Consider the following 144,179-nt stretch of genomic DNA (forward strand, 5'->3'; position numbering starts at 1 on the left):
AAATAGACACATGCTTGGGACCTGCAATGTGTTTTTCTTAGAAAAAGGAGCTGTGGAGCGTGAGCTGAGTTGGGACTTTGGTGCAAGGAGAAGGGGATTTAACCCTTTTCCCCACCCCCCCAATTGTCTCCCCCTCTGAAGCTGCTATTTTCATTTTGAACTTGTTCTAGTATTCCCCCCCCCCCAAATCTGCAGGTGCAAAGGCACTGCATTAGAAGCAGCTCTGCTTTTGCTGGATCTGCTGTACTAAGCCTGACCCAATAAAATCAATGTTATAGTTTCCTTGCAAGCTGACTTATTAGCAGACCTATGTCATTGTTGATTCCCTTTAGTGAAACACAATAAGCATCCACAATAAGACTACATGCTAACTATGCAAAACTTTCCCTGCATAATTAGGCTGTGGGGACTGAAATACTCTCGCTGCCAACCTCCTGTCTCTCTTACACCTGATTTGTGATCAAGGCACCAAGGCATGTCTGCTTTATATGACTCCTTGGCGCAAGGCTAATGGATGAGATCAGATGCCTGTCCATCTGCAGCTCAAACAGCTGAGCAGTGGGATTAGCACATTAGTGTGTTCCGAAATGGGAGGCCTACCAAATGAGATTAAAGCTTTGGCTAGCGGTAGCCAGTAGCATCCTGTAACATGATGTCCTGTTGCATTGTTTGAGAGAGGGAGGCCTGTATGCAACTTTTGGATAGCAAGAAGGATCAAAAAGAGTTGCTGTGGGAAGCCTATAATGGAGGGGGGAGTCAGATTCATTGGTAATTTCACTTTATAAGGATATCTCTCTATATATATATGTTGTTGTTTAGTTGTTTAGTCGTGTTTTAGTTGAGCACGCCAGGCACTCCTGTCTTCCACTGCCTCCCGCAGCTTGGTCAAACTCATGTTCATAGCTTTGAGAACACTGTCCAACCATCTCGTCCTCTGTCATCCCCTTCTCCTTGTGCCCTCAATCTTTCCCAACATCAGGGTCTTTTCCAGGGAGGCTTCTCTTCTCATGAGGTGGCCAAAGTATTGGAGCCTCAGCTTCAGGATCTGTCCTTCCAGTGAGCACTCAGGGCTGATTTCCTTAAGAATGGAGAGGTTTGATCTTCTTGCAGTCCATGGGACTCCCAAGAGTCTCCTCCAGCACTATAATTCAAAAGCATCAATTCTGCGGCGATCAGCCTTCTTTATGGTCCGGCTCTCTCTCAATATATGGGAGCGAATACATAAAGTTTGGGTTTTGAACTGAAATACAGGGGTTTAATAAAATTTCCATCAGATTGCAGAAGCACCCATAGACTGATGTCTATGTCCTGCCTTTACTCTTAGAGGCAGAAGCTGCAGGAGGATGCTGGACTTGATAGGAGTCAGCAGGATCTTGTTATGTTCTTGGGCTTCAGCCACAAAGATGCTTGGCCCCGAGAGATCTGAAGCCTGAACAAACATGGTGCTTCTGCTTGCCATCTCTGTGGTGTTGGGTAGCAGGTGGATAGGGTGCTTCCTATTGCCTCAGGGCTGCCCAGGCTTGTGAGATTCTGGAACTGGCTGGTGTTGTGTATGCAGTTCACATTTCCCTCTACAGGTGAGCACAAGTACCCAGGAACTTCTCAAACCAAACTGTTGGATGTTTGAGTGCAACTCAGCTTATAGAAGAAGGGTGTTGCATGGTTTGAAATAGACAGAGTTAGGTTAGTCTGGGAATCTGAAGGTCCCAGTCAGCTTACCTCTCTATCTCCTTGTTGTTAAACTGATACTCTCAGGTTGCATCCTGTTTTACAATTTCTCTCTCCTTGTCACACTTCTTTCTTGGACCTCAAGATGAGAGGTCACCTTTAACAATCCTCTGAGAGAACAAAAGGAGTAGGCATAAGTGCCTTGTTCTTCTCTAGTTAGACTAGAACTGGAAACCCCTATTCAAGTTATGTATTTCCTACAATAAGCAACTTTATTATTTTGTTACCTACAGGTATCTGTGTATGTAACATGTAAAGTAAACTCTTTGAGCACGATTCACAAGCTTAAATGCTATTCATTCTGCATACAAAATTGGTTTCAATAGGTTATCACATTATGCTTCCTATTCAGAAAGGCTAGCAGAATGATACTAACCTTATCTCTTAGGAAACTCCTGGTGTTTTGAGATTAATTCCCTTGTTATATGAGAGGTTTGGGTAGGTTGAGGAGTCTGTCTGTCCTTTTGACAAGGATGAGGAATCTACTGAATGTAGAGAGCCTTTGCTTCTCCATCCAAATACATCAAATTGCTTCCTGGGCTGTATACATGCCTAGCCAAGGTACCTAATGAAATATATATGCTCAAATGCAACATAGTTCAGTAGACTGAAATTGAACTTGGAAATCAAAATCTCCTGATTTTGTTCCATTTTGAAAATGTTGGCAGTGATATTAGTCTAAGTTTCTTCTGTCTTTTGGTAATTATTATTTTTTAAATAAAGGGATTTTTTTTTATTAGAAGGTGAAGAAAGCATACAGAATTGCAGGGCGAGGTATATGTTTTGCTGATGTTGGGTTGTCAAAGAGATCTTGGTTTGCTTGAAAGCAAGTGAACTGTATGAATTGATCAGCACAAAATTCACTGTCAATAAAGCCAATTTTTCGGGGCCACTAGGGGGCGCATTGGAAGATGGCCGACAATAACATCTCTCCGACCCTTACGAGGTAATTAAGAGGCTGCTATGGGAAGTATGCAGGCTTCCCGCCCCCCCCCCCCGGGGATGGGGGGGACTGCCTTGCCAGCAGTGTCCATAATTCACCCCCGGATTTTAAAGAAGGGGGTGTGGACACTTGGCACAAGCCCTCATGTGAAATCGGCTCTTCCTGACGCTGTCTCCAATTAGCGCACGGGTTCGCTTTGGCTTGAAATATATAATTGGAAATACATAATTGGAAAGAAGCTAAAGCACATACATCAAGTGAAGATCGGGAGTTAAGACTGCTGATTAATGGATCTCTGTGAGTGGAGCGACGGGCGGGACAAATAAATCAAGTGATGAACCACCATTAAAAGACTGGTATGTCTGGAGTGAAACGGAAAGGGGGTGGAGGAAAAAACTTTTCTTTCTTTTTTGCCTTATGTGAGTATTAATAACCCTCCACCCCAGAGAGAAGAATCGTTGCAATTTATTTATCACAAGCAGGAATTTAAGAACTGTGTGGAGTGAATTATTGTTCAAAGAGAGGATTGGTAAACATCGGAGAACGGAGGAAAGCTTTATGACGCAGTTTCAAATGGCGTCTCGCTAAGACAGGCTTGCCTAAGAAGGACGGGGGGAGGAGGACCAGGGCCATCGGAATGCGAAGGATTTTTGGAATGTGATCTAGGCCTGGCAGAGCCCTCTGAGATATGTTTGGCAAGCCTGGGGAAATCAACGGACAGACTGAGGGAAAGTTCTTTGCGGAGGTGTGGAATGGCGTCTGTCCTTATGTGATATGATTTTTGGAGAGTGTAAAACCCACACAGAGGATGTTTGTTTTCAACCCGCTTGTGAAGATTATCAGAGATCGCAAAGAAAGGAATATATGATAACAACAAGAAGATGAGGAAAGTAACAACGAGACTATCTGGACAGAACTGGATAGAACTGTCTAATTAAAGCAGCAATATAAGTGATGTTTGGACCCCTTTTCGGAGCTTGAAGTATGGGTACCCCCAATAAAAATTTAAAAATCTGGCTGTATAATTTGGAACTAATGTGATTGGAAATAATGTGATTTGATTGGCCTGTTAATAAAAATTATAAAGCCAATTTTTCTGTAGATTACTGATTCCATCATATGTAGCTATGATGATTTACGTTGGGTATTAACAATTCTCAATTCAATTATTCCAAAGCAGCTTTGAAGTAATTCAGTTGGATAGAGGAGAATGGGTGGTTACTTCTGTCATAGTTTTAAGATGTTTTAAAGATGCTTTTAATTGTATTGTTTTACTGTTGATGTGTTTGTCACCCTACAGTCCTTTGGGAGAAAAGATGGAATATTATTATTAATTATCATCATCATCATCATCATCATCACCACATCTGCATGCCCCATGCAGAAGTGTTTGTGGGCTAATTTCATTAAATGTTTGTCTCATAACTTTTATGTGTTCCCAGCCCAGAAACACCCACCCAATCCATTGGTTTCTTTACAAAGGCCATAGGTACTACCTTTCTACCATCTACCATTCAAGGTGCTGAAGGGTACTGCACAAAATAAAATAAATATTCATTACTCCACCCACTTTTTCTTCTGGCCCGCCCACCATGTGGCCCCTGGAAGGTTGCCTGGAAGGTAATGTGGCCCTTGGATTGAAAAAGTCTCCCCACCCCTGGTGAAAAGAATGGGGCCCTCACAACTTCACCAGTTCAGCCTCAGCTTTTGCCATGAGATAGAACTTAAAGCCAGAGATGAATGTTCTTCCACCATCTAAAGATGGGACTTGATATTTGGTGATTTCATACCCTCTGACCACTAAGTAACACTATCCACTTTTACCTAGCACACCTCCACTTTTGTTAATACAACTACCACCTCCTTCTCTCCTTTAGTCTGCAGCACAAGGGACTTGTACTTGGAGCTGGACAAAAGAAATGTTTGTGTGCACTACACAATAATGCCTTCATTTCACCACTTTCTGTTCTCATGACAACTGTCCTCTGATTCCAGCCCCAGTTCATCAGGAAGACCAGTCCCCAGATATGTGGACCGCAAGTTGTCAATGCTATGCTTCATCCTGATGAGGCCTCACCGTCAACCCTCTCTGTTTCGTGACAGTGTTTTCTGTAGCAGGGAAGAGTTTCTGTGGAGTAATAATTGGTTTTCTTTTCGTTTTGTGGCGCTTCTTAATTTTTTTGCTGCTGACAAAGCCCTGAGGGCATCTTAAGCCGGTCTGCAAAAGAGCAACATGACAATAACAGTAGTAACCAGAGGTGCTTTTATGAGAGATTTATAAAGCAATTCAATGTGTGTACTTTTTACTTTATTTTTTGGAGCTCATTGCAAAACACCTTAACAAGGGAATAATGAAATCTATTTTGTAGTCTTGTGTAAGAGCTCTGCCATTCTAGCACATACATTTCCACCTCCACTTACATTGTGTTGTGGCTCTGAAAAACAGCATCTCCCTTGGATAGCTGAGTGACAAAACTAATCCAGTTTTTCATAAACGTTCAGAATGGTGCACAATTCTCAGTGTGATAAAGTTGTTCTTGTTGTTTTCAAAAACCAGAAAGTTATGATTGTGATTACAGAAGACAAAATACAAAGCATATTTATCAGATGTGTCTGTGTGTTTAACATACATTAATACTGTTGTTTTATGTTTGTTGTACTTATAATGAATGGCAGGGCTGTAACAACAACAACAACAGCAACAATTTTATTATTAGCAGACCCAACAAGGGTCCCTATTTCCCAAGGACGTCCCTGATTTAAAGAAGCCGTCCCGGTTTCTGATTTGATCCCAGAATGTCCCACTTTTCCTTAGGACGTCCCTATTTTCATCAGATAAATGTTGAAGGGTATGGAGTTATCCGACCCCTGAGCCATCTGAAGGCAGCCCTGTATAGGGAAGTGCTTTAATGTTTAATGTTTTATTATGTTTTATATATGTTTGAAGCCACCCAGAGTGGCAACCCAGTCAGATGGGTGGGGTATAAATAGTAAAGTTGTTGTTGTTAAATAGGATGTCCCTATTTTCACCAGAGAATTGTTGGAGGGTATGCTTTGGGTGGCTTCCAACATATATAAAACATAATAAATCATTAATTTTTTTTAAACCTCCCCTCTTCAGAACTGCCTTCAGATGTCTTCTAAAGGTTGTGTAGTTACTTATCTGCTTATGATTGGAAGGTGTTCTACAGGGTGGGTGCCACTGCCCAGAAGGTCCTCTGTCTAGTTCCCTGTAACCTCACAATGAGGAAACTGCCAGAAGGCCCTCAGAGCTGGATTTCAGTGTCTGGGCTGAATGATGGGGGTGGAGATACTTCTTCAGGTATACAGGGCTGAGGCCCCATATGATTTCCATTTCTCTCTTTGTACTGTTTTCCATTCCATAACCTTTCACTCAGATTTGTGATAAAATGTATTAAAATACTGAACATAACTGCTCCGTCCAGCCAGGACATATGTGCTTGCTACTAGCCAGAATGGCTGTGTTCTGCCTCCACTGTTGGAGGCAGTATGCCTCTGAATGCCAGCTGCTGGTAATCGCAGGTTGGAAGAGTACTGCTGCAATCTTGTGGACTTCCCATGGGCATCTGTTTGGCCAATATGACCACAAGATGCTGGACTAGATAGGCCTTCAGCCGCCATGGCTTTTCATGCATCTTATGTATGAGGCAGACAGGCTTTAGCATGGCTCTTCCTACTCATTTCCTAGCCCTTAAAATACTCTCTAGAAAAGGACTCCATGTCCAAGTCAGATCATTGGTGGTAGTGCTATTAACTGATTTGTGAGGAGGCAGAATGTGAAAGACTAGATTCAGCACCACCTCTCTACTCTCAGCATCTGAACAGATAACCAGTGCCACTTCTGATGATCTGATTGAGACCGTAGTTGCGTCCACACAGCAGCCCCTGAGTGCTTTGGAGGCAATGCTTTTTTGTAATTATGTGGAGGTGGAATTAGAATGGAGGTTCCACATAGCATGTCTTATAGTATATTACAACTATATTAACTAGCAGTATTATTCTTCCCTATGGCCAAAGCCCATCACTCAGGTCTACTCAAAAGTAGCCTGCAAAGCAAATTTAAATAAATGTTTGTTGTTTGCTTGGTCAGCCAGTTTTATTGCTTCCTATTAATTGCAGGAGGATTCATGAATAGCGTTGAATAGCCTCTCTATAAATTGCCCCGTGTAATTTTATTTCCAGGGAGGGGATGATGATGATCAAAATCAGTAACTAAACACCCCATGAAAAAATAAACTGAGGCAATTCACATATAATCTACTCAACTAATCCCCCAACCAGAATGAACAGGAACAAATGAAGGCATCTGACCCTGCAAAAAAGGAAATGTTGCATTTGAAGGCACAGGAGCCCCCACCTACAAATAAAAATACCCTTAATGAGATTTTGTCTATTCACATTGGATGAGGTGGAACATCAATTGCATTTTATTATAGAAGAATGGTCACAAATTAGTCAGTAGGGGTGGAGATAGGAGGTGACTAGAGTAAACACTGAAAGGCAATGTTTTGCAAATGATGTCTTCTGGGTATTCTGGGAAAAGTGAGTAAGCATTCAGAGAATGTGGCTGATGTGGAAGAACCTGGTATGTGCCTCTCCAGACAGCAATTATTTGGTAACATTGGGGACTCACTGCAGATCAACTAAGAAAGCAGAATGTTGTGTGGGCACTCAGAATACCATCCTATAATATAATTCTTAGAGGAAGTTTATATATTAGTGATAGTGGGCAGTATTCTCCCAATGAGTCCCATCAACGCAAAGATTTAGGCTTTCACAATTAGACTTCCACCCATCCTCCCCCGGCAGGAACCCCACACCATTCCTCAAATCTGTTCCAAAGGGTTGGAGGAATCCCTACAACAGATTTCATGGAGAAGAGGGGAGATGTTCTGTTGTGGAAGCTGTGTTGAATTTTGTCCAGGAACAGCTAGTGGCACCTGCCTTTCCAAGTTTTTCAACTATTGAAAATTCAGTGTAGTCATGGGAAACTTGGCAAGTAGCTTCACTGAAATAAGATTTCTCAGTCTTTGTTTAAGTCTCAGAACTTCATGGAAGATAATGCATAATTCAAAATAGTCCTCAGTGAATTAAGATAGTAGGCAGCATACCTGTACTGTGTGGAGGTGAGTTCAATAAATGCAGAGGAGCTAGCAAGAATGTCTCATTGTCCCTCAAACATTAAATTTGGTGAATGGATAATATTGGTAAAAGAGTGGGGACCTATGAGCAATTTCATGGGGTAGAGGGGAGAAGGAAGAATCTACTTTGCCTCTCACACGTTTCATGAAATTTATATTTTGGCAATCACCCAGTGGTATAATGAAATGGCATTTAAACTAACGGGTCAAGATAGTTTGTTAATTGTAAATCTCATTTGGTAAGTCAAAGTTGTTAATTGAGCTGAGAATACTGCTTGATACAGCAGGGTTCTCTATATTAATAGAGGACCTGAATAATGTAGAAGTCAAAGAAAGAACAATTTTGTGTGTCACTTTGAGCTTTTGCTTTGAAATTGCTACATTCCTTAGATTCTGTAAGATCTGAAATGTTGATACAAGATCCATTTTTTAAAAAACCACACCACTATATAAGCAAGGGATTAATTTATTACTGGTCAAAGGAATTTTTTCTCTTTTTTTGAAGTGAGAAAGATGTGAGAATATTGCTGAACTCTCTATTTATAGCTGTACTGAAGCTAAAAAGCCTTGGGTTCTTAAGTAAGAGACATACTTCTAAATATAACAACCCTCTCCGTTGTGAATTTATGTCATTTTCCAATGGCAGGAGAGCAACAGAAGTTGTCTATTCCAAGCAGGTCGATAACTTTTTGATTTAGGATGGGTCAAAAAGACTGTTGTTCTGATCTTTGTACTAGCAGGACATCATGTTGATTGTCTTAATGTATATTTGGTGCTTGCAACATGTTGGGAACTCCTTAGAATACAGACCTGATCTAGTCCCTGCCAAGAAGACTTTACAGGGACCACAGAGGGAAGTAGTTTTGCATGTATCGGTAGAAGCAGAAGCAAGGCATGGCTAGGTTAAAGAAGAGGGTCTGGAGGATGAAATCGAAGGACAGGGAGACACCCAGTTGAGTACCAGGAAGAGCTTGATGCAGATATGACAGAAAGCGTGTAGGTAGGAGAGAGAGGCAAAGGGAAGTGATAGGAAATGAACATGTGCAGAAATGGTCTCCTATAAACACTAACAGGATTTGCATCACCATCTTCCTGCTATGCCATGTAACTGTATTTGTATGAGTTAGCCAGCTCTTGAATGATATCCTGAATTTTGGTGTGGAGGATACAATTAGTTTTTCCTTCTTCCCTCAGCTATGGGGAAGATGCTGGCTGAAGACCACATATGTTTGCAGTTCACAGAGTTCTCTTACGATGTGCCATTTGTGTATCTCTGAAAAACATTAATGTCATTGGAACATAGGAAACTGCCTTATACCAATTCAATCCATTGGCCTGCCTTTTTATTAACACTGACTGGCAATGGATCTCCAGGGTTTCACATTCTCAGTCCGAACTGGAGATGCTGGCGATCAGCAGTGTAGCGTGGGTTGCTGGCACCCAGGGCAGGCCAAGTGTTACGCCTCCCTGGTGGACTGGGCAGTTGGTATGGGGGCGCAAACAAGGGGGCCATGCACAGAGCCTGCATGTAGGGTGATTGGAGCCCGCCTCCCCCTTGCAACCCCAGACCCCTAAACCTGCTCCAGAAGTATGTCTTTAAAAGTTAGATATTACATTATTCCAGTTATTGAACTACACACTGGAACAGTTTCATGCACCACTATTGTTACCCTCTTTTTAAACCAGGAAATGTAAGAAGGACGTGTACTGATTTTTGGATACTCCTGAATAAATTATTGGCATCTGGGGGTGGGGTGGGAATGTGGTTTCGATTTTTTTAACTGAGCTTCAAATTTTTTATCATTAAGATTTATTTTATTATTACAGGACTGTAGTGTCATTAAGTGTACAAAGGCTTGGCAGTTATAGCAGAAACATATCTTTTTAGTGATGCTACGAGTATGTTCAGTAATGTACAATTCAAGCTGGGGGTGTATAACCATCATTTTCACTGGACAGCTGTAATGACTTGTAACCTTGTCAGAAATTCCTGCTATCCTAGATTTCTTAGTGACAGGTGTGATTGGCAGATGATCATGTGAACACGGCATGAATGCATCACCTGCATCCCTCCCATCCTCCACAGAAAAAGTATGTAAGGCCAAACCACACTTAATTGATTGCTTAATAGGACTGTACTACTTCAGATTGCTTGTGGGGAGGTTGCACTGCTATGTATAAAAGAACAAAAAACAACAGCAACAACCTCTCTGCACAGAGTGAAGTCCTATATATTGAAAAAGCACAGGTTGGAAACACTGATTCTGAAATTCTAACTTTCCACAAGCAGGGACTTTTTGATGGGGTACCACCTTTAGCCATGTGATCTCCTTCCTGCATTCTTAAATGGCAGGTTTTCTGTAAGTACAATTACCTTAAAAATGCAGAAAAGGATATAAAAGCTGATCAGTGTCCCAGTTTTCAAAAAATTCAGTGCATGATCTGTCTAACAATGATGGCTCATTTTGCCAAAGTTCTAGAGCGGGGTTGGAAAGCCTATATCCCTGTCGCTGGTCAGGCTGATGGGAGTCTGGAGGGGCAAAGATTCCCCACCTGTGTTCTAGGGAGTGCTGATGCAGAGCAAGGAAGAACTCTTTTATGTGAGCAGATTGGTCTTTATTGCTGAACCAAATTGAGCAGCTCAGAACTGCACAGAGCAGAATTGGTACACTGGAGCCTTTAAATATTTTCTGGAGCTATCAGATCCGGGCATCATGTATTCACATACATGATTCAGTTTTTTTATATGGATATATACAAAGTTAGACTTGTTCATTGTTTTATAGTTGAATGAAAATCATGATGTTTGATCCATGGATGCTAGTTTTGCTAGGAATTATTCTGGGAGGAGCGGGGGAATCCTTTCTTTGTGTGTGTGTGGAAAAGGACCTCTTGCAACTCCCCCTCCCCTGCCAACTGTCCAAATATGAAACAGCTGCCTAGCTGCCTTACCAAGAAGATTTTATTGTTAAAATAAAAGTAGATTTTGCTTTTGGGGGAAAAAAAGAACACACATCTTCATTGTAAAACTCATGTTTGGTTTACAATTAGAGAAAAGTCACATGGTCCCAAAAAACCCGAGTTTATATATACTGTATATATATATATTGAAAATATATTTAAAAAACATAAAAATCTATATTTAAACATATATTATATGTTAATCAGTACACTTAAATATAGCTTAATTTTATTTACAATGTGACGCAGATGCTTGTAAGATTAATGCCAGATTCATTTTTTTCCAAAAATCCCATAAAATTATATAAATATACAATAAATATTTGTTACACATGGTGAATAAGAGAGAACAAGGCCACAGACATTAACTTACATTTGCAAGAGGTTTGTTTTTTTTAACAAAACAATAGGGCCAAAGACATGCATGAAATACTTTTGCCACAGACAGATCACAGCAAAAAAATAAAAAATAAAATAAAAATCAATTGAGTGACATTTTTGAAACCCCAGTTCAACTAAAACTGCCAAGCCTGTGATCATGTATTTATTTTGTTGTAGTAGGTCTGGCATAGAATGGGTGTTAAGAATAGTGCTTGTTTCAGTTTACAAAAGCTAGGGCTATATTGATTCGTTGCATAGCAGATTCTGCATCCAAATAATGATTTGTAGTTGTTTGTGTGTTTACAGTGTACTGTACAACTGTTAATAAAAATTTAGTATTCCTAGATATACGAATTACATTCTCATGTAGCTTTCAATCTGTGATACTCAAACTTGTGATTCCACAGTAAGCCCATGGAATTGAGTAGATCTGCTATAGTGGTTAGAGACAGTGAGCCTTAAATTGTCCTGTTTGAAGGCTGCAATCTTTTGGGTTTCTATCAATCATTGTCCACTAACGGAATAGGATTCTCCAGTTTATTAGGAATAGGACTGGCTAAATCTGATTTTATTTAATTTTTAATCCTATGTTATACGATGCCCAACAGGGATAAAGTTATTATAAAGCTGATTCACTCTGGATATGTACAAAAACATTTCTATGTTCTGTTCTGCTGGTGGATTATATTACAGCAAAAATCATTTTCTTTCCTTGTGAGTTAAAAAATAGCCAGAGACCAATATTATGCATCCAGATATAAGATCACATCTATTCCAAGAGTCTTTTATATAGGCTAAATTAGTATAGTATATCTGATATGCAATAGTTACCTTATTTTCAGATTTTCCCTTTGTTTAAATTGTGAACTGCATGACTCTAAATAATGATCCACTGCAATGTTTTAGTGGGAATTTAGGTGACAGGCTTTAGTAAGGACTGAGTGAGGATGTTGACCTAGTTATATACACAGTGGGGCTGGAAGGGAATTCATTTATATCAGCGGAAATGGTTTGAGAACAAGTCTGCACACTGTTTCACTACATAAAGTTAGGAACAGCCATAAAGCAGGGAACTAGCCTAATGGATCTGAAGGAAATCAGGATCATGATATTTTCTCATTGCATAAGAAAACATCACCGAGGGATGACAATGATTCCCCTCCATTTCCACTTTCAAAAGTGTGAACAAAAGCAGCTTCTTGCTTATAACACAATCTTACAAAGACTTTCCATTCCAAATGCATGGATTAATGTAACCCAGATATTTTCCCTGCCTTTAAGATATATGTCTTATATTAAATGTCTACTAGGATTTTGTGGTGAAGATAGCCTGGGATGCAGGTTAAAGCTAAATAAAGGGATTGCCATTGGGCTGAAAGGCTGATTTAGCTCCAGTTGGATTGCCTATTAAAAATGGACAATGACAGCATCTGCTTTCCTTTAAGGTAACAACCATTTATTTGCCCAGCCTTGAGCAGTCAAGAGTTGATTACTGGCAAAGCATCTACCTGCATACTGTCGTTAATCAATTGGGTTAGTGTTTTGTTTTTCGACAGTGAACACATGTCCAAGGAGAGTGAATAGATTTGTAATAACCCAGAACCAACCTTCTTCTTCCCGTATTAGAAGTTGGTGAAAAGCTTTGATATTTTCTATAAATAAAATAAATAAATACGCTAAGTTTGTTTGCATCCAATTTTTACTTCTGATAACTGCATAAACTGACCATTAATGAGCTTATTTTTGGATTGTGGTGTTTTAAGACACATTATCTTAAGGCCTGAGTCTTCTAGTGAAATATCACCCAAGAAAGGTTGGGTTTTTATTTATAGCCTAGTTCAAACAAATAGCACATGAAATAGTAAACCAGTGTCTGGACTGTACTACTTTAGACTGCAGGTGGAGATTCATATAATTGAATGCCTCCTTTCCCCCTTCACATAGAAAACTAGATGTCAAAGGAGAAGGGTTGTAGCCTAGCCTTCTCCCTGACACGACTGCCTCCCCACTCTGGGGAGGTGGGGGTATTTCATTTTCAGTTTGAAATGGTTCAGTCCAGAAACAGATTTACCTTATCTACCACTTTCGAAAACTAGGCCTACATCAAAGCAAAGACCTCTGTTTAGCAAAACATTGGACCCCACCCATGGAAGTAGGCATCGTCACTATGAAATATACATGCAACTATCCCTTGATAAATGACACTGTCTGCATTGCAACGTGTGGGTTATATGATGCATGCCAAAACAAAAACTGAATATATTTAGTGAGAGGTCACGCTCTTGCTGTGGCATTTCTAATGTAGTCATTGTCTATTTGTGTTGCAGGTTGTGCTGGATTTGCTGATAATTCTCCAAGGCCAGAGGCATCAGTCCTGTGCTCAGCTACTTACTTAAGAGTATCACTGGAGTTACCTTTAATTAAAGTGCATGCAACTGATTTCAGGATTGCATCCTAGGATTTCCTTTTAAACCAAGAGCTATGGTTCTACAGGATTCTCTTGCCTGTAGAAGATAAGGCTAATGTGTGCTACCTCTCAAAAAGCCATAGACCGTTGCAGACATATTTAGACGAAACAGGTAGTTGGGTTTTGAGGTAGAAGGCTCTGCCTACCTGATTCCAGAGCCACTCCTTCAGGCCTGGATTCTGTCATATTATCTCAAGTAGAAAAAGTAGCAGGTATTTGAGAACCGGGGCATACTAGACATTCTTTTTTACAATAAGAGCATCTGGCTGCCCTGCATATATTTACTCGCACAGGGAAGCCTTTACTGCTTCACTGTCTCTCTGTGCAGTTCTTTTCAGTAGCGATTGCTAATCCTTCCATTGCCAACACAACTGTAGACCGTCTGGATCCATAAGTTACAGCATTGTGGCATTCCAAATGTATTTGCTAAAGTACCATCTGATATTCATGTGATTCTTTCCCTTTTTTTTCTTTCTTGCCAAGATTTGGTAATTGTACTTCAACGGGATAGTTAATCCAGACACAAATACTACTTCTCCCTGAACCGACTCCGCTCATACAACGAGAGGATGGTGATGAGATTCTCCATCCTCACCAAGCTCAGTGCAGCCTGGCGAAAGATCCTGAGGAATCCACACCAGCTGTATATGCAGATCTCCCTTCCTAGGTTGGGGCAATCATCTTTGTTCTCAACACCCAAGGAAAATGGGGGGAATATGTTTGAAAGAGAATGCAATTTGTTTTCTTCCTAAGAGAGGAAAAGTGTTGGGGGACGGACGGACCCCAGAAAAACCAAAATACAAAACAAGCAAAAGGCAGGTCTTTAAAGCAACAATCATAGAATAGAAACCACACCTAGACAAACATAAAATTGCTGCCTGTAGATTAGAAAAGAGCACTGGGAGGAACATCAACACTGTCTTTTTCAGTTGCCTTTTTTTATTATTTTTTTCAGTAGTCTGATTTGATATTGCAAACACCTTCACAACATACAAAAAAACCCCAAATTTGTTTTATCCAGAACATATACGGTGACGACAGGGAGTAATCTCCTCTTTTTAAAACCATGTGGGAATTTTAAAATTAAAAAAAAAAATCAACAGTAAAACTATGACAACAGCACCTTGACATTGTTTTAATTCCAACGCTACCAGAAGAATTTAAAAGCAGTAAACAGATATAATACTAATAGGAATCAAGATACTTACTGTCTAAAATGTAAACGGAATGTTTTGGTTCATTTTCTTTTTTTTTGAAAGGACAGTTTATCATCAATTCACAATTGAAGCAGCATGCAATTTTATTTTTTTAATTTTTTTAAGTTTTCAATTCTTGGCAACAGCAACAAACCACAATGTTAGAGGAATGTAATGCATTTTTTTTCTCAAAGTTGTGCGCAAATGAATTTATCTCTCTCTCTCTCTCTCTCTCTGTCTTGTTCCTCTTTAGCTCATGGATATGTTCAATAAATAGATTGTGGAACCACTGTACTGTATAAACTTCATTTATACATGCAGTCCATAAAATTATTATTTTTTCTTTCTTACTGAATAATTTACCCTGTTATGTATATATACAAATAGATAAATTTTGTCTCAATATAATCTATACAACACAAATCCACTATCTTCCCCTTTTTATGGTCAGTGTACAAACACAGGAAGTGTCTATTCTTATAAACCGCCATCCAACTCTCTTCTTGTTATCCATAGTGAGAGCTCGCACATAAGACTGGGTAGTTCGGCACTGGGAATTCCAGTACCTCTTGTCTATGCCCCGGCAGCCCTCTTTCGTATAACCCTTGGAGTTGCATTTGGTCTCATAAAAATATTGCTTCAGTTGGCCTTTGGGTACCGGGACTTTTTCCAGGACTGTGACGGTTGCCCCCGACATGTCCACCGCCGTTTTTTTCTCGGCCGCCGTCACCCACTCACTCGTACTGTCACACACACTCAGCTCCCCACGGCGAGCCGGGTCGGAGTGACGCCGGACCCTCATGGACATGTTTGCAGCATCCAAGTAGTTTTTATACTCCTCAAGCAGAAAGAGCAGTGGTGGCTCCAAAGGCACTTGACTGCTTAGCATCACCCGAGATGAGTACAAGTCGGCATCCTTATTTTCCTTGCTGGGCTGGATGACCTGCTGTTCATCCAGGAGCTCCTCTATGACATGTTCAAAAGTGTCCGCCAAGGACGTCAATCCTCTGGAGGCGTCATTGGGCCCGCCGAGGTTCTCCAGGTTTCCCTGTGTCCGGAGACCGGGATAAGCCAAGCTGCCTGGTCCTCTGATGCTCACTTCTTTCATTGGGGCAGCTTTCATGCAACTGAAGTATGAAATAACCATAGTAAGGAAAAGGATGGTCATCACTCTTTTCACTTGGTGGAACTGTGGGCGACAAGAAGAGGGGAAGAAAGATAGAAAAGAAGGAATTCAGAACAAATACATTAAAGAAGAAACAACCATTTGAGGTGCAAAACAAGCATACATCCCCCTCCACTGCCAAGTTGGAAAGAGTTACGTGTTGACCCTATGTAACTTTTTAACCTCACACAGAGACAATGGGCATGCGTTTATATTCAGTCATCCCAGTCAAGCGACAGAAATCACACCTGGAAAAAGGTTTCCCGCATTTATCTTTTATGTCACAAAGGCATTCACTGAGAGCGTTCACTATGGCAGAAGCCAATGATTGGACTACCCTGCTTGGAACTAGTTAAAGATGTTGGCCTGAAGTCTCAAGAACCCTTGCACAGTAAATGTCACACTCTAGGCATGATAATTAATTATCCTCTATTTGCATGACAAGTGTAACAGCATGCTTGGAAAGGTTACTAAGCATCTGCGGTATGCATGCAGTAACGGGGAAAGATTTCAGAAAGTTATTGTCTTTTGCAGAAAGATCTCAGCACGGAGGTTGGAACTATATGAACAGTAATTGCCTTTAAAAAGACAAAGGGGGGAAAGGATTGTCTCACAGTATCTAAGGCTCCCAAAACTACATTTCAGAAATTGAGGAGCAAATAACCATCTGTCAGCATGGGAGAGCACACACACAAGCTTTGGCTTGCTTGTTTTTGTGTAGCAAACAAATTGATCTGTGGAACTCACAGATACCAGGTGCAATTACAACACATATTTTCATGTAGCTGAGGTGGCATTCATAAGTGAAAGTAAAGGTGTATTCAGGGAATACTGAGCAACAAGGAAAGTATTCAGCTATCCCAATTAAAGGTAAGCCAAAATGGGGGTGTGGGGTTGTTCATGAACATTTTTAAAATCCAGCCCAATTACATCCTTGCCTTTTGCTATTTCGTGGCACATGGAGGTGCTTGCTTCCTTGCTTGCATGCTGCTCATCTCTCTGTACTAAACTAGCAGGCAATGAAATTCAGTGAAGCAGAGGTCAAGACCCCTCCTTTGTGCTCTAACTGAGGGCCAGTGAAGCCCCTGCACTGCCCTTGGTCTGTATAACTTGGGGGAGAAGGAAAGGGAATGCGACAGCCCATTACCAAGGCAACAAGGCGGGTGCTCCCTGTCAAGCTGTCCCTCTTCATCACTTTTCCAGTCTGCTCTTGTTTTCTAGCATGTGCTCCCTTGCAGAATATACTATGGTAATTTTTAGAAGGCACTTGTTCAATTTATGCCTGGACATTTTTTTTAGTATATGGCAGTTTAGGTAAAACAATGTTCTGTGGGGAAATTTATCTGGAGCAAGTGTCTGGGAAAGATATACCCCTGGAATTCCTGACTGGACACATCTCCCCAGACCAGTTTTGAAGGGTGAAAAACCAAGGTAAAGTGTGAGTACATGGTGCCTAGCTTGCAAACAAGCAAAAGAAACAATCATGTACAAAGCTTTGCTGCTTACATAGTGTGCAAGTTTAGGAGTATGTCTTTAATTACCGTTTTAGCAGAAATGGTTAAATCTCACCATAAACCAAAGAGTTCAATTATGGAATTTCTTTTCTTTTTTCTTTTTTAAAAAGGGGAGGAATCAATGTACCCTCCATGTTTCTTTTCATAGGGTGGGGGGGACGAGGAAAGCAAAATTGATCCTCATATGGGCCCTTTTCTAAATTATGCCTAGTAATACTGTTGGGGAAAGCAGATCTCCCATCCTCCCTCTCTGCTTTTTTGCTTTATTTTCATGCTGGACCTTGCTATGGATGCTGTTGGCTGCCATATTTGAGGCTGGGCAGGAATTTTTTCATCAGGCAAATTGCCCCACGATTCACGGTGTTTGTCTACCTCATAGCAATCATCACAACTTTGGCAGTTTAGGCATTGGGTAAGCCTTAGTCTTGGCTGGAGGGGAAGCTGTAGCCTCTGCCTGCCCCTCTGAGTAATGGGTACCCCATTAAAGGGATCCAGGAGGAGTTTTGTCTGTCCAAATGCTAAGGCAGGGGCCACAGCACTCCTCAGGACAGCAGGTGGCACTCCTATTTGATGTAAGTCATAGGTCCCCCTCCCCTCCATCTGCTGTTGGGTTGACCCAGGTTTTAGTTCCAGCAGGTGGACCTGGAAGTCCTTGGTAGAACCCAATGCTTAGGCCAGACCTCTGACACCTGTAAGCAATAAATTTGTGGCCTTATTTGATCCCAATACATTGTGTCATGTCTATTGTGTGGATTGAGACGGCGGGTGCTGCGGGACCTTAACACACAAAAAACAAAAGAAAATGAAAAGATCCTACAAGCCTGACGTTTCCCCACTCTTGAGGAAACATATTTGAATGCTAGATGCAATAGGCAAAAGAATTCATAGAGTGACATCATCACTTTATGAGTAAATGCCATGTCACTATGGGAAAAAAGTTTCCCTTAGTTGGGTAAAACTCCTAAACAAGTTAATGCACTGAATTATGAGGATTGTGGTATGTAGGGATTGCAAGAACCATTCTAGATCAAGGACACCTGAGGGCAGAATGAGGCATAAACCCTGCTTCTGCTGATTCCCTCAGCTAATTGCATCTATGATATGAGATGGATATTGTAGATATGGTTTTAATTTAAAAATGGTCCCCCATCACATGCACTCAGACGGATTACTGGATGACATGTGTTGTCTTTCAAGTTCCTGAACCCCACTATCAACCCAGAATATAAATGCATGAACTACTGTACTTATTAATGACTGATGAAAATGTTTTCCTCACTTTTCTTTCTTTCCTTTAAAGCAGCCTTTCATGAATTTGTAAGGTCATAAATTTAGTTTTAAGAAGTTCTATTTTTGCTTTCATTTTTAAACCAGGTTATTTTTAAAAAGAAAAACTTATAGCTGAAATCTGAACAAAAGTTACAATCTAATTATTTTTTAAAGACGTGCTTTAAAAAAATCCACTTATTTTTATTTACCCTGATTATCCCACACAGAAGTATGGTAGTCCCCACACAGCTGTAGCTGTGTTGTTAATGTGAGCCTAAGTCACAAAGGAATAAAGAAACTTATCAAGGAGAAACCCACCACAATGGCATTAAAGCTGGTTGCCTTATACAGCTTTGAACAATCTGCTTTCCCACCTTTGCTTTGGTCTTGGAAGACTTATATCCCAACCTAGAGTAGGAAATATATTTTCCTGGATAATCTTTACTTTTGTGACAGGTTGAGGAACTTTGCAAGTCTCCCTACGAAAAGACACAAAATCCCAGTTTTCTGATTTTACCAAAGTTAGGATCATGACTTTGAGAGAGGGTTTCAAGCACATACTGGAAAATTAGGTCTACACAATTAAATGTCAGCCTAGCACAACAAATCCACTTAAAACAACAACACAGACTCTCTGCAGTTGGGAAAGCAATGGGCAAAATGTATTGAAACGCATAGTGCATAACCACTGCACACATCCAGTTGGATGCTCATTGTTGTATAAACAAATCAGAGTGAATGTTCAATAAAGCTCCGGACATACTCTAACTTCAGGATGAATGATCAGCACCTAAGCCATGTGGAGCAGCCTAGTGGGTTACCTTCCTTTCTGAACTTGTTCCACTCTTCTGCCTCCTTTCACAACTTTGTGGCTGACCAATTGCTTCTTTCTAGCAAGCAATCTTTCTAGCATCTTAAAAAGTAGAGACATCACCTTGCCAACAAAGGTCCGTATAGTAAAAGCTATGGTTTTCCAAGTAGTGATGTATGGAAGTGAGAGCTGGACCATAAAGAAGGCTGATCTCCGCAGAATTGATGCTTTTGAATTATGGTGCTGGAGGAGACTCTTGAGAGTCTCATGGACTGCAAGAAGATCAAACCTATCCATTCTTAAGGAAATCAGCCCTGAGTGATCACTGGAAGGACAGATCCTGAAGCTAAGGCTCCAATACTTTGGCCACCTCATGATAAGAGAAGACTCCCTGGAAAAGACCCTGATGTTGGGAAAGATGGAGGGCACAAGAAGAAGGGGACGACAAAGCACGAGACGGTTGGACAGTGTTCTCGAAGCTACCAGCATGAGTTTGACCAAACTGCGGGAGGCAGTGGAAGACAGGAGTGCCTGGTATGCTCAGGTCCATGGGGTCACGAAGAGTCAGACACGACTAAACAACAACAAGCAAGCAATAGCATTATTCACGTTTCTTAAGAATCAGCTAATACTCATTTCAGTGCTTTTGATGTTCATGCCGAAGTACCTCATACTTGGCAGTAAGGACTGGAGTAAACACTCTTTTTGTTTGCCAACACAGCGCTATGTATAAAGACTTACTTCACATCCTTATTTTGTGGGAAACAAAGAATCCTAACACTTGTCAGAGGAAAAGCACAACAAAGACGCTTTACGCACTAAGACAGGAATTGCCCAAGTTTTAGGTCCCGATGTTCGTATGAGGAAATGTTATGCTGTTAGGAATTCTGTTGACAATAATCTAAGCTCAACACGTCCTTTGGATACTAGTCATTCTTCCTATTCATATATATCACTGTGGCATCTTTGTATAAATATTAATAGTTTACTCAGTCCCTGCAGGTCATCCCTCACTGAATTGTTTGCTGCATTTATTCTGAAAAATCCTATATATCTGTCATCTGACTTCAAAAAGGTCTTTATAGATTTGTACAAACTGATCTGGTTATTGAGGCGACCAAAGTCAGCTTTTGGCATGTAAATTCCATAAACATGTGGCAAGATGGCAACTGAGCAAAAGTAGGGTGCTTAAAGTTCATTTTCTCTCAGAGCTATCTTCACCACCCACCTACCACCTGGATTTCCATTTTCCCCTTTGTTGACTGAATGCACGTACCAGGGAATTCACATTGGGAGACTGCTGAACTGGTTCTGGAGCCAGGTTCTTGGTGTGGCCTGATGCCATACACTTCTAAATAATGACAGCAGGCAAACATTTATAGCAAAAGGTAACTTCAAAGGGCAGTTCAGAGGCAATGATACAGAGCAGGGATTAAAAGATCTGAGTGTCTCTCATAATAATTTTGATTTATTTATTTCAATTATTAGCCTTGAGTATTATCATACTCAATTATAAGTTACCTTGGTGCTCATATATGACGCTCTTATTTGGGTAACTTATAATACATGAAATTTTCTCTCTCTCTTTCTTTAAAAAAAATTATTAAAACATATAAAGTCCACCTCCCTGATAAGTCCTGGGCACAGCTAGCTAACCTGAAGATGTTTTGAAGCATTTCTGAATTGCTTCATGCGTGGCTTTTGGGAGGCATCTGGAGAAAAAAAGCTCCACAACTGTGGGGCAGAAGGGGTGCATGTACACACATGCCATTCAACACTCTCAGGCATGGAGTGGTTCTTTCTCCTCAGAAGTGGACACTGCTGCATTTAAGGCTATGTAGACATGATGTCTCTCACTCTCATCTTGCCTACACTTTGTCTTCCATTGTCTCAGTCCACACCTTGCCTAAGACACTTCAGATACATTTTACCGTCAACTTCAACATCCCTCCATGTGTATGAGTTTACATTGGACATTGAATGCAGTAGGTCAGGCTATTGCCTATGAAAGTTTATGCCACACGTTCCCCACACCATAACTACTCATAGAAGTTCTTTTCTATATATTTTTTGTGAGAAAGAACACAGAGAGAGCACATCTTTTTCTACACACAAGACTCAGCAGTGAGCTCATTGTGGAAACTCAGAGGCAAATCACATCAAGTGAGGCAGTCTTGTGGTGTGAGGTCATAATAGAAAAAGGGGTTCTGAAAAATCAGCTCATGTATAAAGAGACATCTCTTAGGCAGCTTAAAGAACTGGGTCACATTTTGAGTCACAAACTTTCTTTGCTCAGTAAATGAGCTTTTGTTTCTTACTTGACATGCACAATTCACATCTTTCTTTAAGGATGTGCTCCTGTTGCAAATATCCCCCTCCCACCTCGCAAAACTGGACAATTTTCTTCCTCTGAAAACATTACTCTCCTTCCAGAAAGTATATTCATTGCTTCTTAAGATGGATCTGTGAGCATATTTTCACATGAGGTGGGAATACAAACCTATACAATTATCGTTTCCAGATGACCACAATAATCTACTCTTTAATAACCTTTTTAATGTTTGTTAAGGGTGTTGAAATCTGTTAGGGGACCCTCCCCAGAGCTTACAAGTCCAAGTACACCCTCTGATGGATATACAGCTACAGAATTGCGGGGGGGGGGGGAGCCTTATGTGTGGGGCCACATAAATACCCTTTACCCCTGGCCTAGAAGGCAGGCAAATGAAAACCTCCTCCCCTTTCCCATAAGAAGCAGAGGATGTCAAACTTAATAAATAATAATAAATTTATACCCCACCCATCTGGTTGGGTTTCCCCAGCCACTCTGGGCAGCTTCCAACAAAAGATTAAAAATACATTAAGACATCAGTCATTAAAAACTTCCCTAGACAGGGCTGCCTTCAGATGTCTTCTAAACATAGATAGTTGTTTATTTCTTTGACATCTGATGGGAGGGCTTTCCACAGGGCGGGTGCCACTACCGAGAAGGCCCTTTGCCTGGTTCCCTGTAACTTGGCTTCCCGCAGTGAGGGAACCACCAGAAGGCCCTCAGCGCTGAACCTCAGTGTCCGGGCAGAACGATTGGAGTGGAGATGTTCCTTCAGGTATACTGGGCCGAGGCCGTTTAGGGTTTTAAAGGTCAGCACCAACACTTTGAATTGTGCTCGGAAATGTACTGGGAGCCAATGTAGGTCTTTCAAGACTGGTGTTATGTGGTCTCGGCGGCCGCTCCCAGTCACCAGTCTATCTGCTGCATTCTGGATTAGTTGTAGTTTCCGGGTCACCTTCAAAGGTAGCCCCAAAGGTTATCTCCTGCATTGCAGTAGTCCAAGCAGGAGATAACTAGAGCATGCACCATTCTGGCAAGACAGTCCACGAGCAGATAGGGTCTCAGCCTGCGTACCAGATGGAGCTGGTAGACAGCTGCCCTGGACACAGAACTGACCTGCTCCTCCATGGACAGCTGTGAGTCCAAAATGACTCCCAGGCTGCATACCTGCTCCTTCAGGGACACAGTTGCCCCATTCAGGACCAGGGAGTCCCCCCTCCCCGTAACATTCCGTTTCAACCTACATAGTTCCTGACGCAGACAAACACAGTCATTTGTGGCAGCCTGCTTGGGGTATATGTGTGAAAATAAACCAGTTTCTGCCGACTGCCTTGCAAGACCAGCTCACCCATGAGGAAAGGTGAGGTGATTGCCTCAGGTGGCAGGATCCACAGGGGCAGCAGATCCCAATGTAGCTATTCATTGCCCCCTTGTTCCTGGTGTAAAACTTCACTCAACCTTTCTTCCCCTGAGGCACAATTTTGTGGTTCACCTCAGGTGCCAAAATGTATTGGGCTGGCCCTGCTGTAGCAATGTAAGAAGACCTGGATGGAAGGGGTTGGAAAGGAACCTTTAAGGCTACAAAATATGGTCAGAAGCCCAGAATTGGCCTGGTGCAGGCCTGCAAAAGTCCACCTCTCCCCTTGACTTGACATGTAGTTGCTACTTGCAAAAGCAGCACTTCCCAAGAACTCATCCAGACCTTTTGCCGCCCAGTCAGCATTCTCAGATATGGTAAAATTGCAACATTTGAGACAGAGCTTGGCCATAGATTCTACTGACTATTCACCCTGGAACATACAGTGTTAATAAGAATGAGCATGGCCAGAGTGCCTCTGCCCTATCAATAACTACTCAACAAAGCCCACAAGCCAGGAGCTTAGGTAGGCAGGCCTTTCAAATCAGAAACTGTGGCCTCCAATACAGCCTTGACATATCCAGCTCTCTTGGAAAAGTTTCCACTGTATATTATACACATAAAAATATATGTGCATACACAGTTCATTATATTTCTTACCCATCATTCGCTAGCAAATGCACCAAGGTGGGTTGCTAATCCATGCACACCACATGCACATAACACGATAACAACTGAAATAATAGAGGATATATACCAAACGCCTACACTCTGAATTGGACAGATTGAGATCACTTTGCAATTGTACTAAAAACTGAGTTGCTGTGATGTATGTTTGAGGAAACAAGAAAAATGCCATCCAAAGTTAACCTTTCCACATCTGAATTACCTTTACATCTGAATTACTCTGAAGTTAGTAGCAAAGGATTGCAACTTTCAGAAGAAGTCCGGCACTGAAACTTGCTTACAAATCAATAAACGGTGACATTTACAGTGCAATCCTATGCCTGTCTTCTCAGAACTAATCCCCATTGGATTCAGTATGGTTTATCCCCAAGAAAGTGTGTATACTCACTTTCCTGGGAGTAGTAGTGGATGGGGTGAGGAGGCAGCACCGCTCACCTGACCTCCTGTTGGTCACATTGCTGTTGCTTACTGGGAGATAGAGGGGAAGGGGCAAGGTGGCAGTGAAGCTGGAATGGTGGAGCCAATCAGGTTCTCCTGCTGGTGTATTTCCACCACAACAACCTCCCCACCCCTCGCCCCTGCCCTCCTGGTAAGCAACAGCGATGTGATTGACCAGAGTTCAGGTGAGCATGAGTGTTCCACCACACTATCAGCTACTGAGTAAAACTCATTGGACTCAATACAACTTACTTTTGAGAAGGCATCTCTAGGATCACACATGACAATTCTACAATTTATAACATAGAAAAAGATCATAGGAAAGTGGCAATACTATGAACCCCTGCCTGGGTGAATAAGTCCCATTCAACCCAGTGGGGATTATTTCTGAATAAAAATGCACTGAATCAGGTTGGAAAACTGGCAGGTTAATCATAAGTAAACACCACTGAATTTAGTGGGATGCTCAACTTCCCGAGTAAAAGGATTCCATAAAACCAGGGAATTAATTTCCTCCTATTATCATGCATGCAGTACTTCAGTGTGCTTGGTGTTATTTAAAGGCGCCTACAAAAGATTCCTGCTTTATGTATCTTTTTATAGGTGTGGGAACAGATACCAAAATGCGCTGCATGTCAGGACATGATTTGCAAAGACTAAACGTACTGAGAGCAAGCAGAGTTAGCAGTCAAATGCATAGGCTGCTGGCAGTTCAGCACACACGTTATCCTTCGGGATATTTATTCATCCAGCTGTATAATTATTTTTTTAATTAATGAAAACAAGAAAACAAAGAACCACACACAAAAACACATGCTAATGAACTGAGCGCTCCTAAACTGCTAGTGGAAGAAGCAATTGTCTTGGTTGCCCACTTTGGCAGTTTACAGTTTTGCTCAGATAATAAACCATCAAATAAGAAACATCAAACTATTTGACCATGAGTGTGCTTGTCAATAGAGTTCACAGGATAGTACATGCCTTTCCTTCCCACTTTCTAATGCACGGGATAGAAAGACAATCCATCCCATCACCTCCAAAATCCCCAGAAGATTCCCACCACCTACTTCCACATTCTTGGAATATAGAGAATCATAGAAACATAGAAAGGTAGTGTTGGAAGGGATCCTGAGGGTCACCTAGTGCAATTGCCTGCCATGAAGGCATCTCAACTAAAGCATAGGGCTAAACCACTACTCTGCAAGTACTTACAAAAGATTTTGCTGACTGGCTATTCATGGGATGTTTGCCCTTTGGCCATCTGCCGGAAAGTGAAATGTTTTCTACCATTCTTGATTCTATTACCCCACCCCTGCCTTCCCTCATCCCAATCCCTATAATTTATGGACTCATATTCTGCTATCCAAAATATAGGTTAAGGAAGACACACACACATATGCTCAAGAAACCACAATGGCCAGTTTTTAGATCTGTTGCTCTCAAACTTGGCTGACCACTAAAAATAACTTTAATAAACTTCCCTCCCCCCCCCCATTCAGCACTGGCATCATTATGAAAAACAACGCCCAATTATGAAAATCATGCGCCCTAGGCTAGCTGGCACAGAAATGCCTCTTTAACCAGTAGAGTACAAGGGGAAAATTAGACCATGCCAGTGTTGCTTTTTGACAATTATGTGTCTTGGGCCATGGCCTTCTTTGGCTGTTTGCTAACTGCACTTGACCAAAATGTCCTTGATCTCTCTGTGTGTAGATATGTCCAGGGTGACCCAAACTGCAACTGGATTCAAAGCACACCATGGCAGATGTTCTCAGAGATATGGTTCCTCCAACCATTGCTATCTGTAACACTTCATGCAACAGCTCCGAGAAAGGTACAGTTCATTACTGTGATGGACTTTCCCCATTCCAATATGGATCTGATGCGCCGGTTGAAGTATCTTAATCAGGGGTGGGAAACCTGTGCAAACATTTCAGATATTGTCGGCCAACTTCCATTAGACCCACCTAGCATGGCCTATGGTCAGGGATGATGGGAATCGTTGCCACAGATTTTACCTCCTTGCCTTAAATGACGATGGGAGACCTCTATGCACATCCCCAGCTTGGTATATTGTTGTTAGTTAAAAAATGGATTAACTCATCTTGTTTGAAAGCATAACAGAGTCCTAGCAGACCTTGAAGGGTTTTGTATCTTCAGGGTGATGGAAACACTAATTAGTAAATATTAACTAGCTTGTACAAACAATGGAAAATAATTGTGCATTTCAAAAAATGCATGTGTCACTCACTTTATCATAATCTTATTGTAATTCATACCTTTGATGCAAATGAGGCCTTTTAATTCTACAGAAAAGTTTCCTTTGCAGCTGAGCCCAAGAGAAATCATTTGGGAAAAGCTAGACACGTAAAAATGGAATTGTAATTCATATGGGTTTGCTGTCAAAGCTGCTTCCGAGTATTTTCAATCCAATGTTATCCAGTGATAATTATGTTGCAATAATTATAGGAAAAGCCTTACTAAACAATAAAGATGTCAACAAATTGTAAATCATAGTTGTGTAGTGGGAATATTCCAGCATCAACAGAACATTTTATGAAGAAGGCATTATATTTGGGAATAATGTCCAGTTTTGAGCAGGTACCCTAAATCTCAGCGCTGTTTGGAAAGCCTACATCTAGTAATTTTACTAGGTACCTCTTTTGATAGCCCATTCTAGAGCAAGCTACTAGACCTGCACACTGAAGCAGACCAATTTTATAGGCATATTAAGGAACAAAATGCAAATCACAAGCCACATTCTCTGAATTTTGATTGAGTAGATAGTAACACTTGTTACCCAACTGGACAGCAGCCATGATTTATTATTGATGCCAGTTTTGCATTATGGTTTTGTTTGGAGATTAATAACATGCCTACCACAAACAGGAGCACAATGTACAGACAAAAGTATTGGCAGGAGCCAGTAACACACATGAAGTACTGTGACAGATGAAATCTAAGAAAAAACGAAGTACAAACTGCAGGACAGGGGCTGGGGGCTTCTGGAACTGCTACTTCTCATGAAAGCCCTAAATTAGGGAGCAGGGGTGCCATCTCACCCGAAGGATTGTGGGTGCCCACTGCTGCAACACGGGCATGCAACGTCACATGCACATATCTGCACATAGTACACATGTGCGTCTGACATCGCATGCCCACGTTGCAGCAGCCGGTGGTGGTGGCGTCTCTTGTTCCTCCTACTATCTGCATCCAGTGAGGCTCCCTTTCCCAAGGGAGGGGCTTGGATGCAGAGGCAGAAAGACTTTGCCTCCACATCCAAGGGTGGAGCTGAACTGCTTCTCTCTTGGAGACAGCGCCGCTGCTGCCTGCCAGCTTTTTTCATTGGCTTTGTGGGTGCCTGGCCCCCACCATTATATTATTGTGGGTGCCCATGCCCCCCTGGAGTTGGCTCTTATGTATGGGAGCATGTTTTGCCCTGCCCCCAAACTACTGCTCAAGTGCCCATTGTGGTCCTCCTAACTGGAACTCTGGCTATTAACCAGAAGGTTGGTGGTTCAAGTCCACCCAGGGACGGCTGCAGGCAGGATTTCTGCATTGCAGGGGGTTGGACTAGATGACTCTAGGATTCTTCACTTAATTCAAATATTGATAATAGGGAATACCAACTGAAAAACTCTGAGCTAAATCTGAGCCTCTGCGGTGGAACATCTGCTATCCAGTTGCCAAGTCAGACTGAAGAGGGTGTATGTGGAAAGCACATAGCACAGTGATTTGGGGCTTTGCTTGCAGTGCACATCTGAAGGGGAAAGAAAAACAAGCCCCTGCCCCACCTTTCTACACCCCTTTACCCAAAGTGATGCTCTAGCAGAACTAGGCTTGCTGGATCAGAGGATTAAATACCCCCACAAACTACTCCAGTCACAGAGACAGACCATGGCCTTGTTCTCAGGCAATGCTAAACCAAACCCAGAAATCTCCAGTAACTCCTTACCTCAAGGCTCACAGACTGTATTGCTACTGCCACATCCTTTTCATCTCCACCTCCCATAGTAGCAGTATGTTGCTGGGCTTGGCTGCAGAAAGGAGAAGAGTCCAGTCTATTACACCACTAGAATAGGGATGGAAAAGCTGTCAAGGCTGCCGCTCCCAATATCCTGGACCGTTCCAGCCAGGACTGATGGGAGTTTGGAGTTTAGAAGGCCATAGACCTTGGAGGCCACAGGTGCCTCACTTCTCCACTAGAGCACATTCAACTCATTTTCAAGCTCTTTCATATTAACAGGGAGTTCTGCCTGATGAGCAAATCAGAGTCAAGACATCTCTGCTACACACCAGATTTGCAGCACAAGGCAATTTCTTTCTAGCCAACCAAAACAGCATATCTGTAGAGCACTACTAGAAAATGCACCCCAGTGCCTTCATAGCAAAGAAAAATCAATGTGGAATGGCACAGAGTCCAGGATACCAGGGGACAGGCACAGTTGTGAACATCTGGTCCACTTTTGAGAGAGGAAGAAATCAAGGGGGACAGGGGCCACTCAGCCTATTCCAAGTACCATACCTAGGAGCAGTCCTGTAGCTCAGGGGTTGAGAATCTGCTTTGCAGGCAAAAGGTCCCAGGTTCAATCCCTGGTGTCTTCAGTGTAGGCTTGGAGAGAACCCTGCCTGAAACCCTGGAGAGCATCTGCCTGCCAGTGTAGACAGTATTGAGCTAGATGGACCAGTGGTCTGATAAGGCAGCTTCCTATGTATGTCCCTATACTTACCTCTGCTGATATTCTGACAGTGGGTGGCATTGGTGAAGGTGACAAAGAGTTGGAACCAACACCTTGCTATTAGCCATAGCTGGCCTCGGAATGGAAGAGATTGCAGCAGGCCGTGCTGAACTGGAAATGCCAGTTAACAGCGCTTCAACAGGTATTTGACAACAACAGGTTCTTTTTTTCCTCTCTCTCCATGTTTGAAGGCTTGTATTTGTCAGTCGTGCTGCCAATCATTTCCTGGCTATCCCCGATCTATGCCAAGATCCCTCTCGGCACATGCCCAGTCCAGTCCCTTGCTCAGCATAGCCATTAAAGGATGCTCTCCTTATTTGGGCAAGGGATCCAGCTTGCATTCTGGTTCCATAGTGGGTGGTCTCTGGAAGAAAGTCAGAAGGAAGAGCCGGACATTCCACTACAACCCAAAAGGACAATGTGTATTGACTTGCCATGCTGATCCAGTTAGCCAACAGCCGAGTTCAAGGAAAAGCCTCGCCGCAGTCATTTACGCTGGAGCCCCTGGCAGCAGGGAGATGTTTGCAGCGAGGGCTGCGTGCCGCGCTAATGGATCTGTGTTAATACACTCTCAAACGCTGGGCAGGCAGACCCTAGTGGTTTCCTGCCCCAACTAGTACTTTTTGATCATTCGTTACCATTACAGTCAAATCACGTGCTTTTCTGACAGATCAGCACTAGAAACCTCCGGCCCAGGAACTTCCTTGAAATGAATAGATTTATTCCACAATTATGAATATTTATGTGCACACACACACACGCAGGCACCACTCTTATTTTAGTAACAAATAGTAGCCTGTGATCAAAACGCTGTGGTTAATAAAAGAACTTCATGCACCAGTCGTATATAATGAGCCCTGCTAAGGAATTCATGCCCCCCAAATGTATATAAATACACCACTACCAAAAAATAATATAAAGTGATTTATACGTTTATCAGATATATAAGTGTATACATACATATGCATTTCTATAAATTATTTATACAAAGCTAAATGGGGCTTTAGGCAAGAGTTTCTCTCTCTCCACAGATAGGAAAGGAGTCAGCCCCCCCCCCCCCCCGCCGGAGAAATTGTTTGAACCTTTCACTCCTAATTTATGTATTTCCAACTTTCCATTTTAAACCATTCGGCAAAAGGAAAAACCTGGTTTGTTTCAGGCTTGTCTTGAGATTTAGGACCTGGTTTTGGTGTCTTCTGACATTCTTTCCATCAAAAGTAATGCCTTGCTGGGGCAAATCCCAGAAAGACAGCACGTGGCAGAAACTTGTCTGATAAAAGTTGGGAAAACCTGAGCTTTGTGACAGATCTCACAGCCAATGCCAGGCAAGTACCTTGCCAACATTAAGAAGAAAATACATAAAACTCGTTGTATCATAAATACACCTATAGCTAAAAAATTAAAAAAATAAAATGTTTTTTTTAAATTGTCCAGTTTGGACAAGGATTCCCCCTGCATGTGAAATTCTGTCTTTGTATATGGAATTTACTGTTATGTTATCATTTTGTTCAGCATAAGGGATGTACGTAACAACCAAAGTCAAAACACACAAAACTAATAGCCTCACAGTGTATATGCAGTGATGGCCAAACTCGGCCCTCCAGCTATTTTGGGACTACAATTCCCATCATCCCTGACCACTGGTCCTGTTAGCTAGGGATGATGGGAGTTGTAGTCCCAAAACAGCTGGAGGGCCAAGTTTGGCCATCACTGATTTAAGGGGACAGCATGTTGCTTGGGTTTATCTTCTTGCTGCAAGCCACACAAAGGGAGGAATCCAACATTGCACTATTATGGTCATTCTGTCCACGCAAGTAGGAGGAGGGTGGGCAGAGCGTGGCTTCAGTGGCCAGTGTCTCCTCCTCTTCCTGCCTCCTCCTCCACCAAGTATGAGCTGGCCATTGAAGTGGCACTGCGCTCAGCTCGCGTTTGGCCTCCTCCACCCCAATTTTTGGGGGACATGGGGGGGCCTGCCTCCCCAAATGGGGGGAAGGTCTCAACTCCCAGGAGTTGCCCCACTTGATAGGGCTGATGGCATCTGAAAGGACCACAAGGAGGAGCTGAACCCTCTTCCCACCTGTGCTCCCCAGCAACCAGTTTTCAAGGGGAAAGGAATCCCTGATTTTAAAATTGGAGCAACCACCTCTCAGAAACAAGGTGGGGAAGTATGGAGCTTCACCTACCGATCTATAAACTTAGGCGCTTCAATCATGTAGTACAAAATAAGAAGTTAATTAAGCTTAAGCTTCCATTTCCCTGTGTCCCTGCGTTCATACAGCAGGGACATCTTTTATAACTTCCTTTGCTTTTACAAAAACATTCCCATTGCCCCAATACTCAGACTACAAAACCCAGAGTGCTGATCTCCGTTCCCCGTTGATCAGACTGAAGCAGGTAAGCAGCTTTTTGTGACTTACCTATAGTCATGCAGCACCCCAGTGCTGCTGCCGGAAGAGGGCCCCACTCTCTAACCACTACCAGGCACTGCCTCCCCATCTATATATTTTGCAGTTTCCTATGGCAATGCTTAGGCTTCTAACCCAGAAAGAGGCAAGGCTTCTGATTAAAACCTTTGGGGTATTAATTTTTCCCCTCTTAATACATATGCTAGCTCACTCCCATCTGTGTTGTTAATTAGTTCCTGACTGTAGGTTAAATGTAGGGCATGTTGTCACGAGCCTAAGGTAGGGTGGCCAGACCTCCTGCTATTGCCATATGGCTTTTTCTTTTTTAACTCTTCTCTTCCCATCCAAGCTTCTGGTTTTATAGGCACGCAAACAAAATAACAAACCAAAGAACTGAGTGTGAGGAGGGGATGTTTGTTCATGTTCATTTGCAATTCTAAGAGGAAACATGCTCTTTGTGGAAGCAGATTTCTCCAGCAGTATTGATTTAAGACCCAGCTTCCCCCTCCCTTGCCTTTCGCCCACTTCCACCGCAGAGCAAAATCATTATTAAAAGCAGGAAATAACTCTCTGCATAGGGAGAAACTACTGCATAAATAGGGTGTTTCCAGGGGTCCTGAAACATGCTTTATGACAGCTGCACTGGCAGCATGACAAGAACATGAGGGTCACTCTCAATTATCTTAAAACAGAGAACCAAACTCTCCTCATCACTGAAGCAAACACGAGTGAGAGAAGCAAATTGGGCTGATTAGAGGAAATCCACAAAGTATGTTGCTTTTGGCCACCCTGTAAGTCCTCAAGCCTGTGTGTTAAGAACAATGCACAGGTCACATTCCCTGCAAAATTCCAAGGGATTTTGCCAGGTACCTGCAACTCTCCGAAAAGTAGAGCCTGTTTGGTGAAAACAGCTGTTCAGGGCTTGGCTCCTCTCAGAATTTGGCTCAAAGCCTGGTTGCTTGCAAATAATATTTCATGAAAACAGTCAACAGGTCTTTATCTTCTTAAGAGAAAGTTTAATATTGTGATGGGACAACCTTCCCTGGGAGCAAACGCTTGGGATATCTTTGGAGATCTGTCACATTAGCCATCAGAACGTTGAGAGGGTAACTACTCCCACGGAAGGGAAGTCATATGCGTGCAAAATGAATTGGCTGTCTGGTCTCTGACACTCACTTTACTGATACTATTACTCATTTCGTTCCACCTGCACTGGCTTTCAGCTCATGTCAAGGCTCAATCCTTGGAGTTAACTTAAAGCCCCAGACTGTTTGGGAGCAGGCTATCTGAATGATGGGAGACACAATACGATAGCCATCTCCAATTTTTTGAAGTGCTATTCCACTGCTGTTGGAGCAAATTTGTTTTCTGTTGCTCCAATGGACAAGGCCTGAACCAAAGGGTTCTAATTACAAGCAAATAACCTATCAAGGATGCTGTAGTGGTGGATTTCCTGCATTGGACAGGAGGTTGGCCTACAGGACCTCCAAGACCCTTTCCAACACCATCTTTCTATGATACCCCCCCACCCCATATTCAACATTAGAGGCTCTGCTATGCTTCCCACCACTTTCAGAAACCTGGTTGGTTGAACCTAAGATGCAAGACAGGACCTTTTTCATATTGCCACCCAGAATACAGAGCTCTCTCGCTAGAGAGGTGTATTTGGCTCCTTTTCTTTAAAGCTTCAGACATGCTTCCACCCATCCTTTTTATTCCTGCAAACTTTCTATATGGTTTAATGTTTTTATCTCCCTGGTTGTAAACTTATTTTAGCCTGATCTTTTAATTGTTTCAATACCCTTCAGAAATTTTGTAAGCATGACATTTCTTAATAAATATTTTCCCTGTTCCCATTCCTTTAAATGCTTCTTTGCAGGACCATTTTTACAATCTTTACCTTTTGGCCAGGCTCCTGTTTTTAGCATGTGGCAGATGCCAGAAGTTTCACCTGGATGGGGTGATGGAAGAGAGGTTTTCTTTTATATAACAAAATGCTACTTGGGGTATATGTGGGCATCTAGAGAAGGATCAGGAGAGCATGGATGGCTCCAGGCAACCATTGCTATGGGGTTGGAAAGGAAGGAGGGAGGCACCAAAGGAGGAAGAGAAAAGCAGCGTGAAAATGGAAAAAGAAAAGGGAAAATGGAGAGTCCCAGGTTGCATCAGAGTCTGCTTCTTGGAATGGACACCAGAGCAGATATCAAAAAGGCACTGGTCATCCTGGTTTAGAAAGTCCTAAGCACTTTGTCTCCTCTTGATACAAAAGGACTCCATTTTGGGTCACCTGCCTGCTGTTGTTTGTGCCTCTGTTTTGAACTTCTACTTTGCTAGAGGTCTGTGTTGAAATCGTACAGGAAGTCTGTTATCACCTTCTCATATTATTGACTCCGATAAACAAAGAAGGCATATGGGGAGACAGACTTCTTCTGTGCTCCAGAAAACCACAGGTTCAATATTTGAAGTTCCCCAGAATCCATATTTGCACTTCCAACAACCCACTCCTTCCTTGAACTACTTTTGCCTATATAGTTGTACCTTGGAAGCCTTGGCTCCTGAACAAATCGGCTCCCGGACAATCGAAACCCAGAAGTGAGTGTTCCGGTTTTCGAATAATTTTCAGAAGCCAAACATCCAGCGCGGCTTCCATGGCTTCCTATTGGCTACAGGACACCCCTGCAGCCAATCAGAAGCTGCGCTTTGGTTTTTGAATGGTTCCGGGTGTCAAACGGACTCCCGGAATGCATTCTGTTCGAAAACCAAGGTATCACTGTACTCTTTCCCAGCTCTTGATCATAACATCAAAAGTGGTGAGGCAGGCCCAGCTAGAGTGAGCATGGCAGTGGGGCAGTTTAGCAGTCACTGCATATTAATATATGGATAGGCACATAGTCCTAAACATACATAGAACTATGTGAATATTATTGGATGCTGCTGCCGTGTCACAGAGAGTTATATACATCAGTGGCAGGAGTCCAAGATGCAGCTTGGATTTGGCAGTGAGCTCCATCTCTTCGTGTGGTCCTGTTTCCCATGCTGATAATAATTATGTCAATCCAGGGGGTGTGGCCATTTATCCTGTTGGTTCTGCTCGTGGGATTACATGTGTGCAAGTAGTGATGTTCCCACTCAGTTTTTCTCGAAGCCCTAAATATGTGAAGAGCTTGACATAGGCAGGGAGGAGGAGGTGAGGTTGGGAAAGAGAATTCTCGAAAAGCCATTCATATTTTAGATTGCAAGCATTGCTGGTTTTGTATGTGTTTAAAAGTATCTGTTCTCAAGACTATGGGTGAAGTCCATTATCCTTCAGAACCCCAATGCTGCCCAATAGGAAAGACAGCTGACAGTGGAGAAACACTTGTGGCTTCACATAGAGCGCTTGTCTTTTTCTGTCTTCTATTTTACCTCAGAACAATTAGAGAACTCACACAATGCTCTCAGTGACCCAGAGCAAGTTTCACAATTTTTCAGATCGTGATACTGTCCTGTTACACTTTAGAAAAACCTGTGTATTTAAATGTTTAGTTTTAGCTAGTAGTATTGCTCTTTAAAACATCACACATTTGTTATGTGTGTTTAAACTAGTTGTACAGATTAGTTAGATGTATTCTGTAATACAGTGCAGTATATGGATTGATACTACTTCATATTTGGAGGAGAATGTAAGAAGAAGAAAGACACCAAAATGTGACTCTGTAACCAGCATGAGGGACGTTCTTTCTATTAACTGCACTGGCAAAACACTAAGGTCATGATGCACTGATGTTGATGATGTCACATCATGATGCAAAACCTAACAGCAAAAGTGCAGTATCTTTTTTCTACCACTACTATGTCCCTCAGGGGTTGTGCCGCTTTGCAAAATACAAGGGGACACGTCTCTGCCCCCAAGTCCAGGGTGCTCTCTCTTCCTTTCATTAACCCTGATATGACATTCCTCCCTGCCAGGCATGCTAACGGCGTGTGCGGTCGCTTCCCCCTGGTAGGGCTCAAACTCTTGTCTCCTGCTTCTGCTAGTCCTATGCCCTGTTCAGTGATTCATTAATGGCAGTGGCTGTCAGTGTGTGTTTGTGGCTGCCGTGTGTGTGTGTGTGTGTGTGTGTGTGTGTGTGCGCACATGTGCCCCATTCCCTTGGCTGCTTAGCAAAAAAATGAATCTTTCCCTTCCTTAGGTGGGTTTTGAACCTTTTTCCAAGGGGGAGGGGAGGAGCCGTGTATGCTAGTTGTGCAGGTGTCACATTGTATGACCTCTCCCTCCTTCCGTTTGTGTTCCAAAACAGTGGTTGTCATAAAGCACAAAGGGATTAAAAATCTGGACCGGTCACTGCTGGCTGTGCCATTGGGGCTGATATGAGTGGTGTTGCCTTGTGTGTAGTGAGACATATGCCTTGAGCATATTCCGATTGTTAGTTCACTGGCTCCTTCCCTGTGTTGATGTCTTTACTAGCACTGGCCATGATTGGTGGGCTGTGGTGGCATTCCCAGGGATGGTTGGGGATGTGTTTACCATCTCCTCCTCCCTTTAAATTTCTTACTTGTGAGAATTTCCCTTCCAGGGTTAAGCATTGGATTGGCTGGCCTTTCTGCCAACACAGTGGCACCATAATTCTGGTCCAGAATAATGAAAGTAAAGGATTACTTTCTGACAGTGAAATCTGAAAGGATTTATTTCTGTGATGGCAATCCTCTCACTTTACCCCCATCCCTCTTGTGGCCACAACCTCCCCAGGGAGCTGTTGGTTTGCAAAATGTTGTGCACATTTATACACTACGTCGCAGTCATAAGGACCAGACAAACAAGAAATCTGGATTTAGAGAGTACAGAACAAAAGTCAGGATGACAAGGCAAGTCATTAGTAACATTTGGGCCAAATTAGAATGCAAAGTGAACTTTCCACTGGGCAGAAGCTCCAGAGAATGCAAAATATTACTGAGAATAAGGTGTGGTGCCTTGAAGTGAGGCATGTATGAACCAACCATAAACACAGTGGGAGCAGCCATTCTTTCACATCCTCGCACGCCTTCCTGCTAAATTGTTTCCTTCCAAATGGATTTTTTTTATTTAAACTGAAAACAAATCCTTTATGAGGTTTTGCATCTTCAGCATCTGATGCACACGTTCAGCATGGAACCAAGCCTTGGTGGCCACCTGTGGCAAGACCCAAGAAATTTAATTTGCAAATAGTACCCTGCTGGCAAAAGCAGAAAGGTAAACATGCACCTAGTTGTTGATACTAATCCTTGACATCTGACTATTTTTTTCCACTGAAAAAGGTGGGAAGGAACCAAAACTTGTTTTACTGGGTTGTTTGGATGGGGGGGGGGGGTTGGAGATAGTCTTGTGGTGGTTTGTGATATTGCATTGACACATTGTTCAATATGCTCTTATCTTAAGCATTTGTTTCTTTATGACACAGGTCTAAAGATGTGAACAGGTGCTGGCTCTAAATTACTGGCTGCAAACAAGGAGGTTAGAACTGGAGGGAAATGAACTGTTAATATTAGCTGGGGAGAATAAGTTGATCTGTGAGGTAGCAGTGCTTCCTGCTGAATAGACAATCTGAGAAAAACTGCAGTAAAAACAAACCAACCCACAAGTGTGTATTTCATACCTTCATTTCCCTTCTTTGGTTCCCAGTTTTAGGATGCAAAATTTTGAAATAAAATAAGATAATTGTAGGGTGGCTAAAAAAAAAAAGTCCTAGAAACCGCAAGAAACTTTAGAAAAGTTTCAGGAGTTTTGTGACAAGGTTAAAAGTATGCATGATGCTAACATTGATTGTCTTTTCACAGATGACAAACAGTGGTAGCAGAGGATGGTTGCGATTCATCGGACATCTGCATGAGAGGCTGGTGGATTGTCCTCCTCTGCTCCAAGGAGGAAGAGAAGCGTCTGAAAGAAGCCAGAGGCTCCACAGACAGCTGGTGGAAAGAAGAGGTGTTTTCCAGAGCAACAAAGTTCTCTAGGAACTTTGCTTGCTGCAGCATTGGTGCTTTATGGTAACAGAAACAAACAAAACTTTGAAGTGAAATTCATGAATATATTTTGTTTGCTGCCCTGTTTGTCACTAGAGGCTCAGGTGGCCTCAGTGGCCAGAGTGCCTTCTACCACCTTCAGCTGAAAAGACATTTAGAGTTGTTGCTTGAACTGGGAAAGCCTGACCACTGTTGCCCATATATGCTGGTAACCTCCAGGCTGGATTACTGCAATATGCTGTGGCGGCGGGGGGGGGGGGGGCTGCCCTTGAGGCTGGTCCAGATGCTGCAGCTAGTGCAAAACGCAGTGGCTTGACTGGGTCAGGATATCACCAGCACATTAGCCCGGCTGTTTAAAGGACTGCACTGGCTGCCAGTTAGCTACTGGGTTATGTTCAAAGCACTGGTTTGGGGGTATTAAGCCCTACTGCACTAGGGACCTGGTTACCTGAACAATTGTGACACTTTATATACCCTTTGGAACCACCCCTGTTGCCATTTCAGCATTTACTGAAGACCTTCCTCTTCCAACAAGTCTTTTAACTGGAGATTTTTCACAGTCTGCATCTGTCTTGGAATTGTTTTTAGTATGTTTTAATTTTATCTCTTGTTTGCCACTCCATGCTCCTTTGGGAAGAAGGGTGGGATATAAATAAATAAATGGTAATAAATTGAAATGGTCATTATGACAAATGAATGTATAGGTTCAATGGTACGAATGTAGTTTTAAAAAGTTTTCTGGTCATGGAAAAGGGTAATAGCCAAAAACAAGAGAGCCAGTGCTATCTGCTGTTAGATATGTGCAGTCTGGAAGCAGACCAGCATATCCCTGTCCTTCTTATGACTGTAGGCCTATTTATGAAACCTTTCCAACTACCAATTCCAGATGCAAGAACTCCTTTGGGGTCATGCCCATGTCTTGAACCTACTTTCCATATTAGAAATGTAAGTCAGCAGTATGATCCTGGAAGTAGCTCTCACATCTGAAATAGCTACATGGAATGCTTTCAAATGTATCTATTCATGAGAAAGACACAGATATGCTGTTCTAATTGTGTGCTGATTGTGGAATCAGTCAATTGCTTCCATACCATCCCCGTTTCCCTACCTTTTCCTCATTCTCCTTGTCTTCTTGAACATAGTTCATTCACTTGTTATCTTGAACATAGCTGGATGAGTGGGAAGTGACTGCCTAACTTTAGGCACCCCTGTGTGAAACGGGTTATCTTGACCCATTTTAGTCTGGCTTCCATTCTGCTTTGGGTCTGAAACTGCTTTGGTTGCTTTAGAACAGTTGCACTGGGAGATAATCAGGGGGAAATGCAACACAGTTGTTTCTCCTGGACCTCTCCATGGCTTAGAGTACTATTGACATTGTATCCTTCCAGATCACCTGTCTGGGATGATCCAGCTTTTTTGTTGCCTATTGCCTCCAGTGCTATTAAACATCTTCACAAAACTGCTGCTGGTAGTCATGTGGAGATCTGGAGATCTGCACCTAGATTCTCCTTTTCATCTAGTCCAGGTGAGGCAGTGGACACTCTCAGCAAGTGCCAGGACTTATAACAAGCTAGATGAGTGCCGATAAACTGAGTCTCAATCCAGCCAACAAAGCTTTAGATGGTTAAGTTTACAGCTGCCCTGAGTGTCTCTTTGAGACAAAGTGTGGAATACAAATGATCTACATAAATAAATACATTTTGGGAAGCTGGCATTCAAACTCTTTGGGATGGAGCTACACTAATCCTAAAGGATCAGGTTGACAGCTTGGGGTTGCTATTGGATCTGACCTTTCAAGTGTCCATTGCACAAAGCACCTTTCACCAAACATCCTTTGGTGTTTCAGCTATTACCCTGCCTGAATAAAAAGGATCTTGTCATAGTTACCTGTGCTCTTGAAACATTCTGCTAAAATTACGTAGTGTCTAATACTTGAAACATGGCTTTGCCTATGTTTGGAAACTTCTGAATGTAGCTGCCCAGTTATTAACTGGGTCCCCAATTCCAAAGTAATTAAAAGTGCTGGTTTCTTTTTACTTTAAAACAATCTGGAACAAGGATATCTGAAGGTCCTCCTTCTTGCCTGCATAGAAAGATCATCTGCTGAGGCATTCCTCCAAATGCAGCAGTGGATCTGCCACGATTGCTCCTCAACTTCTTCTGAATCCAAGCTTGTTGGAGGGACACCTCTGCCACATCCTAAACCCCTCTAGGAGATTGAATCAGGGGGTTAAGATTGCCCTGGCCTTCCCACTAAAATCAATGAGACAAGTTAGTCCCATGCTATGTTTTTGTTTTATTTGTGTACTGCCTTGTGAGGGTTACACAATGAAAGCTAGAAGTCCACGTAATTAATAAACAGAATGCCGTTTCTGCAAGACCCAAGCATGACAAGCTACCTCTGGATTCAACCCTGTAATTCTCCAGGAATGGAAGATTCTTAGCTCCTCCAAATTTCTGAAAGCTTCTTTAGAACATAAGATCCTGCTGAGCCAAACCTGTGGCCCATCTAGTCCGGCATCTTCTTCTTACAATGACCAACCAGAGGCCTGTGGGAAGCCCACAAGCAGGAAGAGAGAACCTAGCAATTCTAAATAATGTATCCACCAGTTATCTGTAGCTTGGCTCTAGCCAATTTAGGAGAGACACAGAACAACACTATGTAGGTTCTACTCAGAAGAAAGGCCCATTAAAGGGGGACTCACTCCCAAGTATATAGATAGGATAGCAACCTTAATAATAGTGATCTACAAGCTACCGTAGTATCTGCACTTCAGCCAATTAAACAGGTTGTGGCTCACTATTTATATTTTTCTCTGCTGGGTAAAGTCTGGCACCGTGATTCATTTAAGGACTTTCAGAGGCTTAAGTTTGTTAGTTTTGATGTTTTGAATTATTCCATAAAGTTTTTCACATTGTTATGGTTTCTGGCCATCGTGTTGCTTTTGATATTGCTGACTCATATTTTGCAACACCGGGGTTGGTTTGTTTACTCACTATATTTTTTCCAAAGACTGAGAGATTTGTTTGGGTTTCATCTGATAACACACACACACACACACACACACACAGATCACAGACTGCCCTGTCCCAGATGTTTAGCTATGGACTTTTCTGCCTTAGTGCAACATGTTGGACTAGAGGAACTGACCAGCCTTATAGCGATGAGAAACACACCTGATGAAAGTCAATACTGGTATATCTTAAAAAGTTGTCATTATAACTAATATCACAGATATGGCCAGAGAGAGACCAGGCATTCTTCTGTGGGAAGAGCTGCGGATGTTGTCCCAGATTGGTTGCATTCTCTGAAGCTTCTGGTTTTGAAGAACTCAGTGGGCAAGTAGTTGCCCAGCCTTGGACAAGTTGTTATTTCTCTGCACCAGCTGTTCTGCCATGGTATGACAGCAGGACATGGGATCATGTGCTAAGCGGCCAGCACTGATGCAAGGGGAGACTTAATCCCTTTGTTGGGCATAATGCACTGGAGTGCAAGTGTAGAAAAGAGAAATTTCCATAACAGACGGGTTGTATCCAATTAGTTCTGCTCTGAGTAAATGTTAGCTGGATACAACTTACAGTGTATGAAATTATGCACAAAATTGGGAAAGTGGATAGAGAAAATGACACTATTCTCTCTCCCCGCCCCCCCCCCCCGTGTGTGCATGGCATGAGATTGATGCTATCCTCATTTATTTCTGTCCCATGCTCAGCAGTAGAGCAACAATAGATGTTGACTATGCTCCATAGGTCTGGGTAAAGAGATGTTATGTTGCTCCACACCACTGTGGAAAGGGGATTTGGAAGGGCATGTTATCCCAAAGACCAAGGGAGTGACCTCAGCCCCTACATGATCTTCGCTGTCATAGGCCCATAACAAAACTAAGGGGCTTTTCGTAGAAGATGGGGCATATCTTCACAGTCTTATCCTATGTTCCTCAAAGGGATGTCACTGCCTCAACTACAGCACACCACAAAAGCTGAGTTTATAAAAGACCCATGGCCTTCAGCTGGTCTGAACTAACTGTAATACAAATACTTAAATTTAACTAGTTTACAGCGTACAGACTGTAAACACGTTCAATGGACTTTGGTTTAATGTTGATCTGCTGCTTATTAAATAAGGGGCAATCCATACATTGTATGCTGGTTTTCCCTGCAAAATTGCAGCCTGTCAAAGCTATTCTTTGTTTACAATTAAAATAAAAAAAATACAAAATGACTATATCATACACAAGTAATGTGTAGCTTGGCCCCAAGGGTGAAAAGTAAAGGGCACGTTATTTTGGTACCCCTTGTGCTAGTGACATACAAAGAGAGTTTGTTCTTGTTTTCCCTAAGCCAGAGCTCTGTTCCTTAAGTTCATATTCAGAACAAAACACTCAGGAGAAAACAGTTCAGTTTTTGGTAAGATGGAGCGTGCCAGTATATAAACCTCTCCTAGAGATGATTAAGAGGTGTTCCATTAAGCTGCAATTTTGCAGGGGAGGGGGCTGAGTGCTCATAACAATTATGTGAAAACAAGTCAATGCAGGTTAGTAATTAACCTATTAAAAGGGATATATCCGCTCACACAGGAGCCTCTGTCACGATGCTCAGCATACTGAGCAAAATTTCCAATGCGGCCATAAATCAAAGGCTGGAAGCAACATCTGTAGATATTAAAGAAGCAGCCACTTAAAACAAGAGTAAGCATTACAGCTCGGGCTAAAGATATCCTCTGCTCAGAGCTCTCGTAGCATCCTGTTGACCTCTTTTCCCAAAGAAAATAGCTTGACCTTATTCTAGATAGCTACAACTCTTGTGAAGTTCAGTTTTCTTCCGTGCTGTACCTTTTGAGTTTACTGAGACTGAAACAGTTGAGTTTACTGAGACTGAAACAAGAAAACCAGTTTTTTGGACTCTGGGTTCAATCAATGAGCAGTTAAGGGAAACAAATGTAGAACGCGAGTGTTAAAAACAAATCTTTACTGAAAGTTGTCTTTCTTTCTACCCCTCTCTCTCTTAGGAGTGACAAGCAAGTGTGTATTGTGCAAATGCCTGGTTGAGCCTGGACAAATAAGCAGAACAGGGCAAGCAGCTCATTTATTTCAATTTCAAACTTTGGGGAGACGACTTGTGTCCCCAAATGCAGCCAGTGCCCATTTCCCATGACTTTTAAAAAGTAGTACCACCACAAAGTTATTACCAAACACACATTTAAATAAGGAGGAGGATCTTTTCTCATCTCCTGCCATGGCACACAACCTTATGCCTTCCGTCAAGTGATTTGTAAAAAAATAAAATGCTCGAGACTTTTGGCTTGTTATGCCAACCACAATTTACAGTCTTCGAATGATGACATCCTCCCTGTAGCAAGAAAAATAGGACTCTAACAGAGAGTGCAATTTTTTAAAATGGGTTTTCCAGCTGTGATTCAGTGAAGTTGAACACTAAGTGGCAGTACTACAGAGGGAAAATTGTTCCGTGTTGTTGAATCTCAAAGAAAAGGCCTTTCTTTTTATCTCTTTTCATTAAATAAACAATAGTGAACAGCTCTTTTTCAATTGCCTCATATTGAGAGTTAAGTAGCGATTTTATCTTCAGCCCTGAGTGAGATATACTGGCCTGAACCCAAAGAGTTGTATTTCCTCTGTTCTTTCAGAGCAGGCCCCAATCCTTTTTATCAGAGACAGGCCTAACACTATAGGCAACAAGGCCTAGGGCAGGCACGGTGGGCACCAGGGTGGGCCATTTGCACAGAGGAGGGAATTCAAGCAGGAACAGCTTTTGCCACACATACATGACATGGTGCACCTCCTATGAGGCTGTGTATTGGCTTGAGGGTCAGACAAGGGTTCAAATCCTCTCTTAGTTCTCAAGGGCTACATACACACCATGCACCACCCCCCTCTAAAAAGAAGAACCCTGTGAACTATAGCTTGAGAAGCTCACAGGAGTAGAAGGCAGCCATTTCTGAGGGAATTCAAACTGTGCTGCTAGATAGGCTTCAGGTAGTTCCCTGGAGATGAATGAGGAAGGGCCATAGCTCAGTGTAGGGCATCTGCTTTGCCTGGAGATGGTTCCAGGTTCAGTACCAAAGATCTCCAAGCAGGGCTGGTAGATAACCCCTGTCTGAAATCCTGGAGAGCTGCTGCTGCCTGCCAGTGTAAACAGCGCTGCTCTGGATGGCCAAATGGCGTGACTCAGCATAAGGCAGTTTCCAGGGTTTCTTCCCTACTTGCTGACACCAGTTTCCATCCCCGATTCCAGATATGGGGAGAGACGATGCAAGTGGCAAAGCCTGCCTTTATTCAGAAACTTTCTCTGGACAGCATATAAGAGTTCACAAAGATGGAAACATGAGTGAGCAAGGGATGGTTACTTCCACACTAGCAGTGTACTCCAGAATTAATACCATTTCATTACTCATTTATTGCAGATGATCCAGATGAAATCACTGTGAAACAGTTTCAATCCAGTGTGCATGCATGTTGCACCCTTTGCAGACATCTACATCTGAAATCAATGTGTGAGACCCTTCTGTGTGTCTCTCTCCTTTCTCCCTTGTCTCTCAAGCTATAGCATTTGCAAATTATCAGATGTTCTTCAGCCTTGCCTGGGTTAGTTTTCAGTTGGCTTACTCAGAACCAGATGCCAATCCTGACCAGACGTGCTGGGAAACTAGTAGGAAAGATGAAGAATAGAACCAACCGGTATCAATGTACAAGGTGATGGCGATTGTGCCAAGACTGCACAGAATCATTCAGCAGGGATTCTATGGGCATCTGCCAGAAATGCTGATAACTAATGGATAGTTCTCATGTCCAAGAAAGTGGTTGACTGCCTGCAGTGGTTGTGGTTGTGGTGCCTCCAGAAGACAGCCCAAAAGGTGCTCCTGGATCCAGCATTGTCAGTAGAGTGACCCAAGTGACCTTGTTGGGTAGGAAAGCTTTTCACAGGCTTCAGCTGGTTAGGCAACTGCAATTGTTCCTGGACTAGGCCAGCTTGACCTCAGTGGTTCAGGAATTGGAAACCTCAAGACTGGGCTACTGCAGTGCATTCTATATGGGGCTTCCCTTTTGTCTGGTCCAGAAACTGCAGTTAGTGCAGAATGCTCCAGGATGATTGCTGACAGTTTGTCAGGTAGAGTCCATCAGCATAAAGGTAAAAAGGTAAAGGTCCCCTGGACGTTTAAGTCCAGTCAAAGGCAACTATGGGTTTGCGATGCTCATCTCACTTCAGGCCAAGGGAGCAGGGTTTGTCCACAGACAGCTTTCCGAGTCATGTGGTCAGCATGACTAAACCGCTTATAGCACAATGGGACACCATGACAGAAGCCAGAGTGCATGGAAACACCGTTTACCTTCCCTCCACAGCAGTACCTATTTATCTACTTGCACTGGTGTGCTTTCAAACTGCTAGGTTGGCAGGAGCTGCAACAGAGCAATGGGAGCTCACCCTGTTGCAGGGATTTGAACCGCTGACCTTTTGATCGTCAAGCCCAAGAAGCTCAGTGGTTTAGAGCACAGCAACACCCATGTCCATCAGCATATTACACTTGTGCTCAAAGATCTTCACTTGCTGCCAGTTTGCCATCGGGCCAAGTTCAAGTTGCTGCTACTGGTATATAAAGCCCTTACATGCTTGGGACCAGTTTACTTAAGGGATTGCCGTATGGCAACATCTGTACTTCAGAATTTCCAGTCTCCAAACATGAGGCAGCTGCCATAATTGTATTCCTTTAGATGTCCGCTGAAAACATTTCTGCTTTAGTTACATGTGTTAGTTTTTGTTAGAAGTTTTTAAATTACTTTTACAGTGGTACCTCGGGTTAAGAACTTAATTCATTCCGGAGGTCAGTTCTTAACCTGAAACTGTTCTTAACCTGAAGCACCACTTTAGCTAATGGGGCCTTCTGCTGCTGCTGTGCTGCCGGAGCATGATTTCTGTTCTCATCCTGAAGCAAAGTTCTTAACCCGAGGTACTATTTCTAGCTTAGCGGAGTCTGTAACCTGAAGCGTATGTAACCCAAGGTACCACTGTAATTGTATTTTATTGAAGATATTTGCCACCCTGGGATCCTTTTGGAGGAAGGGCAGAATATAAATTTTTACAGAGAAATGAATAAAATACCATATTGGCCCAAATATAAGTCGCACCTTTAAAATTGATGGGGGGGGGGATACCCAAATATAAGCTGCTCCATTCCTTGCTGCTCCTGGCTGCATACTGGGGGGGGGGGGCATGCTACATTGCCGACAGTCTTTCCCCATCATCGCTCTCTCCCTTCCCAGTCTTGGGGGAGAGGACAGGGACTATGTGCAGGGCGGGCACCGCTTTGCCACGCTCCTGGTGCTGTCTGCCCCGCACTCCTGGCTGCACACCATAAGGTTGTGAATATAAGCCCCACTTTAACTTTTCACAGTTGGAATTTGGAGGGAAAGTGAGGCTCATATTTAGGCCAATACGGTGTCATCCTAAGCATATAAAAAGAGGAACAAAGTTAAGAGTCAGGAAGATATTTCAGATTTTTAGGAGCCAACCTCAGTTATTCAGGACATATAAAGGAATTACGTATATATAATTTTAAATTAATAGGAGCTATCCGTAATTTTTTTGCACTCAGGAAAACTAGTGTGTGAGATTCAGTCATGGTAATAGTCCTAAGTTAAAAGTATTGCTGCTTTGAAGTTACATGAATAGATGGCACATGCCTACTGAAATAGTAAGCCTTGTCATTCATGCTGCCAGTCAGTGGCTCAATGAAATTCACTCAATGGGGCAGTATAAACAAGTAATCATCATTATCTTTTTATTTTACTCATGCTACACAGCCTGGACCATTGCCTCCGTGTGTACGTGCATTTATAAATATCACAATGGTTTCAATTCTGAGTATTTTTATCAATCCATGAATTAAAGATAACACAGGTACTTGCTGTATACTACCAGGATAGATTCTCTGCATACATTAAAACTCAGTTACTAGAAGCATAAATAAGTGATGGTTATTGATCTCAAAACGGTAATAACCTCAAAAAAAAAAAATGTATAGCAAACAAAGTAATTAAAAAAAAGTACTTTTGGAAAAAGGAAAAACCCTTAACGTTCAAGGCAAGAGGCTAATGGCAATTCTGGGAAAAAAGAATGCACGTGGTTGTAACACATTGCTCTTTTAATCTTATAAAAAATTGAAGAATTAGAGCAATCAATAGCACACAACAAAGCTGCCAAATAGTTCATTCATTGTTTGGACATCTGGAAATAATTACTAGGTAGCATTTTCAAAAGCACCTCATTTAGGTGACTTGTAGCATAACAAGAATTGTATTTACCTGAAAGTAAGACGCACTGACTTTAACATAAATTAAAGAAAGTTGATGAGGACAGTGACTGCAGCTGCGATCTGCAGCAGTGATGGTTGGCGGGAAGAGAGAAATAAACCCCTTTAAGCATTATGAGACTTACTTCTGGGTAAACATGCACTTAATTGGTGCCCCCCCCCACATTCAAATCTCACCTTAGCCACATATTTGTTCAATGGTCTTATGCAGCCTTCTTCAACCTGGTGCCCTCCAGATGTTTTGGACGATGACTCCCACCAGGCTCCAGGCAGCACAGCACAGAGGTGTCACCCCAAACATCTGGAAAGCACCTGGTGGGGGAAGGCTGGCCTTACGCAAGCCACTATTATCAGCTTCAGCAGTACAGTATGGGGATAATAATGATCTACTGAGCAGGGCTGTTGTAAGGATTCTCAAGGCAATGTATATGAAGTTTTTCAAGCACAGTGAAGTGCTATAATGCATTATGAAGTCTTGTTGACACAGCAGCCTAATTCTGCTGCTGCGCCTGTTTGAGATGCAAATACGAATGCTAAGAGAGTTGTGATAATAACTAGGATGGGGTACCTAATCCTCTATGCTACTCAGTGCTATCAAACAGCTTCATGTGTATGTCAGCAAGATCCTAATCAAACTTTCTTGGATCCAAGATGCATTTAAAATAACAGGATTTCATTCCACATTCAGGACTGGGGTGGCAGGAGCTTAATCTGTGGTCCTCAGTTATGCTTTGTCATGCATGCAATGTTTAACTAACCTATGAATCCCCAGGTTGCAAGTTGAATTTTCAAAATAGTCTAGATCTTGAACAACCAGATTCTCAAATGGCCAAAGCAACACAATCCCTGTTGAAATGGAAAGTGCTTATTCTGTAGGAAAGAGAATGGCAGACCCAAGTTCTGTTACAGTACTAACTAAACTTTCGTGTAGATAAGGTGCATGGAAATGAATGGGATGAACACTTTCAAATAATGGATAGGATTCGAAGTGCCATCTGTACACTGAGCATTTCCAGTCTCTCCCTTTCCACAGCAAGCCCTGGTGTGGATGTGCACACACTATAAGATGCTGCAGAAGGTCAAGGGACCATGGGGCGGGGGGAATCACTGTGTGCACACAAGACTACTTTAGACAGCCATGCGGGTCTCTTTGAATCCTGGTCACTGTGATAAGATTGGGATCACAAATTATTGCAGATCTGATAAAGCAAAGAATGGGAAATGAATATTCTCTGTTCTTGGAATGAGTGGATGAAATGCACAGGTGAGCATTGCAGAAATATATAGAGATTGCTTGCTTTTATTAAGTTGTCTTCCCCCATCCACCGACTGAACGCACAATATAAAAGGAGTTTAATAATTTACGGAAAGCATACACACGCACACACAGACAGACTTCCGTCTAGCAAAGTAGACAAAAAGGACAAATAACTTTATAGCCCTGGAATTCCAGTTATGGTAACCGGCGTGTTTTAAATTCCAGTAAAGGTTACATTTCAACAAGTGTCTCTTTCCGTTCACTTACTGAGCCTTGCTGGCTTGTGTAGATGCATAATTCTGAGCTGCAGCCAACAGAGTAACTTCCCGTTACATTCCATTTATAACCTCTGGCAGTGTGTCATACCTAGGCGGTTATGCATCCCCACTGCTGCTGCCACACATCCTAATTCTCTCTACAGCAACAACAACAACGTCAAGTTGCCCAAGTCATAAATAGATCTCTACATACCCTGAAGAATGAGTGAAACTTTTTGTTTCCAGGAGATGACACTCAAGTTAGATTTTGAATCACAGTGATGGAAGGAACTTGAGGCAATGCTAGAGGGAATTACTCCTAATAACATGGCCAGTTTCTTGGGCTGGTGGGGAGATGGACCATGCAGCCACCACTGCACACAGCCAAACCTATGTCACTCATTTCCCAAGCAATTAGCTGCAACAGACTTGCATTCCCTGGAGCAGGTTAAAATCTATGCACCCCAGCATCCTGATCGAAACATCCTGATCCTTGAAACATGGAGGTTCCACTAAGCTATCATAGCTAATGTGTGTAAACAGATGTCTTATCCATAAATTTATCTACCCTGGAATTGACCGTCCAGATATTGTTGGACTCAAAGTCTCTGGTGGGGCTCCAGCAGCCTGTCAGAGTCCAGGGTTGGCTGGTGCCCATTGGGACAAGCAAGGTTGTACGCAGGACACCCACCACTGGCTGGTGGAGCCAGAGCCAACTAATACTTGTTTGGTTCCCATCCTCCTCCCTGCATTACATGGGGCAATGCTGAGAACAAGGTGGAGGAAGGTGACAGGCAGTGGAACCCCTGAAGGTGGACTGAGGATGGTGGGGTAGCACCATATTCGCCCTAAAGAACCACCTGCCATGTGTCCCAGGTAACATGGTCAATGCAGCAGTCCAAATCTAGAAATCCAGAGTTCCCCATCTAAAAGTGCATCCCCATATATGCTCATTCAGAAGTTAAGCCGATTGAGTTTACTACCATGTAAATGTATAATGACTGCAGCCTAGACGTAATTCTCAAACCCGTGTGAAGAGCAGCTCCCCCAGATTCACTTTTGTCCCCATGTTCTCCCCGCCCCTCCGTTTAATCCATTAGGAACTGCATTCTTTGCTTGCAAGCTCATTTCTGTACCCAAATATTTTGGCAGCTTCCTCCCGTTAATCATTAAGATAAACATTGATCTCCAGTAATTTTCAGAGAGTTCCAAGCAGGAACCCATTTCCCTGGCTTTCCTACATCTCTCACACATACGAGATTGGTCTCCGCCGCTTAGAGCGTTTCTCTGCCTCCTTGCCCAGTTGCCTGCCTTTGCTGTCACAGGAAGCGTTCCCCGCGCCCTGGCTGCTCTCATCTGGGCAGGAGTGCTCATGCAAAAAAGTTCCTCTAGCACATCATGTTACACAAGGAAATCCCCCTCTGGATGCGAGGCCCCTCCGAGCCAGCGATGTAAGACGCATCGAGCCTGACGCGGATGATCCCACCTCGCCCAGCTGCGTGGAGCAGAAGACCTCCCACTCCCATTCAGAGGTTGGCGGCGGCGGCGGCGCTTTGCTCTGGAATCCCGCCCTCTCCTCTGGGCCTTGAGCCGCTGCGCCTCTCTCTCTCTGACCAGCAGAGGGCCCCCTGTCCCATTAAAAACGCACAAAACCACCACCCGAACAAACTCGCTCCACACAACTAGACCACCACAAAAATCCAAGGAGTATCGCAATTGCAGCGCTGCTTGGGTTGTTTTGCTGGTTTGGGGGGGGACACGCCCCCCCGTCACAAAAACCCACCCTTCCTTCCTACCTTTCTTAAACCCGCAGCTGCAGTCTTAAGAAGGCTCCCCTAAAAGGAGGGGAACCCCTACCTCGCCCACCAGTAATCGCGCGGCAGGCAGGCAGCCAGCCGCCCCCAAAGCCGCTTCCTCCGCTCCGCTGCGCTGCAGCCTCGAGGGGCTCCCCGCCTCTCCACGTACCGTTGGATGGGACCAGCCGGGGGAAGCCCTGCCTGTTTGCCTGGGCTCCAGCGAGTGGGCTCCAGCGGCGCGCCTGCCTCGCTCGCTCTCTCCTGCCGCCCTCGGACACCCACCGCCTCCGTCGGGTGGGCTTTCCGCAGAGGAAGGTGCGCGGCAAGTTGCAGGCAGCGAGCGAGCGAGCGAGAACTAAGTGCGCGCGTTGGTGAGCGAGGTCGTGCCACAGCCTGGCCAGAGATGGCCACCCCCGGAGGCAGCGAGGGCGCCAAGTCCCTGCCAGCCGCGAAGCGAGCAGGTGTCTGGTGCTCTGGGGGCACCACCCGAGAGGGGCAGATCGGACAACAAACCTCGCTCGTTTGGGCCACGCTTACCTAGGGCTGCGCTCGCTCTCGGGCTTTACTTCCGAGGAAGCGGACGGGCCCGACGGGCGGGTGGCGCCGCGATCCCCTCGCTCCCAATCCTCCCGCCCGCCCGGCGCTCCATCAGCTTCTTGAAGGGAATCACCCGCCGGGAGGGTCCTGCCGGAGCCCCGGGTCCGCAGCTCCCTAGCCCTCCCCTTCCGACGCCCTCTCGCGTCTCCCGCTTGGCGCCCCTGCTGCTGCCCCTTTCTGGGGCGCCTCTCTCTCCACCCAGCTCGGCTCGAGTCAACTTTTCTCCCCCCCCCCCGCCCCGTCCCTACCTTGCCGTCCACACAAAGCCTGCTGGGGTCTCCTCCGGAGAGTCACATCGTCTCCCAGCCGTCCAGTCCCTGCAGCCGCCTCCCGCAGCTCCAGAAACACAGGAGGAGGCGAGCAGCTCGAATGTCTCATCAAAGCTTTATGAAGGGTGGGAGGGCAGCGGCGTGGTGGGGAGCCTCTGATCTCCTTCTCTCCCTTCCTCTCCCCCCCCCCCCCAGCGGGGCGGAGGGGGGGGCTGGCGTAGGAGCCTCTCTCGCACGAGCCCGCCTGCCCCCCCCCCCGCCCGTGGCTGGCTTCTGCTCACTCAGGAATTATTTAGATCTCCGTTTGGGCTTCGATTGGTCAAGCCGCTTCCAAGCAGGAACGCCGAGGACTGGGGTGCCCGCTTTAAAGGAACCGCGCTGCCTCTCCCACCCCATCCCAAGGCCGGACGGCAAACGCTGTTTGCTCCCTAGAAGGGGAGGGCTCGCCTTCGCCTGCTACAAACTTTTTTGTCCCTGCCTGGGTAGGGTTGGTCGACCAGATCTCTCTAGGGAAGGAAGAGGATCGGGTTGGAATAGGCACCCAGATCGCTTCCCCCACCCCTTATCGCGAAGCAAAGTTGCAAATAACAACTGAAAGCCAGTAACAGCCACGCATATTGCAGAGACTTATGCCTTCCCAGGTTAGTTTGAGCCAGACCCATCCGCAGACTGGTCATGCTCAAGCCTCCCCCCCCCCCCATCACAATGCAATAGGACTACTCCGGAGTAAGCGGATTGGACAGAAGGGCGGTGGGTGCGGAGATGGGTAGAATACCAATAATTTTTATTATTATTATTATTTTCCCCCTTCCAGTGCCTCGCTTTTAATAGCAATTTAAAAACCCAGGGAACTGGGGCTTCCTCTCGAAATGTTACGAAATCCCTTAAAAAGCTGGAAAAGATTGGCTTACTTGTTCGTGCATTAAACAAACCAGATCCATTTAAATATAGCTCCCTCACTGACCTCTCCATAGTCTGCCTATTAAGAATGCAATCAAGATAATAACAAACATTCTTTATTAATGAAGGCTCCGGGTAACGTTACAACTAGTCACTTTCGAAGAGAACACGCAGCGGGCAAACGTGCTCGATCCAGCCAGCCGGCGGATTCTCTCGCCGACAGAACCAGACAGGCAGAAGCAACGCAACCCCAAACTCACCTTTCGCTTAAAAAACAACAACAAAGCCCCGCAAAACTTAATTTATTCTTTTGGTTCAAAAGCGCGCCTCCTTGCAAAAGCCAGCCACCCCAAGTGGGCTCCTGAGGGGCTGCTTTGGGAAGCGAGAGGGAGAAAAGAGACCCCCCCCCGCCACTACTTGCCCAAATTTTGCAACTCGTCCCCTCCCGCGCGCGCAGCTCTTTCCCGTTCATGCCGCCAACACAGATTAAATTATTGCTAGTGGAAATTGCGTGGCGGAGGTTAATAATTGCAACACACGCCCCGCCCCTTCACACACGACTGAGCAGCTTCCTTTGATCTCGGCCCGGACGGAGAGATTGCATTGTTTATCAGCGGCTCGTCTCGGGTCAGCCTAGCGCCGGATCGAAACCTCCCGAGCGCCGCTAGGGTGGGATGTGCGGACGGGAAGCCACGCGCGCCATGCGTGGAGGTCACGTGACGCCCCGCCCGCCTCTCCGAGGGAGACGCCGCTGGCAGCACTAACGAGGAACCGCATTCCCGACGCATGCGAAGGATGCCTCCCATTAGAGGGGGGACGGGGGGGAGGAAAAATCGCTGCCAGCCTCCGGTTGCCGCCCCTGGCACGTGCTCGATGATGCTCCCTCGTCACTTGTTTCGCTTTCTCCTTAAAACTCTGGAAGAGGGTTTTCCCTACCTTGCGAAAAGGAGACCTTTATTTGGTTGCGCTGAAGCCGCCCAGAGCGGCCGGGGCAACCCAGTCAGGTGGGCGGGGGACAATTTTTAAAAAAAATATCATCATCATCATCATCATCATCAAGCTGAAACACTTAGTTTTTTGTAAAGTATTCATGCTTTTTCTTCCTTTCCTAAAAAGGTGTTGCAGTTGTGCCTTTAGCTTGTGCTGCCAAAGATTTTGGTTTCATAACGATCTTGAAATGTGGTCCTCATTGCAGTCCTCTACATGTCCTCTCAGAAATGTCAAGGGCTTCAGGATTGCAGATCAAGGCTCCTAAACCATCTCCCAGGCCCATCGCACAGACAGCGACACAAACATCTGTCTTGGGCTATCTACACACTATACCTTTAAGGTGCAATTTCTATTCCTACTCAAAGAATTCTGGGTACTGTAGTTTGTTAAGGGGTGCTGGGAATTGTAGCACAGTGATACCTCGGTTTTTGAACTTAATCTGTTCCGGAAGACCGTTCGACTTCCGAAACGTTCAAAAACTGAGGTGCAAAGGGTGGTGTGCAAATTCCATAGAGAAAATTGGGGGAAAAAACTCAGCGTAAGCTGTTTGACTTCCGAGGCACCTTTGTAAACCGAAACATTTGACTTCCGAGACGTTCAAAAACCGAAGTACCACTGTACTGTGAAGGGTTAACTACATCACACAGTATGCAGCCTCAGCTGGGACTAGTAAACTAGTGGATAGGCCAAGCAAAGTCAACAGTGCAAGGGTGGCTGGCGGTATTTTGTACAACATCAAATGGTGCCCAGCTGCCTTCAAGTCAAGTTGCGTAGGACCCAAGGCCAGCCAAGGATACTGCAGAGCTTCAAGAGGAGGGAGGAGACACAGGATACTGGAAACGTTTCAGAAAAGAGCAGCCAAAATGGTCAAGGGGTTGGAGCAACTCCTCTACAAAGAAAGGGGGTAACCTCTGGGGTATCTTAATTTAGGGGGGAAAGACAAGCAAGGTGGGGGGGGGGACATTGTAGAGATGAACCCTCTCTCATAATACTAGTGCTTTGGACCAGCCAACAAAGCTGAGTGTTGGAAGATCCAGGACATACAAAAGAAAGTGCTTCCTCACACAGGCACATAGTAAATTTGCTCCCACATGATGTAGTGATAGTTACTAACTTTGGTGGCTTTGAAAGGCAATTGGACAAATTCATGGAGGATAAGGCTACCAGTGTCCACTAGCCATACTGGCCATGTTCTGTCTCTGCTACTGGAGGCAATATACCTCTGAATATCAGCAGCTGAGAATCACAAGCAGATCCTTACTGGCTTCCCATAGGCATCTGCTTGACCACTGTGAGAGCAGGGTTTTAGTCTAGCTGTGCCCTTGATCTGATCCAGCAGGGCTCTACTATTTTGGTACATGAGGCAGGCAATCACATATGCACCTCTCCCCCTTCCAGGTAGCAAGAATCCATCAAGATGGTGATAATGAATGAATGAATGAAATATGGAGGAAGGAAATGGCCAATATAACTTAGATTTAATAAGAACAAAAGAGGTAATTCTACAAGCAGCTCTTTTTAGAGGGATCACACTTACAGTGTGATCAAGAATGCATCTCCTTAATATCCTGCCTCTAACTGCACCAGGGAAGTGTTTGATTTCGAGAAAGATCAGGTGCCACAGGTCATGTAAGCTTGCTTTTTTAAAGAAGCAGGGCTTCATTTGCCTTTAAGCAGGTATGTGACAGGCAGAAATGCTTCACCTCTTGAAGCTCTCTGTGGTATCTAGTGTTAAAGAACATGAGACCCTTGCCAAAAAGAAAAGAAAAAGAGATGTGAAAGTCCTAGGCTGTTGAAGTGTGCATGGTAGACTCCATCCACAGTCCTAGATGTGTGCAGGTTTGTAGTGCACACACATCAGTGAGAAAATGGTACCTTCAAGCATGTGCAGAGTACAATTGTTTATATTTTATAAGTTTATGTGATGCAGGGCTAGAGTCTGGCTCAAATCAAACTTCCTTGTTTTGCACTACTCCCCATCCCTCCCCAGTCATCCTCCTAGCAGTGCCAATGGAGGTATGCAGTCATCACTAACTAAAAGAGAGATGTTAATGTGAGGTCTCCAGGAGCACAGTTGCCCACTGAGCAGAAATCTTCATGAAAGCGCAATGAGAAGGGTGTCTGGAGGGGCTTAATGGCCAAGTAAGACCAAGTCAAACTTCTGAGGCCCGGGCCGCACTTTCAACCCAAACATGCATTTGGGGGACCCACTTCTTAATTTTTTACCATGTATTTTGCATGGTCGTAGCTGATGTCTAGCCTGACTGGATTCAGCTGTCCAAGATCTTAGACAAGAATCTAACCCAACTCTGTTACCTGAACTTTTATCTCTCTCCCTGCTGAACTAGGAAACTATGTATAAGAGGCAGATCTGGGCTTGATGTTCCCCCAAAATGGGGAGAAGCCATGGCTTAATTTTCCTAGAACCTTAGGGATGTAAGCTGATATCTGCAGCACCTAGCAGAGACTTGTGCAGGCCGGAATCTCCACACCTTGGAAATAAGTTTAAAATTGCCTAATATTTAAACTCCTTCCCCACCTTATGTAATATTTGCCTGATTTTGGGGAGAACTCAAAAACTTATAGCTATGTTGTGACATGTTGGAGTGTCCCAATAAATATCCAACTGCAACTTTTGGAGTTGTTTCTTTTACTTTTTAAAGGGAGATGCAAAGAGCTGAATGGACTACTGTAATGCACACTGACCTCAGTGGTACGTAATACTAACCCTGGTTAACATGGTTATAAACCATGGTTAAGGCTGAGGGATCTCACAGACAACCATGGCATCTTATGTCACATCATAATTTCTCTCACTTCCACTTCCACCCCCTTCACCTCTCCACAGCTCCAGTTTGCAACCCTAAAGGCCTTTCCAGCATCCTTATACTGACTGTGCCTCACTATGTTATCAGTGTCGGCAACCTACTTGCTATTAGCTGGATGGATGAATGTAGGGGGCATGGAAAATTCCTCAGCCAGACTTGGCATCTGCCATAGCAGCCCCCTCCCTTTCCCCACTGAGTTAGAAACGAGCCTGAAAAGAGCTTTAACTCCCTTGCATGCAGCGTACTGGACTGGAAATTTGAAGTGTAACCACAGATGCTGAAGGAGGGCAATTCTTCCCCAAGTCCTCTCCTCCTTTTCATACATTCTAAAGCTTTCCTCCACACCCCTCTTGAAACATTATTATCTCCCCTGCCCCTCACCTTTCCCCCTTATATGGGTCTAGCCTACATTTCCTACAAACTATATACAGTGGTACCTCGGGTTAAGAACTTAATTCATTCTGGAGGTCCGTTCTTAACCTGAAACTGTTCTTAACTTGAAGCACCACTTTAGCTAATGGGGCCTCCTGTTGCCGCCGTTGTGCGCTTTCTGTTCTCATCCTGAAACAAAGTTCTTAACCTGAGGTACTATTTCTGGGTTAGCGGAGTCTGTAACCTGAAGCGTCTGTAACCCGAGGTACCACTGCAACATGTACTAAGTGGAGCTGCTGCTGAGTGCAAATCAAAGTGCTGGCTATTACCTATGAAGTCTTAGATACCCGAATGACCGTCTCCTCTAATGTGGATCTGCCCAGCCTTTAAGATCAGTTGTTGCATCCTTGTTGCACATACCTGAGGCGAGATTAGTGACTATGAGCAAGAGATCATCCTTGGTGGTGGCACCTTAAACGTGCAACTTCTTGCCCTAAGAGTTTAGGTCAACCCTCCCCCCCCCCAATCCATTTTTCTACTAGCAATTGGAAACATTCCATTTGAAACACTGCTTTTTGTGTTCTTGTGATGATGATTTTGCTGCTGATGGTTTTAGTGTGAACAGCTGCATTTCACTGGTTGGATCACCGTGTTTTCGTTTTTTAATGTTAGATCTTATGTTTGTAAGCCACTTTAAGCTATTCCGCTGAGAGGGAAAGTGGGGCTATAGGTGATTCATTTCTAACATTTTAAGAGAAAGGCAAAACTTCATTAGCTAAAATTAAACACTTCCCCCACCAAAAGAGCCACATTTTAATCTACCCATAACAGGCTCCTAGGATTCTCTCTCTCTTTTTAAAAACATAAACAAACTTCTCCTTGCTATCTATTTAACCATCTGTTTGGCTAATGTGATTTCATCCCAAACCAATTTTCTGAGAAGAAAAGGTCAAGAAAATGTCCTGGATTCTTGTTTCTCCTTGTCAGGAAATCTAAATTAATCCCGATTATACAAATGAGAGTGATGTCAATGAACTCAGAGTTTTGACACCAGAGTATTTTTTTCTATTAATACTTTTTAATTGGCTGAGGTCACTTCTAATACTACTAGCAGCATTTTATATTTAATTGTGTTTATGCGTGTTTCCTAGTTACGTATGTCCAACTATTCCTGTCCTCCTCCCGTACTCCCAAATACAAGCAATAGGAAGTTGCTTGAAATCAGCTAGCTCACGCTACAGTTTAAATATAATAGCAGCAATAATCAGAAATGGAGCTATTCAACACAAAATGGAGGTTGTAGACATGGCACGTAATTTAGTTTAACTTGTATGACAACATGCTAGCTACGGGAAGGCACCATATAGATTGTACTTTTTAGCCAACACAGAAATCTCAGCAGAACACACTAGATGGCCCTCTGGGTCCCTTCCAACTCTACAATTCTATGATTCTATGAAATCCATGATTTGCTGCTGCACTCATTGGCCTACATTGCCCAGTGAATTATTACATTGTAAAAGTGTTGGTTTCCACTACAAAATGTTAATTTCCCAATCATCACAAAGGGGGAGGGAGAAGCAGAAATAGTGGTTTTTCATGAAAACAATGATTTCCACTGATCTGAATGAACACATTCCTCTTCCTTTCTGTCTTTTCCCATTTAATATGAAGTAAGTTGTGGTTTTCCCAGTAGTGATGTATGGAAGTGAGAGCTGGACCATAAAGAAGGCTGATCGCTGAAGAATTGATGCTTTTGAATTATGGTGCTGGAGGAGACTCTTGAGAGTCCCATGGACTGCAAGAAGATCAAACCTCTCCATTCTTAAGGAAATCAGCCCTGAGTGCTCACTGGAAGGACAGATCCTGAAGCTGAGGCTCCAATACTTTGGCCACCTCATGAGAAGAGAAGACTCCCTGGAAAAGACCCTAATGCTGGGAAAGATGGAGGGCACAAGGAGAAGGGGACGACAGAGGACGAGATGGCTGGATAGTGTTCTCGAAGCTACCAGCATGAGTTTGACCAATCTGCAGGAGGCAGTGGAAGACATGAGTGCCTGGCATGCTCTGGTCCATGGGGTCACAAAGAGTCGGACATGACTAAACAACTAAACAACAACAACAAGTTACCGGTATATTTCTACAGCCACTCCTATTGCAATATCTGCATGCCTTACAGACACACAACACTGTTCCTAGTATCCATCTCATGCAATAAAAGTGTTAGCAGGGCCATTATTTTATGAAGAAGAAGAAAGTAGGAAATATACATTTTTTTGCAAATAAACTGTATTTTCTTCAGTGGCTCCTCTGAAACCGTTTTTCTCCTGGCTTTCAGTAACCACGCACATCATTCTTCTTTCCAAGAAGTTAATGTTATCAATGCTCTATTCCAATTTCTCCACAAACCCAATCCTAAAAGTGCACCTCCAAAAGTGTGTATCCATCAAATAAAGCCAAACATTTTATAAGTGGTGCCATCACTGATAACAGAAGAGCTTAAGAAGAGCACTGTTGGATCAGACTGAAGTCCCGTCCATCATCCTGTTCTCACAGAGACCAACCAGATGCCATTGGGAAGCCCACAAGCAGACCCTGAGCCCATCAACACTCTCCCCACTTGTGGTTCCAAGCAACTGGTATTTACAGACATACTATCCCCAGCAGTGGAGGTTGAACCAAGTAATTGTTGCTCATTGCCCTTGATAGCCTCCCTTATTCTCCAACAATTTATATAACCCTCTTCTAAAGTTATTCTACTTGGTGGCCATCTCTACTTCTTGAGTGAGAGAATTTCATAGCTTAACTGTGCACTTTGGCATCTTGGCTCCTTCAAAGATGAGTAATTTGGTGAAGCAATGCATGGAATTTAGTATAATAGGTATTTCCACCCCTTAAAAAATTGGGGGGGGGGGGGGTTCATGTTATTGTTGCAAGCCATCCAAGAACCCAACAGCAGTATCTTTACACTGAATTTCACAGTACAGGCGGGGGCCATTTTAGGCACGTCCAACTGGCATGTGATCGCTGATGTGTAGGACCTTTTGGACCTGGAAGAAGGCAGAATGGGGGCAGTGCATAATAGGGCATGCTTATATGTGTTTCGCCAGTGCGCGGGTGGGCTGGGAGCAGAACCCCCCCCCAAGCAAAATTGCCGCTGCCCATAGCGCTTTATCCATGGTCTGAAGTGCACTAGTCACTCAATGTCTATCTCCCTTATAGGTAGCCTGTCTTTATTCCATGCCCAAACCCCAATTGCCTCAGGCAATTCAGATTCTGCATCAACAAAAGCTACATTCCCGTATAGATTTTGCACGTTTATCAGACCTATATAGCGTATCACAGTTTGTGTTGTTTATTTTGGCATGCTGATGCTGCAATCCTATACGTACATCCCTGGGAATAAGTGAATTCAGTGGGATGGACTTGTAAGTAGACATGCATATGGATTGTATTGTGATTCCACTGGTCATGGGGAGGGAAATAAAGTCATCTATAGCATTGGAGCCTTGCCCCAACAACTAGAAACCTTATTCAGCCACCCCTCAGGCTTCTGATATTTTTGCTGGCATTGCCCACACACCTTCAAGAATATCTTTGCACCCACAGGGCTATAGGCTTGTTTTTCTGAAATGAAAGCTGGGATTATTAGGAAGCTGAATTTTGCCCCCCAAATACCAGATTTGCATTTTTTCCCATGTTGCTGCAGAATCACACCATACATTCAGTTCTGGCTATCAAGGAGGGAAAACTTCCAAAGGTTCCAGCATATCAAAAATGTGGGGTAATGATGTCCTGAGCCACATAGGAGAAATGGATAATATAGAGACAAAGGCCTATCATTAAATATAGCAGCAATGCACACACTGTCAAACCCAGAAAGCACCGGGAATAAGATGGACGCAAGGTTTAGTTTGTTGGGTCCAATGTCATCTTTCCTGATGTTTGAGATCCTTCAGTGGTTACAGAGATATACCTTGTGCCTATGCACTCACAACTCATAAGAACTGGGAATTAATTTCACCGGTGTTACTGGATTACTCTCATGTGCTCTGGTAGGCATTAAAAAGTTAGTGTCTGAGCAGAGAGCAAAGTATCTGGGTATCTGGTGTCCAGAACCTGAGTGCATTTCTGCCTCTCACTTCATGATTCTCAGGGCTAACAATACCAGAGATCTTGACCACAGGTCTTGGTGATAGCTGAAAATGAGAAGAAATAACAGGAGGGGAGATCAACATGCAGACAGAGAGAAAGTGCAGCAAAAAAACACCCTTTTGTTAACAAGAGCCCCAACAAGATAGGCTTAGCCACAGAGAGATATGGTGAATCCTGCCATCGGATCTTTATTATTCCATTTCCAACGAGCCTTTCAAGTGATTTTCAACCCAGTTTATCTACATTGGACTAGACATATTTAAAATATGTGGTTTATTGCTAAATTGCTTCAGGATGTTTCATAAGAAGCGGTTCATAGATTCAGGACTGACTAAATGTGGGAAATCAGGAAACTCTTCCTGCACTGTGGGTCGAAACATGCTGGAAATGACTTCTCCTTCCCTTCCAAGAATTTATTGAGTTTATTGATGAATTATTCATGATATTTCTCCCTTGTTACCCATTAGGCCCGGAACTCCTTCCCAGAACTGTGCCACATCTTCATCTTCCTTCAAATTCCTCAATAACTCATTTTTCCCCACGATGCTTTTGACCAGAGACTTTAACTATTGGTGGGGAACCTGTGACCCTCCCAGTGTTGTTGGACTCCAGCTCCCATCAGCCCAAGCCAGCATGGCCCATAGTCAAGGATGATGGGAGTTGTAGTCCAGAACCTCATTCCACATTAAGAACAAAACATTAAGTATATATAACATGGATCTCTTCTTCCCTCTGCTCTCTTCCTTCCCATCCTCATTCAAATTTGAATTGTAAAGTCTGAGGCTGATGGAGAGATGGGCAGAGAGATAGATTTCTGTCAGGTCCTGTCTCAGGACTTAGTGGTTCCTCCTTGCTGGGGACTGGTAAATCTGAAAGTAGGTTGTATGAATAAAAGACTGTTGAGGAAGCCCGGGAGAATTATGGAACTATTTTGTCTTTCAGAGTATAAATGTCAGCAGAATGCTAAAAGTTAAATACCCTACTGGGTACCAATCCAAACCACAGTGTTCTCTTCAGCCACTGTGTATGGCTTGTGGTCAGAGATGAAACTTATATTGAATTACATATGCATAAGGTCTAAGGGGTTCCTTATTAAAATGACTCATTTGTGTGCTGTCATTCATTTCATTGAATATGTGAGATGTTGAATCTACCATTAACTGAAAATCCAGACCCTGCTGATACCCATTAGAAGATGGCCAAATGCCAGCTCCATTGGTTCCTGCCCCCTTGAATCCATACTAAAGGTGAGAATTCCTGTGTGGTCCATTGATCTGTAAACTGGCAGATGCATTTGACCCCTGTGGCCAAATCTATTGTCTCTCTCCATCATTGTGGCCAGTCATCTTGTTTGACCATTTAATACTGGTATCTAGCAATGGGTAAATTATAAAGTCCCAGGACTCTTTAATATTTCTCCACAATTGTTTTTGTTCTGGTTTGTAAAGCAAGACAAAAGCACATTTCTCATTCATACGTTGATAGTGGACTATAACAACAGTAGAACCCCTCAGAGGTATAATAAAACAAAATTATTACCATATTTTTTTCTTTGATTTTATCTTGTTTCCACGACCTACAATCTATTAACTATACAACTGGTGGATAGTAAAACCAAATGAATGCATGAAAGAGTGTGGTTAAAAACAAATCTATCTTTGATATTCTTATATGGAAGGAATCGGAATACTTTATATCTCGAGAAGATTCTGAACATTCCAAAACAGGGCAGGCCCAGATGGGCTCAGTTCCAATTAAAGGAAGCAGAAAATGGCCAGTCAAATGTTCTCTAGCTTTTCTCAACAGGAGCAACCATTAATTTTGAAGTCATCTCTATGATTTAATATGAAATGTCAGATGTGCTGTAGACATTGTCACAAGAAAACCTAGGATCCTCTTGGTTCTGGAAATCAGGTACACCTAGAAAGTCAGTTTCATTCCATTGTCTCCTATATAGCTCCAAGGTCTGCTGCATACTTTCAACCTGAGCAATCAATCACTGAGTTGATACCTCACATCAAATTTATAGACATCCTCACTTAGTGATTTCACAGAGGTGTTTCTCCAGCATGGGAGGCAAGATAGAACCCTGAGGGATCACATAGTATCAATGCCACAGAGCTGAGCAATAATTCTTTAGCATCACATTCTAGAATAGGTGATACAAGCAGATTCAGAACCCTTGTAGTGTGGTACCCTCAAACTGGACTTGTTGCCTAGGAGATGGTATGTCATGTCATCTTTCCAGTGTGAGTGAGCGAGTAACAGATATCTATCTATCATCTCAACTGAAGGCATCTGACACCCATAGAACAGTCTAATTGCTAGACAGAAGCTGTTTCATTTTCATTATTCTTTCCGAAAGATTTTTCTGAAATCTAATCTTTGGAAGAATTGCTACTTAATGTGGAAGCATTCTCCAAGCTCCCTCCCCTGCCCCCTGTGGTCCTATTCAGTAGTGATCACATATCTAACCGACATATGCAACATGCATTACTTTGCTGTGCAATAAAACATGTTTATATCCTGCTATGACATTACTGGTGCTTACTCTGTTAAAAATTGACTTGCCAAGTGTGTTTTCATTAAGGAAAAGAACTGAAATAGAACAGAAGGCTGGCTACTATTAAGATTACAGAAATTTGTGAAACAGACAAAATTGCACATAGAGTCCTGTGATTCATAAGCATGTTTCAGGCTACAATCCTGTACTTGCTTACTTGGGCAGGGGGAATAGCAGGGCTTACTTCTGAATAGGCACGCATAGGAGTGCACTGCAGAACAGTGCCACTACTGAGCTTGAGAGAAAGGAGGGATTGACAAATAAACCTGTGGAGCATTCTGAGCACCTATAGGTGAAAACAAGTCATGTGATAAAGTCAGACCCACCCACCACAAGTGATTCTGGGTGAGGTCAGCTTTTTCACTCTGAATGGCAGCAGGGCTTCACACAATGCTGAACCTGCTACAGAGCTGCTTTGCTTTTGCCACTGCCTGATCCACCTTGCCTGGCTTAGTATTCTTTGTCCTTGCTTCCTGGATCTTGACACCACATGGATACAACAAAAACAGGGTGCGACATAGGCACATCCCCTGAATCAGAATGCTAGCTGCAAGCTCCATATTCTGTGAAATCTGATTATCAGAATCAAAACTGGCGTTCACTTTTCAGGCACAGACTCAAGTTTGCCATTGTGAAGATGCTATTATTTACGGAAACCCCATCTTCAGACTCACACCCTTGTTTAGCAACAGGAAAAATCTGTTAATTGAGTTAAATTTGGCAAATGTTTCCATTGTTTTGCATATGTCAATTCAAATCGGGAACCCACGGGTTTTGCATTATTTTCCAGCTCTGTTTGCACAGCCTCTGTTTGCCCTCGAGAGCTGGAGCCAAAGCTTTTCTTTTTATAGGAGTGCCTAATTTGCATTGTAGAAGCGCTTGCCTCGGTGGTGTTTAGCGTTGCTGTTGCTGAGGGTTGACGTTAAATAGCAAGCTAAGCAAAAATGGCAACAGATTCAACTTTTACTGGCATTCAAGCATCCCTGCAGCTGCTTGAATGGTGTGGCTAAACACCACACACTGCATTAGTGGTGTCTGGTGCCCATTGAGACTGTGGTGGGGGCATTAAGGCAGGGAGCCCAATGGTCAGTGTACCCAGAGCCAATGACAGCTGCAGCCAACTAATTCTACTCTTCTCCACAACTCCTCCCTGCACAGGCAACATTGTCACGAAGGAGGAAAACTGCAGGCTGTACCACCCCTGGACTGGTTGTCTGTTTAGAAAGTAGGCAAATGGGGGTTGGCTGAGAACAGACTAAGGTTAGCAGAGCAGAGCCCCATTTGCTTCAATGGACCGGCCTCCAGTTAGCTGCATCATTGCTTGAACTCGGCCAATGGGTTGCTGGAGAGCAGCTGGTCTTTATTGAAAAGCACCATAAAGCACTGACTCATGAAAATGCAGGCGATTTGATATTTAAAAGCCTTGAAGGCTCATAAATCACCAGAGATTAGATTGCTAAAAATACTGTCTTCTTTAATTTGTGGAGTTTCTGTTCCCCACCCCCACCCCCTGCTGTTCCTGAATTAGTAGCTCCTTTCCCCTCTCCACCAGGCAACCCTTTGGCAAGACTTATTACATTCTAAAGGTCATAACTTGTTGGTAAAATGGGATCGCTTGAGTCATTATCATGCTGCTATCAACCATATCACCATCTCTTACCAGATCCACTTGAGGGCAGAGCAGGGCTCACTTCACATGCCTTATTATGAAGAACCATTAAAAGTCAACATAGTGTTGATTAATGAGTGTATTGCTATATATTTATGGGGCAGGAGGCAAGTGCAGTTCAGATTTCCTGCCTCACTCACTCTTTTATGCCACCTTTGCTTGGGTTGGTAGGATTCATGCAGTTCTCTGAAATTCAGGGCTCATGCAAAAGGCCAGCATAACTGGGCACCTGATGAGGCCTGTCTGCTTAGCAGGAGCTCCACTGTTGATCCCTGGAACCTCTGACCTGTGTTGCTCTGCCTGCTCTTCTCTTGTTTTTTGACCATGCAAGTGCTCCCAAGAGTGACGGGACAAAGCTGCATCCTCCCCTTGCTTTCCACTCTCCCTCTGGGTGGTTGAAAATGGGCAATGGTGGTGGTGAGGATGCCCTAACTGAATGAGGCCATCTTGATCATAGGAGCCCCCCATAAAATATTTGAGGGCCACCCCCAAGTTAATGATCATTGCCATTCAAATTGTGTCCGTGCACCACATCATGCGATCAGTTATGTGGGGCAGGGCTTACTTGCCCCCCCCCCATATTTTATTCAAGTTGGCACCCCTGTCATGAGCTATCCAAAATGTGGAGTTGGCACTATCTAGTTTGTTTATACCTTGGATAATCTTTCCACTCCGATGCATCTGAAAGGTGTGCAAGGCTTCTGTTGCACCAACTGACTTTTATGTTTACTTCAGAATCAGAGGTAGCTTGTACTCAGGTCCTGTTTGTGGACTTTTCACAGGTGTCTGGCTGGCCACTGTAAGAACAGGATAATGGACTAGAAAGGCCTTAGATTGTACAGGGCTCTACCTATGTTCTTAAGTGGGGCTACTTCCAACTGTTGGAGCTCCAGATTGTGTCTATTGTGATAAATAGTCCATTGCAATGATAACTGATATGGTAAAAGTTCTTCTGCAGAACTATGCTGTGATGACCATACATGAGCCTTACATTTTCTTGAATGGTGAGGAATATCACACATGTTGCATGACTGGTGTTATTTAAATGGGATGTGTGCTCTTGTAATTAGTTTAAAGTAAATGGCTTTAAGCTGAAAGGAGTTTGCTTTATACAGGTGAGGAAAAGAACCAGGTGTATTCAATTAAAGATCTTATTTTTGAAATACTGAAGCTTTTTCTGATGACGTACTCTGGGATATAGGCTGCTCACATAAAACATCTTGTAAATGTGTTTGGAATACAGGCCAGCATTAAGAAAGCTGACCTCTTTCAGCTTGTTTCAATTCTTCATTTGAGATTTTAATGTTTGAGGAACAAAGAACTTTGCCAGGCAGTTTGCAAGTTTATGGAGTTCTGCTTTGGGGAAATAATGGAAAACTGGTTTCAAAAAATAATTTCCTTTAGATTCATTCCCATAAAGATTCATGCTTGTCATATCCTGTAACAGGATTCACTAATAGATTTCAGGATCGTTTATTGCCAGGGGAAGGTGAGTTGAATTAATATGACTTATAGTTACTCTAGTTGCTTTGATGCACTTAGTGAGTGGAAATCAGTAAGCTACAATTCCCAGAGTTCCCTGGGAGAAAGGATTGGTTGTTAAACCACTCTGGGAATTGTAACTCTGTGAGGGGAATGGGGGGGGGGGTCTCCTAACGATTCTCAGCATCCTTAACAAACTAAACTTCCCAGGGTTCTTTGGGGGAAGCCATGATTCTTTTAACATGGAATGCTACTGCTTTAAATGTACAGTGGTACCTCAGGTTACAAACGCCTCAGGTTACAAACTCTTTACAAACTAAGCCGGAAGTAGTACCTCGGGTTAAGAACTTTACCTCAGGATGAGAACAGAAATCGTGTGGCGGCAGCAAGAGGCTCTATTAGCTAAAGTGGTACCTCAGGTTAAGAACGGTTTCAGGTTAAGAACGGACCTCCGGAATGAATTAAGTTCATAACCAGAGGTACCACTGTATAGTGCAGATGGGGCCTTAAGAGTGATGTAGGCTGAGGCAGAATGACATTAAGAGTTGATGGTGTGGCTGTGGCATTCCTTGCCATTTCCTGAGGGTGCTGTTTACAGAGGAAGACAAAGGCCTGAGAAGTGATTGTTAAGGGCCGCACAGCAGCAGTGTCCAGGGAAATGGACACTTGCAGAGACTTTCTTGTGGGCCACTGTGTCAGCTTGAAGCCATGACCCTACCGTGCTCATTGTCACTCATACTGGACTCTTTTATTTCTCTTTGTCAGCAGTTGCACCAGCTCAAAGGAAAAAGAACTATGATGCATTAGTTGTTTCTCCCTTAGCTTCCCTCTCAGAGTTCCATACTTTATTTTTTATAAGCAGCATTACTCCTCAGTCCCTGCCACAAGCCTTTCTTGCAACAAGGAATCCATCGAAATGAATAGTAGCTGCTACTAGGTGTTGTGAACCTCCTGCATATTTCAGCAAGGGGTAACATAAGGGAAGTTCCCAGTTTTAGGATCCTGTACTCAAGTGGTAAGGATCATTAATTGATATGCTGTTTTATGGCTCATGAGAAAAAATCACAAGTAGCTAATGCTTGTATGAATTACTTATATGATCACTGCTGGTGGTTCTTCTATGTAGCTACATCTCAGTTTTGCTTCTATTGCTATTTGATAGGGTGATATTTACTGCCTTGCTTAAATTCATTTAAAAATACAACCATCAAGTATTTTTTTTAAAGAAAGTTAAAATAAAAGTTAAATAAAACTGTATATCACTGATAAAACCGAGTGGTGTGTAAAAGGAAAAAAAGTTTTAAGATTTAGGAATCAGAGTCCAGGATGGATATGGGTAAACATATGTCTCTGTTATGCGGACACCTCTTGAACCACCCATGCAAGGGCATTCCAAGGAGTGGCTGCCACCATCAAGAAAGCTTGTCACCAAAATACCATCTACAGCGTTTCCTCAGAAGATCTTAAGCGTGGTTTAGTAGTTAGAGTATTGGGCTACGACTTGGGAGACTAGAGTTCAAATCCCTGCTTAGCCATGAAACTCACTGGGTGAAACTCACTAGGCCAGTGACAGTTTCTCAGCTTAAGTTACCTCACAGGGTTGTTGTGAGGAAGGAATGGGGAGGAAGAGAACCACATATGCTACCATGTGTTGACTGGAAGGTATAATAGATGCAACAAATGAATAAATACATAAAGACACAGCTTGGTCTGTACTGGGTGAGGCAGTCTGCTAGGCACCTTAGTTCTAAGTTGTTTAAGGCTTTAAATGTCAACCCAAACCCCCTTGAACTTGGCTTGAAAGCTAATAAGAAGCCAGTGCAGCTATTTCAACACTGGTGTAACATGTGCAAAGCTGGATACACTATTGAGAATCCTAGAAGCTGTGTTTTCAGCTAGCTGCAGCTTCTGAATCGGGCACAAGGATAGTCTCACTTGTGGCACATTACCATAATCTAGATATGAGGTTATCTACTGCATGGACCACTACATCCAGGAACTGTTGTAGATGGCCAAACAACCAAATTTGGTAACATGTGCACCCTGCTACTGAGGTCATCAAGGCCCATAGTGACAGTGATGGCTCTAGGAGCACCCTCAAACTATGCACCTTCTTCATCAGAGAGAGTGGAACCCCACCCAAAGCTGGTACAGACCATTTCCTAAACCTAGGGACTATCCATCTAGAGGGTTGCTGCCCCCCCCCTTATTTGGTCACAGTTTATTAGCCCTCATCTAACTGTATCCAGGCACCAGTTTAAGATGTGCATGTCCTCTGATTCATATGTTACAGGGAAATAGAACTGGGTGTCATCCACATATGGATGTTACCTTGCCCCATATCATCTAGTGTACACCTTCAGAGGATTTGCATAAATGCTAAGTAGCACTGGGGACAAAACTGTGCCCTGTGGCACCCTGAAGATCACTTGCCAGGTGTGGAGGCACTGTCATCTAATACTGTCATCTGGAACCATCCTTGGAAGTAGGAGTGACACCATGACAGAACAGTGGCCCAAACTTCCAACTCATGAGGAAGACACTGTGGTCAATGGTATCAAATGCCACAGAGCAGACTCAGTAGGGTTGCACTTCCTCTGTCTCTCCATCAGGGTGACCAAGGCTGATTGTGTCCCCAAGCAAGACCCAAAGTACTTGTCTTATTTAGTAGCTGTGAGGTCTCTTTGTCTGCTTAGCAGAGTATATATAACCTTTCACCTCAAATCTGACCACCATCTTTAATTACAATAGGCTGAGAATGTTCCTAGAAACCTCCCAGTGGTGAAGATGGTAGCAAAATTCAACACACAGTGCTTTATTTGGTATCAAGTAAAGTAAAAGTATGCTGGGAGCAGAGACCACAGTAAGATGCGAAATGAATCTTCTGTGGGGGATACACTCTATAGCCAGAAAAGCAATGAGGATCTTGGAAAATGTCCAGGGCAGGAGATTAGGGAAACACACAGATCAAGGAATTAAATCACAAAGCAGCTGATAAACTGCAAGGCTTGTTGTGTGGGGGTGGGGTGGGGTGAGGATATCACAGGAGCTCCAGGTGCATCAGAAAATTGAAGAAAACTATTACGCAAGGTGAGAACTTTGAAATCAATAGATGTTTTGTGAACGAAGACTGAATAGAGAGGAGTATACATGACAAGGGTTGTATCTTGGTGATTGCTATAGCTCAGCGGTGGAAGCAAAAATGTATGCATTGATAGTCCTTCTGCTAGCACTGATCTCCAGGTTATACCAGATCCACACATGCATGTACATCACCTGATTTCTATGTGTTTAGGTAGGTACATATTGCATGTTTGCCACTTGTTATAATAATATCAAATAATGACCTGCATGGGTCAGTGGACCATCACAGTATAAAACACCACAGGCGGAACTTTAATCTCTTTCATGTCATCTCAAATGCCATGCTTTTCAGTGAAGGCAATTTACACCTTCATCTGCCAGTCACCAAATGAACAGTGATCAAGTGCAGAGATGTCAAGTGGCGCAAATGCACGTGTGAGCAAAGCCTTAACAACTGACTGGTGAATGTGTGAGAAGAATTGCAGTTGAATTGACACTGTGTGATATGGCCATTATTTATGTGCAATGATTTGGCTGCAGTAGCTCATTGATGCTATAGCCATGTACAAGACAAGGATTATTATTCATCCTTGGCCTTATTGACAATGTGGACTAGAAATCCAATTCTAAAAACGACTTGAAAACCTAAGGGTCAAACCAACCTGCTTCTTACTTTGTATTCCAGAACAGTATATACAAATAGAAGGGGGGGGGGAGGAGAAATAGAATGAAAAGAAGATGGAGAACGTGTTGTCATAGAACATTTCCTAAGACGGCTGAGAGGCTTCTTACAAGACAGAACATCTTTGGATTGAACTGAATATATGAGTAATTTGCTATTTGACTCTTCGTGGACACAACAAAATATAAGAACTTCAGTAGATAGGCTGACATTTATTGCCATGACAGAATCCTAGACAGGAACTTGTCAAACAATGAGCTTAAGACAGCATTTTAACTCTGGCATCTTTATAAAGTCAATAACAGCCGCATCAAAGGGCAATCATGACCAATGTGGGCGTCTGCCAATTGTGTTTTGAACTGCTGCAATAAGCTAGCCAATCTATGGGAAGTTTGCTAGGTTTGTGTGTGTGTGTTTTGACACCCACATTTCTCCTTAATTATCTTCATGAGGCTGAGGTAGTTAACGCCAGATCTATAGCGCTTCTTAGATGTCAAAATGCCCACACACCTTATGCAATCCTTGGGTTCCTGGCCCCCTTTCGCATTCTTCTTAGCTGGTCCATCTAATTATCTCTTATCATGCCTGTATATCATGTATTATTCATGAAGTTCAAGGTGTAAATAGCTTCTGATTTAAAAAGCCAGAATACGTATAATTACCATTGCATGCATTTCTCCCCTTCCCAGTGTATATATATGAGAATATGATCAACTTTGGCATTTATGATTGAGAAATGAACAAATACTGTTTATAATGATGTTTACGTTTTTAAAAGTCTCCCATGAATTCTAGACCAGTTGACACACATACTGGTGGTTTATTATTGTCTTTTCCTGTTCTGAGCCATGGGGGGGGGGGGACATTAATCCCTACCCCACCCCCCACATGTGATATGGTCAGGGAAACATTTAAGATGGCAAGCTAGTGAAAAAGGTGAGGCTTAATGATTAGGTTACCTAATCATTCTGCCTGAATGTCAGAGTAAATTGGATGCCACATAGGATATAGGTTAAGTACCCAGCTGGAGAAATAGTGCCCTCGATGCACTGCAGAAAGAGAACCAACTTTCTAACTGATCCTGCCTGTTTCAGAAGGAAAGAAAAGGAAGCATGTTTGCTTTGGGACATGGAATTTAGAATAAGACATGCCTTCAGTGCTGGAAAGTTTATACACGTTCTGTATTAAATGGGATGCTGCCTTTTCTTTTAGATACTTTCTTTCTTATTTGTATCTTTTATGCAGTTTTGTGATACAGTAATTTGGAGGTGTATCTCCCCCTGCTTTCATTTTTCATAGGGCATGATCCAGACAAAGTTTAAGCCCCACTGATTTCAGTAATTTAAACAAATGCTTAGTTTTCACATTGAAACTAAGTTGTCCTAAGTTTAATTGGATACAAACCAAAAACCCACCAAGCTGCCAAAGTTGTTAAAAATGAAAACGGGGCATGCCTTGTTAAGAATACATAAACAAAAATGCAGGATAAATGCATCCCAAGGGTTAATAATCCATATATCATTTCCCCTGGTATTCCTAATTCCAATATTTCATGCCACCAGCGCATTTTACTGTGCTACTGCAGCTGCCTATGACATACTTCAAAACTTTGCAGTGGCCCGCACAGGGAATGGACGGTGAAGTGATCACATGACCAAGCCACATCAATGCAACTTGCATCTTGCCACTTAAACAATGGTCATGCAAAATTGGCCCAAAAAGTAATGTTGGGAGGACAATCATTTCTCCAAAAGGGGGTCAGCATAGAACATCCTGTGTGGCAGGATCAATATGTCCCGTCCTCCTGATCAGAAATTAAAGGCTAGAGTCTGATAAGTCTGTAAGATGGTATACAGACCAGTTCTCAGGGTGGGGGTTTGTGTGCTTGGATTGTTTTTATGTATTATTGCTTGTCACACTTTATATTGACGTCTGCCACCTTGTAAGACATGTTCTAATAGGCATTTATTTATTAAATAAAGAAGAGAAGCAGGAAGAATCCAGAACAGTCACTTAAAACAAGGAGGTGTGAGGTTTATTGACCTCCAAGATTCTACAGAAGGAGGACTAGCTGGCTTGGAAGAAGAACAAGGATGAATTCATCATGAGCCCATCTTAACATGCCAGCACATTCAAGTTACACTCTGCATTGAACTACCTCTGACTGCATCCTTCTTGGAACGATTGCCCCTATATAAGGGGCTGCAAAGTGGGAAATCAACGTGAGGGCATTCAAACGTACCTTGGGTTAAGTACTTAATTCATTCTGGAGGTCTGTTCTTAACCTGAAACTGTTCTTAACCTGAGGTACCACTTTAGCTAATGGGGCCTCCCGCTGCTGCTGCACTGCCGCTGTGCGATTTCTGTTCTCATCCTGAAGCAAAGTTCTTAACCCGAGGTACTATTTCTGGGTTAGCAGAGTCTGTAACCTGAAGCGTCTGTAACCCGAGGTACCACTGTACTGTGTAAAACAGTTACACCCCCCTAGCCGTCTGAAGAGTATATTAGGGGGAGAGCCAAAAGACTACTGGCACAATATTGTACCACTGTGAGAGGAACAGAAACGGTATTTTTAATCCGTTTACTCTTCTGAATCCTATGAAACGACTACAACTGGCAACTTTTCCGGCAGCATCTGAAGGCCCAAACTTTGAGATCTTTACTCAGCCCTATCGTTGGCAAACCCTCAATTTATTTCAGAGATTTGGCACAGCTTCTTTCACATGTCATATCGCTCTGCCAACATCCTGTAAAGAATTTCTTTTGGCACTTCACTATCCTTTGCTTCTTCACAGGGATGTAACTAGGCTTAAATGGTCCCTGCTGCACAGAATGGAAGTGGGCCTCATGGTTGCCAACTCTGTGTGTTTGTGAGGTCTGGAAAACCTACACCACCTGCACATATTGTATATGTGATTTAAGGCTGCCCTAAGTCATTTTGCTGCCCGAGGCAGAAGGCAAGATGGCGTCCCGTCCCACTTCATCTGCAGAAGCTAACCCAACTGGGAGCTGAATCTTCCTTTGAGAGCATAAGAACATAAGACAGACCTGCTGAATCAGGCCAAAGCATCCAATCTAGTCCAACATCCTGTTCTAACAGCAGTCAGTCAGATGCCTATAAGAAGGCCACAGGCAGGATCAGAGTGAAACAACCATCCCTCAGAAGAATATTGCTCCCCAACTGTGGAGGCAGAACATAGCCATCAGGACCCTTAAATTGCCTAATGCTCTTTTAAAGCCAACCCAGTTAATAGCCATCCCTGCCTATCATGGGAAGGAATTCTCTGGGATAGCTCAGATAGTACAGCATGAAACTCTTAATCTCAGGTTCATGAGTTCGAGCCTCGTGTTGGGCAAAATATCCCTACATTGTAGGGGATTGGACTAGATGGCCCTTATGGACCCTTCCAACTCTACAATTCTATGATCTTTGATCTACTGTGTGCTGCATGAAGAAGTATTTCCAACACTTAGCTTCATAGCCACAAGTTCTAGTGTTATGAGAGAGGGAGAAAAGGCAGTTCTCTAACCACTTTCTCCATACTGTACATGCTTTATTTATTTATTAGCCACCTTTTTCTTCCAATGAGCTCAAGGTGGTGTAAAGAGTTCTTGTCCTCTCCATTTCATCCTCTCAACAACCCCATGAGATAGGTTAGGCTAAGAGCTGGTGACTGGCCCAAGGTCACCCAGTGAGCTTCATGGCTGAGTGGGGATTCAAACCCCGCTCTCCTGGGTCATAGTCCAACATTCAAACCATTATGCCACACTGGCTCATTTTATACATGACTGTCATGTTGCCTCTTACTCTAAGCCCCAGAAGTTTTAACGCTTTCTCGTAGAAGAGTTGCTCCATCCCCTTGAACATGCTAGTTGCTCTTTTCTGAAGATGGTGAACTTGGACTCTGGTCCAAGTCTGCAGCCACCAGGCCAGGTCACATGACACTCACAGCCTGGACCTCACCTCCAGCATCTCCATGCCACCCTCTGCAACCACCAGCAACATTTGTGGCCTGAGGGAACTGTCACACTCTGCCTAATGGGAGAGGTGGTCCTGCATGTATTTGCTTACTAAACAGAGAGTCAGTCCGCATGCTCCATTCCTCTGGGGAATACTTAAGATTTTTAAGTATTCACCTGAAAAAGGAAAGTATCCATGCAGAGAAACAAGTGTTTGAAAACAGGGATGCATAAAAGAGCTGAGATTGCATCCAGCTTCTTGCTGGGTTTGTGACAAGTGGCAAGACCAAGTTGGTTGCTATCTAATAGCTAAAATGGCCCAGATATGGATGTTCTTGCATCAGAAGCTCAGAGTCTCATCCCAGCGCTGACCAAGCTCAGATCTAACTCGCTTTAGCAGCATCACATGAGCCCAGTGATTAGCCCCTCCCTCTCCATTTTCCTCCGAAGAGGTGCCAGCTATCCATATGGCATCTGCTCCAAAGCCATCCCATTGACAGGCTGCCCTGGAATAAACAGGCTCCGGAATGCCCCCACATGACGTCAACGGGACTACTCCAGAGCAAGCGGCTCGAGGATTGCAGCACAAGAATAGAAACAATATGTAAGCAGATGGAAATGTTAGCGCTGCCAGGGATGACAGCTCACGAGCATGCATCACACATTGGTGAAATAATGAAAAATGGGTGGGCAGTTGTTATGCTAACTTCATGCTGCCCGTTATGTTTTTCTGACTCCAAAATCTGCTAGAGAACTGAGGGGGAACATGCTTGTTGCTTCTCAAGAGATATTTTCAGCTAAGCAGAGCAGCCAGAGTAAGGATTCTTTCTGGCTTGTGGGTGGAGGACAGACGCTCTCATATATATATATATATATATATATATATATATATATACACACACACGCTCTCTCTCTCTCTCATGCACACACTCACTCATCAGAGCCTGTCTTAAGGGAATGTGGCAGATCCAATGAAAAGCGCTCAAAATTTGGGATGCTGTCAGTGGCAAAGGACAAAAAAAGTCACCCTTGTGGGTGAAACAGTCCAAGTCCCCTTGGACTTTAGCTGTGAGAGTAATACGAAGCTCCCTTTATATGTCAATGCTATGTCCTCCACTGGGAAATAAATCTCAGTCAATCAAAGCTGCAACCTCCAGTGGGAAATAAATCTCAGCCAACCCAGGTATTTAATCTTAACAGGGCTGGTGGAGCAGGCTCCTCGAAACACACACATTCATTTTGTTTATCATAGGGTTGAGCTGCACATGTCATTTTCGTCATGTGGCAGGTGCAGCATGAAGTGGCGACTGGCCACAGATAACTCCACTGGCAAAAGAGATCTGGAAGATCATGGGTCCCTCCAGCTGAGTCTGGTCTGCATTGACTGACAAAGGCTCTTCAGGGTTTCAGGCAGGGCACATTTCCAGCCCTTCTTGGAGAGGCAGAGGATTGAGCCAGGGGTCTCTTGCATGGAAAGCAGATGCTCTAATACTAAGCTGCAGCCCTTCTTGGCCATTGTATCGGAAATGCAGTGGCCAAGATCCAGAGCACCTGTGAAAGCAAATATAGTGACCACAAGAGGGCTTCTTAGCCTTCTTTCCTTAAGCATCAGTATATCCATAATCCCACTGAGGAACAGATGGGAGTTTTAAACATAGGCAAGTTTTTTGAAGAAGCCTGTAATATAGGATAGAAGAACAAGTTAAAAAAGAGAACAATATATACCAGGCTACTGCTATCAATTCACAAAGGGCTAGTTTTCACGTCCACCTCCATCACTTGATCACTGGGCTATACCTGCACTCTTTTTCAGTGCTTCTCCTCATGCATAGCCTGAGGCTGAGGCGAGACTGCACATAGTGACCGTACCCTCTGAGCACTGGGTGAAAGGGGCCTCCTTTACATGCATGCAGCTCTATTTGCCATGAATCTGAATGTGCCCAGTTCCCACATTCAGATGAACAGCCTATGCAGGAGTGGGAATATGCTGCAGAAGCTTCCTTCAGACCTTCAACCAAACTCACAGAAGTTGCGAAGATGGGGCCAATCCACCTGTTCCGTCTACACATGAACAGATGGTCTGAAAGGGCTTCAGATGACTAAAGCATATGTGAACTGCGGGAAACATTATTTGTGGGAGGAGGCTGCTATGGAAGTGCATAGCTCACCCCATTTTCTGGCAGACGTACGATCTTCCCCGGCTGAGAAGAGGGGAAACCCATTCTTCCTACTTTCAAACTAGGAGCAGTACATGGTGCTGATTGGTTGGCCTTAAGAAGAAATCAGCGATGTATGTAGGAGGAAAACCAACTACAGCAGGGGAAGGATGACATGTGTGCATGTTTGACATTCTGTACAAGCATGTGTGAACCAGCCTTTAAACCACAGTGCATGGGTACATACTTGGAAAGTGGTGGACTGTCCTTCATTGGAGGTTTTTAAACAGAGGCTGGATGACCACTTATCGGTCATGCTGTAGTAGGGATTTCCTGAAGCAGCAGTGAGTTGGACCAGATGAGCTTTGAGACCCATTCCTGAACTAGGATTCCCATACTGATAAAATACTGGTAAAATGTATCACAGTGTCCATGTACCAGCTTGGTAATCCAGCTGTCCCTCCTGCAAGCAGAGGAGGATTTTACTGCCCAGGTATGGAAATACAGTAAAAATTATCATTGCCTAGCAGGATGTTATAAATGATTCTCTTCCCATGTGGTGCACTGCTGTGCTATGTGCAGAGTGTGATAAAATACCCCTTGGTACATGGTCTCTATATTTCTCCTAAGAGGCAAATCTAAAGTACTGAAACAGCAAATACTTGCTCCTCCTCATTATGGTTTGTGACGTTGCATTGGCAATGCAATTGAAACATCTTGACTTAAGATTGCATGGGCTAATTGTAAAGGAGTTAGCTGTAAGGAATACTTGCATATCGATAATCAACAAGTTGTGTTCTCAAGTTACTCTGCTTAGGAATTGATTTCTAAAACTACAGCCCATTTCTTCACAAGTACTGGAGTCAGTAGGATGACTTGTGGATGTGAGGGCGATCTGGCTGCGACATCTGCCACCCCATTGAGTAGAACTTGTTTCTGGCCATAGCCCTAATCGCTCTCACTCCCAAATAAGTTTCATAGAAAGCAAAGAGGCAAAAAGTTAAACACAGTAAAGGATAACAGCTTACTTTCCTCACAGAATATGAAAAAGTTGGCAGGACCCATCATTCCATTGCTATGCTTGGTTCTACTTATTGTTGGTAAGTAGACATTGCAGATCATGCTTTGTCAACCAGCTGCATCCCATATATTTTGGGCTGCAACTTCCATCCGTCCCAGCTGGCACAGCTGTATGATGTTGGGGCTCATGTGAGTTATAGTCCAAAACATCTGGAGGGCACCAGGTTGGAGAAGCCTGCTGTAGACACTGAAGCTGTTTGGTTTATCTACACTAGCCTCATGTCCTTGGATGCCTTATTTTAAGGCAAGGATGGCCAAGAGGTGGCACCTTAGAATTACCTGGCCCCTGAAACTGCTTTACGTGGCCCCTGGCCCACACTGCCAAATTTTGATCATTATGATCAAAAGGTGGCACCCATTTTTTCTCAAAAAGGGAATTCTTAATGCAAAACCACTCTTTGGTATTCTGTATATAACACATGCAGCATAATAATGTGCATCTTTCTATGTAGCACTATGCCTGAGCACACAGCTTTGAAGCACTTACTGCAATAGCATTCCAACTTTATGACTGAGTCTGCGCATTGCATGTGCATGGGTGAAAATCCACTTACTGTCCTCGGACTATTTAAAACAGTGTTCCAGGGAACCCTGGGATTGTGTGAAAGCTCATTAGGGGTGCCCCAGAGAAGTCAGAAATGGTGGGCAAGCATCCCTAGACTACCAACCTTTCCTTGCATTGTGCAGCCATAGGGGAGCACTGGACAGGTTCTATGGTGGACTCTTAGGCATAGAACCTATGGCAACAGTGAGATTTAGCTTCAGACCCATTGCTAGATCCCTGAAAGACTCAGCACACAGGCCCATGTCCACATTTAAAGCACACAGCTTCCCCCAGTTAATCCTGAGAACTATAGCTTGTTAAAGGTGCTGGGAACTGCAGCTCTGTGAGGGGTAAACTCAGGATTCCCATAATTTTGGGGGGGGGAGCAGTTATGTATTTTAAATGTGCATTAAATACATGGTGTAGGAAGACCTGGGTTCAAATCCTGATTCAGCCATGAACTCCAAGTTGGGCTTAATTTTAACTGGGCTCATAATGGCTACATCTTACAACCTGTTTTCAAGGGCAGGGTGCTCTATTGCACAGCCTGCAAAGTAACCAGTACATTTTCTTCCCAACTACAATGCCAAACACATCTGGAATTAGTGTTAAGAACTAATGGGGGGAGGGGTTTTTCTTCCGGACACACTTGAGTCTCACTACATCTAGGTTTAGAAAGCTATGACTACTGTCTTTGGGCAAATCACTCTCTTGCACCCTCATCTGCAAAGTGGTCATGTTGATGACATATATATATATATATATATATATATATATATGATGATGAGGATTCCCACACCTGGACATAGCCAAGGGAGGGCAGGGGGGCTGCTGCCCCCCTAAATCAATAAAAAATACTTAACTAACTGAAGTTCTCTGCTCCAAAAATAAGCTTGCCCCCCTCAACAAAAATCCTGGCTACAGCCATGCAGGCAAGTGTTCCACAACACTGTAGGCATGCTAGAAATGAACACCTGACACCACCTACCCCAATGTTGGCCTGGCTTTAGCACCAATCCTATTTCTCTACCCAGAAACTCCTTTCTGGACAACTTTGTTCGTGAAACCAGTTTATGTCGCAAGGACCTGCTCAACCAGAAGCCACCGCGGCAGATCTTTAGCTTGGGAAGGAACTCCCCGTCCAACACACACACACACACACACACACACACACACACACACACACGTGTTCCCTGAGCTGCACAGCCCTCTCTACGCCATTGCCTCGGTCCATCTGCCCACCAAATGGGTAACTCCGCTCAGATCCCCCTTAGCAACCGAGGCAGGTTCTCCACCCCACCACGCACCGCAGCCTGGACGGCTCCTCTCCCGGTTGGCGAAAGTCACAATATTGACTTCCCTCGCTCCTGCGGGCGCCAATTGGAACTCGGAAGAGCAGGGGCTCAAGCGAGAGGCAGGAAGGCGCGCGGCGCCTTTAAGGGCTCCCTCCGCATCCTCCCTCTCTCGCTCTCCGCCAATCTCCGCCCGAGAGCTCTCAGCCCCGCCGATCCGTATTTAAAGGCGCGCCATCTGGGCAGGTGGGAGGTGCGATTGATGCCGCCGCTGCCTCGGAGTTCCTTTGCAGCACGTTTGGGATTGCATCAGACCGAGCAGAAATCCCCCCTCCAGCGCCTTGGCCGGCCCGCTCCGCCTCCTCCTCCTCCGGAAGGCGAGCTCCAAATCCGAACGAGGCGCTCCTCTCCCCGCAGGCTCCGCTTGGAGCGCCTCTGGGGACCACGGGGTAGCTTCCTCCTCCTCCTCTCCTCCGGCAGCGGGATCCCACCCGGGTCCCCCGCCCCTACACACCTCGACTTCCGACCCGTGCGTGGGAGGCCACTCTGTATCCTTCCTCCCCCGCCCCAAGCCACACCCTTTTGCGAAATCCTCTCTTCCCTCCCCCTGCCTGCCTGCCTGCCTGCTTGGGATTCTCCCTTCTTCCCTGAGCTACGTGATCGCAATCGCGCCGGAGGAGACACTCGCGGCCCGAGGAGCTGCGCTGGGAAGCGGGTGGGAGGAGGAGGAGGAGGAGGTGGAGGAGGGAAGGCGAAGCCAAGGAAGATCGCCAGGCAGGCAGGCAGGCAGGCAGCAGCGCGTTGCAGCCAGCTAAAGCCGGCCGAGCAGCCCCGGGAACAAAGAGCGAGGCCGGCGAGGTGGGATCTCTCTCTCTCCAGGACGCAGCAGAACCTGCGATGGGGAGCGAAAGGGACAGGGGAAAGCAAGGGCCGGATCCAGCACCAACAGTCCAGCACACCCTTGTCAGTTTCAGCTCGGGGCGATGGCCGAGCGTGGCTTTGGGGGAAGGCAGCGGAGCGGCTGTCCCTGGTTTCTCGTGCAGGCTCCCCGCTTCTCTTAAAGCCATCGCGCGCCTCCTTGGTTTGTAACACCTCCTGGCCAGGCTGGCGGTGGGTGAAGAGGCAGCTCTTCGCCGGGGGTTTCCTGCCTTTTCCCGTTAAGCCTAGCTCGCCTGCCTCCCTCTTTGCTCTCCGCGGATGAAGATTCCCATTCCCTCCCTGTCCCTACCCGGCTTCTTTCTCCACCCCCACTTCTCTGGGCACCACGCCGGACGGACGGATTTGAGGCTGGATCGGATCTCCGCTCCTAGCTAGGATCCTTGCAATGGGAGGAGGGGGGGTTTCAAGGGAGCGGGGAGACGATGACGACTTAAGAAGGGGAAAGATAGAAATCAGGGATGAGGCGCCCCATCACCGCCGCGTGCATAGCAAGCACCTCTCTCTCTACCTGTGAGCAGCAGCAGCAGCACCCGCTGCTCCAAACTGCTGACTTTCCACAGCTTATTTTTAGCCTGGAGACTAAATATTATTAGCTACATTTCTACGTAGGAAGAATCGAAAGAGGAAAGGGGAGGGGAGAGAGAATGGAAGGGAAGGAGGGGGGGGATAAAACACAGGAGCAGGAAGACTGCAAGAGAATGGAGTTTCCGCTGCGTTGATACGTTGGAGGGTTTAGAAACACCCCGCTGGAGAGAAAAAATAAAACTGGCAACTAAAGTACCACAGAGAGCCGCTTTTGGAGAAGGCACCACACGTGAATGCAAGCGAAGGTATCGTCCATGTAAACACAGGAAGGCGATCGTTTGGAGAGGAGTTTCTGGAGAGCTGACTCTCTCTCTCCCCCCAAAGCGGTGATCAGCTCCTGGTAGCTTATCACTTGCCGGTGATCTCTCTGTCTTTGCGCCCATCTCTCTCCAGGAGACACACACTATCTCTCTCTCGCACAAACACACACACGGCAACCTGGGATCCAACCCCACGAGTTAAGACAACTCTTGGGAGTGAGCAGTCGCGCCAGGCGTCTCTCCCTCGCCTACCTTGCCTCTCTTCCTCCGCGCGCCCAGATCGGAAAGCAAGAGAGCACAAACTCGGCCAAGAGGAGCGAAGAAACCTCTCTCCCCGTCGCGGGGAGACGGAGGACGGGTGGGAAGGCGCGCACGGACACACACGCACACCGGGAAGCGAGGAGGGGGAGGCGAGAGATCGGCGCCCTTTCCTTACCTTTAGTCACCGCTAACCCACAACCCGTGGCGAGCTCTTTCAGAAGCAGCGCACTCGCATCTCCCAGAGTTGACCCGACCCGTCGGGGCCAAGCGCCGGAGCTGCTCGCTCTCGCTCTCTGCCTTGCACTCCCCGCCGCTAGGAATCCGAGTCAATGTCAGCCCAGAAACCGGGACGCAGTTGAAACTGTGACGGGAGAGGGTTTGCTCCGTCTCTTTCTCTCTGCCTCTGTCTCCCTCTCCCTCCTCCTAGCCAGATCTTATCAGTGTGAGGGGAGGTCCACCCTAGCCGCCTTTTAAGAGCTCCGGGATTCGCTCCGGAGGGGAGACAGATACCTGGGGTGCCAAACCCATTGCCTCTCTCCAAGGTACTGATCGACACCCCCTCCTCCTCCCTCCTCCCCCACCCCTTTCTCCTCAACGCCCCAGGAAAGGTGGGGAGGGGGCGTCGAGGATGTTCACTTTCACGAAGTGTCACTTGATACGGGTTTCGCCTTTTCTTTCCCTTTTCTCGGGCTCTGTCACGTGAAGCGAGCTTGGCAAAAGAGCCGGGCTGTAAATAGAAGATCACATGTTGAGTTTGCTTCACCGGGGCGGCGGGGAGGGGGGGGGTTGGAATCACCCATTACATTATTTTATTTTTTTTGTTCTCCTGCCTCCTCCCTACAACTGTCCCCCCCTCTCTCCGCCCCAAACATCCCGATCCAATATTATTCTCCCTCCCCCCCGCAAGTGTCCGTGTGAAATAACAACAAACACCCTCGCCACCATCACCCTCAACAGCAGAAAGGGTGAAAGTGGATCGCGCAGCCAACAGCTTTCCCAAGGAAAAACCCCGCTCCAAGTTTCTGATATGCAGCCTTAAATCAAAAAGAGCGTTGCCATTAAAGTTGGAGCCTCTTTAAACACACACACACTTCCCCCACGCACGCAATTCATCTGGCCTCTGAGACTCATATTATGCCTGGTGAAATTAAAGTGCTACCGAGTGGGGACGTCGGGGGCGAGAGGAGGGTTGAGAGATTAACAATAATAATGCTAATAATGATGATGATGATAGAAAGGTGAGCTGTGAACTATTGTCAGGCAACAGCCCCAAGCTTTACTGAGATCTATCTATCCATCTTCTTTGAAATCACAAGTCTGGAAAATAACAATACCTGGTCTTGGTACTCACCATTGTTTCTTTGCTGTCCTGGCGACAGAAGTGCCTTTAAAATCCAGTCTCTCCAACAGATGCTGGGAGGTAATGTGTCTCGTTTGAAGTCATCATGTGAGAAGTTCTGCTCGGCTCAGTGGATCGCCCACCACTTGGTGTGACTTATGAATCTAATAACAACCCTTTGCAATATCCGCAAGCCTCAACTCTTCCACCACCTTGGTGGCTACAGGAAGGAAACGGAAAGCGACGGGCTGGCAGGGAGTTCTTTAAAAACCGATCTCGGATTTACGCAAACGCCTGAGCTCACAGACACGTTTTCTCTCCCCCTTTGGGTTCTTCTTCTTACGTGATCTTAATAAACGAGAAGGGGGTTGGCAACGAGACCCAGCTGGAACAATCCAGGGAAAGAAGTGGCGCGCGGGGTGGGGAGGGGGAGAGAAAACGTGTCTCTCTCTCTCGCCCCCTCCTTTTGAATTGCCTCCCTCCCGACACGTGGGGAGTGGGCTTCAAAGTTCCCCGCCAAAGTCTTCTCAGGACACCCCATAGAACGCACGCAGGGAAAGAGAGAAAAAGTCCAGCTCACTTTACCTCCCCCCACCCCGCGCCCGCTCTAACCCGTCTGGTGCGTGCAGGCGAGCAAGATGAGCCGGCTGGAGATTTGCATTTGGTGGGAGCAGGTAAGGAAGCAGCCGGCGTTCCCCCCCCCTCCCCTTCCCTTGCCGTGTCACTTTCACTCTAACTGAACACACGGACGGCACTCCAGGGACTTGTTGCATCCGAGCGGAGTGGAGCCAAACAGGCGGAACTATGCAGGTGGCATGGCGAAGGGAGGACGAGAGGGAGGCAGGCAGATGGTGGATGGAGACCGGCAGACAGGTGCTCGAGGATATTTACATATACCTGCATACGCATCTGAATGGCTGGCTCGCGGATGGAGTGTGCGCGCGTGCGTGTGTGCGCATCAGGGAAGGAAGACTAAGCAACGCTCTGCGTTAATACGCATGGGTGCCTATGGGGTTTAGGTCTAGGATCCAGGTACAGGATTGATGGCCATGCTCAGGTACGCATCCTCGCACACCTGTATAATGATGGAGGCATGGATGGGGGTGTGATATCTGTGCATACCCATCCGTTTTGTAGCTGGATCCTAAGCTCATTTGCTGGGGAATAAGACCATGGATTTCAACGGAGCTTACTTTCAAGGAAGCATGTTGCAGTCCTATGCGCGTTTACCTGGAAGTAAGCCCTGCTGAGTTCAGTCGGGCTGACTCCCAAGTAAGGAAGTGTGCAGCAAGATTGAAGCTGTAGTTCTTCACTCCATCCTTCAACTCCAAGGACTAACCCCTGTTCATTATAGCAAAGCATCGATCCCCTATATAGCCACGATCTGTATCTGCCTCTTTCTCTCCCTATCACGCACCTTCTGTGCTTCGGCCTTTTTCGCAACCAGTCTGCGTTCCTTGTGAGTGTGACACTTTTGGTTCTGGACAATAGAGCTCTGGATCTTGGTCTCTCGGCTCCTCCAGAGATTAACCCAAGGGTCCCGGGAATGCCACCGGCCCCTCTTAGCCTCAGTTGCCCAAATCTTGAAAACGGGAATGGCAGTGCCCTTTCTCACATGTTGAATCACATCATGAACATTGTAAACCCTGAAAAAACAACCCATACGACATAAAAAAAGAACACTAGCTAGGAAAATATCCTGATCCATTTGGTTCTCCGGCAACTCCTGCATCATCTGGCAACCATCCACTTCTGGGGTTATCAATCCTTTACACAAGGGAATCATCTAGAGAAAGACACTCACGTTGCAGTTTACTCCCCATTTGGGATATTCGGAGAAAAGTAGCCAAAGGGTTGCAAGCCCCTAACTTGCAATAAATAAATAACGGGCGGCGGGGGGGGGGGGGGAGAGGTGGCCCTCCAGTGAGTTTGGCTGCCCCATCGAGGAGACCAGTTGCTCTGCTCCTTTCCATTTGGCGTTCCCTCTCTTCCAACGAGACTCTCGGTTTGCAATTAGAAGCGGGGGCTCCATCGAAAGTTTGCCTGAAGTTGCCTGCAGGATGCCTTAATGGCTTCGCTGCCTCTTAGCTGTGAGTAACGACACTTGGTGTAGCCAACTTGGCGTCTAGGGCTGCGGCAGGGAAAGCCTCCGCTCTCTTCGCTGAATTGCCCAGAGAAACATTTTTTCCCATCTCTCTCTCTCCTCTCTTCCCGTAAATTGATTAGCAGCAACCGAGTTAATCCAATTATGGGATCCAATTAGGGAGTTGGTTTGCACTTGAGGATTACTGAGCCCCCGTGAATCTCCCAACACGTAGGTACCGGGTGACTCCTTTCTGCACCAGCAAGCAGAGGGAACCAGATTTTGGGGGTGCTGGATCCCCAAGTGCATCCCATCGCGATGAAGCATTTCCTACATCTCATTCCTATTGGTGAGACTCTAAGCTGAGGGATGGGGAAGCCTGCAGCCCTCTAGTTATTGAACTCCATCTCCCATCAGCCCTTGGGCATCAGCGCCAGTGGTCAGGAATGGTGGAAGCCTTAGTACAGCAACACTTGAAGGGATCCAAGTTCCCCAGCCTTGCAGTGCAACAAATTTGGCAATGCTCTGGACCGCAGCCTTTGAGTTCATGTGAAGTCTGATGGGGGAGGAACTGGAATAGGACTTAATAGGACGTAAGAGATACCATCTCAGATCCACATTTGGATTCAAGGATGGAGAATTGCTTGTGAGGAGCATCTCTAGACTTCCTTTGCTAAGCACATGCCTGTCAAATGGAAAGAGCTCTTGATATGGTGCTGCTACCATTTCTGGCATAGGTAGATTGTGCTCAGTGGGTAAGCCTCTACTAGGAACTTTGTAAAAACAAAAGCTTTGACAAAACTGCCATGGAGATAATCATCATATCAAGGCAAGGAGGATATTGTTGATAGGAAAGGAAGAAGGATTGCTTCCTGTCATTATGAGGTCATTCATAGAGTCATGAAAGGACATCTAGACAATCCTGGCTGACCCACATGGCAGGACCACCTGTCTCCACAGATCCCTTTGCACCGACTACATTTGGTGTTTATTCTATTATTTTGGTAGTGACAACATTTCCAGCGATGAGTTCCTATTAAAATGGCAACCCATGCTTTGATACAATTGGTCATTTTAATTCTGACAGCTGTAGCTTCTGCTGAGGAGGACCGAATGCTTCCCATGCTAAATCAGTGCCCATTGAACATGCCACCTGTTATCTCTCCCTTTTGGTGAAAATTAATCTGATTGCTCTTTGCTTGGCCATATGTTCACGTCAATGGGTTTACCGGCACAAACAGAGCAATAAACCTGTTGCATACCTCCCTTTTAGATGCAGATAATACCAATATTTATTTATATTTGCAACAGAAACCTTGCTATGTATTTGATAAGAACAAAATATCAAGCTATGAATCATTCTCTAGCAACTTGATCAAACTGCAGTTTCTTACCAAGAGGATGAGAGAGGGAGAGGGAGAGAAAAAGAGAGCAAGTTACCAAGCCCAGATATCATTTATAGGAAGGACTTCCTAGTTTTAAAGTTTGATTTTGATGAGCAGCTCATTTTTTTAATGTGTGGTGAGTTTCTCTCTCAAATCTCAAAAAGCTTGTCAAGAAAAAGCAAACCTTAAAGCAAATGGTTCCTCCAAAGGAATTTAGTAGCATTGTGGGATGGAGAAGTAAATTAAGTCAGTAAGCTTGAGTCAATGTGATCAAGTCAAACTCACCAGTCAAGAGACAACCTTTTGTCTGTCCAGCCCTAAAGTTCATTGCTTAAGGCTATTACTTTCTATAATTTAATACTGAAGATGCTAAATGTCTCTAGTGTTTCATTAAGTCCTTGCTTTCTCAAGCACATGCATTTATTTATTTAAAAATGGAGTGATCCACAAACCTATCAGTTCCACGACTTCAAGTTGATTTCAAATTGGACTTATTCTTGTGCTTCTGCATGCAATATGACAGTTTATGGGTTATGCCAATCCCGCCCACACCAAGCTCTGAAGCTGTTGAATCAACAAAGACCTTTATCTGGAAGGCAAAGCAAGCATGAGTCCTCATGTTGAGCCATGGAGTAAGCAGGAGATGCTGCCCTGAGATTGGCCCCTTGCTGACAGCCCTGCCCAGTATGGGCATAGCCAAGGGAGGGCAGGGAGGGGCAGCTGTCCCCCCCAATCAATACAAATACATAGCAAACTGAGGTTGTGCCCCCCCCAACAAAAATCCTGGCTACGTCCATGCTGTCCAGTCTTCTGCCACTGGACCTACTACTGTAGCATTCCTCTCTAGTGAAGCTGCTCATCTCCCAGTTTTTCAAACCCCTTTGCAAAACAGGACATTTTGCATTACTGAAGAACACAAGAAGGTTGTGTTCTTCAGATTACCTGGGGTGGAAACAGCCAGCATCTTAAAAGGCCTATCTTCAGCATATGTCATTTAAACCCCGTAGAAATGCTCTTTCTCTAGGGGTGGTGGGAAAGATTCAAAACTGTCAGAAATCAATAGCACTAGTAGGTTTCAAGATTCTGTCTTCAAACCTGGGCAGACCAATCCACCCTTTAGTAAATGTCTTCAACTAGTGGATTGTGGTCAGTAACTGGGTCCTGATCTGGGTCCACGATGGACTGCTCCAGTACCACGCACTGAGTTACATTTGCAGTATGGGGTGTAGGTGTGGCTGTAATGGAGGCAGCTTGGATCATGGAAGTTACCCAGAATCTTTCTCATTAGCTACTGCAATTGTTCCTGCTATAGCTACCCAATTCTGAGTGTCAGTGCCTCTCTTGGGGCTGGCTGGTTAATTTACAATACTGGTGCATGAGTTTACAAGTTGTAAACCCAAGCATTTGATACTGACATTTCTCTCCTGCTGCTCAATGTACTGTTGATAAGTTGTCTCTACACAGGCACATATACGGTAATCATTGTATGGCAACAATCTATGCATAGGACTCGGAGGAGCTATTTCCACTGAACCACCCATTCATGTTACTTATATCATAAAAGCAGCTCTCCTAGTTTGGGTACCATCCTTTCCTGGAGAAGAAAGGGAAGGGAATGGAAGAGATCTCAATGGGGGTCTTAGTGTTAGGGATTAGAAAGACCATAGCTAGAGGCCTTAAGAACAGAAGAAGAATCCTGCTGGATTGACCCAAAAGCATCACATAAACATAAACACATCACATAAAACACACCTCACAAATGCAGACTTTCAGTCCTTTATTTATTTACCTTTTTGTCTGGAACATTTCTATACTATTCTTCAGCGGAAATGGTTCCCAGGGTGCTTCACAAACAAAGCATACAAGCAGCAGGTTGGATCTTGACTACATTAGTTGAACTTGGTTCCAGCTGAAATAGAGGGGACTTAATTCACAACTGACTTCTCCCATGGATTTCAAGGTGTACCCAGCTCAGCTAATTTAGTGTGGATCTGACCCAGTAAAAGCATTACAATAAAAGAGAGTAAGAAAATGTCACTGTAAATATCAGCAATTAAAATCAGCAGTTTAAAACATGTTACAATGCAGGACATAGTAACTTTTAAAGCCTGAGAGAATAAAAAGCTCTTCAGCCTGGTGCCAAGAAGCTAACAGAGAAGCTGCCAAGTGAGACCTCCTGGGGAAGGAATTCCATAGGCAGGGGGCCAACACTAAAAATTTCTTCTACTTGGTTTTTTTACCTGCCTAAGCTCAGTTGGCTGACATATCCGCAGCAAACCCCCCATTGACGATCTCAGTGATTGTTCTCAACTTTTTATCTCCCTTTTTGTCCAAGGATTACAAAAAAGCACTTTATACACACAATGATGTTGTGTAGTGAATCAGGTTGAGAGGCAGCAACTTGCCCGAGGTTGCCCAGTGGGCTAATAGAAAAGCAGAGAATTGAACCTTGGTTCCAAATCTGTTCATTTATCTATCATACCTGAGCAACTTGGCTCTTTAATCAATAGGCTGCATCACACTAAACATTTTGTTTTGTTGTTCAGCTTTCCCCATTTCTCCCTTATTACAACTAATTGACTTTTCTGTCCTTAATAAACTGTTTTAATTTATTATAACTGGACACAATGATGTTCAAGGAGGGTGGGCACTGGAGGGTTGGAATCTGGTGGTCATCCTTGGGGTATTCTGTCTTTACAGAGGCAGTTGGTCTCAATTTCCTGGTGCACCCCAAACGTTTTTGAGGTCAGGAGTAAGTCTGAGCCTGGTAAAGGCCTGAGAATTTTCTTGCAGCCACTCAGAGCTTGCTCATGCTAGTTTATGGAGCAGGAGGGCTGACCTAGATCTGGCATATCAAAGGGCCCAGAGCTTAATGGTAGATTGCATGCTTTACTTGTATAAAGTCCCAGGTTTAATCCCTACCATCTCCAGAGGAAAAGGATCTCAGTGTGAGGGCATGGAAAGATCGGAGACCTTATGAACATAAGAAGAACCCTGATGGATCACACCAAAGATGCAACTCATCCAGCATTCTGTTCTTGCCTTGGCCAACCAGATGGACATGAGCACAACAGCACAACCTCAATACAGAGAACTAAAGCAAGTTAAAAGGGCAACTTAGGAGAGGACCCAAAGAGAAAACACTAAATGTTCCATTGCCTCTTGCTCCTCCCAGGAAATGTGAGTAGTATGGGCCTAGCTGGTGTGTGTGTGTTGTCAGTTATTACTTAACTAACTGACCAATTGTGTCACAGATAACTCAGTTCTGCCCTGCTAAAATAAATCCTGGGTACGCCCATGGTGAGTGGGGTGTGGCCATCAAGGGGTTACAGTTCTTCATGAATCTGTAGAACTTTGAAGATATTATTCTTGGTTTCCAACTAAGGTTTGCTCAACCGTAATTATTTGATTCTTAAGTTCTATAGCTCTGACAGTAGAGCATGAGACTCTTAATCTCAGGGTTGTGGATTCAACCCCCACGTTGGGCAAAATAGTCCAGCATTGCAGGGGGTTGGACTAGATGACCCCTGTGGTCCCTTCCAACTCTCTAAAATTGTGCTCTTCGACTAATGTTGGAGACAACCCACTATGTTTAGCAGTTTGGACCCCATGCTATTATATCCTTCCCATACTTGAATAAAACATTTACCTTGACCTTCAGTAGGAACTGAAAACATTTACCCTTTTGGATCCAGGCATACCCATTTCTGTCTCAAGTTTTCTAGACAATGCCTGTACAGTGGTACCTCAGTTTAGTACTTAATTCGTTCCAGAGGTCTGTTCTTAACCTGAAACTGTTCTCAACCTGAAGCACCACTTTAGCTAATGGGGCCTCCTGCTGCCGCCGGGCCGCCGGAGCACAATTTCTGTTCTCATCCTGAAGCAAAGTTCTTAACCTGAAGCACTATTTCTGGGTTAGCAGAGTCTGTAACCTGAAGCGTATGTAACCTGAAGCGTATGTAACCCGAGGTACCAATGTACGAGTTATGTGTTGGAGAGCTAAACTGACCTTTATCAGGGGGTATGGACATACCATATCATGTAACAATCTTGCTATAAAACATTTTGAGAAATTCTCTCATTTAAGTGCCTAATATATATGGTAGAACTGGCCTTACAGATGTTTTCTTACACACAATAGTCTCTTTATCTGATCTAGCAGCTCCTGGTTTTGTAATATGACTTATCTCTGTCTGTCCTTGTTACCATATTTGACTTTTTCCTTTCTTTTTGCAGATTGTTACTTTGTAGCCAACCTACACAGAGAGGGTCAGCTTGTGCTCTTGAGTCTAACATAGTGATTTTGTTGTTTCAGCTCTTGCATGACAAGCTACATCTCCGAAATTTATGTACTGTATTCTATAAAACAATCAAAGGTGCAGGAGCCATGCACTCTCTAGCATCTGGTCACCCTAGTTTGTGGCACCTCATCTGTGATGTCTGTTTCACACATGCAGGTATTCGCTAGATGATGTACTCAGCAAGCAGTGTGCAAACTCACTTTAACTGACTTAACTTGGTTTGTCAGTAGCAATTGTCTGTGCCTACTGTGCCATGTCAAGGGACGCTGGTGGCGCTGTGGGTTAAATCACAGAGCCTAGGACTTTCCGATCAGAAGGTCAGCAGTTCAAGTCCCTGCAATGGGGTGAGCTCCTGTTGCTCAGTCCCTGCTCCTGCCAACCTAGCAGTTCAAAATTACTTCAAAGGGCAAGTAGATAAATAGGTGTCCCTGCTTCCTGCCAACCTAGCAGTTCAAAAGCACGTCAAAGTGCAAGTAGATAAATAGGTACCGCTCCGGCGGGAAGGTAAACGGTGTTTCCGTGCACTGCTCTGGTTCGCCAGAAGCGGCTTAGTCATGTTGGCCACATGACCCAGAAGCTGTACGCCGGCTCCCTCAGCCAATAAAGCGAGATGAGCGCCGCAACCCCAGAGTCGGTCACAACTGGACCTAATGGTCAGGGGTCCCATGTCAGCACACCATTACAAATTATAACATGATCTCTGCACTGAAAAGATGTAACCCCAGCCTGATAGGATGATACAAATGTTTTGGGTCAGTGTGCTTATTCTGTTGAAATCATTGGGCCTGAACAGTCTTCTAACACTGCATGGGTATTGTGCATTCTGTACTTGGGTTTCTCTAAATATAAATCATCTAAAATTGTGCTTATTGTATGTTTCCATGTGCTTATTGCATGTCTATGTGCCTTGATTGCATATCTTGATTACCCTTGTTGTAAATCACTTTGAGATCTGTGGATAGTAAGTAGTTGATAAATGGACTAAATCAGGGGTACCAACTTGAATGAAATATTATGGGGGTCCTGGTAAGCTCCCCCATAATCAATCACGTGACACAGTGCACACACTCCATTTGAATGGGAATGCCTGTCAATTTTGGGGGGTTCAATGCCTCGCAAATATTGTGGGGGCCGAAGCCCCAATGGCCCCTAGGAGTTGACTGCTATGGACTAAATGAATAAATAACACAGGACACTGTGTAGACACCGAAGTCCTCACAGCCCTATATGAATGGAGAGAAGAGAGAAGTGTGCATGCTCTCTCTCACACAAGTAATATGAAGAAAATACTTAAATATGTCTTTTGTTTCGCTGGTAGAAATGCAAGTTGCAAATGTCTTAACAGTTTCACTTAATTATAAGCATGAATGTTAGACTAAATTTAAGCCACAGTCTATGGAGCCTCACAAATTGTAATTGAAAGTTGAAACTTCTAATTTTTTCCAAATTGAAGAACAGATATGGATGCTGCTGTTCTCTGACAGTCGGGACCTAAAGTAATAAATCAGTAGACTCTCTTGCGGCATAGAGCCTAATGTCCAGGACCTGCACCTGAGGCTATTGATTCAATCCTTTGTCCTATGCCACTTTATAACTCTCGAAACTTTTCACCCTGTTGTCAGCTATACGTTTTGCAGGGTTTTACGTGAATCTGTGACTCCTCTGTTTCAACTACAGCAACTTTGAAGGGGTTACAGACATGATAGGGGAATGGCTTGGTTTAACCTCCCTTGTTTCCATGAAAATTTGATATCTGTGTCCCTGTAAGTTGGGATGCTGGATGCAGCAAACCTACTGCTCTCCCTTGCAGATTTTGGGCTTAACTAGTAAATACTTTGACATGATGAATTTGCTACTTGGGCTTTCTCTCTCCTACCAACCTTTTCTTTTTGCTGTAATCTCCCTGCCCCAAGTTGTTCATCTTCCCCCCTGTCTACCTCAGAAATAGTTTGCAATCTGAGCTGGGTGTTGATGGGTTGTTGTTGTTGTTTGTTTGTTTTTTATTTGGTAGCTGATGCCATTTCCTTTTCTGGATCAGCTTTCTGAGCCTAAAAGCCATTCCTAATTATGTATATTCCTTCTATCCTCTGGCATGCAGATGAAAACCACTGAGTCACAATGCCATTCAGATAATAAACACCCCTCCCACCACTGCCTAGTGCACTGCACAGAATCACAATGATTCTCTCTACCCCCCCTCCCATTCCTCTTCTTTCAGGCTGCTTCTTAAGATATCAGGAAATGCTCTGTTTTAAGTACGCCTCAGGCATTGCACTTGTTACATTGACACCTTGGGGCACACAGGGAATGCGGAATCACATTTAAATGATAGTGGGAAGAAAAGGTGGGCTCTCTCATATCGCTTGTTATCCCTCAAAGACACAATTTGTCCGCACCACCGCTAGACAGAATTTATAAATGATGGGTTTTAGTGCAGTGCTTGCTTTTGTACTTCTTGTTCAGATGAAACTCCCAGTGAATCCCCATTCAGAAGAATGGGAGTTTCTGTAACTTAAGCAAGACAAGATGCTAGTGTCCAATTGACTTGGGCCTGGCAGGACAAGGAGTTCAGTGTCAGAAGAAGAAGAAGAAGAGTTTGGATTTGATATCCCGCCTTTCACTCCCCTTCAGGAGTCTCAAAGCGGCTAACATTCTCCTTTCCCTTCTTCCCCCACAACAAACACTCTGTGAGGTGAGTGGGGCTGAGAGACTTCAAAGAAGTATGACTGGCCCAAGGTCACCCAGCAGCTGCATGTGGAGGAGCGGAGACGCGAACCCGGTTCCCCAGATAAGGAGACTACCGCTCTTAACCACTACACCACACTGGCTCAGGTGCAGAACTGAGGTGCAGAATTTTACGTACAAACAAATTATATGTCTGTCTATCTATCTATCTATCTATCTATCTATCTATCTATCTGAATAATTACTTTTTAAAAGCAGTATGCAGCACCCCCACAATAAAACAGTCTAAGACGAACAATGTCAAATCTTAGAGGTCAGGGGAAACTTGGGGGAAAGGTATGTATGAAAGTACTTAACAGAGGATGCTTTGTGCATGACAGAAAGAAGGGCATTCCACAGGGCAATGGTAGAAAATACATTATGTAGGGTGCAGTGCCACAAGGAAAAATATTATCTCAGTGATCTTACAGGTCTATAGAGGTCTACCAATCAGGTGCAAGTTATATATATATGTATATGGTGTCACAGCTAAGGATATCATGATTTCATGATAGCAGTATTCTGAACTAGAGAAGTAGATGGCATGGAGGTAACAAGAGCCCAATGTATAAAGATCATTTTAAGCCATCTCTTTGCTTCTCTCAGTTCTCAGTTTGGATGCAGGCCAAACCAATCCATACCTCAGGCTAAAATAGCCTGAGGGCTGCTCTAGTTGTGACAGGACAGGATGGAACTGTTCTGCTGGCCCAGGGTCCTTGTGCTCTAGTCTAGAAGAAGAACCACTGTCCATATTTTCCCCATGCTAGGCCAGCAGTAGAAGGGAGAGTGATTTGTATTGGACAGTCTAGGCAGCTGCTTTTGTACCACCAGAGACTTTGCCATTCATCAGCTCTCTGATGAAGACTCCCATCATGTTTCTTTAATGTTGCTTCTGTGAAGGCCTGGGCATTCTGTAAAATATGCTTTAGACAGAGCATGTGTCAAGCCAAGCTGGGGGCCTCTATTATAGCCTAGACATCTGCGCAGAACCAGCTCGAATGTTAGTCACGGTGATGTGACCTGTTTCAGCTGATAGATCTTGAGGTACCATCAAAGAAGAACAAATGGTCCATTATTCATGATTATAATTTTACTGCTGTGGGATGGTATCATTTGGAATTTCTGCCTCGGGCACCTAAACATCATGGGATGCCGTTAGCTGTTTCTGCCAGCCTGTTTTGGCACCTATGCCGGCTGCCTCTAACTGTTCATATTAAAATGGCTGTTCTTCTGTCATATGATAGGAGAACCCAGGGCTATTTCCCCCCTCGCTACAAACACGTTTCAAATAACAGCAACCAGACTGATGGAAAGAACCAGCTACTCAAACAGATTTCATTTGCAAAATTGGCAGCATAAGGAATGAGCTTCTGCATGACAACTCCGCTTTATGTTCTGTTCCCAACACTGGTTGCATAATGTTTGTGATGCAGGGGTACCAGTGCACATGCAGAATCCCTAGTGCTTATGGGGTTTCCAATGCATGATAGGGATTCTACATGTACACACAGAGCATTACCATTTACAGAACAAACTCTGGAAAGCCTTGAGTATGCATAGCTTTGATTGTACCCTGTATATGAATTGGTAGCACATAGGATCCATTAACGTACTGACCTTTTTTAAATAATAATAATAATAATAATATTTATTACTTTTCTAACAATTTAAACACTACAAAAACAATACAATACAATACAACACAATAAAAAAACACTACATAACATTGACACATAAAAACACATTAAATACATTAAACTAACAAAACAAAACAAAAAAACAAAACAAAGACAGTTTAAAATAAATCAAATAATTTCAATATCTTATCTTTCATTCACTTATTTCCACGACCTCCTCCCACCTCCCTTTTTGTATTCCACTTCTGTTAATTGTTTCAGCAATTCCTTTCCATCTTCCTCTGTTTTCTATCCTATAATTATCTTAACGCATTCTAACCTTATTTTTTCCTTTAACTCTATTAATCTATTTATACTTAATTCCTTGTAACATTTCTACTAAAGCCATATAATTTCATTCCAACATTTTTCTAACATTCATTAATTTTACAGTGTTTCTGTAAATAGTCTTTAAACTTTTTCCAGTCTTCTTCCACCAACTCTTCTCCCTGGTCTCGGATTCTGCCAGTCATTTCCGCCAATTCCATATAGTCCATCAACTTCATCTGCCATTCTTCCCGGGTGGGTAAATCTTGTGTCTTCCAATACTTCGCGATGAGTATTCTTGCTGCTGTTGTAGCATACATAAAAAAAGTTCTATCCTTCTTTGACACCAATTGGCTGACCATGCCCAGGAGAAAGGCCTCTGGTTTCTTCAGGAAGGTATATTTGAATACCTTTTTCAATTCATTATAAATCATCTCCCAGAATGTCTTAATCCTTGGGCATGTCCACCAAAGGTGAAAGAATGTACCTTCAGTCTCATTACATTTCCAACATTTATTGTCGGGCAAATGATAAATTTTTGCAAGCTTGACTGGTGTCATGTACCACCTATACATCATTTTCATTAAATTTTCTCTTAGGACATTACATGCCGTGAATTTCATACCTGTAGTCCATAACTGTTCCCAGTCAGCCATCATTATATTATGTCCAACATCTTGTGCCCATTTAATCATAGCTGATTTCACCGTTTCATCCTGAGTGTTCCATTTCAACAGCAAGTTATACATTCTTGACAAATTCTTAATTTTTGGATCTAACAGTTCTGTTTCCAATTTTGATTTTTCCACCTGGAAACCAACTTTTTTGTCCACATTAACTTACTGACCTGTGCTAATCACATCTGGGCATTCTGAACTGCACAGCAACCATTAAGACAGATTTGTGCACTAACCATTTCTCCTGGCCTTGAACCTTGAACCAATGCAAAAGCCGCTTCAAAGGCATGTGCACAGAAAGCTTTCCAGTCCATTGAATGGGATATAGGCACTGCAGGTAGGGAAAGTTGGGGCATCAAAGCCATTTCACAGCAAACAACTGCATTCACATGATGGGATCAAATGATGATACTGGGATGTGGCTGAGAAATGAGTGCTAATGGAAAAGGACCAATATTTACAGTTGTCTAATCTACAGAGGACAGCCACCTTTTTGAAAGCATCCTCTGTTTGAACACTTGACTGGTCCAGACCCAGTTTGAAGATATGGAACCATTAGAAGGGAGAGCAAGGCTGTGAATTTGTCCACTATCAGTTAGCATCTGGACAGCAGATTGAGCAGACACTTCCAGGTCACCTGGTCACAGTCTTCCTCACTCTGGTAAATGTATTGTATTATGGTGTGGTGTGTTTTTTTAAGCATAGTAATTATTTCTAAATGTGCACCTATACATATAAATTAGCATATGCCTACCTTCTTCCTCTGGTCCCAATCTCAAGGGGACCTTCTGATGCTGGTGCCCTGGGAGTCCACCACAACCTGCACCCAGCTCTGGCTGAGCTGTAGAGCTGTTTGTGTTTTTAAATTTTACAGTTAAAATCGTGGGCCGAATATTCTTTCGCTAATACCTGCCTGCAGCTGCTGCCTGGAGGACCACCTTCTCCTCCCACCTGCTGGACCTGTGACCTCGACTGGATCTTCAGACCAGGATCTGCCTGCAGCTGTGCAAGTAGGGCAGGGACCAATACCCTGGGCAGGCAGGCATCATTGGAAACACCTGCTGCCCCAGCTAGGCATGCATCAGTTTCTGGGGCAGCTCTATTCAGCCTGTCTGCCCTGGGGGTGGGGCTGCTCCCCAAAGAGGTGACACCAGAGAGAGTTGTCCCTTTGGAAGCAGAATAAAGGTGTGGGTTAAAATTATGGTTTTAATGGGGATGGGGTTTTAATTTGGGTGGGTGTTGTTTATTTGGGGGGTGTTTTAAATTGTTCTTTTAAATTTTCATTGTATTTTTTGCTTTTCTAAGACTGATCAATATTCTAGAGCCTTTTAAATGTGTTTGGGAGAGTTGCCTTTTCATGTCACACAATTATAGATACCAGATTAAGGAAAGGGATTTGGGACTAAAAATCTGCAGCAAGTAGATCTACTGCTATTGCTACAATTTTGATTATTTAGAATTGGAATAGGATGAAGCCAGCAATATGAATTATTGTATTGTTGTTTTTCGTTTTAGCTATTTACTGGCGCTTCTTACCTTGTATTTTTATCCTGTGAACTACTTTGAGATCTTGTGATGAAGTGCAGTATATTATTAATAATGATGGTGATGATGATATCTGAGTTGGGAGAAAGTTTCTGAGGCACATAACAGTGTGTGTGTGGTCCATGATAGTGGACTGTATCGTCAGGAGTGGGGCTGGGAAACCCTTGAGAGCTGCCTTTGATCTCTGAATCTCTTCCCCACCCACAAACAGAGAGTATGAATATCCAGGCAGTGCTGTTGGTGTTGTTACCAGTTCTTTCTTTCTTTCTTTCTTTCTTTCTTTCTTTCTTTCTTTCTTCAGGGGTATGAAGCATCTCTCTTCGTTGTTGTTGTTAAAAAGTGTGGCACTTACTTTAACAACTTCATGGTAAGTACTGGCACCTATTTTTCTAGGGTGGGGGGGGGGAAGTACTGGTTGTTTCTATTTTAAAATGGATTTAATTTGCATCTGAGATAAATGCCCCAAACTTGCCAAGGACTTCTGTGCCATATGAGCGTTTGAACACAGCATTACATTCAGTCGTCAAAGAGAGGAGGAGATGAGCGAACTGTAATGGAAACTACTGGTCCAGGTACATTCTCCCAGGTGACCCCAGCAAAATGAGCCTTCAGGTATCTCTTACTAGGGCAAAACCAGAGATAGGAAGGGAAATCAGAACCTGAGGAAAACGGAAACATGACTGCAGTAATCTGTTACTATTTGCAACTTGACTACTGGAGTCTTTGAACAACAGCACAGCCTCCTCTTTGGTATTAAAACAAACACATCTAGCTTTCTGTAACCAGGGTGTGAAAACCTTTTGATGAGCAACAAATTATGTCCATGTTCTGGTAGTTTCTTTTCAGTCTTTCAGACTAAATATTAATATACACCCTACGAGGAAACTCATTTGAGAATGAAAACGGCCCCTTCGTGTTGTGTGTGCCTTTATCAAATAATGCCCATTAAATGTTGATATTAAGCACTTTAAATATAAATATTCAGTTTTGGATACTATATGTACGTGAGGTCAAATGATGTTCTCTCTATATTTAACATCAGAAATATGCTTGAAGTGATTGCTGGCCTTATTTATTTATTTAAGACAAGCCTACTCAGATGTTTAGAATGTTGATGTGAGTTTTAATCTGTTTTTTTGTCCATTGTTATTTTATTTTTGTGAAAGTCTTCAATTACTGTGGATAATTTTTCTTAGGTTTATCTTTTTATGAGATAAATAATAAATATATTTGTTTTACAAATTGATAAACTGCTTCATGGTCCAAGGCCATTAAGGCAGTTTGCAGCAGGATAAAAAATATAAAATACAAATAATACAAATTAAAACCTTTTCTACAAACTCTGAAAATAATAAAACCATTCCTACAGATGTACAACTAAAATTTCATAAATGACTAGGTCTTAAACCTTCTAAAACAAACCTTTCTCAAACAAAATGTCTTCAGTTTCATCCTAAACTTAACGAGGCTGAGTGTCTATCTAATTTCAACTGATAATTGCTTCCAGAGAGCTGGAGCTGCAACACTAAAAGACCAGTTTCTAGTATGAACTAAGTGGACCTTTGGTGCCTGAAGTACTCACAGCAGTGCCCCATCTGATTAGGCAGAGTGAGGCTCTTATTAGGCTCTGGAAAGACAAAAGTATTGGTTCCAGCATTGTTGTTGTTTAGTCGTTTAGTCATGTCCGACTCTTCGTGGCCCCATGGACCAGAGCACGCCAGGCACTTCTGTCTTCCACTGCCTCCTGCAGTTTGGTCAGACTCATGTTTGTAGCTTCGAGAACACTATGCAACCATCTGGTCCTCTGTCGTCCCCTTCTCCTTGTGCCCTCAATCTTTCCCAACATCAGGGTCTTTTCCAGGGAGTCTTCTCTTCTCATGAGGTGGCCAAAGTATTGGAGCCTCAGCTTCACGATCTGTCCTTCCAGTGAGCACTCAGGGCTAATTTCCTTAAGATCTTTCCCTTTGATCTTCTTGCAGTCCATGGGACTCTCAAGAGTCTTCAGCACCATAATTCAAAAGCATCAATTCTTCGGCGATCAGCCTTCTTTATGGTCCAGCTCTCACTTCCATATATCACTACTGGGAAAACCATGGCTTTAACTATACGGACCTTTGTTAGCAAGGTGATGTCTCTGCTTTTTAAGATGCTGTCTAGGTTTGCCATCGCCTTTCTCCCAAGGAGCAAGCGTCTTTTAATTTCGTGACTGCTGTCACCATCTGCAGTGATCATGGAGCCCAAGAAAGTAAAATCTCTCACTGCCTCCATTTCTTCCCCTTCTATTTGCCAGGAGGTGATGGGCCCAGTGGCCATGATCTTCGTTTTTTTGATGTTGAGCTTCAGACCATATTTTGCGCTCCCCTCTTTCACCCTCATTAAAAGGTTCTTTAATTCCTCCTCACTTTCTGCCATCAAGGTTGTGTCATCTGCATATCTCAGGTTGTTGATATTTCTTCCGGCGATCTTAATTCCGGCTTGGGATTCATCCAGCCCAGCCTTTCGCATGATGAATTCTGCATATAAGTTAAATAAGCAGGGAGACAATATACAGCCTTGCCGTACTCCTTTCCCAATTTTGAACCAATCAGTTGTTCCATATCCAGTTCTAACTGTAGCTTCTTGTCCCACATAGAGATTTCTTAGGAGACAGATGAGGTGATCAGGCACTCCCATTTCTTTAAGAACTTGCCATAGTTTGCTGTGGTCGACACAGTCAAAGGCTTTTGCATAGTCAATGAAGCAGAAGTAGATGTCTTTCTGGAACTCTCTAGCTTTCTCCATAATCCAGCGCATGTTTGCAATTTGGTCTCTGGTTCCTCTGCCTCTTCTAAATCCAGCTTGCACTTCTGGGAGTTCTCGGTCCGGTTCCAGCATTACTTACGCCATGTCCCTGCATGTGTTTTGGAGACATAAGTAAATAATTGAGATGTCAGAATCAGTACCTATGATGAAAGTGGAAAGTATCTCTAAGAGGGAGACTGCATTGTGGGGGGAAAGAGGTTGGCTGGTGTCTGTCTGTCTCGAGAGACAATGGAAGAGTGCACCTTTGGCGGTGAAGTCAAACCATTAGAGAATTACAGTGCTTGCTATGGCTGTAGAGACCAATATGGGAGAGACATGTTTTGTTGCAGCTGGGGCAGATGAAGGTGTTTGTTTTCACTGTTACAGGTGCACCATGGTGTTTCATCTCTCCATGCTCCTCCCAGCGGTCATTTCTCCTCTGGTCACTTGCTTTGATGAGTGCATTGAAAAATGATCCTGATAGATGAAATTCACACACATAAAGCTCCTTACATGATTCAGGATATGTATTTGTTGATTAATTATCTTCCTTTTGGCCAATTAATCCATGGAATCTAAACAAATTTGCATACTACCAAAACCACAGCATAGACATTTTTTTAAAGCTATTGAAGAAAGTGTGTTGTGCTTTACAACTCAGTTCACAAACACTATGACTTTTTATTACAAAGAATCACCTTTAACGTTTTATTATATGCTTCCTATTACAATTACAGGCCGGAACAAAAATAGCCTTCAAAACATAAACCAATTAATGTGCCTTTAAGTCTCAGCATCACCGGTTAACAATGGCCTGCATCAATTAATCAGCTACAGCTTTAGTTGATTAATCTACCTGTTATACTTGCATCCCTATAATTTAAGCCATTCATCACTATAGCGATAGTTGAGAGGGGCACAAATTGTATGCGTGCTGGAATCTTTTAAAGCATGCTCCTGAGTAGTGGCTTCGCAGAATCTCTAAACTGCTGAAAAGACTCCTCTGAATTTTAAAATAACAGGGCTTTGGGGTGGGGCAGCAAGACACTTAAAGGGAAACTGTCACAGGTTTCTGCAATTTGAACTTCCTTCTCAGCAATCTTCACAACAAACTTTTAGCTGCTTTTTTAACGTCAGTATATTTTCTAAATTGCCGTACTTTTTTGTGTATAAGACTAGGTTTTTTAAATTTTAAAATAAGGTAAAAAATCTGGGGGTGTCTTATACATGGATAGTGCATATGCCCATTTTCTAAATTTGGGGTCCCCAAAAGTGGGGCCATCTTATACAGGGGGGCATCTTATACATGGAAAAATACGGTGTGTGTGATTATTGTGGGGTGGCAACTACTGGAGCGAATATACAGAAAACATCCAGAACACAGCAAATGTGGTAGCAGAAGGATTGCACAGGTGGGAGAAGAGTATGCTTCATCTTTGTTTTCCTGTCACCTTCTCTCTGCAACTCCTGCCCCCAGCCTGATGGCTGGGGAGGATAGAGAGGGGAGGCCTGGGGCAGTGGTTGCAAAGAGAAAGCAAAGAACAGTGGAAAGGCTTAAGCACCTATGTTCTGTCCACTGCTCCACTCTCTGAGGTCACTAGGTGCATTTGTTCCCATGCAATTGCATTACACCACGGGGTGCCGATGTTAGGATATTTCCGTTCCACCTTAAAAGGGAGCAGGCTTTGTGAGTCACAGAGTCTGCGCATTTCCTGTTCACAGGAAGTTTACGTTTTCTATTGCTTTCGTTTCTCACTCTGTGTCTGGAGACACTGAAGCAGGCAGTCATGTTTTTTTGTTCTGATCAACACTGAATAAAACTTGTAAATAATGCTCTCCTGCGTGCAACTTTTGCTGTGCATTATCTGCTGATAGAGCGTGCATGAGCTTGAGAATGTGGCAGGCTATTTCTGGAGCTCATGTCGCTAATTGCTGATACTGCGTGTCTACGGGAGATCGATGGACGTCCGGACACGGCTTGGGGGCCATGATGGACTTTATCTCCCTGGCAGTATCCCAACAGCCTACACATCAGCCTGTGGGATCCAAACTGCAGACCAGGACCATTGCAAATGATATATTTCTGCTAGTCTTTGCTGCAGCTGATAATCGGTGCCAGTTTTCCTCAGTCCTGGCGGGCTGAAATCCACTGTGTGTGCCCCTGTGCTGTAAAACTGAGCTCTCTCAGCAAGGGATCAAAGGTCCCCAGCAGCAAGAGACCACTCCCCAGTTCAAGCAGTGTCTGACACTAAAACAGGGGCCAAAGGACAGCCACGGAGCAGGAAAGAGCAAGCTCTGCAGCACCCAGGACAGCTCCCTTGCAATAAACATTCTGTATATAATTCACTATGACAAAGTTCCAAAGCCAGACTGAACCCTCTTCTATGTTCTGTCAGGCCTCTTGCACATTGCAGGCTCTGCCCTCACCCTGAGTAACGGAGAGCCTTAAAGGCTCCTTGTTGGAGCCTGCACACACCATTGCCATCCTGTTAATTCTGATTGGTTGGTGACTCTGATGAATTGGGACAGGAGATTACAAGACTCTAGATGGCAAAGGAGATGCTTCCTTGGGGAGAGGTTCTGGCTTGGGAGACTTCAAGTGACTGAAGCCTGAAGAGATCTTTGAGTGATCTTTGTGCATGCTTGGCTCCTCTGCGGTTCCTAGAATTTGCAGTGGAGAGGAATACCTGCTAAGTTATAGTGCAGATATACTCTAAAATAAGAGAAGATGAAGAACGAGACAGTAGGTACACCGGCAAGGCACAGCCAGTCTGATCATATGATGTTGACCCATCAATCAGCCAACAGGCTCTTTTTATGTCCATTGACAAGGTCGTTGAAAGCCTGGGGCCACAGAGAAGAGAGTACTTCAGGAAGTTTCTGGTCTGCTTAATTTGTGTGGCAGAAAGGCGCCAGCTGTGAGATGATATCTGATATTCATGTTCTGCTTGGGTAAGCTATCCAAGCTTGATTTTTTTTCCCCTTAAGAAAGATTTGAGATCAGGGTTGCAGCTCTAAACACGCTTACTAGGGAGTAAGTCCTATTGAACACAGCAGGAATTACTTTTGGGGAAATTTGCATGGATTTTTCAGCAGGAGAAAATGAGTAAGGAGCAACCCCCCCCCCCCACATACGCAATGCCTGTATCTCTGATTCCACAAGGCTGGGTCCTCAAATACAGCAGCAATTCCCATACTGGCTATGCACAAGCTCATTCTTCTCACCCCTATAAAATTCAATTGGGCAATTCTAACACCATTTATGTGGGAGTAAGCCCCATGGAATTCAATGGGACTTACATCTGAGTAGACATGGCCAGGAAAGCAGCATCAAGCACTAAAATTTAATGTTTTAGGCTCAGCTTTCAAACACTGTGAATGTTCGGAGGTGTCGATACTGAGGATTTCACTTCAGGTGTATTTAAGACGTGATTGTGTTTGCATGAAAGATCCATTGCTAAATATAAGTCAATTGGCACCAACGTCAGCATCAACTCTTTACCTTCCATTTCCATCATTCATTGAAGATGGTTTTTGTTCTGTTTTCAGCCCACATGCTCTTCTAGCATCCCTCTCTTTGTGTTCCCAGATAGACTGTAAATATTAGGTCAGAAAAGTACATATTAGCCAAATCCACCATTGAGAGGCAATCAGTGAATCAGTGATTCCTTCACTACAGAATTTAAAGGGGGGGGGGTGTATTATAAAATGGGCCTTTTGTTTTTCCAAGGTTAAATGCTAGAATGGCAGAGAAGTGTGGCTGTTTTCCCCTAACCATTTTCACTGTATGTTTCCCTGCCTCAAACATTGCTTAATTCATCAGCCTATGACTCAGTTTCACATATACAAATGAGTCTCTTTCAATAAAAAAATTAAAAAACAATGTACCACTCGGAATAAAATTCAGAAGTGTAATCAGACAATTAGAAATCATTTTAAATCAAAGAGTGGATTTTTAGAACTCACTTCTATCTCCTGCTTCCCAGTAATTAGAGAGTAGAAACTCTGGGCTGAAATAATCCAAATTTTGGATCAGCAAATCTCAGATTCTGCAAATCAGAGATCCCTTTGTCTTCCCTGGTTCCCCCTCTCCTCACTGACATCAGGGTTCTCTGGTACGCCCATTGGCCTGGAAAGGTTGGGGACCCCTGTGTAAATAAATATGAGTTATGCAAGTTTTTATTTTTGTGGAAAGGAGGGGAAGTAAAGTTGAATGAAGGATAATCTAAGAATTAGCTAGTACATGAATTCAAGCCCTGTCTACTTAACAAGGCAAATAGTGGCCAGATCTCCATTCTGTCCTTCCAAACTGATAGATTTTTAATAACCTTTCAGAATTGGATATGGAGATTTTAATTATTTGATCCATAGTACTGTGCCAAAGCTACCATCAATATTTTTATCCACCGAACTCAACTGTCAGTATTTTCATTCATTTTCATTCTTCCTCATGTCTTCATATACAACTAGAAGTTATTATCTCATTGGATAGAGCAAATAATTTTAACATCAAGTGGCAGTGTCTCAACTTCCTTGCCACAGAGGCTGAATCTTTGTTCCCAAACCACTGCTGCAATTTGTGGGTTATATAGTTAGGTGTGGTGTATGGGGGTGGGGCTCAACATTTTGGAGACAATAAATTTGAGATACTATTTTCCCCCTCCAAATGGAAAAATAAAATGCAAAAAAAGTTCTTAAGCACCTTCTAATTTATATAACAATCTTGCATTGTTTCACATCAGTGAGTCTGATCAAAGGCAGACAAGTTATATGTAGCCAGTGCTTTTTTCCTTTAAAAAATGTTTAGGGGTACTCTCATTTTGACTCAAGGAAATCACCATTTTATAGTTCAAATCGGAAAAAATAAATACAGTAAATGGATAAAAGTACAAGGAACATGCATTACCTCATATTACACAGTTGATAGCTCACAGTAACTTCCACATTGGCATGAGGTTGTGTGCACCAACATCACACATCAACATTCCACACTGCTTCATACATTAAACGCTCACTTCTGTCTGAGACTCAGGAAACACCGGGAAAGGAAATGAGTCCGCCATCGGAGGTGGTAACAATGAAACTGACCAATCACCATGCTAGATTCCAACTCCTACTTCACACATTAAATGCTCGCTTCCGTCTGAGACTCGGGAAACACCATGACAGGAAATGAGGCCACCATCAGGGGTAGCAACGGAACTGACGAGTCACGGTGCCTAGAGAAGAAACTATTTTTTTTAAAAAATCACAAAATGTTTAGGGGTGTGCATACCTCTGCGTCCCCCCAGAAAAAAGCACTGTATGTAGCAATAGGTATCCTTTAAGCAATATTATCCTTTTTTATGGGAACATAGGAAGCTTTCTTATACAGAAGAAGAAGAAGAAGATGAAGAAGAAGAAGAAGAAGAGAAGGAGGAGGAGTTTGGATTTGATATCCTGCTTTATCACTCCCCTTCAGGAGTCTCAAAGCGGCTAACAATCTCCTTTCCCTTCCTCCCCCACAACAAACACTCTGTGAGGTGAGCAAGGCTGAGAGACTTCAGAGAAGTGTGACTGGCCCAAGGTCACTCAGCAGCTGCATGTGGAGGAGCAGGGACGCGAACCCGGTTCACCAGATTAAGAGTCCACCCCTCTTAACTACTACACCACACTGGCTCTCACTACAGAGCCATGTGTCCATATAGCTCAGTATTGACTACACTGGCTGGCAGCAGCTCTTGAGGATTTCACACCAGGGTCTCTCCTAACCTTACCTGGACTACCACAATGGCCCTTCTTTTTAATAACTGAAAGCAGCTACCACAGCTGCAAGATTCAATGAAGGAACGCTAGTAGGAGAGGCTATTAAAGATGTATTGTCTCTCTCTCCCTCCTTTACTATTTGCTCAAAATTCTTCTTCCGAACTGTTTTTGCATCCTGTATGGGTAAAAGATAATTCACAATAATCACTCACAGTTATTAAAATTTTATCATTTGCAAATTATTACTCATGGTCACATCAAATCAGCAATAAACTAATTTAATTTAAAGCCTAATAAAAATGGATTCATCACAGACATGTTGTGGAGCATGTCTCTCAATGTTTTACACAGAGCTGCTTCTTTTTTCTTTTTTTTAGGGCTTTCAGAAATAAGAAATGGGGAGCTGGAGGAAAACCTGCTATATATTCCCGGAACCTAAGAAGAATGATGCTGTTGAGGGCTCCAGTTGCCCTGGAATGAGGACAGCAGGGTGGAAGTTTCAGAACACCCTCTTAAAACCTTTATCTTATATAACAGGAAAATCTACTGGTAGCTCTCTGGATGATATGCAGGAATCCAGCAAGGGTTTCTGATTCCCAATTGCCTTCGAAGAGCAGCAACAAAACACCTTTTCCCTCATCTAAATTAGCTAAGTCTGTTAAATTTATACATCACTTCCCACTACAAAATCCCAACATGATTTAAAAACAAGGGAAAAAGGTAAAGGGACCCCTGACCATTAGGTCCAGTTGTGACTGACTCTGGGGTTGCGGTGCTCATCTCACTTTAGTGGCCGAGGGAGCCGGCGTACAGCTTCCGGGTCATGTGGCCAGCATGACTAAGCCACTTCTGGCGAACCAGAGCAGCGCACGGAAACGCCGTTTACCTTCCTGCCAGAGCGGTACCTGTTTATCTACTTGCACTTTGACGTGCTTTCAAACTGCTAGGTTGGCAGGAGCTGGGACTGAACAACAGGAGCTCGAACCACCAACCTTCTGATCGGCAAGCCCTAGGCTCTGTGGTTTAGACTACAGCGCCACCCGGGTCCCAGAAGAAATGCAATAAAATTGCATAAACATGATTGAAAACAGAACAACCACAATTATAATTATTATTACTGTATTATTATTATTATTATTATTATTATTATTATTATTATTATTTTCAGCCGCAGAACACCTTATCACTTAGTGCTGCCCAGTTTGCCGGGGAAACAAATACGTATTTCCCTGGTGTTGAAAGGGTGACAAGGTTGGCACCAGGTGGGCCTCCCTGGAGAGGGCATTCCAAGAGTGGGAGGTTATCACAGAAGAAGGCACTTTCCTGTTGCCACCCTCCAGACCTCTGTGCAGAGAAGGGTCCCACAGGATGATTTCAGGGTCTGGGCAAGTTCATTTGGGGAAAGGTGGTCCTTTAGGTGTAGAGGTCTTGAGTCATATAAAGCTTTAAAGGTTAAATACACACACACACACACACACACACACACACACACACACAACTTGGAGTTGGGTGTGGAAACAAATTGCAGCTGGGCCAGAACCAGTGTTCTATGTCCATGCTGTTAATCACCTAGTAGCTGTGTTTTGCCCTAACTTTGGTTTCTGAAACATCTACAAATACAGTCCCACATACAATGCATTTTGCTGCCATAGTAATCCAGAAGTTGCTAGAGCATTGACAACCAAAGACAGGCTTCCCACATACAGATAAGGTCGCAGCTGGCTACCAACTGAAGCTGGTACAAAGCACTCCATGCTACTAAGGCCACCTGCGCCTCTCAAGAGGCTGTTGAGTGGCCTGAAGTTGCACACCTGCTCCTCCAAGGGGAGTATAAACCCATCCAGAATGGGATGCCTTCCACTCATCTGGACACCCACTGAAGGAGGCTGCTAGCCAGAAGCGGACTTTTGTGTCAAAGAGCTGTGGAGCACTGAAACTGAAATATGCATACATACCAAATCTCAGAATGTGTTCAGAGGCACTGAGTTCTTTCATTCTAACTACATGTCTTTTGCATCTGACTCTTAGTTGTGTATCTTGGAGGTCTATTGAAAAAACACAAAGACAATGAATTTGACAAACCTGAACCCGAAGTTTGCATGGAGTCCACCAGCTCCGAACCGAATCCTTTTATTGCTGTATTATATAATGCACGCTTGGAGTGGAGAAGTGGTTTCTGGTGCGTGGCAAAACAAAAGGGTATATTCCAGAAAACCCCTTACAGTGTCCTGACTCCAATTCTCTGAAGGGTGCTGATTGGATTGACCAGGCCAATCCACACCCTCCAGCCACTTTTTCACCAGCTTTCAATAACTATGGCTCCTAGAGGCCTTGCTCAGTCTTTGCCAGCCTGTTCTAGGAAATCTTTTTCTTCCAAAAAGGTCTCCCCATCACTACCTGACGAGTCGCCTCCTCGCTACTTTGCCTGGAGGCTGTCCCATTTTGTGATCCATCTGATCAGCAGGAGACCACAGTTTAGTAATTGAAAGTATGAAGATGATTTAAAACACTGATATCCATATTGGACATGGCAGCTAGAGCTGAAGGGAGTTTTTAGTTCAGCAACATCTGGAGGGCACCACGTTGGCTACTTCTGTTGTAGCATTAAGGTATGTTGAGGAAGGAAGGGTCAAGGCAGATATGGTTGTCCTTGGTTCTGCCATCTGCCTTGTCCACTGTATTTATTGTATTCATTCATTCATTCATTGCATCTATATCCTTCCTTTTTGTCCAAGGAAGGCTTCATGATTCTCCTGCTCCTTGTTTAACAAACCTGTGAAGGAGGTTAGGCTGAGAGGCAGGGATAGACCCACCCAGTAAGCTTCATGGCTGAGTGGGGATTTGAACTCTGGTCTCCCAGATCCTAGTCCAACACTCTAACCACTATTGATCGATTCCCTGAAATTACAGCTTTTTGGACAGCTCTTGCAGGTAACTAAAACACAGAATCGTTTATGTCAGAGAAACATTGAGATGGGGATGGAAGGCAGACATTGAAACCTACCAATTTTTCATTGGACTCTCCCATACTCTATATGTCATGGGACACTGAAATGTAACTAGGTTTATGTTTACCCTGCTATTCAATTTATTTGATTGTCACCTTTAAGTATCTGGTTTCAGCGAAGAGCCTGTGTCAGACATTCTCACATTTCTTTTACTCTCACCTTTCTCCAAACCTTCTGTGACCTGCTGTGGCAGCCACAAAACAGACAAACAAATTGTCAGAGAAGCCACCCACCAGCCTGTTATATTTCTGGGACTCACAACAGGGGAAAGGGAAACCTGTGTTAGAGCAAACTGGGCTACTTGACACCCAGGGCCTATAGACTAATCTGCTGAAAGGAGGACAATAGAGGAAGAGCAAAACTGTGCACTCAAACTAGCAATGTTGGCTACTATGTTTCTCCATATTTCTGCTTCAGTTTGCTTTAAAAAAAAGTCATTGTGAAAATCCATCAGCATTTTAGTGTGAATTTCTCTTAATACACAGTTTTGTATTCATTTATGCGTAATATACACCTTTTTTTGCAAGCAATTTCCCCAAACATAATGCATTTGGGCCTATTATTATTCCGAATATAAGCACTGTAATGCACACTTCCCCTCAATTTTTGTACACGTTATTTGATAGGAGAACTGCGACACCAAATTCAGAAAAGTGCTGAGCATTTGCCCCAGTTTATTGATACCTGTCTCATCCAGGGTAATCCGAATCAGCTCAATTGTGTGGAAAAATCTAGATAAAGAATCAAAAGTGACTAACGCAGGAGCAAAGTTTCAAGGAAGAAGCCCAAAACCAGCAATGATTGCACATTTCTAGCGATGTGCAATGAATCAGTAGTCTATAAAGATGCTCGAAACTTTGGAAACTTTCTTTTATTATTCATGTATTTTTGCAAAGACCTGTAAAATGTATTGCAATTGCAAAAACCGCAGGAGCATAATTCAATATGGCAGGACACAATAACATCAAAGATGGAAACAATTAATTAACAGCATATCTGGTGCAACATTAATTTCATTTTTATAGTGGCTTGGCCAGATTCATCCTTGGTGCAAATTAGTGAAGCACAGTAGAAGCCAGTGATCTACTCCAATAGGCAGGTGGCCAAGTTTTGGCCACATCATTTGCTTCTGTTCCCCTCCTTCTGCCCCAGCAAACTCCCCCTCCTCACATAAAACCCTTCTAATAATTATTGTTCTGAATCAATAAAGCACGCCTCCAACATAAAGGAGGACAGGAACACTTTTTGCCTTGAGATAACTTTTATTACTACAAGGAGCTAAGACAGGAAGTTTTGTGTAGGACTGCAGCCTTACAGAAGTATTTGTATTTGAGGGCTTGTTTCAGGGTGTGGAAATGGAAGATGCTGTTTATGAAGAGAAACCTCTTTTGGTACACCTGCAACAGGGGACTGGCACAAGTGCTGCCTCCAATTTGGAACAGGTAAATAATCATTAATTTTTTTAAAAAAATGTCCCAGTTTTGTGCATATATTGAATTAAATTTTTTTAACCTTTCCCCAAAATGGCAGATGTTTTTGTGCCCACTGAATAAGGAGCTGCTACTGACACACAGAAGCTCTGTACCTGACATGCAGAGGTTCTTTCTTCCTTGGCTGGTAATCACTGTCAAAAATGTGTAAATCAGAGGGCCAGTCACTCCAGAGGTGAATGGGTGATAGAACCAGAAAACAGAATAGCCTGTACTGTGCAGGTGAAGGTGAAATTGCACTATTTTGAATGAAGAAGCAGTTCCTGGTTAGTTCATTTGGTAGTTCCTTTTCCAAGAAGAAAGGCCAACTCTCAAAAGGACCAGTCATGCATTGTCTTTCTGCTGGGTGATACTGAAAGAATGACCACCAGATTTACCTAGATGAAGAATGGAAAACCTGTGGGCATCCTGATGTTGCTGGACCACACCTCCCAACAACACTGACTGTTGCCCATGCTGGCTTGGGCTGAGGGGTGTTGAAATACAACAATATTGGGATTTCCATCCCATCATTATGCATATACATGGATTAATTTCTGGTTCCTAAGAGCTGGGCCTTACTTTGCATGTTAATCCCACAATACTGACCCCATTCTTCCCACCAGAGGACATAAGAGATGGGATTAGAGATTCTACCTCTTGGTTTTCCTTGTTTGTGGTGTTAATGATGAGCATGTTCCAGGGATTTATGTACATTCACACAGCCGGCACCAGTTCCACAAATCCCTATTAACTGCAGCTACCATGTGAATAACACAATATGAGAACTAACCTTCCATGGTACGAGAGAGAAACTGACATCTATTGTTAAGTTTAATGAACAGTTTTATGAATCAAAGGGATGGAATAACTTTCAAAACAACAAAATAACTGTTAAACATGTCACACGGTGAGGCTACAGAAATCCAACAAGATCTATGATGTTATATAATGTCTGAAATCATCATAACATTGACTCATCAGCTGTATAAAGGATGCTAGATTCTTACACCTTAAAACAGGCTAGAGCAAGCATTGTGAAATCTGCCATCGGAGAGCGTCAATGGTAAGAAAAATCCCACCTTACTTTGTGCAGGGCAGAATATTTGCGTAACGCAGGGGAGGAAGAGGCGTATGTTCTATGTTGGCAGCAGATAGCATGCTCCCTTCCCCATTGATTTGTAGGAATTTTGTGACCACAAGGGGCTTAAGTGTATGGGCTGCATTAACATTATATTATGCAGACCAAGAATGTTTTAACATTCATATCAATATTGTGAAAAATATAGCATCTAGGTGATCTGCTAGGGCATTAAAAATGGTTGCAGAGATATAAATGTGACACAATATAAAAGCACAGAACACAATAATTTGCAGGGGGACAATAGAATGGTTTTATGAATTTGTCACAAAAAATTGAATAACAGAAATGTTAAAACAACGAAGCTCTAGACTCGTTTTTTCTTTGAAAAAACCTCTCCAGATATTTTTTTTTGCAAGAATTCTGATTTCACTTTGAAATGAGATTCCACACACCCCACTCTGCACTGACATATAACACTTGGTATAGAGAATGGAAACTAGAAACGCAGTCATCACTCTCTGATGACTTTCTTTCTTTCCTCCTTCCTTCCTTCCTTCCTTCCTTCCTTCCTTCCTTCCTTTGCAAGAATACAGAGACTGGAGTTGATCCAAGCTAGAGGGGGGCAACTTGGAGAGCCCCACCCCTCCATTGTCAGCTATTTTTCAACAGCTGCTCAAAAAAGAGTGGATATCTTCTTTAGGGAGGATGAAAAGTTTTTATCTCAAAAAACACACATCGCAACTCTACTCAAGACAGCTAAGCTGCTCTTACTTTCATCCCTTTCCATGCTGAGTTTCCATCTTGACTCCATCCCACCTCTGTGCGTTCATTGTGGAGATCCATTTCTTTAGAAATCATTTCAGTGCTTCCCTTTGTAACTATGTTGGTTTCTGTGTAGTAACCACCTTATTATGAAGGCCATAAAAATGTCCACTGGCTCTGTGTGTGTGTGTGTTGGGGAGGAACAAATAATGAGGTGAATTGGGGTGATTTGGAGGTCTTTCCCCCCCTCCCAAGTCAACGTGTGATGTCAATAATCCCCTCCCAGGTCAGATCAGAGCTTCTGCAAAACCTTGTGCCACTTTTTAGTTTCTGCAGCTCTATGCTTTCCTCTCTCCCCACAATTCTCTAGACTTTGTAAGAAGTGAGTTTGTCCAAAATGTTGCCTGTGGAGCACTGATGAGCTCTGAACTGCTCCTCTGTTCAAGCACAACAATGGAACATTTTTATTAAAAGTTAAAAGCTACGTTTAAGTTCCTAAGTACTCATACATTGCTCTGCTTTAACAAAAACAAAAACACAAAACCAGAATAACGCCTACTGGAGGACACAAATGAACACCAGAAAGAAAAGACTGATGTGAAGCTGGAAAAGTTTTTTTTAAAAATGTGCAAGCAATAATACTCACCCCCTTAACCACATCGGTTAAGGCAAGAAAGAGCCAGAGTCAAACCCCTGCTTCCCCTCAAAAGAGATTACGGAGGAATCCCTTTTCATTTCCCCCATCCCCTGAACCTATTTGTTTGTGATTTGTCAGGCTTAATCCACACTTGGATGGGCTTCTTTGAATGTAAATTCACTCACTTTGGCCCAGTCTCCATCACACTGAGTGGGGAATACAGAGCTTAATTTAACTAGAGCAGTTCAAGCCTTGAATTCAGGCCAAAGTTGAAGAAGTATAGAGTGACTCAGGATCTGAATTTTCAGGAATGCACAGAGACCTGCAATAATTGAGAAAGGCAATAACGAAATACTCAGATCTACTTCAGTTCCCACCCACTTTTCATCCATTTCTTCTTCAGGTTTTTAAGCTCGCCACTTTCACGACAGTCTACTAGACTCTACTTTCCATCTAATCAGTTTTTGCCTTTACTTCCTAATATCTGTTATTGTCTTTATGCCACACTTCTCCTTAGCTTAACTGTAACTGACTCAAAATGGAGCCATTGTTTCCTGCTTCTGGCTTTTCTCTCTTGCTGCCCCTTTTCTCTGACCCTCACCACCTTCAGATATCCATGCCTTTCCCCATGCACCTTGGCATCTGAAAATGTGCCTCTTCTTCTGAACCGTTGACCTCTAAGTTCTTTCTCCACTTTTGTGTATCTTCCCCTTCCCCCACGGTCTTCTTTTTTTAGTCTGCAAGTCTCAGAGCTTTTCAGTTCCTGTTAAAATAAGCACCATGCACTACCTCATTTTAGACAACATTATGAAAGAATGGCTGCGCTATTTCTCAAATGATTCTGTTAAAGGGATGGGTTTTCAAGTTTTAGCTAAATGCCATAATTGGACAAGTGTAACACACTTTGTGCCACTGAGATTGATCTGGAAGCTGCAGCTGGTGTAGAACGCTGCAGTTGCATTGTTGAAAAAAGTACCTGCATGGGCACATATTACCTGTCCTGAGGGAACTGTATAAGCTGCTGATTGGATCATGTTCAAAGCCTTTGTTTTGCTCTTGCTCTTATTATGTATTTTGTGTTTTTCTCTTGTGGTTTTTTTATACTGTGAACAGCCCTGAAATCTACAGATGAAGGGCTGTATACAAATTTAAATAATAATAATAATAAGAAGAAGAAGAAGAAGAAGAAGAAGAAGAAGAAGAAGCCCGGAACAATTTGAGGATCAAGTTACCTGAAGAACCATCTCCTTGTATGAAAATGTGTTTGACCACTTAAGACTTAATTCATCAGGTGAAACACCCTTAGTAGTAGCATCATGCCTTAGAGATGCTTGTAGGGCAATGGCATTCTGGGGTGCATTTCCCATGGTCCCTCCATAGTCTGGAATATCTTCCCTCTGTGATTCAGGAGGCACCATCAGTTAATCTATTTTAGGCACCTCCAGAAAGCATATCTTTTTGCCTAGGCAAAAGTAAGGTTGGATTTTTAAAATGCTTTGGGGGTGAATTCAGCATAGTGCTGTGGCAATTATTCTACCAGTGCAAACTTTCTATCTTGGCAGATGGAACGATCCCCCTACTCTCCTCCCCACCATGGTTTTCCTCCACCACCAGAGCCATTTGGAGGTGTGTGGGGGGGAGCCCTGTTGTGCTAGTAGAAATCCTTGCCCAAGCTTCTGCCAGTGACACTTGTTTGATGAATCCTGCTCTGTGTCTTTGTACTTATGCCACTGTAGTTTGTTTTTTATGTTTTTGTTATGTGTTCAGTAATTTTATACTGTGTTCTTTTGTTTTGGTTTTTTAATTGCATATTATATATGTATAACTTGCCCTAAAAAAAAGCTAAATGGTCTAAGCAAATCTCCAGATAAATAAATAGATAAATATAAATGCCAACTATATTTCAAAATGGGTGTTAAAATGGATTCCTGTTAAAATCTTAATAAGCATTGTTGGAAACTTCAATCATTATGTTATCTAAACTGAATACCGGTTAAAGCTGTTTAATCAGACGAGGCATAAAAGCAAAGGAGAGAATGTCTGTACAACAGACTGGAGTGTATATTGACAGATCCAAGCTGAATATTTGTGTGTTGCTCAAATCAATCCAGTTTATGAACCAATTAAATCAGAATAACTAGATCCAGATGATTTATTCTAAATAAATCATTTGCTATATTGCAATGTTATTTATTCTTACTAGCATTTTCAGTCATTGCAAATAGATGCTTTTTAAATCATTTTTTTTCATATCACATATGGATAGCTATACTTGATGTGTGAAGATGCTTGGGATGTGGAACTATGTTGTTTATATAACTACGTAAATCAAGGGTTATGGAGAAGGAGAAAGAAATGGAGCGCAGATTTATTTTCTGGCTGTGTAGGTTTTTGTTCTCTTGATAACTTCTGCAGACAAAGGAAGCAAAAAATGATGTGAATGTCTTTGATCCCCTGAAGTTCTGTGGGGTATTTCTAACCCACTTCCTGCCACACCTATCTCTTTCCCAAACAGCTAATCATTCTGTGTTTTAACTCCTATGCATGTAATCTTGTTTTGGCTCAGGGAGGAAATTGGATTTTGAGTCTGTAAGTGGAAGTTCAAATGAATGATGAATGAAGATACACACAAAAATACAGATTTAGGGAAGATATTGATGAATTAAAGAGGGTACTTTGGAAAAATACAGATTTCTTAGCTGATGACATCAAATTGCACGAGTAACTGGCTTGGTTAGTATTACATTCTGATCATACAAAAGCATACTTCTCAAAGATATTTTAGTTCTAATTCCTTGGTTTTCTACTATTGGAAAACAAAGATTCTCAGGGATAGTTTAATGAATAATTATGAGTACTGGTGAATCACTGTACAGAGAGCCGTCAGCTTTCATTGAGCAGGACTAGCATATGAGGAGGATGACTTGGCATTTTGGAGAGCAGAGTTAGTTAGCTAGTTGTCCCCAAGTGCTCTGGCCTAGACTCTTCAAATCTACATCTTTCGTTAATAAATGATATTGCTTGAATAGTGGCCAAAGAATCAACAGGAAGCCAGCCTTATGAAACAGACAACTTTGGTAAGCAACATTTTAAACTAAAAGAATTAAGGGTGGTATGCAACTCAGTTTTACTCAGAATTGTGCCATTGAATGAACATGACGAAAATAGATTGATTAATTTCAGTGTGCCTACTCTGAGTAAAACTGAGTTGAATACCACCCTAAGGAACTGGCTTCTTTAATTATTAGAGTAGGACGAAGGCCTGAGCTCAGTGGTTGACATCTTTCGGCCCTGGACAGCTTACATCTGCAGTTCCTCCTGTCTGCCCACCTATTTATTGGTTGGGGGCAAGAGGGATTTTAAAGGCCAAGCTGGCTGGCTGAAGGAAAATATATAAGGAAGAGTTGGGATAAAGCCCATAGTTTTAGCTATTGCAGCCTGATGATGTACACAATATACAAGCAAGTATGTGCTCAACCATTCATTCGCTTGACTTTTGCCCTTCATGGCTGAATACAGCTAACTGGGAGGACAGGGTATGGTGGATGTGGGTTTGCAAGAGGAGATGGTGTCTGCCACCTTGAAGGAGTTGTTGGTGAGGCCATTCCTGGGGGTGGGTGGGGGGAACCTTTGTGGACTTATGGGTATTTGACAAATACCTGAGAGGGTTGTGGCAGCGCAGGTGCAGTCATTCTTGGAGGAATTATTTCTCCAGACCCATTCTAATCTGGGTTCATGACCAAATCAGCTTTGGTCGCACCAATAGAAGACCTTTATTGGGACAGAGGGAGTATGACCCTGCTGCTTCTCTCATCAGCTTTTGATACCATCAGTCATGGTGCCTTCCTGGACTAGAACAGTTACACTGGAGACACTGATCTGCAGCAGTTCCAGCATTATCTCCAGGGATAACTCTAGAAGATAGCATTGGATTAGTGTTTCTCAGCTCCAGGACAATTTAGCTATAGGGTGCATCACAGCTCTATGAAGCCATTGGGAGTGGTCATTAGGAGATTTCTCTGCAGCATCTGAATCAGGAGTGACTTTGCAGGCCCTGGATTAAACCATCAGGTTAATTAAAATGTCTTCCCGTGAAGCTGTACCAAGCTAATGCGACATAAGCTCACAAGCTGGAACCCTTTGCGAAAAACTGTATATGGTATTCTTTCTGCAAGAATAAATTATATCCCACTAATTCATAGTATCTTCTGTTTGGAATCCAGGAAGACCCTTGTTTGAAATGCCATGAACAGAGGAGGCTTGGATTAGTCAAATGCATGGAGGATAAGGCTATGCACGGTAGGAGTCATGGTGGCCGTTTACCAGTTGTGATCATGACAAAAGAGTGCAAATCTAGCAGGCTCTTCTTATGTTCTTGAGGCTTGAGATCAGCTGCCACTACCTAGCTTAAGAAGGCAGGCTGCTGTTGGACTAACTCAGTAAGACAGTTCTTCTTTTCCAAACCTAGGAGCCATGTTTGTTCTCTGTGTGCTACTCAGCAAATAATACGCAGGGCCCCCTGTGGGAACAATGGTACCTGCCTCACTAGATTTCTTCTGTGGAGTTTCAAGAGCTCCCAGATCTTCATTTGGAGGTGCTGCGGCAGGGCAATGTATTAATAACAGCAGCTGCAGTTCAGTGACTCATGCCTAGGCTAGGGAAGAATGAAAGGCTGGCAGTTGGGAAAGGCATTTATTGCTTCAAAATGTGCCTTCATACCTTGCCATTAAATCTTCATGGTGTTAGAAAAAGAAGAAAAGAAAACCAGAAAGGATTCAAAGTAAAGATTCAATCCCTGCTCATCCAGATTGGCTACTGCTTGTGATACCTGGAGTTTGAAGGTCCAAACTGATGCCTAGCAGAGTGTTTCAGAACTGCTTCCTTCTGTCAACAAGTATTGTAGATCCAAATGCATATTTCTGTAGACAACAGTGGCTGTGCTCCTTCAGGCTGAGGTTGGGGTTTTTTCTTTATTTCTTTCCCCCTGTTGAAGGGGCTTAGAGCAGGATGCAAGATATTCTTTTTTCATTTTCTTTTTTGAAGTTCTGGATTTTAAAAAATGCAACCTGTCATGTTGCTGCAGGTCTTTTAACATGTTAACCGTGATTTCATATTGATATTGTATTGGGCAGTGGCTCAGTGGTATAATTCTGTGGTATAATTCCTATAATTCCCATTCTCATTGTAAACTCCCTAGAGACCACTTGGCTTAAGGGTACAGTATGTAAAATAAAAGTCTACTTACATTTTCTTCCAACAACATCCATACAAAAGAAGAGGCTCACTCTCCTAAAGGTGCCCAGAGAGCTTAATGACTGATGAAGGATTTGAATCCACTTCGTCCATTTCTCAACCAGAATACATTAGCTTGTGTGCCACAATGGCTTCCACTCTCACATCAGCTTATACCAGGTCCAGGTGAGAAGACTATGAAAATTTGTTGCCGCTTCAGACCTGGAAGCCATCAGAGCATCATTCATGATGGAGCTGCTGCAATAATGCCTTCATGGGATTCACCTAGAACAGGACTAGTCAATGGGACGCCCTCCAGATGTTGTTAGATTACAATTCCAATTACCTCTGACCATTGGCCATGCTAACTGGGCCATCTGGAGGTTAGCCACCCTGATACAGAAGACTTTTTAGAAGTCCCAGCTGTATTTGTGGTTCATATATCATCTAAACCATTATCTCATTAGGTAGCCTTCACCTCTCTCTAGGCTGCTTCATTAGAGAAGCTAGTTTATTCTCTGCAAATGATCCCATCTGCAATATGTAGATAGTAAAAACAAAAAACAAAAAAACCTGGCCTTCTTTACAAGGTTCTAAGGATGTTATGCAATGTTCTCTAGAATGCAATAGAATAATATACTTACAGTATAAAGAATATTTACAAATTTAAGCAGACAACCCCATCACCGGTTCTATTGTTCCTCTGTAATTTATAGGAAATGCTTTTGAAGTGCATATTTGACTCATGGGCTTATGCCCATTTTGGTCTCCCCAACCATCCTCGCAGCATCGTTAATTTAGACATCACATGAATGGAACTGAATGTTGATACAGGATAATGGTCTCCTGCTGCTGCTACACGAAGCCAAGACATTTGCTTTTGACGCAGAAGACATAAGGCCTTGTGACAATGTCCTTTTACATCTATGTCATCAATTTCGGTTTTTTATTTTGAGAAGCAGAGCGACAGCTGTTCAGAGAGTTTCTTGAAATGTCTCATTTTCACTTCCTGATAACTGGTATGACTGTATTTAAGGACCCAACAGCATTTCCCCTCTGAGAGAGAACATACCAGTTCACAGCCCCAGGGCAATTTCCAGGTAGACGCTTCCGACTGCCGCTATTGGCTAGGGACAGAGAAGATTTCAAAGTTAGGAACTTGCCTTTCCCTGCCAAGTCCCCCTTTATAAAGCTATTCAGAATTTTAGCTGAGGCAGTGCCAAGCCAAGCCCCCCCCCCCCCCGCATGGGAACAATTTAAATCAGGCCTTTAATATTATCAGTAGCAGATGTGTGTGGAGAAATTATGGAAAGCCAGGCCAGCCCCCCCCCCCCAAAAAAAAAACAAGGGTCTCAGAAATTCCTATAAGAGTGCAAAACCTTGTATATTTCTGGAATCAATAATTCCTCCAGCAGCAGCTTAGGAAAAGTGCAAACTGACCCCGTTATCCAGTCTATGAGCTAAGTGTGTACCAGACTGAAGCCTGAAAGGAAGCTGCTAATAGCCATCGCAGAGGTAGGAAGAGGTACCAGATAATATTAGGTTATCCTCTAGAGAATACTGATAACAAGGAGGTTACCTTCGCAGGACAGAAGGAGCAACAAAATAGAGACTTGGAAACAACTGATGATATCGCTAAAAGCATTGTTCACATTAAAACAAGAAAGAGGTGAAATGTCTAAATCAGGGAGAAGAAACCACTTTGGGACTGGAGAAAAGAAGGATAGGCTCAGAGAACCGATCATGGTTCAGAGGCTGCTACAATTGTGCCAGTAGGATGGGGCCACAGCATGGCGTGCTCCTGCTCAGACTTCCAACCAGTCAGGCCCTTTCCCAGGTTCCCTCCAGTTTTCCGATTCTTCCTCCAAACTTCCATGCCCACTTGTGCATGAGATTGTGCATAGATCCCTCAGTGATATATCCAGGGACAATATGACACAAAGTGAAATGTACTAAAGTTAAACTATAGAAGTTCTGTTGCTTTATGATTCCTGGGAGGATATACAACACTTTTAAAAAGAACTCCTAAGATGTCACGTTTCGACTCTCCCCCCCCCCTTAAATGTATTTATGGGTGATAGACAAGTAATTTTTACTCAGAGTAGACCCATTGAAATGAATGACCATGACTAACTCAGGCCAGTTAATTTCAGTGTGTCTATATTCTGAGCAAATGTTAGTTTGAACATGTTTTTAGTCTGGCATCCCAGCACTGGATTGCTTTAAATCCCAAACCATTCATTTGAGCAATCGCAAGATGGTCAAACCTCTAAGATACTCTTTGATTGCAATCTATGCTTGTGGATCTTGGCACCCATCATAGGTGCTTCTGTTCAGATCTGTTACTAGAGTAATAAAAATCAAAGAGCAATAAATACCATCAAAGAGGTTGGTGGTGATAAGGTTCTGAGATGTCTAAAATTAAGTTGAAGCAGAAATAGTTCCAGGAGGTATCAGGGTGATTTGGGAGATCTGGTGATGGATTGAACGTCATTTGCAATAGCTCTCTAGCTACTTTGCCAGCATAGAAAAAAGGTTTTTAAAATTCCAGCAGCTGAAAGCCTGCCATTAGTCAGTCAGTAGAACACTGCCACCCACCCACTTGGCTGGTATTGGAGTAGAAATGATGAGCATAAGTCACAATCGGTTTGTTTGTGCAAAAATTGTGGAGTTGAAGTGCCAGCCAATGCCTGACTTGCTGTGTGTACTTGTAGCAGTATTTACAAGAACATCTGTGTACACTCTGGCTTCAACATGCTCAATTAAAATTGAACTGAAATATACTGCAACACTCATTCTCCCATTAGGCAGGTTGGACGGAGTTGGGGATTGTATAGTGAATAGTGGATTATTGTTGATCTGTATTTGTGTCAAGGTAATAATGATGCCTCATTCCCAAATGCATTTGAGTTTATTCCATTTCAGTTTGCAGGGCACTGATAATTGCCAGGACTGGGTATTGAGTGTTGACTCTGGATGACCATGAAACATGTCAGTGAGAGAGTGGCACCTGCAACAGAATGTTGCAGTATATCTCATCTACTAGGATTCCAGTTAACCAGCCATACCTTCCTCCTTTCCATACACAGTGTACCACTTAATACGTTCCAGGAGTCCGTTCGACTCCCGAAACCGTTTGAAAACCAAGGCATGGCTTCCGATTGGCTGCAGGAGCTTCCTGCACTCAAGCAGAAGCCGCGTAAGCCGCGTTGACGTTTGGCTTCTGAAAAACATTTGCAAACCGGACGCTCACTTCCAGGTTTGCGGCATTCAGAAGCCGATTTGTTCAGGAGCCAAGCGGTTCTGAGTACCAAGGTACCACTGTAGCAGCTTTATAATTCTTCTCAAAACGATTCTCAACATTCTATGGCTATTGAATCCTTATTGGACTATTTTATATATATAAATATATATATATAGGGGGAGGAGTTGCCCCTTTCATTTTTAAAGAAAGGGTGGGTGTTTACTGTGAGTGAGAGTATTGTTGGCCTAAACCAAACCATGGCTTAGTGCAAACATGCAAGTGTTGGGGCTCCTAGAGAGGAGATCTCAGCTGCTTTGCTCCCCCCTAGTCATTCTGCAGCTGCACTGTCCTGGGCTAACCTATGGTTTGGGTTAGTCGGTCATTCTGCTGCTGCACTGCACTGAGCTAAGCCATAGTCTGTCTTAGCACGTCATCTTATTTATTTATTTATTTATTTATTTACATTTGTATGCTGCCCTTCATATGTAGATATCAGGGCAGTTCACAACACAATCATGTGAACCTGGACTTATGGTTTAACACTCCTGGACAAACCATGAGCTGTAAGCCATGTAGGATAAACCCTGGTGACAGTTCGTGGTTAGTCTTCAGAGAGTGAAACCATGAACTTGGTTTCAAACAGCATGCTAAGAAAAACCATGGTCTAGCACAGCACAACTGCAGAATGACCAGGGAGAGGAGCAAAGCAGCCACAGTTTTCTCTCTTGGAACCTGCACACTCGTATATTTGTGCTAAGCCATGGTTTGGCTTAATGCGATGTGCAAAGCAGGCCACTTTTGTGTTAAAGATTCTGAGTCTCATTCACAGAACAGTGAAGTCTTTTATCCCAGTGTAGACAGAGCCTCTGGGACTGTGTATACTTCTTTATCAGGGTCAGGACACTCAAAACACGACTACAGTTTGCTGGCATTGGCCAAATCTAAAGCGGCAAGTGCACATGGTCCATGCATGCACCCAGTATTTCCCTTTGTGAACAAGATGCCTCCCAAGGCTGCAGACATCTTTCTTTGAATTTCCAAAAGCTCAAAAAGCTGTGTAGCAATAAACTAGTACTGTTCAGTAAGGAAAAAATAATAATCTACTGGCATACCGATTCTTCATTCAAAAGCCCTCATGTTAATTTGATTTTTTGAGCTCAAGGGAATTGAAGGAACAGTTTGGGGTTTATTTTTATTTTTTGAGCTCAAGGGAACTGAAGGAACAGTGTGGAGGGGAAGTGACCTGTTATGAAGTTAGTAAAGGTAAAGGTACCCCTGCCCGTTCGGGCCAGTCTTGCCAGACTCTAGGGTTGTGCGCTCATCTCACTCTATAGGCCGGGAGCCAGCGCTGTCCGCAGACACTTCCGGGTCACGTGGCCAGTGTGACAAGCTGCATCTGGCGAGCCAGCGCAGCACACGGAACGCCGTTTACCTTCCTGCTGGTAAGCGATCCCTATTTATCTACTTGCACCCGGAGGTGCTTTCGAACTGCTAGGTTGGCAGGTGCTGGGACCGAACGATGGGAGCGCACCCCGCCGCGGGGATTTGAACCACCAGCCATGCGATCGGCAAGTCCTAGGCGCTGAGGTTTTACCCACAGCGCCACCCACGTCCCTGATGTTATGAAGTTAGCCAGTGCTTTTTTTCTGGGGGGACGAAGGGGTACGCATACCCCTAAACATTTTGTGAGTCTAAGTTTGGCCTCATTGAGGGGCAGTATTTTAATATGATTAGGAAAATGAGAGTCCCCCTAAACATTTTTTTAAAGAAAAAAAGCACTGAAGTTAGCTCACAAAATATACCCATGAGGCAGCAATACCCAAGAGTGTCTGGCTTGTGTTTTAACTTAATGGCATTAAGTTTCACCTCAATAAACCTGGCATAGTGTTTGTAGCTAAGCTATGAATCAATGAGTGCAGTTCAGCTCCATGGCCGTGAGTGCAAGTGTAGCCATGGATTTTAATGGCATGGGGCTGGTAGACATGGGGCTGCTACTTCACCCAGCACTGTACGATGAGGTGTACAGTGTGCACACCTGCCTGCAGATCTCAATGCAACCCTGGCACCAACTTTTAGGATCATTTGACCTTGAACCTGGGCACCCTCTGGAATTTGACACCTCAGGGGTTAACACTGTTAAAAAACAACAACCCACTATATCGTCAGTAATTCTGACTGTACCCAAAAGGGAATCAGCATATTCATTTAAAAGATGTTAAACAGAATTAGCCAGCAGAGACATTCATAAGCAACACAGAGACAATAAGCTATTTATAAAAGAGCCGGCACGAATCATTCAAGCTATCAAGACGCATGCAAACATGGAAGAGAAGGAGGAGAGGGAGAAGGAGAGGGGATGTTCAGAAGAGGATTCCTGTGCAGGGAAATGAGTTCTCGTTGGGATTCAAAATTTCCCTAGTTGCTAAGGCGAAGAAGAAGAAGAAGAAGAAGAAGAAGAAGAAGAAGAAGAAGAAGAAAAAGTGTCCTTATGGCAGGGACAGGATGTATGATTAAAATGAAAGCGAAGACTAAAAATCCTATTTCCCAGTTTCATCAAATTCAGCACATCTGTATAACTAGGTTAAGAGGTGACAGCCGGGCTGAAGATCCTGCCCCATCCTGATCTAACAAAAGGAAGGTGAAAATTAATAAAATCTGTCCTGCAAGTAGTGATGGAAAGAGCTGCCATTTTTGGTTCTCTCTGTTTATCCATTTCCCATCCGTCCACATTTCTGCAGCAATTAGTTCATTAAAAAAAATATAACCCCCATGACAATTCTTCAGCATTTTATTGTGATTTTTCTTCTTCTTATGAACACATTTTTGAATGCTTTTTTGACTAATGTACACATTTTTGCAAGCAATTCCTCCTAATATGATGCATTTCCGTTTTTTTCATGAATATATTCCATTTTCATACACCCTTTCCCCTAATATATGCATTTTTTGCAAACACTGGCTGGTTGAAGAACTGCATCACAAATTGTGGGTAAGTGCAGATTTCAAAAGGGGGGGGTGCTGTGTTTCAGTTCTCACCCTTTTCGGAAAGTGAATCTGATGAAGTCACTTTTAAAGGTGAGCTCAATTGAATTCCCACTCCCCATATCCCAAGCTGTGACCATACCAATTTAGCAAGCAATCCAAGGAGAGGCGCAGGAGGCAAGAAGTTAAATTAGGGTGCAAGAGGCATACCAGTTTAGTAATGAATGACTCCACTTCAGAGACACCACTTCAGAATACCTGCTACTCCTGGTTCTTCCTGTGTCTGTGTCTGGAATTTAAGCCTTCCATTCCATGCACAGCTCACCCTTATAAAAAAAGTAATCAAAACGGAACATGTTGACTAACTTGCCACGATGCTCATTTCCTTACTTCGCATCATGACTCATCCCCCCCCCACATTGATTTCAATGAGACCTAAACACAACTCACTTAGTCTGGATCCCAGTTGCTGTGCGCAAAAGGCACCTCCCCATTCTGATGGCTGCAACACATTGTTGACAGATGGTGTGGTCGGGCAGCAATGCTTACCTAACCTCCCAGAAGGTGAGTCACTGGGCGTCCAGGTAAGCAGCTTCTCCACACCATGCCATCTGCAACTAATTGTAGACATTCAAGGCAGATACAGTTGTTGTGCTATATAGGCTGGCGTAATAGTATGGACAGGAAGAAGCCCCTGACATTTCCCGCAACTGTGGCTACTCACCTGCGTAAGAGTGTCAAGATTTAGCCTGATGACTGATTAAATTAAACACTTGGCTGTCTGGCATATCACTCTGTTACCCACGGATGGTACAGATAGTCACTTCAAATTGTACAAACACAAGGAATCTATTATTGGCATTTTTCTCTTGATTTTTCTCTGACGTTCAGCCTGAATTATAAGTGTTGTTGGCCGTATAAGGCTCCCAGCATAAATTTAAATCTGTTATCTTTTAGGCGATGGCAACTAACTGCAATCTCAGTAGCATACGGCATGGGGAGGTGGGAGATTTTCTTGGCTCTGTTGTGAGAGAGAGAAATTAAAAAGGAGCCTACTATGCTGACTCACTAAGACAAACAACTTACTATGGAATACATTCAGGGCTTAGCAAAGAAGCAGCTGATATTGAGTCAGTGACTGACTAGTGTCTCCTCTTCCTCCCCCCACCCCTTGGGAAAGATTGGGCTTAATGTAATGAAGTAATAGCAAGTAATTAATCTGGATGCACCCTTTTATACTCGTATCAGTAATTATGTCGACAGCGAAAATGAACAAATAATTCATAGGCATACAAATAATTTGGTGGCGATTTAGTGTATTATTCTCCAGCGAACAAAAGCTTCATCTTGGGACCTGTCTGTACTGTGCTTGTTTGGGGACTCAGAGATTCTCATTTGGCTCATCCCAGCGGAAGACATAGGAACATCCAAAACTAATTCCACAATGAACGAGGGATTCCAAGTTGGAATGGTTTTCTGTAATAATCTTGCTTGAGCTTAACTCTGACATCATCTGTGATCACAAAACTGAGTTACTTTTTTAATGAAACATTCCCCTGCACTTGCTTGTACCATTGCTGAATAATGGAGATCCTTGGCACCTGACCTTTTCATAGGAGACTCTCCCTTGATACATTCTGTAGTGCAGAAGGAAGGAAAGCTGGTTTCTCACTTGCCCTTTTAAATTAAGAGGGTTCCCCCTTCTAAAATGCTATTATAGCTTATCCTCTCTTAGACAATAATAAAAACAAACCAGCAAAACAAACTCTTCAGTCATACTGCATGTAGGAGTAAAGAAACACACCTCTGGCTGATCTCATTACTCTCCCTTCGAGAATGCCAATGCACATTGTTTACCTTTTAATAAAATGCCCATGTTTTGTGTTGTATGTAACTCGTGCAGGTTTCCCTGCAAGTTCAGTTTTCTTTGGGGTTTGTATACCTGCTTCTGCACACTTAGATTCCACTGGCAATTGTCTGCACTGGTTTGCAAAACGTCATGCTATATTAATACGGAGTTTTGTGCAAGGTGGTGGCAAAGCTGCTTATGATCCCACAATGCCAAAACTGAGGAGAAAGCCATCTGGCCTGACTTTTGTAGGTCTCGATTTCTTGTAGCCCAAACTGGTTACAAAATAAAACTGAAAGTATCAACATAGTTGCCTATCGTTTGTAGAATAGGCCATTCAAAGCTGTGCTGAGACAAGAAAAGATTCCACAGAACCAGTCTGAGCATCTGGGTGGCCAAACACTCTGTTTGGAGAAGATACAGATAGTAAATAGGCAGAATAAATATTGTGTACGCCTTAATAAAGCTACCATCTGACATGCACTCTGTACTCATGCCAATCAATTATACAACCGCCTTCTTGCCCAGAGGGAATGGAACCACCCTCTAGTAATGATGTCCACCTTAACATCTGATTCAGCACAATTATACTCATGCAATAACCACACCTAGTTTGGATAAGATAAAGCTATAATTAGACTGTGCATAAGAACTGTCTAGAGGGACTGCAAGGTACTTGTATCTCATTTGATCAAGACAAGCAGCACCATTCTGAAAGGGAAGATGTCGGACCAACGCCATCATCTTCCCCAAAGACTCATTTGACTGGAATGCCTGCAATGTATTACGTACACTGCAGACTGACTGAATAACCAGGCGTTGTTGCCTCTCAGTGCGTCATCTGTTGCAAATATTGGTAACACTGTGGGCATTAAATGTTCCACACAGAATTGTCAAGTACAAGACTAGCCTGGGCATAATTTTGAAATATAAAGTGAAATATGTATCTCCCAATACCATAGCAAACCTTACAGAAGCCAGGTGCTGAGGTCATCCTGACTCTTCACCCACTATATCTGAGTGCTTCTGGTTTGTCGCCATCCCACCATATTTGCCCCCTTTCCTGTCTTCCCCCAAGCTGATGCTCTTTCCTGGAAGCCTGTCCTCCATCTATCAGCAATTGCTGGGCTATTAAAGCTTCAGGTAGGCACCACCCAAGAAAGCCACCTCAATGCTCCTAGTGAGGTAGCTGGTGCAGTGCAGTTTTTCATGGTGATTATTTTACAGGTACTGTGTAAATTAAAAACACACAGAGATATGCTCGTCACATTCAAGTGGCAATACGGCAGTCAAAGTGGAATTAAAGCACATGACTTAAGAGAAATATGTTTTGGTCTGGGCAGCCACTTTCTTTGCCTTCCAGGTATCCAGCGACTGGGGCCATACAAGTTCTTGCTCTTGGGTGCTGAAAGAAGGTAGGAAAGTTGGCAGGGATTGCTGTAGAAGCATCCTGTTAAAGGAGTGAACCTCTCCTTGGCAGTTCTGGCTCCAGTCACTAAGAAAACAACAAGTGCAATCCAGCCAAAGTGTGAGGGTGATTTTCATTGGGACCTTGGGGGTGGGGAGAAAGGCTGATATCTCCCTATTTCACATGGTGTGGTCCTGATGCAAACTCCTCCCATTACTAAAATAATCTAGACAGGCCCCCCAATGATGTGTCACATGTAATTTGCACCTTAGTTTTGTCGTCTGGAGGAGGCAGAACCACACTCCAGGCTGTGCTACATTTCCCACAATTCCCTGCAAAGAAATTTATACTAGGGTTCTCCACCAAGAGAGGAACCTGCCTCAGAAAGCACTGCAAAAGTAGTAATTTTTGGTAACTGTGTTTTGCCTCTGCTGTCTCCTTAAATGACTCAAAGTTGACGGGGTGGGTGGGTGGTGAGGGCAATGCAGAAAAACCACCTGAACCCTACTAGAGATTGTCAAGAGGTTTCTTCAAGGACTTGCTAGAACAGGCAGCTGCTGCTCAACTCAAAGGCCTAGGCCAATATCCATGCTGGGTGAAGGCTTAACAGCTTCCCTGTCACGCTCAACAGTATTTTCTTTGGACATGGATTGAGATGCATTTGCCTCCACTTGACACATGGCTGCCCCCTCCCACTGGAGACTGTCCCTCCCCCAGACAATGCAGAGTCACAGCAGCACCAGAGGGTGTGGGGGCAGTAGCATTTTGGGCATCAGAAGATCTCACCGTTTTTAGAACATCACAAATCATGGGCGACACAGCGCTGCGGCTCTTCTCCCACCAGTAAATCACAAAGCCACCTCTCTCTTTCTCCGTCTCTGTCTGTCTGTCTGTCTCTCTCCTATTCCCATTTGTTCCACATACAGATCCCTCCTCTCATGCTCAGAAACATTCGAAGACAGCTCATCCAGGGTCTGCTGCCAGAGCTCTGTTGATTTCACTGTGGCAAATGGGAACAGAAACTGGCCTCCCGATTGTGTGTTCTGTCAAACGGAGCACAGAAGCATTCACGAGGCTGAATGCTTTGTATTTTGCTCTTCCCGTTGGTGTGTGTGTGCACAAGCCCGCTGGGGCACGCACGCACACACACACATGAAGCAGAAAGTGGAGCCGCTCTTTTGATCTGTTTCAAAGACCATGCGTTTTGGGGGGGGGGGGTTAAAAAAGAAGCTAAACAAGTTGAGCTGTTTATGACTAGTTTAAAGGCATCCTATAAATGAAATTGTTGCTCCTAGAGAAACTGGGAAATGGGTATAAAGGCAGTGCCACTTAAGGTAACGTCTCTCTGCCTGGGAAATCCTGTGTGAGTTTGGTTTACAGATTATGTAAGGCATTTCCATAAGGAGTTGCTCACAAATACATAATGCCAAGGGAAGCCCTTGTGAGGAAAGGCATAGCTAATGATCCAAGGAAAACTGGAGAGAATAAAGGAATTACCGTAGATGTTTTAAAAATGACATCCAGCTTCACTGGGTTGCATTCAGAGTAAGACAGTGGCAGTTCCCACTGAAATCAATAGGACTTGGCTAACCTTTCACATTGGTTTCATTGGGACTAAGTGCAACTAGTTTAGTCTAAATCCAATTGATGGTCCCTGAAAATGTAATGTAAGAGGGGGCCCATGGGCATATACAGAATGCCTTTCCTTCATCAACAAGCAACCATAACCTGGACAGGCCCTCTTCTAGGTCAGAGACTCTGCTTTCCATTAGGTTTGAACCCCAGGATTTGTTTGTTAAAAGGTAAAATGCTTCCCCACCGTATATAGTTCATGTACCTGCTGTGCTGTGTGTGTAAGTATAGAGGAGAAGACATGCAAGCACATGTCTTTTTCTCACAGGTAGTCAGTGAAACTGAGAGGGGAGGTAAGATGCGAAAAGATGACGCAACCAAAATCTTGACTTCAAACATGCATGTTCTCTGATGGTGACAGCAGTAAACCTTGCACATAAGGTCCAACTTAAATCTGAAACCTTCAAGAGTGTAACTGTGTCTACAGGATTGCAGCATAAATGTTCAAGTTACAGTTTGAAAGCCATAAAAATTAGAACATCTGGTGCTTACGTAAGCCCCATAAGGCTACAGGGCCTTCCTTGTGTGTTCCAAATGCAAAGTTAAGGGCAGCCTGTTACAATAACAGAGCTTTACAACCGGAGGCTTTATAGCTATATAAAGACAACTCTCTTTTTTGCGCTGAAAGTCAGGAGTTCAAATCACCAGCAAACAGCCTCGGACAGAGGCCACACTTGCAGCAGCAGCAATTGTGGAGATCAGCAAGGAGAGCACACAGCAAATTTCAAAAATAGGTAGAAGCAATGGGGGGGGGGGACTGAGGGAGAGGCAGGGAGAGTGGAGACGGACATATGTAAAAGGTAGCGGTGCTTCCAATGTATTCTGGCCAGGATGCCCGAGGCCCACTGTGCACTCATTAAGACTGAAGGGAAGAGGCAGAGAAGTTGGCTGCAGGAGAGTGGGAGATGACAGATGCAGAGGCTGTGCAAGCAGACCTGGGAGGCAAAGGATGGGCCTACATACAAGGGCTCTAAGAAGTGCCTGGCAGCTGACTGGCAATGGCATGTCTAGGAGACCATGACTGTGAGTAGGTGTGTTTCAAACAAAGCAGCCAGGTGTGCCTTTGCATTCCACATTCCCCACCCCCACCCCCTTTTTGTTTGTTTTTATTGAGTTTCATAAACAACAATAAGGTAAAGGTAAAGGGACCCCTGACCATTAGGTCCAGTCATGGACGACTCTGTGGTTGTGGCACTCATCTCGCTTTATTGGCCAAGGTAGCCGGCGTACAGCTTCCGGGTCATGTAGCCAGCATGACAAAGCCACTTCTGGTGAACCAGAGCAGCGCACGGAAACCTTCCCACCAGAGTGGTACTTATTTATCTACTTGCACTTTGACGTGATTTTGAACTGCTAGGTTGGCAGAAGCAGGGACCGAGCAACGGGAGCTCACCCCATCGCGGGGATTTGAACCGCCGACCTTCTGATCTGCAAGTCCTAGGCTCTGTGGTTTAGACCCATGTCCCTCATAAATAAGAATAATGTTATACAAATAAGTATACCAAGTTTTCTCATGTCATTTGATTATCACAAAAATAGCATTAAAATGTGGAAAAATCATTATTAGTGGTCAATGTATAAGTTCTTGGTTCATGAATTATTTTAAACAATTAGGAATAAGAGAAAAAAGAAAAAAAGAGGGAGAGAGGGAGGGGAAAATGGCAAGTGGGGTGGGGTGGTTATGCTTCTATTCTTCTGCTTAGTGGTGGGGGGGTTGTGTCAGCGTCATTTGTATGGGTTCTCTTACTATTCACTTGTTGTGTCTCCTTGGTGGTGAGAGAGGTTGGGGTGGCTTGAGGTGTGGTTGGTTGTCTTTGGTTGGCTGTCGTGAGAATTGTTTTTGTGTGTGAGCGGGGTATGAGTGTGTATTTTTGAATCAGGTTAGCCAGATTGATTTGTATGCTGTTGGGGGATTCTTGTTGTTGGGCTGTGTATGTGATAAAGGGGAACCAAACTGGGGTGAAGGCGTCTTCTTCTGTTTGTCCCCATGCCAGTTTCAGTTTATTGGTTGGTTTTTCTAGTACTGTAAGGCTGTTTCCCATACTGTTTGATACCATTGGTCCATGTTTACTCCTGGCAGGTCTCTCCAGTGTCTGGCTATGATGTTTCTGGCTGCTGAGAGCAGGTGTGTTATTTGCATTGGATCTGAAAAGCTGAATGGAGGCAGAGACACAGAGGTGGGGCATGAATGGTGAGGGAGAGGTTAAGATTGGTGGGGCAGAAAGCAGGGCAGCCAACAGCAGGCAGAGTTTGGCCCCCACCCTCCTCCCTGCTGAGTATTCTGAGATGAAGGAGCAGGAGCAGGTAGTGACACCCGCTGGACTGGTTGCAAGTGAGAAGACAGGCAAGTCTGGGCTGATGGGGAGGGGAGGCAGAATTGAGATTACAGAGTGGTGCTCCATTTACCCTAATGTACCGTATTACAGTGGAACCTCGGAAGTCAAACGCCTGTAAACTTAAACGTTTTGGCTCCTGAATGAATGAAAACTGGAAGTGATTGTTCCAGTTTTGAAATGATTTTTGGAAGCCGGACGTCTGGTGCAGCTTCCAAAACTTCCAATTGGCTGCAGGACACTCCTGCAGCCAATCGGAAGCCGTGCCTTGGAAGTTGAACATTTTAGAAGTTTAACGGACTTCCGGAATGGATTCTGTTTGACCTCCAAGGTATGTCTGTAATTTCAAAAGCAGTTCATAAACTAAACAACAACAAAAAACTTTTAAAATAATACTGATAAGAAAAAGTAAGAAAAAGAATGGCAACGAAAAGCCCATATAAAGGCCAAAAATGAGTTAATTGTTAAAGATAATCCAAAGCAAAAAAAGAAAGAAAATGTTTTGCTTGTTTCAGAAAGCTAGTAATTCTCTTCAGGGGAGAATTCCATAAAATTGGGGCTGCTATAGAGTAGTCTCTGCTCCAAGTAAAGACAGTGCTCTTATTTGCAGTTGCACTTGGATCTTATGTGCTGTTGGCAGTTCAAAGGCTGCCATTCGGTGTGCACTTAATGAGAAGAAAATCTCATGGACCTCTGTATTTCTGAGCAAATATACATCAGATCTGTTGGCAGGTCGGATGACACTTCTGTTTGAACATAATGCTAAATGGAAAAGGATCCTGCAAACCACTGCCACAGTTAGAAGGTGTTTCAGTGCACTAATGTGCCTATTACTCTGCCTGCATATTAGCTGAAAAGTACAAATATTCAACCACCTATTTAAACAAACTTGGAAAAAACGAGTTCTTCAGAAAATAAAGAAGGGTAGCAGGGCACAGTGTATTATGTTTGTAAAAACATAAGCTGAGAGCAAATGTTTGAACAGCCAACTTGCATTTGATAACTTCAGTATTTTATTCAAAAGAAAGGAGAGATGGTTAACATTGGCATCAAGGTAGTACAGGAAACAGAAATGAAAGGAGAGGGGAAAGTAAACAAACAAATGCGCTCACAATGGAACAAGGACTCTGTGAAGTGTTTACGCTGCAAATACAAACTGTGTGTGTGTACTACACACACATATCTGGTTTCAGTTAGGATGGTTATATTTTAGCCCCAAATGGTGTCTTTTTAGAAGAGAAGAGCTCTTAGAAGCAGTTGAACAAAGTCTCTTCCTCATAAAAATAGCAGGGAAGAATGGCTTCACTGACACAAAATATCTCAGGTATTCTACTGCTGAAAGCAGTGCCCTGTGCTTTGACCCAATTCATAGTAATGGTGGTAACCTTTAAAGCCTTGGATGGTTTGGGACCAGGTTATCAAAGGGAGTGTCTCCACCCGCATGTGCTTGCCAACACATTATGATCACCCATGGGGACCCTCTTTTGTGACACTGGAATGTCACCTACTATGCAAAAGTAAGAGCCATGCCCAATGTTCTGCCCCTATGCACCTTCCCCTGCCCGCTTTTGCCTCTAGCCACACTCACTTTTGCCTCTGGCCCTTGCACACTGCTAGCATGTGGCCCCTGAAAGGTTGTCCTTCAGGAAATGTAGATTTGGGGCTGGAAGCGGCACCCCACCCTGCTCTAAAGGTCTCCACTCTGCTCCCTAAACAGGGAGGACTTAACTCAAGTGTGGGGATTCTTTGGCCCTCTGGATGTTGCCGAACTACAACTCCCATCAGCCCTAACAAGCATGGCCGAGGATGATGGGAGTTGTAGTTCAGCAAAATCTAGAGGGCCAAAGGATCCCTAACCCGGCTTAATACTATGGTAGAAGGTTACTGTAGGCTACATCTGCACTGCAGCCTTTTAAGGTTGTTCAGAAGCAGCTGTTCTGCTATCAGCTGGAAGTGGGATTATTTATTAATTTGTTTTGTAGTGCTCTTCACTATTTCCCCCCAAAAAGGATCACAGTGAGGTTAACATGGGTGTCCTGCATGGCACCAAACAGAACAAAGTGCCTCGCTCCACCTCTTCAAATGTCCTATGATCATTCATAAAGCAAAATTAAGCAATGTCTCATTTTAAGAGGTAATGAGAAGGAAGCACTTCCTGAATTATTATTGTTGTTCTTCTTGTTGTGTTTTATATATATATATGGAGTCTTAGCTCTCTAACATATCAAGATAAATGTTTCAGTGCCTGTTACTATTACTGGCACAAGATTTCATAACAATGAACCTGGACCTGGACCTGGAGGAGCAAATTTCCTGCATCTTGGGCTGAATGGCATTCTGTGTCATCACCATAGAGATGCTTCCATCCCTGGAATAGGACAGAAATCCTTCCCTATGCAGTGCAGCAGGGAAATGAGCAGGAGTGCATTCTGTGGATAGTTAGCAAATGAAATATATATCTACACACCTCTTAGCTTGGAGCCAATGGTGAGACGGAAGGCCAGGGATGAACCATGACTAATGGAACCTTCCCCAGTCATGGGGGGGGGAGGGGTGTGGCCGGTGTAATAGATGCATTATCAACTAAATATCTGGCTCATAGCCCCTTTCAGAGAAACAATGATGACGCAGGAGGCCATCTCCTGGAGAGCTGACTCAGAGGTGTGGCCTGGCTGGAGAGGATGGCTGCTGCTCTGGACAGGCTCCCAGACCTCATCAGAAATAAAAGCTTGTTTGGGTTAACCACTAACTTGGTTTATAGTGAGTTTCTATCCTGGATACTTAGCATGATGTCTGCTACTCAAGAGAGTTATCCCTAAGGCCTGGGCTAGAATCTATAGATCTTCTTGTCTGGATAGTTCTATATTCAACCTGAATCATTTGACCAATAATTCTCTGTTTCTGGGAGTTTTCTTCCATATTGAGGGGGCTAGCAGGAGTTGTTCAGATGTCTTGTTTTGTCTTTACAAGTATTTAAGATCAAGAACACCAGCTCAGGATGACTGTGATAATTGAAGCCCTTTTTTCTCCTTGCAGGATAAAGACATGAGGATAAGATGCAGATGTGTGGGCTAGAAGCTTTCTCAATCATAGAATGATAAATGACTTAGTTCTTCAGCATACTGTGTTTCTTTAGATGTACGTTTACAAACTTATATTAAACTGGGTTAAAAGCTTTGAAATCACATTCCTGTAAATGAATAGCAAAGCAAAAGGGGCAAAAGTTACTTTTTCTTCCTGTGTCTATATCCTTAAGTGTCTCCCATACTTTTGAGAAGAGAAAGAACTGAAGCAGAGAGGCAAATGTAAGGAAGCTGCTGTTAAAATAGCTGTGAAACACTGTCTTCTGTTGACACATGCAGCATTTCAAGAAAACATATTTTTGTAAAAACTGAAACAGATTGTGATGTTCGTCGGCAGGAATATTGCTAGAAAACATTCCTACTATACTCTATTTTCTTTTATCTGTTTTTCTCCCTCTCCTACAAAGGGTTCCTTAATTAATCCTGGTGTTGATGGAGGATGGCAGCCATATGACAAGAGTGATATTGGCATCGCTAACTTGGGCAAAACGATGGCGCACTTGCCAATGGCGAGGCAGAGGGCCAAACTAGATGCAGAAGACCCAGGAACAGAATCTGCAGCTTTTTGGCTAATAATAATTGAAAGACAGGTGAAAGCCCCCTGAACAGGATTCTCCCATACGGTATATACAGAGTGGACGCGAGTGGCACTGTGGTCTAAACCACTGAGCCTCTTGGACTTGCCAATCAGAAGGTCTGCGGTTCGAATCTCTGTGACGGGGTGAGCTCCCGTTGCTCAGTCCCAGCTCCTGCCAAGCTAGCAGTTTGAAAGCATGCCAGTGCAAGTAGATAAATAGGTGCTGCTGTGGTGGGAAGGTAAACAGCGTTTCCGTGCACTGCTCTGGTGTCGGTGTTCCGTTGTGCCAGAAGCGGCTTAGTCATGCTGGCCACATGACCCAGAAAAACTGTCTGCAGACGAATGCCAGCTCCCTCGGCCTATAAAGCCAGATGAGTGCCGCAACCCCAGAGTCGTCTGCAACTGGACTTAACTGTCAGGGGTACTTTGCTGCTCTGGTTCGCCAGAAGCGGCTTAGTCATGCTGGCCACATGACCCGGAAGCTGTATGCCGGCTCCCTCAGCCAGTAAAGTGAGATGAGTGCTGCAACTCCAGAGCCGTTTGCGACTGGACCTATACAGAACTTGTATATATTCGACTCCACTTTAGAGCAAACAGCAAGTTTCAGGAGGAGAGATTTAAACTGGGAAAATGGCAGGAAGGAATGAGCTTAAGTTCCTTCCCCCAGCTCAGTAGGCTTTATTTATAACCCACCAATTGTTTTTAGGTTTGAAATGGCACTTTCCAAAGATCTCATTCATAGATATTCCATGTCAAATCTTGTTAGTATGGAGAGTTTTTAGCTCTCCAAATGCTGGACTTTGAACCAATGGCTGCACATGTACTAATTCTTACTGATAACATCAAGAATTCTTTTGCTAAGAATCACTAGGATTCTCCCTCCCACCCCTTCTCTCTCTCTCTCTCTCTCTCTCTCTCTCTCTCTCTCTCTCTCACACACACACACACACACACACACCCCACACACACTTTCTGAAATTTAGGCATTAGTTAATCCGCAGCCATGATGTCACACAAGTCATATCAGGCTTCGTAATGTAGGGAGCCTCTCCACCATCTCTTTAGCGCTGCTGAGGCATTGCTTCTTTGAAGCTGACTTAAATATTAAACTCAACACAGCAGTTTATTATCCAACAATCAGTAGCAGTGCATATCATGGGGTGGAACAGTGTTCACTCCCCTGACACCTGCATTGCTTCTCTTTATGTGGATGGGGCTGGTGCCACTATGTATACCGCATTCCTGTCAGGCATCTGTGCAGTCCTAACTGTGCCTCTGTCTCCTACCCCAACCTGTCCAGGCAAGTGGCAGCAATGCCAGTCTTGGGAGGGCTACGCAATCCCACAACACTTCCTGATATAGGTTATGAGCAATGCAGTGCATTCTAAGCCATTTTTCAGACCCTCATGTCCACCCCTCCCTGTGTCACTCCGTAAATGTATGCATTAGTAAAGAACCACTAAGAAACAAAACATCAATGGGGAAATAGAACAGTGCCATCCAGCTCCCTCCTGTTGTGATTCCAGCTGCCATCAAGTCAGCTGTTTGTAGGGAGAATTCTGCAGTAGAAGCAGCCATGTCCTGACCCAAGCCTTGCTTCCTGCACTGGTCCTAGATCAAATCTGGAGTAGGGGGATTTTTTTCCTCCTTCAGAAAGGTTTCTTTCTGAAACATCCAGAATCAGTGCACAGAACTGTCTAACAACAACAATAACAACATATTATTTATACCCCACCCATATGGCTGGGTTTCCCCAGCCACTCTGGGCAACTCCCAACAGATTAAAAACAGAATAAAACATCAAACATTAAAAACTTCCCTAAACAGGCTTGCCTTCAAATGTCTTCTAGAAGTCAAATAGTTGTTTATTTCCTTGGCCTGATGGGAGGGCGTTCCACAGGGCGGGCACCACCACTGAGAAGGCTCTCTGCCTGTTTCCCTGTTACCTCACATCTCGCAGTGAGGGAACCGCCAGAAGGCCTTCGAAGCTGGACCTCAGTGTCTGGGCAGAACAATGGGGGTGAAGATGCTCCTTCAGGTATAGTGGGCCGAGGCCATTTAGGGCTTTAAAGGTCAGCACCAAAACTTTGAATTATGCTCGGAAATGTACTGGGAGCCAATGTAGGTCTTTCATGAGTCTAGCTTCCACATTCTGGATTAGTTGTAGTTTTTGGGTCACCTTCAAAGCTAGCCCCACATAGAGCACTTTGCATTAGTCCAAGTGGGAGATTACTAGAACATGCACCACTCTGGCAAGACAGTCTATGGGCAGATAGGGTCTTATTTGTATCACAGGAACTGTAAGCTAAAGAACTTGGTGCCTGAGCTTGTTTTTCTCCTCCTCCCTCCTCATTTCTTTCTCATCGCATGCCATGCCTTTTAGATTATAAGCCTGAGGGCAGGGACTGCCTTACTACTATTTTTTTGTATGCCCCTCTTGCAGCCTTTGGGGCTGCAGAGCGGGTATAAATGCTTTAAAATTAGCTGCCGCAGCATTTAAAACAATCTAAAGAAAATAGCATTAAAATTCATCATTCACTTTAGCATTAAAATTGCATATTCCTTGTATCTCAGACACTGTCTGTTTCCTGAGACTCGGTAATTTTTCATCTGTGTGTTGGTTGGAAACTCCACTATACCTAGAGGAAAGGTAGATGAACACCCACACAGTGCCCTGATACCACCCTGTATCTCCTTTTACAACTGAAAGCTTGGCTGTTATTCTGAGGCTTGCAGTTGTGATCCGCAGGTTAATGGGGCTTCTCCAGAGTAGGTGCTTTGAGGCATGTAGCCTGGGGTATGTGTTAGTCTTTGCCTGTACTGCAGCATTCTAAATAAGGAAAGCCTTGCCTCTCTCTCTCTCTAATCCACAAAGCAACCTCTAAAATTAGAACTGACCCTCTTTCTCTTTAGAGGCACATAAAAGAACGCAATAGGCCAAGCATCGCCAAAATAAAAATAAAAACCAACTAGGCAGGGATGGCTGCTGTTGGCACTCAGCAGTTTCTGATGCAATTGCTTGAGTGGAATACAAGCAGCAGAGTGACATGCGGTGCTGCTGGGCTGCTTTGCAAAGTGTGGAGGCTGGAGACTTTGCAAGGCTTCCCAGCAGTCCTTGGATTCATTGGGGAAATAATTTGGCAATAGTTCCCTTTGAAAATGGAATTATTTAACACTGAACGAAACCAGGACTGCAATCCAACAAGCAGCATTCAAACTCACCTACCTTTCATATCATTACTCCAGCCCCTCATGGACGATCTCTTCATTGAGCACCAACCCAGATTTATTTGCAGAAAGTTTTCGGGGAGGTTATACCTGAAGGAGCATCTCCACCCCCATTGTTCAGCCCGGACACTGAGGTCCAGCTCTGAGGGCTTTCTGGTGGTGCGAGAAGTGAAGCCATAGGAAACCAGGTAGAGGGCCTTCTCGGTGGTGGCTCCTGCCCTGTAGAACGCCCTCCCATTAGATGTCAAGGAAATAAAAAGCTATCTGACTTTTAGAAGATATCTGAAGGCAGCCCTGTTTAGGAAAGTTTGTAATGTTTGATTCTATTTTTAATATTCTGTTGTGAGCTGCCCAGAGTAGCTGGGGAAACCCAGCCAGACGGGCGGGGTATAAATAATAAATTATTATTATAGAAGACACCCGCTGCGTATCAACCATTTATTTGGATTTCTTTGTGGGCAGATTTCATGGCATGGCATCGAGCAATTGTAATCACACTCTTTCCAGCACACCCTTTTCTCAACATAAAAATTCTGATTTTTTAGAAGGTGGGGAGTAGCTCCATTGTGCCAGAGCGCCAAATCCACTTTAATTGCACAACTGGAATCTGCTGGTGTACAATTGAATCCCACCCACCAAACAGAGATAGTCTGGGAGTAGCCAGTTCTACACCCTAACCCTATGGAAGACCCTCCCTGGAATCTGAGGATTCCACCCTTAGTTCCTATGTTTTTTAAAAATTGTTTATAGTATTCATTTAGTTAGAGATTTGTACACCATTCTTCATCAACTGATCTAAGGGCAGTTTGAAATAATTTGAACGATAGCACGATATGCCTGTCTCCTGTTTTTAGTGCTGCTTGTAGTTAGGGTTGGTTTTAGAGGTACAGAATCATAAAGGGACCGAAAGGGTCATCTAGTCCCACCCCCAACAAAGACAGATTGTGGGGAGAGAGACTGGTCCAGTCTCACAGGGCACAGAGCTTCTAGGACACTGCAGCAGGTAACGCAAGTCACTGGCAGAGGAAGAGGAGTGCGGGGGAAGCACACAGCCACCGGCAGTGCAATCCCAGTAGGGTGCCATTGTGGCTGCCCGCGCTGGGCACCACACCCCTGCAGGCAGTGTGCCATGCCCCCAGGACACACGCCACACCCCTACAGGTGGCGCACCACGCCCTGGGGTGCACGTCAACACAGCCCTCGCCTGCTCTCTGCCCCCAGTGCTGAAGCATGAAGCTCCGCCACTGCTGCAACTATGGCATCCAACGGACAGTGAGAGGCGGGTGCCACTGAAATTTGAGATAAGAAGAAGGAGGAGGAGGAGGAGGAGGAGGAGGAGGAGGAGGAGGAGGAGGAGTTTGGATTTGATATCCCGCTTTATCACTATCCTAAGGAGTCTCAAAGAGGCTAGCAATCTCCTTTCCCTTCCTCCCCCACAACAAACACTCTGTGAGGTGAGTGGGGCTGAGAGACTTCAGAGAAATGTGACTAGCCCAAGGTCACCCAGCAGCTGCATGTGGAGGAGCAGAGACGCGAACCCGGTTTACCAGATTACGAGTCCCCCGCTCTTAACCACTACACCACACTGGCTCCCAAGCTTTGCCACTGCCCCCTGCAGTGCAGTGTTGTTGTTGTTTAGTCGTTTAGTTGTGTCCGACTCTTCGTGACCCCATGGACCAGAGCACGCCAGGCACTCTTGTCTTCTACTGCCTCCCGCAGTTTGGTCAGGCTCATGTTTGTAGCTTCGAGAACACTGTCCAACCATCTCGTCCTCTGTCGTCCCCTTCTCCTTGTGCCCTCCATCTTTCCCAACATCAGGGTCTTTTCCAGGGAGTCTTCTCTTCTCATGAGGTGGCCAAAGTATTGGAGCCTCAAGTTCACGATCTGTCCTTCCAGTGAGCACTCAGGGCTGATTTCCTTAAGAATGGATACGTTTGATCTTCTTGCAGTCCATGGGACTCTCAAGAGTCTCCTCCAGCACCATAATTCAAAAGCATCAATTCTTCGGTGATCAGCCTTCTTGATGGTCCAGCTCTCACTTCCATACATCACTACTGGGAAAACCATGGCTTTAACTATACGGACCTTTGTTGGCAAGGTGATGTCTCTGCTTTTTAAGATGCTTTTTAAGATGCTTTTTAAGAAAGGCGATGGTTTGCCATCGCCTTTCTGCCAAGTGGAGTAGTGCAGTAATCACAGCTAAAGAATCCCCTCATCCTCCGTTCCCTTGTGCTTCCAATCCCCTGTCGTCCCCCAACTGCTACAACAGTGATTAAGCATCACATTAAAATGGAAGATAACGCTACCTTGTAAACAAGGCTAGTGTCAGGGACTGGACTGAGGAGGAATGGTAAAGACTGCTTCCCCCTCCTCCTCAATCTTCCTAAGAAGAGGAAGACAGTATAGATTTACAACAGTGGTTTGCAGAAGGTCACGGCTCAGAGATAGAAGAGGGGCAAATCATGGAAGAAGAAGAGGAGGGAGAAGCAGAACTAGAGCAGCTGGCTGACACGTTGTTATTAGAAAGCATTCTAGACCCGCCTTCGCCCTGAACCTGGTGTGCAGTAAAAGTGGGTGATGCTGTTGACGACTGAGAAGGGGGTGGGGAGGAGTTTACTCAGAGCAACTCCATTACGCAAAGATGCAATGTTTCTAAGCCTCTCTCTGTGAACATTGAATAAAAGACATTGGTAAGAACTTCTTGTATATCTTTACTGGCAGCCTGCCATGAGGGGGAAGGATCAGATTCCCTGAAGCCTGACAGCTAGTAGCAAAATTTATTATTATTATCATCATCATCATCCATTTCCATACCGCTTTATATTTTTAAGAAGAAATATCAATGAGGTTTACTACACATTAAAACATAAATAAAACAACCCAGAATAAACCATTAATGAAGAAAGTCTCATATAAAGAATACATTCAAAGTAACATATTAACAGGAAACTAAAATATTATCTTAATGATTTCAAAATAAAACATTACTGCAGAATGCACATTTAATGCAACGAAGTTAACATTAAATATATATATATATTTCCAAAGAAAATATTGCTAAAGGAAGTCAAGTATAAAATGCACTTTTAAAACAGCATGCTGACCTCCCCACACCTCCTCCTCCTCCTTTCTCGTAAGCAGCAGTAACTTTACTGTCAGGAGGTCAAGTAACTTCCAACCAACCCATCCACCATGTTGAAAGAAAACAAACAAGGAGAAGGAATGAAAGATGCAAATCATCAGATATTATTATTATTATTTACTTCAATTAAAGGTTCTTTGAAGTAAAAAGCTTTCCATTTACCACTAAAACCCAGTAAGGAAGGTGCCACCACAGAGAAGTTCCTACAGTTTGTGACTATGCACCGTACTTCAGAAAAGAACCCCCTTTTTTATTTTAACATACTTTTGAAAGAAACCAGATATTGGAATCCTCCTGGGCATAATTTTTTTTTAAAAGTGCAATCTGCTTTTAAAAAGTTAACTGTACAATATTATGTACGGTGGTACCTCGGGTTAAGTACTTAATTCGTTCCGGAGGTCCGTTCTTAACCTGAAACTGTTCTTAACCTGAGGTACCACTTTAGCTAATGAGGCCTCCTGCTGCTGCCACGCCGCCGGAGCATGATTTCTGTTCTCATCCTGAAGCAAAGTTCTTAACCCAAGGTACTATTTCTGGGTTAGTGGAGTGTGTAACCTGAAGCGTCTGTAACCTGAAGCGTATTGTAACCCAAGATACCACTGTATCCCTAATGCAAAACACTCTTACATATGGTACTGAAATAAATAAATATGTCTCTGGGTAAGTTGTGCGAAAAGCTTTTAGGAGACCAGGCACCTGAGCTGAAAATACTGCCTAAGCTTTTGTGCCCAGTTAGGCAAAGGTAAAAATGATTTCTCTCGAACACTTTGCAAGAGAGCTGGTGCATTTGAATGTCCTATTTGCATGTTGTTTACTAGCTTTCTTGCAAACTAGCTTTAGCCAGAAACCTGTCCTTAATGACCTCGTCATTTCTATTTGATATATTTTTTTAAACAACAACAACAACATCATTTGTTTGGCATTATTAGGTGGTAAAGGAAATTAAATTTGAAAAGATGGAATTTCCCAAATGATGGAAACAAAGGCATCCTACAGCCAGCAAGGCTTTGTTCTGAACCTGCCATATTTTCTCTTAGTTCCTACTTGTAGGCATTCCCTGCAGCATCGGCCCAGCCAAACAGGTGAAGCTGCCTTATGGAAGCTCACACACCTGTCTACTATTCAGTTCACTGTGGTCTATGCTGTACTGTCAACAGCATGCATTGCACATATAAAAACAGTTAAAACAATTACATATTTAAAAACAATATCCACTCCAATACAGATACCAGCTGGGATAAAAATCTCCACTTAGAAATCTTCATGAAAGAAGAGCATCTTTGGCAGATGCCAAAAACATGACAGAGACAGCCCCTGGCTGGTATTTAATGGGAAGGAGTCCAAATGGATAGGCTCCACCGACTAAAAACCAAATTCCTACATTGTACAAGAACAGACCTTCTGATAAGATGCCCTCTGCTGCATAGCTCTGTTAGGTTTATAAGGGATGCAATTATCTTTCAAGTATCCTGGTCCCAGATGGCTTTATGCACCAGTATGGGCATGCTGAACGTAGCCTAGGGGCTAAATCAGGCATAGGTCAACTCGGCCCTCCAGATGTTTTGGGACTACAACTCCCATCATCCCTGACCACTGGTCCTGTTAGCTAGGGGTGATGGGAGTTGTAGTCCCAAAACATCTGGAGGGCCGAGTTTGCCTATGCCTGGGCTAAATTGACAGCCAATTATTTAGCCCAAGCTCTTGAAAATTGCTTTATCAACAACCAGGGACAACGTCACTATGAAGTGACATGAAGCTGTTTATTTAGGTAGCTTTGGGGGGTGAAGGTCCACTTAATGCAACAGCACACAGAAGTTCCTAGATCTCCACCTAAAAGCTCACAGTGGAACTAGGGTATGCTTCTGCCTGAGACACTTAAGAGCTGTTGACTCGTATGTGACAGCTCCAAATCCTCATTTTTCTGCCTCCATGCCATATCTTTGCAGAGGAGCTAAAAAGCTGCACAGTTTTCTGAACCTGGGTCTCCTGGGTCCAAAAATGGCATTCATTTCTGTCATGGGCGTACCCAGGAGGGGGCATACTCCCAAATCAAGTAAATAAATATAAAATACTGAACTATCTGAGATTTTGTGCCCCCCCCAACATAAATCCTGGCTATGCCCATGATTTCTGTTCACAACAGTTCACTGGCATATAGATATACAGTACACCAGCATTCTCAGGAATATCTACAAGAGAGAAGATTGTCATATTTTCCTACCATTGCTTTCTGCTTCCTCTTGCTCCTGTTTTTATTCTCTTACATGTTCATGGGGTCATGTTTCCACACACTTAAAAATATTGAATTGGGGTCTTCCTTTGCCCACCCCCCAAATTTATGGAAATACAACAGGCATACCATGTTATCTTACTGTAGGCATGATCTTTGACAATTGGAGCTTTCAAAATAAGAAGGTCTTGAGCACTTCTCTTGAAAAGACACTCTTTAAACTGTAATCACATACAATCCAGATCATAATAACCCCATCTTTTATTTCCACACAATTGCAGCCTCGGTCATTTATTGGTATCAAAGACCCATGCAGGGGTTGATTCTGCTGCTGTCGTTTCCACGTGAAAGACTCCTCAGATTGGCCTTGCCTTACTTTTGGGCATAGAGCTTCAATTTCCAAGAAGTCAAAAATGTTTTGAGTATTGGTACAAAGAAGCCACATGAGGGAGCATTTGAAGAAATGAAATGCACTTGTTTTATCAGTGTAACTGAGAAAGAACCAAACTACCACTGAAGCCAGGGTTTAAGCATATCTAAAAAGGGTCATCTATTTAACAACTTTTGTTCAGTTTATGCACAACTTCAAAACTGACTTATATGCAGGACTCTCCTAAGTCACTGTTACCAGTTCCATGATTTGAGGGTAAGTCTTTATATCAGGGCTGGGCAAAAGGTAGCTTGAAATTTGACATCCTTCCACCAGGCCAGGGTTCAGTCTGACTCATTTTCTCTTTGTATAAGAACAAGCACGAAGGAGGTTTCCCAGCCCGCTCACAGGTCCTTATAATATCAGTGGAAGCAGTTGGTCCTGGCGAGTATTAACCTCTTCTAATTTTAACCTGAGGATTGTCATTTGTCCAGTTTTAATTTTAATTTATTTGAATTAATTTTGGGATGCATTTTAATCGATTGATTGCTTGT

At 43.7% G+C, this 144,179-nt stretch overlaps 1 protein-coding gene across 7 annotated transcripts; it reads right to left on the reverse strand.

The window, feature by feature from the left end:
* Positions 1–14,559: 14,559 nt before the first annotated feature.
* On the reverse strand, positions 14,560–83,038 carry BDNF (brain derived neurotrophic factor). Of its 7 annotated transcripts, XM_080984050.1 has the most exons (3): positions 29,139–29,516; positions 28,364–28,445; positions 14,560–16,027 (listed from the first exon to the last, which is right to left on the reverse strand). In XM_080984050.1, the coding sequence occupies exons 1-3, from the start codon at positions 29,213–29,215 to the stop codon at positions 15,266–15,268; spliced, it is 921 nt and encodes a 306-aa protein (XP_080840176.1). In that variant the 5' UTR covers positions 29,216–29,516; the 3' UTR covers positions 14,560–15,265. The 7 variants fall into 7 exon arrangements, with proteins under 7 accessions (XP_080840176.1, XP_080840177.1, XP_080840179.1 ...); XM_080984051.1 differs by lacking the exons at positions 28,364–28,445; positions 29,139–29,516 and adding an exon at positions 82,184–83,038; XM_080984053.1 differs by lacking the exons at positions 28,364–28,445; positions 29,139–29,516 and adding an exon at positions 81,008–81,434.
* Between the last annotated feature and the right edge of the window lie 61,141 nt (positions 83,039–144,179).

This window comes from Podarcis pityusensis (assembly GCF_964106645.2).
Source record: "Podarcis pityusensis genome assembly, chromosome: 1".
Taxonomy (NCBI): Eukaryota; Metazoa; Chordata; class Lepidosauria; order Squamata; family Lacertidae; genus Podarcis; species Podarcis pityusensis.

Bases quoted from the DNA above. Each gene is read 5' to 3' on its own strand.
- BDNF (XM_080984050.1), bottom strand. From the start codon at position 29,215: ATGGCTAATAGCAAGGTGTTGGTTCCAACTCTTTGTCACCTTCACCAA. The intron at 28,446-29,138 runs GTAAGTATAGGG...TCCTTTCTGCAG, and splicing joins CTGTCAGAATATCAGCAGAG to CCAAGCCCAGCAACATACTG. The intron at 16,028-28,363 runs GTAAGGAGTTAC...TGTCGCCCACAG, and splicing joins TACAGTCTGTGAGCCTTGAG to TTCCACCAAGTGAAAAGAGT.